The following is a 141,757-nucleotide window of genomic DNA, read 5'->3' on the forward strand; positions in this document are numbered from 1 at the left end:
AAATTAACGACAAATATGATTACACAAAAGGGACCCTGGAATAATTGTTGTTCTGAAATCTTAAAACCATCATGGCCAATTGAACATCACTTATTCATAGGAAGCAACAATCAGTCATCGTGAATCAGACTGTGATACATGAGTCCTCAGTGAATCAGCACACTTAAAACAAAGTTTGAACCTGCAACCATTTCCCTTCTCATTGTATACCGTGTGTGTAATGCCGTGAGCTCATCTACAGAGTATGACATTGATTTCAACACTGCGTTCTTCAAAGTCCATCACACAAAGAGAGAGATTTTACAGAGCATGCTGGCAAGATATCACTATTAAAAGAGTTCAAATGTGTCTCAGTATTGTTAGTATTATCAATTGGAAAATTCCTTTTGGTATAAGAAGTTTCAAGGTCAGGGTTAAACTGTCTTGTGACTCAGTTTGTGAAGGTTCACATTTTCTGAAGCTACCAGTTATTTTCTTAAAACTGTATTTTATCTTTCTTATGAAATAACATTATGTGCTTATATAATGCTTTTTCCAAACCAAACTAGGACGGAAGCCAGAGTTTAAATTATCCCTTACAAAAGCCACAAGTCCTAGACATGGATATTTTTCTCTCTTTTTCTTTTTTCTTTACTTGATTATTTCCAAAGTAAGCCTCTCTTTTAGGTGGGGGCAGGGGGGCTGGGAAGTGCTTGCGTGCAAGCATTATATTATAGACCACTGTTGTAAGATTGACTTTATGTTCCGCTGTAGTTTTTTCCATGTTAAGGCAATGCAAACATCTAATAGAAATAGAGGACGATGACATTGTGAGAGGTCAAGCAGCACTATCAACACATCAAGCTGTCAAAGTTGAGGTGAGAAAGCCTCACCTCGTTGAGGTGAGGCTTTCTCAAGAGGACAGTTCATGGGATGGACATGCACTTGCTGTCACACGTGTCTGTGTGTGTGTGTGTGTGTGTGTGTGTGTGTGTGTGTGTGTGTGTGTGTGTGTGTGTGTGTGTGTGTGTGTGTGTGTGTGTGTGTGTGTGTGTGTGTGTGTGTGTGTGTGTGTGTGTGTGTGTGTGTGTGTGTGTTTGCATGCATGTGGGTCTGTGTGTGAACGTGTGTTTGCGTTCATGCATGCACTTGCTTGGGAATGTAGGTGTGTGTGAGGGCATGCACGTGTGTGTCTTGTTATGTTTGTGTGTGCTTGCATTGTGTGAGTGTGTGATTGTGTTTTGATTGTGTGTGTTTTACCATGGAGACCGGCGACGAAGATGGAGTGGCTTTTCTGTCCTCTCCCGGTGCCAGCGATGGGAGCATGAAAAATGCATTGGCAGCAGTGACATTGTGGCGGTCCCACGGGAGTCCCTGTGTCCAAACAAACACAGAACCTCTTTTACCACCCCACGCCCCACCCTACACACACACACACACACACACACACACACACACACACACACACACACACACACACACACACACACACACACACACACACACACACACACACACACAGATGCTTCTCTGACCCAGCCCAGTCCCTCTGTCCATCCACCTGGCGTCCAGGAGGAAGTACGAGCAGCCCTTCCCGTTGGTGGAGGACGGGCGTGCACTGTGTATATATGCATACAACGACCTCACTGTAGGCCCTGTGTGTGTGCAAAGGTATTTTCATAAGGGCCCATGCAAACAAGTTTTGAGTTCTCAGACTCAGGTTGACGTAAAATCACTTCTTTTTCTTAGAGTGTTGTATTGACAGCCAGACTCCAATGACCTACATATGGTGTGGTACACATCTATGGTATGCCACCAGACAGGGATGTCTACAGCCTCTTTCAGGCCATTACGTATTCATTTGGTTTGCGGTCTCATTAAAATGTATGCAGACTGCAAAACGGTGTTGTACTTTAAGGCTGGTGAGCCAATGTACAGTCGATGACAATACAGTTAATAATAGATGCACCATAACATTGAGTTATGGAGATGTCGCATCCAGGTTTGCGCCACACTCAGCAGTGTGTGTGTCAGTGTGTGTGTGTCTATAAGCATTTGTGTGTGTTTGTGTGTGTGTGTGTGTGTGTGTGTGTGTGTGTGTGTGTGTGTGTGTGTGTGTGTGTGTGTGTGTGTGTGTGTGTGTGCGTTTTAATGTGTGTGTGTAGGGGTTGAGTAGGGGCTCACCGCTTGCCTCTATCAGAGCCGTGACAACATGACCGACAGCAGCCTCAAATCAATACAAGACAGGCAGCAAAGTGGAGCCCCTGAAGCCCCTGCAGAATGGTGGCCTATATCTTTTGGTCCTGTATGTGTCAGGGGCACACAGAGAGTTTGTCTTGGTTCTCTCTTCACAGTTCGGCAACCCCCCCCCCCCCCCCCTCCCCCAGGGCCTCATCCAGTCACAGGACTGCTTGTAGTCCTCTGCATTTCCACTGCTTTTTGTCTGTTGTCAAAACAGCCGATCATAGCGACTCTGTGCCCTGTGTAGTCATGGGTCACTGCAGGTTGAGAATGACTGAAAAGTTATGAAAAATGACTGACCTGCATTCATGAACGACGGTGTTACTTGGCAGTCATGCATTTCTGCCAATTAAATGCTTTGTAATATGCTTTAATCTGGTCAAATGAGCTAAACATAAATATTATCAATATTGAGAGAAATATTACATCCGAGATAAAGGGAAGGTCAGTCTCTCGTCATCATATGAAGCCTCTTCATTGGCTACACGGAGAATGCAGAATGAACATTGGCAATATACCTCAGGTAAAATACTATTGTGTCCCCTTCTGTTGAATGTCACTGCGATGTTAGATGTGAATTCAGCTGGTTACATTATTTAAAAGTCTAACCTCTGACCCACATACAGCAAGGCCACTTAGGCTCAACATAAACCGCTAGTCTATCAACTAGACGCCGATTGGTCGAAAAACCGCACGCGGGGGCGCGCAAGCATGACGCGTCGGCCTGTGTTTCCAGGAGAGATTCTCATATGCCAACGCAGACTCCCATGTCTGAAGAGCCTGCGCGACCCCGTTCAAATCTGTGTCGGACACTGTTGTGCCCGCTAGAGGAATGCGCGTGCCCGGTACCCGGACCTGACGCGTTCAATTGAATTGGTTAAAGCCTTCTTGAGTCTATACAAAATAAGAAAAGTGATTATATTTCTTAATGTGAACGCGTCTTTTTTCTTTCGGTGTTTTTTTTGACGACCGCTGATGGCTACGGTTTGTTTAGCGGGAACCGTTGAACTACGCCGCAAAGTCATTGCAATGTAGAGCAACCTTTTTTCGATGGCGACACTAACTAATGCTGGTTCTTCCCGGGCTTCACGTCCAGCGCTCCACTGAAGCCGCGGATATCCGGCGTCTCATGCACAGACTCGATCTTTTTTGATAGATCAGGACCCGGCCTGCCACTAATAAGATGCTCAGCACCACTGACGTTTTGAAGTCCCTCCATGTTTATATTTTTTAAACTCAATTAGACGACGTTAAATTGTTCTCAGTCATTCATTGAGTTGTATGTGCATTTTATTTTTATTTGCATTGCTGAACGTTGCAGTTTGTTTACGTTCTTGATCTGCGGGATTAGTGTAAGAACAATTCTTTGGTGGCTTTATGTAGCGCAGGGTCGCAGACGCGTCGCTTAAAACATTTTTTTCCAAGGATCATTTGGGGGCTTACATAACCCACAGCCATCACCATGTATGCCGGGCGAAAAAGGAGAAAACCGGTACAAAGAGCGTAAGTACATCTAACAAATTAAATTAAATATTAACTACCTCCTTGGTAAAGGTCTGTCAACCCGATGATGAAGGGATATAATAAAATAGGTAGGCCTACTCTCTCCATCCTCCCTCACCAAATGCCTTGACATCTCTCTTGACATGCAGAATTGTCAATGCAGATAGCCTGTATTTGGATGGATAGATGGATTATTAGATCAAAACATATTGAAGTAAAATAACAATCCTGGATGTGTGGCCTATATTTGTATTGATTTACTGGAAGCTGGAATCGTATCACCTCTGTCCTCTCTTTGACACCGAGTTAATTAGACGCACGTCCACTTGCATTACTTACTCTGAAGCAGGGTTGAATCTGTTGTGTGAAAGTAGAGCAAAAAAGTGTGGAAAGGCGTGTTCATAATATGTTACAATATCGGTCGCCGTTGAAATGGGCCTGCCCACGGAGGCTTGTCAACCTTCAGGATTATGTTTGATATTTTATTTTATATTACTTTTCCATTTATATATTTATAAGCCTACGTTCTGTTATCACCCGAATATTCAATTCGATGGAGGACCTTGAGTACATGGGCCCTCCGAAGAGGTCCTGGGCCAGGCTGAGTGACAGCACACCACACAGTTGTTTTAGAGCTAAGCACCAATTAATCATTCCCGAAAGTCAAACACTGTTCTCTTCTTATTTTAATTATATTTCGTGTTCGTTTTTGTCTTGCAAATTAGTGGCATGTTGATTTGCAACATAGTTTGCGATATTTAAATCAATAGGCCTATGTAACAGTGTTCCAGGCCAAATATTCTGAGTATTTGTTTATTTGAAGTTTGGCAGGCTAATGATTCTGTTTTAATGATGGTTTATTAAACGATTTTCATTGAATAGATGTTGATTAAATCAGACATCAGTAGCTATAGCCATATAGGCCCTGAAGCAGCCTATATTGGTTTAAATAGGCCTGCAATCTCCTCTGAGGAGAGCCTATAGACCTATCCATCTCAAATGGATAGCCTTTTCAAAGCAGGAATAAATAACAATGTTATTCATTCGCATTTAGGTAAAAAAATATTGGTAGGCTAATATAGGCTGGTAGACCTTTAGTATTTTTTTTAATAGCCTATAAAGTAATGCCAAAGACCATTGCGTCAACAAGTCGCGCTGAGAGAGGACATCATTGGGTGTTTGTTTTTTCATCACATGGGTGAATGGATATAGCACAATATGAACTAAGTGCACGGCTCATTTCTCATTTAAATTAGGCACGATGAAGCCTTACACGGAGTAAAAAATAGACATTTCTTATATAGCAGTTTGAACTAATGCTATTTTACCCCTTTTAAAATGTTATACATCTGCAGGTGATTCTTTATAAAAAACCTTGGTATATGATGCATGGGCTCTTTATTTTTATTAATTGTTACCTATTGTTGTTTTGTATGACACATGGTAATAGGCTATTTCACTTTTCTATATATTCTTCCAGATTAAATATATACCAGGCTTTATTGTTTTAGATGTGTGAACTGAATCAATATGACACATGTCATTTAACAGAAAATGTGATTTGTTTATGTGATTAATTTTTTCTGGTGGGATTGATAGATCGACTGAACTAACTGACATATATATTTTTTCATATTCGTGTTCTTTGCCCAAGTGTACATTTCTTTTAGGTAGGGCATGTGGCAAAATATTGACTAGGCTTTTGGATAGCATCATAACGTTAAATTAAATATTTAATGTCACTGCTCTTCATGGCTACATCACAAGAAAAATATATCAGTTGGAAGATGTTATTTAGCTGCAATTATCAACCAGCTCTACTAGGAATCCGATATCTCATCATCTAGTCAACTGATCATACTTAACCATCATCTATTTTATGGTGCTTCTATTTTCCAGCGTTAAGCAAGTTTCAAATGAGGGATCCAAGTCGAACCCCTCCAAACGGCACCGAGACCGTCTGAACGGGGAGCTGGAGAGGCTGGCCAGCCTGCTGCCGTTCCCCGAGGAGGTGACCACCAGCCTGGACAAACTCTCCATCCTCCGTCTGAGCGTCAGTTACCTCCGGGCCAAGAACTTCTTCTCAGGTACACTTAGCTGAAGGACCCAGACCCTTACCTTTCCTATGCAACACTGTTTACACAGTGTTAACACTGTTTACATCATCTGTGCACATATATAAAAACAGAGATTTAATTAGGATGGAATTTTAATTTTAATTATATTTTACCTGTTCTGTTATAATATTGTTACATTATAAAAGTATATATTACTTTTATGCTGTTACTGTAACTTCTGTTTTTTGACAAATATAACTTGGATAATTGGAATTTGAATGATAATTTCTTATTTTTAAACAGCAACAACTTCTTATTCGATAAACCTTGCTATTCAACAACAGTAACAACTTCCTATTGCACAAACATAGCCATTCAAGAAAATCAAACAACTTCTTATTCGATAAACTATGTGTATTGGAGAACAGAAACAACATCCTATTGGATGAACTTAGCTATTCAATAACAGCAACACGTTTAGTGTATACATTTAGCCATTAAAGAATTATCAAGTTGTTCTAAACAAGAACAACTTTATAAAAGCACAATTGTCTCATCTCATCTTCATCCGCTTATCCAGGGTCGGGTCGCAGGGGGAGCAGCTCAAGCTTTACAAAACAATTGTACTTATAAAAGTACAATTGTTTTCGACAATATTATAATATTATTTGTGAAATGTGCCAATACAGTGTGTGTAAAGAGGTGACACTAAAATTGGTTCCATTATCAGCAGAAAAGGAGGAAGGAAACATTTCCATTATTCCTCATGAGGAGTTTTTCATGTGACGAATATCGAGTGAGTGAGCAAATCGATGGGTTTGAATGTGGTCTAATGGAGTCTACCTTCAGGCCATTCTTCCAGAGAAATGCAGGTTTTGTGTTTGAATGCTCAGTATTGGAGTCCTGGGCTGCATGCTCTAGGTAAAGAACATCCCCCCCCAACCCTGGGCTGGGATGCACTACGCCTACGGAGACGGCAGCCAGCGTTGGCTCTGATAGACTGGGTTTTAAAATTAGTTTAGCAATGATAAGATAAGACAATATCTAACTTTATTAATCCTGAAGGAAATGATTGTGCCACAGATGCCAAAGAAAACATAAGAATGCAAACAACAGGGTAATATATATCAAGTGTTGGTGTAATAATTACACCAGTGCCTCGTAGAATTACAATAAAGTAAGGTACAATTTGTAAAATTAGACAACAAAAATGGCCACGGTTCTTTCAACCGTTAGGAGTGTGTCAAAACACTGGCGCTCCTTGATGGCCCTGTATGTGTGATGTGTTTTCAGACGCTTTCACAACGCATCTTATCAGCTCCAGGGCTGAGGGAGAGCAAGAGAGATGGAGAGAGACAGAGGGAGGGAGTAGGAGGAGGTGAAGAAGAGAGGGAGAGAGAGAGGGAGAGAGGTTGAAGGTGAAGAAGAGAGGGAGAAGATGAAGAAGAGAGGGAGAGAGAGTGAATGAGAGTGAGAAGGAGTGGGAGAGTGAGATAGAGCGCGAGAGAAAGAGTAATAGAGTAAGAGAGAGTGAGAGAGGGGGGGAGGGAGAGGAGGTAGCCAGCCAAGCTTCAAACTATGTCATTCTTAGGGAAAGGCTCTTAATATTTCATCGCAGCCCTGTGTGTGTGTGTGTGTGTGTGTGTGTGTGTGTGTGTGTGTGTGTGTGTGTGTGTGTGTGTGTGTGTGTGTGTGTGTGTGTGTGTGTGTGTGTGTGTGTGTGTGTGTGTGTTTATGTGTGTGTGTATGTGTCTGTCTGTCTAGCTGTCTAGCTGTCTGTCTGTCTGTATCAGTGTGTGTTTGCCACTGCAATGTGTCTTTTGTTTGGCAATAAAGGAGAAAGTGTTGGCTGTGTCCTTTTAAAGAGGGCAATACGGGGGGCTGCATTGTGAAGACATAAGGGGGGCAATAATGGTCCTGCAGCGGACCGGCCTCTCCACCACGGGGAGTGCAGACGTTATTTTAGGCCGGGGACCTCACAAGAGAATGCTGCATTGCGGCCGTCAGATGCGCTCCCTAGCATGAATAATTAAGAGAAAACCCCAGAGTTTAAAGAATTTATGAAATGGAGGGAGAGCAATGTTTGTTTAAGACGACGACTGGCTTTCTGAAATGACTGTTTGGGCTGAGACCGACAGGATACCGCTCCTGTGATAGCGGTGTGTTTAAGGGGAGAGGTAGCGGATGCATGTCTTTTTAATGTGTTGTCTCCGCCCTGAACGTTTTGGTTGGTTTGTGTGTTTAACTGCCAGAGGTAGGTTCGAAAATGTGTTTGAGGACTAGCAACGTTACTCATCCTCCAAAGATTAAAAGACAAGATTGCCGTGACTGTATCGTATCGATAAACTCTGGTGTCCATCATTCAGTTAACATCCGATTTTTGACTGCAATGTGTATGTGAAGACATTATATGAGAGGCAGATTCAAGACTTCCATATTCCCGAGCATATTGAATGATCTAATGGCGCATTGACGTGCCACAATGAATTATTGATCGTGGATGGTAGCATTAATAGGTCAAAGTGTGGCCTATAGACGGTGGCCCGTAGCCTTTTACCTAACTGCATTAACCTACTTACTGGACTGTCCCTAAGTAATTAACGAGCTAAGGGGCCTTTGCGTTAAGGAGGGCGACGCTCCGGGTTATTTCCCAGTACATCTGAAAGCACAGTGCCCATGGCTGGATTTGCTGCCGCTCATGATTTGTTGTATGTAAACAGTGATATAAAAGTCCATGTCAGACTAGGATTAGAATCACCATACCGGGTGGTTGCATCGAGTGCTCGTGGCTCGGGGGGGGGGTGGGGATATTTCTGTTGCCTTCACCGATTGGCTAGAGATTGCACGGCTTGTCCTGACTGGTCAGCGTTGTGTATCGGGTCTTTCTATTGGCCAATCTGTTGGTTATAATAACCCAGTTATGATGCAAGTGTGCCATTATTGAATGATATTATTACATATTGCGTATCTTTGTATGTGTCGTTGTACCGCAAGCTTGCGTTTTGGCCATCTAAGTAATTATTCATGTGTGAGTGGAACAAAGCCTTTGCAGAGATACGTTAATCTGTCGGAAAGTATTATGCAGTCCAGCTGCCATCTTTATCTCTGTCCCATTGATCCTGGACGCTACACAATAATAACCCCTCTCAAATCTGAGCTTTGGAGAGGCTTGGGAGTGCCTTCCTCCAGTGGAGAACTGTGATCGCATCTTTCTCAGCCAGCACTCTGCAAACACTTACCCAGGGCCATTCCTTGACCTTATGTCCATAGTATGAAATGCAATAACAGTTTTCTGTCCATCAAAGAATATCAAAGAAATTATTGTAGAGTTTCTAAGTTTACCATTGTAATCAGAACAACAACCAATCAAAACAAATAACATCAAATGCAGCTATTACGCAGCCTCAAGCCTGTTTCCAATGATCCAATATGGATGAAGTCTCTGTTTCCCCCCCACGTCAATGTGAGTATGTCTTCGATCTGCATTTTTATCGTTGTTTTGGTTGCTTGGGACACTAATGGAAGTCCCAAGAGCTTGGATGGCAGCTCTGTTTTGTATCTGTTTGCCACATTCATGTGTCACCGGCTCCATGTACACTCTCTCTTTCACCCGGTTGCTGCCCGAAAGTGTTACTCCACTTACCAGGCAGGGGGTGAGGACTTTTGTAAAGGCTTGTGAGCAGAACAAATACACACACAATGGCGGCCCCCCCCCCTTCCCAAGTGGCTTGTTGTCCTGGGATAATCCACTGCGGAGAACGGAGGATGCGGTCTGTTAGCAAATTGTAGTCGTATCCCTCTCTCTGTGGAGCCCCCTTTGTAGCACGTGGGCCTCACTGGGGACCCCCTGATGTTCTTTTAAGTGCAAAGTGCTGCTTGTCCAAGGTTGTTCCGCCCCCCGTTCAGCACAGGCAAGGTCAAAGTCAAATAAACAAACCGGAAACGTATCATTAAGAAACAATTGTAAACAATGGAGTGGTTGGACTTCCAGTAAGCCATATATCAATGTCTACACATCCCCCTCCTAAAACCTCAAACCCAATATTTACCTTACTAACTCTCAAATGGTCCAAATATGCAAACCCTGTGTTTCCAGATTTCTAAACACCAGCAAATGAAACGTCAGAATCGAGGTTGACTGATTGTGTGTTGATTGAGTCTGAGGAGGGTTTTCGAGAGGCAGGCTCCATCCTACTCCCATGCCCCCCTCTGCAGAGAGACACGATCCCGGGCGACAGATCTAAGCCATTAAGAAGGCTCCGGGCAGTGTTGGAAGGGCTACCATTACCCCAGAAACAAGCGTCTTTATTGTCCTCATTTTTCTATGTGCCATTCTCCATGCACTCCCCTGGTTTACAGCGAGCAGCACCCCAAGGTGGGATCAGACCGCAGTTAAAGAAATACAATCATTAAAGCAATGGGATAACAAAATAAATATAAGGCAATACTACATACTATTCTGAAATTGGCCATTCTGTTTAATGGTTAATTTTACTTTTGCTACTTATATATTTCAATGCTCATACTTTGTACTTTTACTTTGGGTACATTTTCATAACTTTTACATGACTTATTTTAAAGATCGACGTACTGCATCCACTACTGCTTATACCTTGGTTAACCTCAAGACACCTTTCCCCTCAGCTTTGATTTCTCCCTTCTGATGGTGTCAGAAGGGAGAAAATAGTGGAACCATGAATCAGAACCCCTTTCCTTGGTTGAACTGTGTTCCTTGTTTGCTGGGAGCATTGAACAGTGATAGAGGTGGTTCACGGATCACAGTGTAAACCTGTAAATGAAACAGAGCAGGATCAGATACAACCTCTGGTTAATAATCCAGCGATCATCTCATCGTGTAATTGTTCATGTTGCATCATTGTTGATGCATTTTGCAATACCGTGTACGGTAAATACCGACACAGATTAGGAGGAATAATCTCTCTATGGATTTCAAAAGGATTCATCTGTCTGAGCGTTTCCTGTTAAGTATGTCGGCCGGTGAATAGCAAGGATGTTAGCACTGAGGCAGAGTTGGAAAGAGTGGAAAAAGTGACCAGGAGATTTTGAAGGTCATCGTTACAGTCAGCATTTGCTGTTTTTTGTTGTTTCACTCGCATGATTCCGGGCAGTGACCTAAAAATGACTTACCAAAATGATCACCATGATAATCATTTCCTATGTGGGGACATTTAAAACTTGGTCACACATAAACTTAGTGTAGTTAACTATGTAGTTATGACATACTTTGCTTATTCAACATCACTTCTAAGTGGCTTTGAATAAATGTATGTCTTCTAAATGAATGCATGTTAATATAATATAATGGAGTAACAGCACTTAAACCAACATTCAATGTTGTGTTGTTTGTTTTATGTTCCACTGGATGGTAGTTTTCCTAAAAAAACGAACGTAGTTTTCATAATGTGATCCATTATTATATTGCCATTGTAAAAGTCTTCCGTCACTAGGTAGAGGGCAAACAGGGCTACACGCTATGCAACTCTCTTCAGATCAAGCTAGGCAAATCAAAAATGGATTATGTAAAGTGCTATACACCTAATAGCATGTCGGATATGATATTGTTATGCTCTTTAAACTTCACAATGAACGTTCAAAGGACACTTCATAAAAGCCCTTCTCAAGGTTTGTTTAAACCTTTAAAAATGACAAATGTGAATACTATTTTTCTTGAAACTGAATCCGATCCTTCTGTTTAATGATTTATTCCTTCTCTAAGGACACGGCTAAAGGCCAGTGAAATTCCCAGCAGCTGGAAAACTCTCGCCTGCCATAGCGATAGCATAGTGGGCTTTACGTTGGAGGCTATGGAGAGACGTCATTGGCTGGCTCTACTTCCCTCTATCGCTCTCTCTTTCTGGTCGTACTATGTTGTATATCCTTGTGTACACCGGGATGCTGATTTTGTTACATAAGCTGCCTGGCTCTGGTCGTGGATAGTCTTGTGACATGTCATGGTTCTGTTCTGGTCGGGGGGGGGGGGATCTGGGGGGTGCCAACCCTTCCCCCTCCCCCTCCTCTCCCTGTATTGTCGCTTGTTAGCACGCAGATGAGTGGGTGGAGCTTATGTGCGCTAAGTGATCGGTAGTGGGTCATCCCTTGACTAACCCCCCCCCCTCTCTCTCTGGCTCTCTCTCCGTCCCTCTCTCTCTCTCTCTCTCTCTCTCTCTCTCTCTCTCTCTCTCTCTCCCACCCCTATTGAGCACGGGTTCCTAAGCTGGAACACTCACAGGGTGCTGTGTGGAATGCGGGCTACTGGTTGGGCGGGGTAGGTGTAATCGGGAGTGACCCCTCCCTGCTCCTGCCCAAATCACTTCTCCCCAGCACCCCCCACCTCTTTGAGTCACGGCTCATCAGCAAATGTGCCAACATGTGATTCCGAAAAGCTTGGGAGACTGCATAGCCGCATAGGATGCCTGCTATTGCACTGCATTACTGGCCTGGTTTGTGTGTCCGTGTGTGTTCTTGTTCGGGTTGTGTGGCCATTTTTGTGTGTGTGTGTGTGTGTGTGTGTGTGGGTGTGTGTGTGTGTGTGTGTGTGGCTGTTCTTGTTCGGCTCGTGTGTGTGTGTGTGTGTCTGTGTGTATGTATGTCGGAGTGGGGGTGTGCAGTGTGCGTGCAGCCATGTGTATGTCAGCGGATGCGGGGTCTGTGTGTGCATCGCGTGTTCATTTGCTGCAGTGTGTGTCGGCAGGCAGGCAGGTTGAAGCGTTCTATATTTACCCCGTGAGTCAGAGAGAAAGCCGTTCACTCACACACGGATAGAATAATTCACAAACAGATATGATCACACACACACGCGCGCACACCACCGCAGCTAATGCACAGAGACGCGCGCCTTCTCTCACGCCTTCTCCCGCACCTTCTGCAGTCTCCTGTATGCTCTCTCTCCCTTTCTCTCTCTCTCCCTTTCTCTCTCTCTCCCTTTCTCTCTCTCTCTCTCTCTCTCTCTCTCTCTCTCTCTCTCTCTCTCTCTCTCTCTCTCGCTCTCTCTCTCTCTCTCTCTCTCTATTTATCTCCACCTATTCTCGTGTATAGACAATGGTTTCAGCTTCCTGCAGGGGGGGAATGAGTCGTGGCATTGATCCAAAGTAAACCTTAGCAGCGTCGCCCCTGTCATCCTCCACTATGCTAGCAACAGGTCATCTGGGTGTGGCCAACAGAACCAGAGTATCCGGGGGGGCAGAGGGGGGGACTTTCAAAACTGGGAAGAGAGGGGGGAGAGTGGTCAGGGTGGGGGGGGAAAGGGTTGTGTGTTGGGGGGGGGGTTGCACTTTCACAATAGGCCCCCACATCCCCCAGTGGACTTAATATGTTTTGTTAGTGCCGTCCAAATATAGCACGGCTTCACGGCGGAGACTTGTGCGGTTGTTATTCCGCATGACGTGACAGCAGAGATGTGCAATATGTGGGGTAAACAGAGCAGACGGCTGCAGCTCGCTCTGCACCGCGGGAGACCCCACATCACATGCAATCACTGCTTCAGGAAGGAGGCGGGCCTGGTTTGAAGGTGTTATTAATACCTGGCCAGTGGCCACACATTTTTTAAATAATCATATTTTTCTCATTCAAATCAAATAAATCTTGCTCTGGCCTAAAGAATTCTAAATTCTTCATAGATATTTTGGCTTTAATTTCTTATTATTATTTTATAGTATTAGTCATATCAATAGTTAAAATATATTTTGTTATAATTGTTACAATATTATCATTTTATTTTAATATTCATAATAATACTATTCATAATAATGCTTATTATTTTAATTGTAATTATAATCATGATAATATATTTTATATGCTTCTATAGTAATACTAGTAGTAGTAGTAATAATATATAATTTCTAACAATTCAAATGTATATAATGATAATGAAAAATTGCAATTATTAATAACTATATATATACACACATATTTAAGTGAAGTTTCTCTAAAATGCTGTAATAGATCCTTGACCAGTTCATGTAACATTTGGCCTTGTTCTCTCTGTATTTCTCTATCCTCTTTTCAAAGGAAGGGTCACCCCACACTAAATAGCATGGTGTCGAAAATAAAAACTGCTAAAATGGTTTTGGAATTTGGATCCAATTTGGCTGAAAGCAAAGCCCCATGAAGATACAGATCCCACCCCTCCACCTCTTTCACACAAACACAGCACACATACACACACACAAACACGTACACACACACACACACACACACACACACACACACACACACACACACACACACACACACACACACACACACTCACACTCACACACACACACACACACATATACATAAACACACACATATACACACAAACACAGTTACACCTACACACACAACCACACGTTGTATGAGCCTCGAAAACTCACTTGATACGAATTAGTGCTATTTAGGGATAATGCGTGTGTGTGGTTTTGTTGGTGAATGTGTGTCTGTGTGTGTATGTGTGCGTACGTGCGAGTAGGTTGCACGTTTGTGGGAGTAGAATCCACCTAGTAGCTGCTTCTGTATTCTTGGTAAATCAAAAAAAATGAACAACTAATTGGCCAGACCCGCCCTGTCCCATGATGACCCTCGGGGCGCCATGGGGAAAATAAAATTCCCACTAAGTCCCAAGTCTATGCCGACACAGACAGATAAGTTGTTAGGAAAATAAAAGTCCCACAAGCAGGTTGGGCTGAACAGCCCTTTTGCGAATGTCTAACCTTCTGGGTCATTGCTTGTTTGTCAGATTGACTCAGTCCAATTAGTGAGAGCCAAGTAGAGGCGGTGGAAGGAATTCTTTCAGCCCCGCAACGGTTATCAGAGAACAGCCCACATTCTGCTGCAGAAATGTAAAGCTCTTTTAAAAGCTCTGCATCCCTGTTCAAGGTTATGGCATTTCTGAAGCACATTCACAGGCGCTTCTGGCACATAATCGATGCTTCATATTTCTGCGATGAAAGATTACACAATGAATTAAATGAAAAGAATTTTACGAACCCAGCATGCTGAACAGTTATATATCTACAACCTGTTCTTGGCCTCCCTTGCAGTCATGTGGTTAATGCATTAACTCAGGAAAGCAAGGTTACAATGAAACAAAAGAAACTATGCATGCATTGTGTACGATCAGCAATTATTTCTCATTATTTCTTTATTGAGAAATGCCTGTTTCTCAGAAGATATGACAAGATGTTGATTATTTCTATGCATTACTAATAGGCAAAGTACAGAAATGCTTTCCTAATTCAAATCATTTATGTACAGCTTTTACACCTGTCCAAGCCCTGCAGTGTGGAGATACAAAATATATCCAATCTTTTAAACGATCCGTGTGAGAGTTCGGTACGATAGAAGCACTGTTGAGCCGGCTCCACCCACCTACTACAACGGCCCCGTGGAGTGGAGACGTTTGGATTCCATGTGTGTTCATCACAGCCTTTGTTTGTGGGCTTCTCTTGATTGCCGAGACAAGCATATTTGGGGAAAGCCAAGCTGTTAGATTGAGCACGCCTGAGAGAGCCTTGAGGGAGTCGTCGGGGTTCTGTTTTGCCACGTGTACTCCGTGGCGGTAGAGATGTAAATTTTTCATTATGTTCACTGCTGCCTACTGAAGCCTGACATAAAGATCTGCTATTTACCCCCGCCCTCTGGCCATGCACCGGGTTATGTTTTCCTTTTTTTCATCTGTGTTGGCCCACTTTTATTTATGGATGGCTTGTGCTACTGTAGCCTCACTACTTAGCTGCCACACATCAGTCTTTTTTTTTTTTTGCTGTAATTCCCAAAACGCTGAGGAGAGGCGAGGCAGAGTGGCAGAGCGATGAAGATGATGGGCAGGGTGGATGTGTAGACAGCTCCCCTCGCAGAGCCTCTCTCCTCCAGTCAACGCAGTTCACAGTGAGACCATCGTTGCAGATCACCGATAAAGCTCACTAATTGTTTATTTATCATGAAAAAGTCAAAGAAACAGCTTTTTCCTCTCTCGCTGTGCACCTCTGTGTGTCGCTTCATTTGTATTTCTTTGGGGTTGGGAAAACGAGGCAGGCACTCCGACGTCATTTTAGCATCTCTTTTACCGAACGTTATTTATCGTGGCTTAAGGATTGTGTGTTTCTGTAAAAGATTTCAGCGCAGCACTTAACAAGGCCATCCACAATGGCGTCGATAACAACACAGCTTAGCCAAACAGCTGGCAAGGGAGCAACCAGCTCTCAGGATCACGGTGGTGAGTCGCCCTCATGACATCTCATCGCCATAATGCAGTCACGCTATGGATGTCAGCCGACCATGAAGAGGGACTGGCTGACTAGGCTCTGCATATTAAAGATATGAAAACCTGGGCAATAACGAAGCTGCTTTAGGTTTGATTATTCATAAAGCATAAATGAAGAAAACCAGCCAGCCAGGCCAAAAATACTGTGGGCTGAGATGTTACAAATTGTCCAACTCATCACGGCTGATGCACTGGGATCTATGTGAAATGTATCTTGGGATCAATCCCAATTAACAAACCGTATGGACATATAATAAGAAGAAAGACCATTATAAATGATAAGAAAGACCATTGTCATTGACTGTTGTCAATCAGAAGGGTGTTGAAGCTATGGAGCGGCATCAAGGTGTCCCCATGCGAACAAGGTCAGGGGTGTTCCTGACCAAAAGCCTTGTCCCGTGTGGGGCGGGCCAAGCCAGGTCAAGCTCCCACACAAAGCCCACATTTTCTCCAGCGCAAGACTCCAATGTCACTCATGACACTCTTACCCAACCCTCCTACCGCCTCTCTCCCCTTTCCCTGCTTGTTAACCTCCCTCACGGACAACAAACGCCTCCACAAAGAACTTAGTCATCCAATCATGTCAAGACATCACCCCTGGGGGTCAAGGGTCACCACGGGTCAGGGCCCCGCGCTGCCCGACCAGGTCAGAGATTAACGCGGCCCACCGATGGTCCCTTTCTCATGACATCGTGCGAAACCCCGCACGATGTCATTACCCGTCCCATTGTCACCGGGTCGCTTCTAACGCCAGCGACGCGACGTAGCTGAACGGAGCAGGTTGAACGACCCACGGCTGCCTTAGTGAGCAATCTGCTCTCAGAGGAGACATAATGACATTAAGTCAGTACGTGCGGAGACCCAGGCAAGCGTTCAGTCGGCCGCGGCTGTCTGAGGGTGGAGCCCTTCAGGTTGATTACACACGGGCGACACGGCCTGTTGCAGTGCTAGAGTCCCGGTGTTTTGAACTGTAGAAGGGCCGGTGCTGCGATGGGGAGGTTGTTCAGACAGTAGGAGGCTCAAGTCAGCTGTTTAGCCATCTAGTGGTCGGGGCCATATGCCACACACGCTTTTGTTTTATCCTGATGCGTATTCAAATATTTGTTGGGCGTAGGAACAGTTTCCCTCCCTCTTTGCACACCCCCCCACCACACTCTCTCTCCCCCTTCTCCCTCATGTAAAATGGCTCCTTTACAATAAGCACAATCGCGATGGAGCCTTCTGAACAATTCCAGCAATGAGATTGTAGGAATTGGAGAATCTCATCCTGGGTATGGACGACAGCCGCCGGAGCCGCTGACCAATGATGATGTCAGAAACAAGGAAAATGGGCGGGGCTTAGGAGTGCAGCGGATGGGTTAGCCTGATGGGTGAGCCGCTCTCCGCTAACCGTTAGCGGAGAGAGGGTTGAGAAACTCTGTCAGGGAGTGATTATGGTGGGGGAGGGAGATTGTGGAAGAAATACAGGGAAGGGGGGGGGGTTGAGCTGATAGGGGGGAGGGGGTAAGGGGACGGTTGGGTTGGAGAGCGAGCAAGCGGCATAAGTGCAGATATAGTGACGCCTGAGGGAGTTGTCTCTTCGTCTCACTGTAAAGTGGTGGAAGTGTTTCTTCTGAATAAATAGAGAGAGAGAGGGAGAGAGAGAGAGAGCCTTGACCGCTGCACTGTTCTCCCATGGCCTGTCGACCACGCCGGCGCAAAAGACTGAACAAGAACGATTGCAATAGGATAGAAACGGGAAAAGGGGTTAGAGGTGAAATCTGACGAATAAAATAATTCTGTCACAACAAAAAAATATATGACGATGACGAGAAAATAATTGACCACATAATGAAATACATGAAATGGATTGAAAGTATGGTATATGTTAAAGATGTGAAAATATGGAATTAATTTAAGCATGATTGGATCTTTATTCTTTGAATACATGCATGCTACTGGAATAATAATTTACTTTTAGAATTGTAATATCATTGTAATAGGAAGTGAATTTTTTTTGAGAAAGATGTTGAAAATATGTATCTTAGAATCAATTGTCATATATAACTCCATATTGCTACAGGTGAGACCCTTAATTGATCTGTAACATTTTTTTGCAGCCCTAGAAAAAAAACCTATCCTAACTATAATGATTAAAAAAAAAAAGGCTGTGTTGTATAAATAACCCCAATGACCCAGTTCTAAGCAAATGGTCCACACTGACCTCATGGAAGACACACAACAAAGCCATTCACTTTGGTTTGTTTGTTTGTTTGTTTGTTTATTTGTGTGTGTGTGTGTGTGTGTGTGTGTGTGTGTGTGTGTGTGTGTGTGTGTGTGTGTGTGTGTGTGTGTGTGTGTGTGTGTGTGTGTGTGTGTGTGTGTGTGTGTGTGTGTGTGTGTGTGTGTGTGTGTGTGTGTGTGTGTGTGTGTCTTTTGGCTGTCAATCTGTGATCTGAGAGCATGCCAACGTTGTGTGCTTCTAGTGTCTGGGTGAGCAGCAGGTTGGACGCCGACCGAAAGCTCTGGATCTGGGAGGTGATCGAATATAAAAAGGGGGAGAGGGCGTTGGATGCATGATTCATGAGTTTGGGGCCAGCGTGTTTGGTGTTCCAAGCATAAGGGCTTATGACTTTCACAGCAGTGCTTTGCAAACATTATTACAGGACTAAATCTGTTCCCCCCCTCCCTCCCCCTTCGTCTCCCTCCTTCCCCGACCCCACTGCCTCTCGTCCGACCTCCCCCCCTCTCTCTCCATCTCTCTCCATGCTCTCTCACTCTCTCTATTCATTTTCTCTCTACCCCCTACCTCGTCCAACTCCGTTCCTTTCATACTCCCTGCCCCACTCTCTCTTTCCCTATTTCCCTACCCGCTCTCTTTCTCTCTTTCCCCCCTCTCTCTCCTCCCCGCTCTCTCTCTCTCCCCCACCACTTTCTCCCCTCTCCGTCTTTCTCGCTCCCCCCTATCTCCTCTACCCCATTTTCCCCTCTCTCTCTCTCTCTCTCTCTCCCTTTCTCCCTCCCTCCTCCCCTCTTTTCTCTCCCCCTCCTCCCCTCTCCCCCCTCTCTCTCTCTCATGTCTCCATGCACCCCTCGCTCTCTTCTCCCTCTGCAACCCCCTCTCTCCACTCTTTCTCTCCCATCTCCCACTCCCACTCTCTCTCGCTACTCTCCCTCCCCCTTCCCCTTCCCCTCTCCCTCCCCTCTCTCTCCTCTCCCAACCGTCCTCTCTGCCTCTCTCTCTCTCTCTCTCTCTTTCTCTGCAGTGGCCCTGAAGACCAGCAAATGCAACAGTGTGGTCCCCAGTGGCCCCAGCAGCGACAGCAACGTGGCGGTAGGGCTGTCGGACGCATGGCTGCCAGAAGGAGAGCTGTTGCTGCAGGTCAGTATCAGAGTACACCCACACACACCCTGCAAGTCTGGTTCCCACACATTCTGAATCCTAATTTATTTAAAGGGACTGTAGGTAATAATTAAGAACTATAATTGGAGTCTAATTAGGAAGTAATTACATAGCCCTCAGCTATTAGTGAGTGTTCTTCTCTCTGTGAATATCTTTTCTTGTTGTACTACACCTGCCTCTGCCCAGCCCCTTTACCCCTGCACCGAAAACCGATCACACCTGCTAACATCTGGTTCTTGTCTTGCGTTGGAAAGGTTACATCGAGCATTCATTCCGGGAAGAAAATCCATCTCCAGTAGTTATTGGTATTTATCGTTTCCAGCTACGGTATGCCATGATGGAAACTTGGATAAATGTTCCAGACATTTGCGTGTAAATAGGGAACAACTCAAAAGCATGGCCTCTCTTCCCCTATTGGTTCAGGGAAACCATCTAGTCTGTCAATCAAAGGTGCGTGAATGCAACACTTCTCACTGGACCATTTGTAGTTGTTTACTTTCAGAATGCTGCTCTCATCTGCTCTCTCTCTTAACAAATCACAAATTCTATCTACAGCGGCTTTAATAAAGCGTGTTTCCTTCGAGCAATCTCAACTTCTCGTACAGGACTAAAACAGAACATGCGAGTAGATCTACAAAAACCTTAACTAATTCTAACCAAATCTTTGCACAACATTCAGGTCACAATTGACTTCAAAACTATTCTAAACAATTTAGATATGTATTAATTTTGTTATTTTGTATTATTTCTGTTGTTTTGGTCAAATGTCAAAGGCTGTGAGGGAATTTATTTCAACTTGATATTTGCTGTTTGTTTGGCTTTTCGGAGTGTTTTGGAAACCCACTGACGCCCCTCTCTGACCTCTCTCAAGCTGAAGGGTCTGCTCTGCTCCGGGGGCCCCTGTGAATGGTTGAAGAGCGTTTAGACAAACGGCTCAGACGGACTGCTGGATAAACATGCCATTAGCAATGTTCCTATTGCAATCCTCAAAGCCAAAAGTCTTCTCACCACTGTGAGAAGAAGATGCTCCCACTCACTTTGGATTCCAAAAAGGTCTCCCAAGAACATTTTAATGCATAAAGAAAAGTTCCACAAAATCATCCCAACAACACATTTAAAGACTTAACAGAATGACCACCAACCCTGAAGACAGTTGCACAACTTGAACTGTTGCATGAAGCAACCTGTGCATAGCATTACACTCCGTGTTGCCTCAACAAAAACTAAACAAACACCAGACCGACCCGGTTAAAATAAATCCAGATTCATGCATTCTTGAGCCCAACAGTAATACTGCAGCATGGGAGTGGGTGGGTGTTTGGGGGGGGGGGGGGGGGGGGGGGGAGTTAGCTGTGGCTGCCCAACCATTTGGGAATCTACAGAAATCATTGATTTTCCAGTCCAGTTCCTCCCTATGTGCATCACGCTGGCATTCCAGCAGGGCCCGTAAAAACGGCTGCTCCTGGCTCCGCTTCCCGACCCCATGAGAGAGATTGGGGTTATTGTGATCAACCTTCGCCCATGCATCTCCCAGCCGAGCCGCTAACGAGCTGTGAAAGCTCATTGTTGGGAGCTCCAGTCTCAGGCCGCGAGCGCGCTGGCCCGGGCTCACCGACGAGAGGAGCAGGGAGACAGACAACGACCAGAGAGGAGGAGAACTGGGTCTGCCCAGTACTGCCCGGGAGGAGTGGCGAGCACTTGCGGGATCGTCTGTCTGAACCCTCGGAGACTCAGTGTTTGTTTTAGTCGCCCGCGGCCGCCGCTTCGCTTCCGACAGTCGGTGCATTATGAAAGAGCTGCGGACACGTCTATTATTCACGAGCCCAAGCAGAGGAGACAGACAGGCAGCCGGCCTGGGTTGGGAACGTGGGCTCTGGCTTTCCACCCAGCACTGCGTTTAGTCGATTTCTTTGTAATAATTAAAATCATAATAATACATTTGGCTTATTTAGTGGTTACAATGAAGCAGAAATAGAGATAAAAGGTGAACAAAGTCAAAAGGGAGGGATTATCAGCAGTCAAACAGTAAGAGAAGATAGGGAGAATAAATATTGAAGAACATAGAAACACATTAAGTGATATCAAATACATATTTATGAGATTTACTTGAAAGACTGATGTGCTGGTCAGTGGATTTATTTTTTCCAAAACAAACATCCATTCTGATAATCATTTGTGTTCACTGGTTCCTGCCCATGCTCAGATTAAATCGTTTGCAGCTGTGAGGTCAGTGAGTCCACATGACTAGACGATCGAGCAACCAAGATGGCGTCCTCATTTATGTTGGAAGATGGCAAGGGACTCAATGGCAGTACTAAATAGAGAATCTGTTTATCCCCATTTCCAGTCCTTCATTTGTTTAGCGAAAGCTACTACTCTATTTGCTCCTGGCATTAACGCAACTCATGTGTTTCTTTTGAATGACTTGTAGATGATTGTGGTCAAAATGACGTAAAAACCCTTAACCGTGCAGCCAAGCCTGTCTGAGAGTGACGGTCTGTGTAAAACACTCAGGCTTGACATTTCCCTCTGTTTATGTTTACAGACTGGAAGTGCTGTAGATAATGGCTGGGAATCACTGGTGGTTATTAGCACATAAATAAAATAGCATATCCAGCGGTACTCATCTTTCACCCCGTAGGCTGATTAATCAAAGAGAAGACTGAGTTTGCCTGACTTTGTTTATATTTGTGTTTTTGCCCAAACTGTGGGTTTGTGTGGTTTGCTCAGTGTGCGGCCGTGCGTGTGCACATGCACGTGCAAATGTGTGTGTGTGTGTGTGTGTGTGTGTGCATGTGTGTGTGCACGTGTGTGTGTGTGTGTGTGTGTGTGTGTGTGTGTGTGTGTGTGTGTGTGTGTGTGTGTGTGTACGCCCTCGTGGGTGCGTGTGTGTGTGTGCGTGTGTGTTTGTCTGCGTTTGACTGTGTGTGTGTGTGTGTATGTGTGTGTATATGCATGTGTGTGCTTCCCTCTGTGTGTGTTTAATTTCCCTGTGCATATCCACATCAGCGTTGGATGCTGATGCATGTGGCTGTTGAAGATACTGTTTATACTTGTCCGTTTGGTGTCTGTTTTGTGTGTTTGTTTATAAAATGTTCCCATATGGGCGGTAGGGAAGGAGGTGGGGAGAGGGGGGAGGGGGGTTTGGGGGGGGGGGGGGGAGTTGGAGCTGCGTGGGGCAGGCTCTGGAGTGTTTGGTGAAGTGGAAACATGGGACCAGCTGTTCCTGTTTGAACTGACACAACAAGCGACTCTGTCTTTCCTACCCTCCTCATTGTTACATGATTACCCATCTAGGTTCTGTGTTCCCACTCGTGCTCAGTCCGCGCCGCACGGTGTTCATCTGCTCACACACATGCCCAGGGGCGGCCATGGGCGGCAGAGTTAGAATTAGAATTACTTAATTGTCCACCCGTATTTTACAATGTAGATAATATATTTAAGCAATAGATCACGACAGGCTGTGGTATGTGCTCATTATACCACTGTTAAGGGGCGTTGTTCGGCCCGACGCGCAGTGGAGGGCCGGCGACCCCCTTCACAGTGGTATAATGAGCACATACCACTGACTGAAGTGATCTATTGCTTTTATACAACGATTACTATTATGGCAAAACGAAAGTCATAGACACACTACATTTAAAAAAACAAACAAGAAAGTCAAAATAGCTGTTTTTTTAAAGAATACAAAAAAGTAGTCCCTCCTGCTGCCTTCAAAATGCACGACGGTCGCTATGCAAGTAGTCCCTCCGAGAGAAGGCTCGGCTAGAGCGGTTAACAACATTTACACCCTCTCCATCATTCAACATATTTTTAGGCTTCAGTGAACTGTGCTATTGCTTTTATACAACTACTTTTATACTTTGTAATCGTTTCTACTTCCAGGCGCGGAGTGATATGCAAACTTTCACAAAATGATTGGGCGTCATAGCATTTATGTATACGCTCATTATATAACCGTTTGGAACCAATCAGATCGCTGGATTTAAGCCACCCGTTGTATAAATATATATATATATATCTTAAAAATAAGCCTCCCAACTGAGACTGCGACCCTCCTACAGCATTGATTTATTGAAGTGAATTGATGTTAAGATGGCGATTCAAGCGGCTTCTCCTCCATTCTAAACTGTCTTCTATGTATTGGACACTATATATGTGTGGTGCTGCTCCTGGATCACTGGCTCCATTCCCTCAAAGCATAATAACGCAGAGCTTACATGCCGTTCAAACTGAAGACTGTTCACTTTGAGCAATTGGAAGGTACCCTTCATTGGAGGAGAATTTCACCTGATGACAATCTGACACTTTGTAAAAACAACCCCTGTATTGTTGTTGTGTTTGTCATCTCTCCCACTCCAGGCCCTCAACGGCTTCGTCTTGGTCCTCAGTGCCGACGGGACCATCTTCTACTCGTCCCACACCATCCAGGACTACCTGGGCTTCCACCAGGTACCCTTCAATGCCCCCTCATACAATTGCATTGGAATGTAGCCGGCCCTTTGCTTTACTTAGTTTGTGTTTGACGTGCAAACTCATAATGAAAGTGATAAAAATAAGCAATAAAAACGCCAATAGCAACCTAACACTAACATTGCTATCATTACGTCAAGGACATCTATAGCTGGCCAGGGGAAGCCATGTAATCTCTAAGAAGGGACCGTATACGGCATTGCTTGAGTTTGGCTGTGGTCCCTCAGGTTTTACTTTGGTGTGTAGGACTTGACTGTAGATCATGCAGGGCCCAGCAAAGCATTTGCCACCGCAACTATGAATATAATTGTAACTGTGATGGTGTCACTATTACTATTACTCTAACTTGCACTTTAACCATTTCAATTGATATTTATTTTAGTGTATTTTTAGTGTAGATATTTATTTTAGAAAAAGTTAAATTGCATTTGCTTGCATCCATGTGGCACACAATTTCCTAGGCACACAACGTGATCAGGCTGATGAGTCATAGGTGCCATAGGTGCATTGATTGTTTATAAAACACATCAGGGGATACAGTATTAACACACATGCCCGAGTGACAGCTTATACATTGGGATGACATTGTATGCCCAATAGATTTGATTCCTGGGGGCAATTCTGACCTTATCAAGTCAAGTCAATTTTAGTTGCATAGTCCTTAATCACATTTTTGGTCTCGAAGGTTGTCTCTTAAAGGCCATATTTTTATGACACCCCCTAATCCTAGCCCCCCTCTGGCAATAAAATAACCCCTTAATTATCAAGGAGGTAACCTTGAGATGAATGCAGAGTGGGCCATCCCTCTTTCCAGGGATGGTAAGGTGCACAATGGCTGTCATAATTGAGTTAGTGCTTAATAGCCTGTAATATAACTAGCAAACACATTGTGCAATAAAAACAAAGCCAAGTACAAAAAAATATATATATATGGAGCTTCCTGATGACAGTTTTATTTTTCTAACCTTATAAAACAGACAGCATTCACAGTGTCTGATAAAGTCAACACCCACTTGTTTTGAGGCCAACATGAAGTTGACAATGTAGAGGACATCATCAACACAAGGCTTCTCTCGTAGAATGAATTAGACTATTATTGGCTAATATCATTCTGGAAGATGTATACTGTAGAATATGCCATTCATCTACTGTGCGCTATTGTAGTTACTGGAGTTGGTATCATCACTAAAAGTGGTCAAAAGAATCACATGTAATCACACCGAAACACTCAATAAAAGATAATCAACGTAAAAAAAACCATAATAAAACAATTAGTACAAAGGTTATCCCTTCCTTTTCAAACTATAAAAATATTTTATGCCTTGCCCATATTGATCTCTTTCCCTGGCACACAGAACACACACACACACACACACACACACACACACACACACACACACACACACACACACACACACACACACACACACACACACACACACGTCACACACACACACACACACACAGACACACACACACAGACACACATTCTTCTCGGCTGTCCACAACACACACACAAACACACACACACATACAGCAGTAGTAGCCGTCGGTCTGAGAGTAGCGGGCCCTTGGTGAAGGGGCTTTGCGTGCAGACTCTGCTGTGAACAGTGAGAGGTCCGGGGTTGAGCAAGGGGTCCCCTCGCTGCGTGGTGTGGTGGCTAGGGCTAGCTGTCCGTGGCAGTGCCGACCTGGGCCTATTTATAGCATGCCCTTTACGCCTGCAAACCTCCAGCCGGGGCGGCAGCCACCAGGGGTATATGCCCAGCGGCCGCCATCTTGTGCGGCAGGATGGCTAGACAGCTTCAAAGTTAAAACCGTTTTGGAGTAGAGAGACAATGAAGAGGCTAAGAAGGGTTAACAATGTGCTGCAGTTTCATTTTTTCCCTTGTCTTTGTTTTCTGTTTTTCTTTTCTTCTGCTTCTCTACACTTCTTATTCTCTCTCTCTCATTCTCTCTCTCCCCGCCCCTTTTCTTGCTGTCTCCCTGTCACTTGCTCTGTCCATCTCTCTCGCTCTCTCACTCTGTCTCCTTGTCCATTCACTCTCTCCCTCTTGCTGTTTTCATGTCACCCTCTCTCTTTGTCTATCTCGCTCTCTCACTCTGTCTACATGGCCATTCTCCACCTCTCTGTCTCTATGTCACTCTCTTTTACTCTCTCTCCATCGCTCTCTATCTCACTCTCTCTCTCTCTCTCTCCCTCTCACACTCTCTCTCTCTCTCTCTCTCTCTCTCACTCCCTCTCACACTCTCTCCATCTCCCTCTATCTCACTCTCTCTCTCTCTCTTTCCCTCTCACTCTCTCTCCGTCTCTCTCTATCTCTCTCTATCTCACTCTCTCCATGTCTCTCTCTCTCTCTCTCTCTCTCTCTCTCTGTCTCTCTCTTTCTCTCTCTCTCTCTCTCTCTCTCTCTCTCTCTCTCTCTCTCTCTCTCTCTCTCTCTCTCTCTCTCTCTCTCTCTCTCTCTCTCTCTCTCTACCTCTCTCTCTCCGCCCATCAGACGGATGTGATGCACCAGAGTGTGTTCGAGCTGGTCCACACTGAGGACCAGCTGGAGCTCAGGAAGAACCTGCACTGGGCTCTGAACCCGCCGGCCGCCACCGTAGTGGCCATGAATCAGGCCTCCCCCACAGGTGACCGCCAGCTTTCTCCTACACACTGCACCCCCAGAAACCAAGCTTGGTGTAAACCGGCACATCGATAATAACGCTTCCACAGATATGTGTAGCAAACTGTTTTGTAGACATTCATTATAGGTGCAATGTGCAATGCTTGCAATTTCAGGTAAGCCCATTTCAAAATATCAAAGTGTAGAAAAAGCTCATCACCCCCCCTTTCGCTCCTCTCTCCAAACCCAAGCCATCTTCAAGAAGAGGATGACTCTAAATAATGATAATAATAAACAATAACATGAGATTTCTCTATGCTGCTGCAAAGTCGCTGAATGAACCTAGATCCATGTTCTCTTAAAGTCAGCGTCAACGTAACAGAAAAAATAATAATTCATAATGTACCTCAAGGAACCTATTAGGGAGCCACTGACTTCACATGTGTGGGTGAAGATTAATAGTGACATTCTTCTTCGTTATAGTGCCTATTCTAGTACATTTTACTGGTGGGAATGTTTTGTCCCTTGGTGTCTCTGGGATAATAGAAAGCTGTGCCACAATGGTTGATTCCCCTTCAGTCCAGCGACAGTTAACACAGTGCCCAATAGCGAAGGGGGAGGGATGGAGGAGATTTGCTGTTAGTAAGTTGGAAAAAGATGCAGGTATTATTTGAGTGCAACCATGAAATGTATAATATCCATTTGGTTCAAGCCGTGATTTATGTCCTATGCTTGTCTGTAGGACTGTTGAGTTCTCTGCTATACAGTTTATATACGGTGCTATTTTAGCACATCCAGACTTGCAGCCACCTCCGATTGCATAGTAAGTAGACAATGTTCTGTCTTTAGGATAGGAGATAATTGGCAGAGCCAAGTCCAAATGACCCCTTAATCTCCACTGAGGATTACAAGGTGTAGCGATCCAAGATCTTTGCCGTAGGATACTTTGGCCCTGTGTGCTGTGTCCGGGGCCTGTGTAAAGACCCATGCCTCAGAAATGACCTACATAGCTCCACACTACTCCACTAGAGGCGCTGGTGTCATCCTAATCTGGGTGGAACTCAGCAGTGCGATAAGGGACCCATCCTAATCGGCAGTCACATAACGATTCATTTGACGTTAACCCAACACCTATGTTACATAATTTCTGGTTAGCAGTAGAAGAAGACATGAATAAAGGACAGAAGTTTTGGATACAAAAGTTGTGGATACAAAATAGATAGATCCCTCCCTATCGGAGGGCTGAACCACAGTTTCACACTTCTGAGGAAACACCGCATATCAGAACCACGATGCCATGTTCACACTCTAGCCCACGCCTAATCCACCCGACCCCGTCCAGTGAGAGAAGGTTGATTTGACGGGCCGCATGTATGCAGTTCGGTTCCTCATGTCTGTTTCTGTGTTGGTTTTGTTGTGTAGAAATGGAGCAGGACAGCGGCACCGCTGTGGTCACCTATAACCCGGAGCAGCTGCCCCCGGAGAACTCCTCCTTCCTGGAGAGGAACTTTGTGTGCCGCTTCCGCTGTCTGCTGGACAACTCCTCCGGCTTCCTGGTAATGGGAGTCAAGTCTAATCTAGCCTAGCTGTTAAGCATCTTATACCAGGGGTTTGACCCTTATCAATGAACCAAGTCAAATAGCATAGTGTTGGATATTTCGGGTCTTTTTTTTTACGTGTTACCAGTTTTTTTTTTTTTTTAACATATTTTTACTTTGATCGGTTCCTAAACTACTGTAATTTAGTTTGGCCCTCATGGGCATTATATATGTATTTACTCCAAGCTGGTGCATTAACTCCCCATTATGTATTTATCGCGTCTCAAGGCTTTGACCATGCAAGGGCGTCTCAAGTTCCTACATGGGCAGCATCAGCGGCAGGACAACGGGGGCAAGGCACCCCCCCAGCTGGCGTTATTCGCCATCGCCACGCCTCTACAGCCTCCATCCATCTTGGAAATCAGGACCAAGAACATGATCTTCAGGACCAAGCACAAGTTGGACTTCACGCCAATGGCCTGTGATGCAAAGTAAGGCTTCCGGCAGACAAAATACTAGGATTTACTCACGTGCAGATATAGTTGATTAGATTAGCTGTGTGGTGGCTTAGTCATTAGCGTTGTTGAACGAAAACACAAAGTTAATGCTCCTATGGTCTTAGCATGCCCTCTTTTGAATGGAATATGTGTGTGTTCATGGAATAGCTGTGTGCATTCGTGTGGGTTTATTTCAACTCAAATTGTGTCATTGATGGATATTTATAGTCATGGCAGAAATGTTCTCACAATGATGAAGTTGTTTTGATGTAATTATAAATGCAACATATGCACATAAACACACACATGCATATGTATGTACCGTTGATTTCTTGCCGTACATTTGTGATCCATTCGGGGATATAAATAAAGTCGAGAAAGCTGGTATAAAAGGTACCAAACATCAAAGAAGATAATAATTTCAACAAAATATTTGAAACGTCTTTATTTCCATCATGCTGGATATAGTTTGATATGCTTCAATGATATTACTATAAAAGAGTGTGTTCACCTTTCCCAGCCTAATATGCGTTTGTAATATTCATCTCCATAGTCCAGTGTGTGGAGATGAACACAGTCTTACCGCACCGATCTCTCTCCTACAGGGGGAAGATAGTGCTGGGCTACACCGAGGCAGAGCTGCGGGTCAGAGGGTCGGGTTACCAGTTCATCCACGCAGCAGACATGCTGTACTGCGCAGAGAACCACGTCAGGAGTGAGTACCCAGGATGCACCACGGCGAGAGACAAGTGACCTTAAGAGACACCATCACAATTATCATGACAGCCCTGCAAGAAAAGACCCACGTACCTGTGGGTTTCTGCGCTGTAGGAAGTGAAAACTGTATTTTACGTGTGAACCATATGCTAACTCAAGGAGACAGACCCCCCCCCCCCCAACCCCCCATCTCTGTTTAACTGAGAATAATATCTTGTGAATTCTCATACAAACACACATACACATACGAGGATGCCCTGTCTGACCTGGTCAAAGATGGTGGTCAGCGAGTTCAGCTTTCCCAAGTAATCCTGCTGGATTACGCTCCAGATTGAGCAAAGCTGCAGAGCCGCCAGAGGAACGGATAGGGCCCCGGCAAATCCAGGACATGAACCAGGCATCAGAGATGATCCTCCATATACCAACACAGCCACACAATGAGGGGGGGGGAATACCTCCAATGCAAACACTCTCTCTCCGTCTAACACACAATCACGCACACACACTCACTCACTCACATGTCAACATGCTACCGTTTCGACCACACATTCCTCTTGATAGCGGGGGTCAGAGTCCCAAGTCTGCAGACGCCAAAGCTGCCACTCAGCCAGTGTGTTTCGAAGACATAGAAACCTGCGCTTCTATCACGTCACACTTGATACAGAAACTGCTTATTGAGCCCATGCTGAGCGGCTCTCCGCTGCCTGTCCTGTGTCCGCAGTGATAAAGACGGGCGAGAGCGGCCTCACGGTCTTCCGGCTGCTCACCAAGGACAACCGCTGGAAGTGGGTCCAGGCCAACGCCAGGCTGGTCTACAAGAACGGCAAGCCGGACTACATCATCGCCACGCAGAGGCCACTCGTGTATGTTCCCCTGCGGCGCACTGCTCAATACAAAACGGACCAGCCCAGCCTGGGTTGTAGCGATGAAATATGGAATATGGATTTACATGTATTGGTTACGAGACCATGTATAGGACAATAAACAATCTTGTATCTTGCATCTTGTATCTTGTATGTACATAAAGGTTTAGGGATTAGATCATGTGCCATGATATGACCAAAATCTGTTATATAGGTGCTGTGATTAGAAACTTTAGTTGCAAGCAATTGGTAGAATTAAACATAGTGATTATTACATTTCAATTTGCTACTCCTCAGCTCAATTGGTTCACGCTTTATTTATGACACAGTTCAGAACCTAGTAAGTGCTTAAGTAAGTGCTACTGTCAATAGATGCTGATTTCTGTCTCCACAGAGAGGAAGAGGGAGGAGAGCACTTGCGCAAGCGTTCAATGCACCTCCCCTTCACCTACGCCACTGGCGAGGCCCTGCTGTACCAGTCCAACCACCCCATTCCTGGATTCAGCGACGGGATCCATGAGAAGAACGGCAGCAAGTCCAAGAAGTGCCGGTCGGAGCGGGTTGCGAGAGAGGGCCTTGACCCTAGCTCCCTGCTGGGGGCCCTGATGAGTCAGGATGAGTCTGTGTACGTCTGCCAACCCGCGCTGGAACCCAAGCTGGCGTTCCACAGCAGCTTCCTGGGAGATCAGCTGGGCTTCTCTGAGTCCGAGTCCCATCCAGGGGTTCACAACGGATGGGATGCGCCCGGGAATGGCATCAATGGCATCAACGGGGCCGGGCTCCCTCCGCCAGCCAACAGCTTTGACCCGCTTCTGAGCACCCTGGACTCCCTCTCCCTGGGCGACCAGAACTCAGCCACAGCCCCGGAGGAGGGCTGCTCCAACGGAGAGCTGTTCAGAGCTCTGGAGAGTCTGGGCCTCAGTGCCGAGGACCTGGAGCTGCTGCTGCTGGACGAGCGCATGATCCGGGTGGAGATGGACCCGGACCGCGTGCCCTCCCTGGACGACATCCTCACCAACGACGAGATCCTGTCCTACATCCACGACTCCCTGGAGGCCAAGAGCGACAAGGCGGAGGAGGCTGGACAGGCCCCTCCCGTCCTCGCCATCGACGCCGCCGCCGCCATCGACGCCGCCGCCGCCCCGACAACCACGGCGGTGTCGCCGGCCTACATGCGCACCCAGCTCCCTCATCAGAAGGCTCCCCTGGTGGGCCAGGCCCCCATCACTCTGCTGTCCCAGCAGATGCAGCAGCATCTCAGCATGAGTTCGGGTAAGGTGGGGCAGGACTGGGTCAACCACAACCACCACTCAGGGCTTAACGGGGATTACCCGGCGCAGGGTCAAGCCCTCACCGACGGACAGTGGTCAGCCCAGGACATTCTTCACGGTTCAGGGATGGCCGCGCGCACGGGACACTATCCTGCGACGCAGGGTTCGCAGCTGGACGGGGAGCAGCAGCAGCAGCAGCAGCAGCGGCAGCATCAAGCACACCCCCTCTACCTCCAGCCACAGCCGCAGCGTCCCACTGACACGCAGGGCCCTCTCTCGCTGCAGTGCCACGCCAAGCAGAACGGAGAGAACCTCAACGGTCCATCCAACGGTACCGGCACAGACAACCCCCTCGGCAAGAGCCCGTGGCAGGACTTTGGGTTCGGGCATCCCCCCAGGGAGAATCTCTGTGGCCTCAGTAACGGCCAGGCACCCGTCACAGCCCCCTCGCTAGACGCTTGCATCGATTTCGCCATGCCCGAGCTCCAGAGCATGGATTACCCCGTCAACGGGGGCGGCCTGTACCAGGGTGTCGAGGCGGCGGTCTCGTCCTACCAGAGGATGAGCCACAAACACCAGCAGGAGCAGCACTTCCAGCCGCCCTTGGCCCACACGGCCCTGGAGCAGATCCTAGGGCTGAACCAGCCTTGCAGGCAGCTGGGTCCCTATAGCCTGGTGGCCCCCGACATCGCCCATGAACCCAACCACAGCAAGGTGAGCAATGATGTGGAGATTATGGTTGCTTTAGGTAAGTGTGTGTTTTTGTGTGTATGGTTGTATTTGTCTGTGTGTGTGTGTCTGTGTGTGTGTGTGTGTGTGTGTGTGTGTGTGTGTGTGTGTGTGTGTGTGTGTGTGTGTGTGTGTGTGTGTGTGTGTGTGTGTGTGTGTGTGTGTGTGTGTGTGTGTGTGTGCGTGCGTGCTTGTGTGCATGTGTGTCGGTTTGTGTGTGTGCCAGTGCGTGTGTGTGTGTGCATGTGTCTGGTTGTGTGTGTCTGTGTGTGTGTGTGACTGTCTCTATTACTCATTCCTCACCACTACACCCATAGCGGTAAACATGACAGGACTAAAGGTCAGTGGCCAGGAACACAGTGAATGTGTTACATGGATTTTAAACAGGGGGTTTAATGGCCATGTGTATCTCTTCTATTTATTGATGTGATAAATAGAAGGGGTAGCGGTTTATGACTAATAAACCACAGCAATTTTTATGACCAACTGTTCCTGGCCTTTTGTTCGGAGCTGTGATCAATAGTGTTGTTAATCTTCTCATTTAACAGGAGGTTAAGTTAATCACATTGCATGATTATTCTGTTGTATTCTAGCTTTTGACAAGATTCATATGAATCTTTGCAGCCCCACGTTTCAGCCCTTATAAGACAGATCCCCCAACCCTCTCTTCCTCCCTCTCTCATTTGTTTGTTTGCTCTCGCCAAATCTTTGTCGAAAACGTCCACATTACCATTTTTCTGAAGAGATTCTTCAGGGATTTTGTTGTGTTTTGACTGAATATTAGGCCATGGTTATATATCAGCCAGCCTTGGAACGAATGTAATAAATAAACAGAAAGTCAGACATAGAGCTTCAAAGTGTACTCCTTCATTTGTTTATGTCCTTTTTATACTTTTATTTTATTATACTATAACATTGTTGTGAGCAAGATTGGGTGAACAAGGCTACATAATGTTTTGTGTGAAGTAGAACCTTTTGCAATGAAAATGAATAGGACACATTACAATTGACATCAAGGTTGTATAGATAATTCAAGTGGAATTTAGATAACTCCGGTTTGTATTGACTTTAGTGGATCATTTTGATCCATATTAATCGGAAATAGAATCTGTATTTCTTCTTATTCATTTGAATAGATGTGTTGATTTATTTTTATAAATAATTAATAGCTTCATATTTGTCAGTAGAAAAAACTTGACAGTCAAGCACATATGACCTTGCCGACCTCCACATCTCCGGCTCTGACCTCCTTCTGACTTTTTCAGATGGAAAATGGCTGCATCCTGAACGGCTCTTACCAGGGGAACTGTGCTCTGCCCAATGGGAATGGAGCAGTGCCCCCTAGCGGCCAGATGCCAGGCCCTGACTCTCTACCCAGCCTAGCAGACCCACAGGTCACAGACTTCTACCTTTGACCGAGGGGGGAAGGGAGCCAGTATGCTGCCATTACACTCTTACGTCTTATTTAGAATCACCCTAACAACTAAGCCCAGCTTTTTACTTCTACTAAAAAATTAGAAAAACAAAAATAAGCATTTTGGTTATTTTGTGTGTGTCTGTGTGTATGTCTGTTCAGCTCTGTGTGTGTGTGTGTGTGTGTGTGTGTGTGTGTGTGTGTGTGTGTGTGTGTGTGTGTGTGTGTGTGTGTGTGTGTGTGTGTGTGTGTGTGTGTGTGTGTGTGTGTGTGTGTGTGTGTGTGTGTGTGTGTGTGTGTGTCTGTCTGTCTACAGGAGAGAAAAAGAGTAATATTTTACATTGTACATAACATTATCATTTAAGTCCTTTGTTTACAACAATGCAGTCAGAGCATGGGTCAGGTTGCCACCATTTTGAGGACCAGAGACGAGAATTATGTCTGTTCTTTTCAGTGTGCTTCCAGAGTCCTTGCCCTCCACCACCCTGAGATTTTTTCTTAATTTAATTTTTGTTTATATCTTGTTTTTTTGCGACGTGACATCAGCAGCCCTAGTATTTTGAGTCATGAAACAGTAATGTAACTTTTTTTTTCAAGAGTTGGATGAGTCTTTGTTGTACAAAGAATGATGAGATTAAGTCACGTATGTCAGAAGTAGGAATGATACAGCACGGTGAAATTATGGCTAGAAATACACTGCACTTTATTTCAAGCCCCCCTCAACCTCATTACCACTGTTAGGAATTCAGTTAAGGTTTTGAAGAAACACGTTGCATAATTTCCCCGAAGCAACTGTTTATGAAGTCTTTAGCAGTTAGTTAGTGGTGTTCTGAGGTGGCATTCAGACAACAATTTTACATTGTTATAGCGAAATCCCTCCTGGATGATTGATAGCATAGATATATATTTTTTCTCCCACTTGAGGTAACTTTTTTGTTGGACTTGTTGATCTGGTACCTCTGGATTTTTATTTTGTTTACGGTGCTAATATTTTACTGTGACTGTCAAACTTGAATCACTTGATTTACATTTTCAATATTTATTAATGTCTACATGGCAAGTTTTTAATTTGTTTGTAAATCACATCATTGCGGGAAGAATTACCTTTGTGTGAATCTATTGTTCAAAATGAAAATTGGTCAAAATGAATTCCTTGCTTGTTTATTTTGGGAGTAAAGTCATTACTACTGGGGCACTCTACTACCTATATGTTTCTTTCAAGTATTCTCGTTTTCTCTTTACATAATGGTACAATTACGTTTATTTCAAGTCAGGAACTGCAAGTAGGCATATATATGACGAGACAATCACAAAACCAAATGTGAGTACAGATATTTAAAACGCACACCAAGAAAATACGCTTTTTCTGCTACAGATACAGTTTTGAATGTTTCATGTACATAGCAAGCATTTGGGAAAATTACACAAAAATAGAGCTATTTCGTCATAAACATGCTGAAAGAGATTTTCATGTAGCCTAGTTATAACAATTATGTCATTAGTATTACAATTAATGTGATCCATATTATATTAACTGTTGAAATGTGACACACGAGTACAGAAATAGTTCATTTCTGGTTTCCTTTCTTTTCTACAACAGAATTGTTTGAAATATTTATCTTGATTTCATATGACCTGTTAGAAATGTCCAAAAAATCAAATGTGTGCAGAAAAGCTAAAATTATGTACTAAGAAACACAGGTACCTGTACATTGATCGACGTCTTTTCACTCCTTTTAAACACTATTTCTCAACCCACTGCTGCTTATTGAGGTACCTGGATTTTTATTGTGCATTGTAAATGCTACTCTCCCATCACAAAACAGCTTGAATCTTGCATCAGTCTGATAACAGTGCCATACTACTGAGACCTGTGATGATATAGGTCAAATGTTTGGAGAAACGTTCATTCTGTGATTTGCATAGTCACGCTAGCAACGGGCCTACAGGATATAATACATGTGTATGGTAACAAAACATTTTTGACCCATGTCTTTTGACTGCTTGTTCGAAATATTTTACTTTTGACCTTTGAAATAAAGGATTTATTCAATCACGTTGAAAAGAAAGTGGTCTCTCAAGTTTGTAACTGTGTCAGTGACGAACAGCTACATTTCAAATGTGAAAATAATTTGCCGTTCCCTTGCAAAATGTTCACCATCTGAGACTGTGGTCTGCCAGAAAGGGTTCTGTCCTGATGTTTGTTGTTAGTGTCCGGTTACTAAATGGCCTGCCTAAGCTTTATGTTTGTGTTCAATTACACTGCAGGAGTCCTGTGGATTTCTGCAACATTAAAGACTCAACATCAAACATATTTTGGGACCTCAGAGATAATGGAGTGAAAGTAAAACACTGCTTTGGGGGTCTTCAGTATAACGCTCAGTGGCAGGCAAGACTGGGATGTCCGAAATTGCAGCATGTTGAATGACGCATAATAATGCATTTACATGTTACAGGGTCTGAAAAAGTTTTTTTATTTGTGAATCATGATGACATAGTATAAAAAAAAAATATTTCTGTATTCATGTGGACAAACAATATTGTTGTTTGTCCAAGTAGGTGGAAGGCTTTTTGGGCATTTGATGTGATTTCATCGTTCTTTGGGAGTATTATCTCTCGAGGTTCTGCAATCAATAGACCAAAATGATTCATGAAAACAAATTTGTCAGTGCAAAATCGCAAGCCTTCAGGCCTAATAGTATTACAATAGAACAGCTTCTAAGTAGGCCACAGACAGATATCCCATCCTTTACGATGCATGATGTTGACTATAGAGACCATTCTCCTGAGGTGGACTCACCCACTGCGATGGTTTCTCTGGGACAGTGCACAGCAGTGCTTTGTGATGACTGGGCCCGCCAGAGGGGCACAGTGACAGTGTCGCTGCGCATATGAACGATGAGGGGAAGTCAAAATATTGTGATGGTGGAGCGGACATTACCGTGCACGCTTGGTTGGTCTAACATCATAACTCTGTTCCCCCAGTGGTTAAAAGCACTGGAGCGACTCACTTGCGATAGGGCAAAGTTCCATCGGAGGATACGGCAGATACAAAAACCAAGGTTAGGAAATATGCGTGATGCAAGTGCAGTTCAACAACCTTTCACTGAGGCCCGTCTGAATTTTTGTCTTGTCACGCGATTCCTGTGTAACCTTCACATTATTTTTTAAACCTTAACATGTGTGACATCCCTAATCAATTTCTGAAACTTTGAAGGCCAATGTGTGCTTGTGATCACATTCTGGCAGATCTGAAACATCCAAAGGTATAAACCATTTTGAAGGTTATATTCTCACAAATAAGCGAAGTCACAGTACAAAGTCCATGCAAACACCTCTGACGTTTGCCACGACAAGGCACAACAAAATTACGTTTCCCATTCAAAGGTCTACAAATTAACTTGGTGAGCAATTCACAATGAGGACAAATTATTGAATTCAGCTCAATTAGAAACGTTCAGTATGAATGTGTGTGCCTGAGTGAGTGTGTAGTCCCGTTCTTTATCATTGTTGAGGCAGTGTCGACAGATGCTGCCTTGCTGCAGCATTATACAAAACAATGGTTACTTTTCATAAATATAGGCTAATCCTTTTTCATGGATATGTATGGCTACGTAATTCCACAGTATGCATGGACTGAATGCCGCCCCAGCCACAAACAGCGTGGTTCCCAGAGGCTGACATTACTACTATAGGTTCTCCAGGCCTACGTTGCTAACCAACCCTTCATACGAAGTGACAAGAAAAGGACAGAGAGGGATGTTAGATGTGGGCTGAATTAGCGGGCCGTGCATGGGGGAGGGGGGGGGCTCAGGGCCGTGTATTTGTGCAATCATGTAGCACATCTGTGTTGTCATCAGTGGCATACGGCCATGGAGAAAAATAATATCTTGCATTTCATATGATAACCCCGGCCCCCGACAATACCGGGAAAGATATGAGCCTTTCAGTGGAGGTCAAGGAGGTGCGTCGTAAACGTCCCTTTCCATTTCCTAATGATGTAGAAGCGGGGCCACGGGGTGAAGCGGCCATGTTTGTGGGGGCGAATAAATGCTGTAGGAGACACAATGACGTCAGACAATTTGCCTCTTTCCAAGATACCAAGGCTGAGACTAAAACCACACACACACAAACACACACACACACACACACACACACACACACACACACACACACACACACACACACAACAAAATAGACCAAGCATGCCCAAGGGACACTGTTAAAGGTAGCCAATTGCGGAGATGATGTCTTTTTCCAGGCTGAGGTTGGCCGCGGGCAGCGGAGTGCAGACATAATGACTAGGCAATTAGTTTCTCTGGACCAGCGAAAGAGGAAGGCGTTTCTGCCCGGGAAAAGTGAATCATCGACCCCAATCTGGGAATCTCTGCCCCATCAGAGCGGCTCTGCGAACATTAAGGGAACTAGGATGCTTGGACTGTTTCTACCTCACTAAAAGGAAAAGATTTGTATCGTGTTTATATCCACACACAAACCGTAGGTTTTGTGTTTACAAAACAATATTTTGAGGATTTGAGGGACCGACAAAAAGTCTCTCACATCCAGATTCTCTAAAAAACAATTTCTGTTAGGGAAAGGTTTGGCAAAATAAAAAGGCTCTTCAACAACAAATCCTCTTTCCCTCATTCTCTATCACAGGTGCTGGAGGCAAAATTTATGACATAGAGCTCCATATCCTATCAGAGAATAAACTGATATGAGAATGTCTGTTCTGGTTTACTGTACCTGCCTCTGTATAAGACTATTCCGATTTGAAACCAATTCTCTTTTATTTCTGGGATGCCCTGATTGGTTCAGAGAATCCATCTTGCCTGTCGATCACACACAGCACAAACAGCGTTATGTCAAATCAACCAAAGGTGCTTGATGCAACACTTCTCAATGGTGGAAAAATGTAGTGAGGGAGGGGGCATTTTGGGGGGGCGGGGTTGTTTATGTTTTCAGTATTGCCCTCTTCTAGTCTCTCTTTACAACTCTCAGATTTTACCTCCAGCCGACTTAATGGCTACCGAGCAGTTAAGTTAAATGGAGTGCATGTGGAGTTTAAGTAATAAGGTCCAGGTGACCGGGTTAGAACCAGCTTCTTCAGATTGCTGTGCAGGGCACCTTGGCACCCAATGGGTTTGTGTCAGTAAGTCAATCTGTTTCGAGGAACATATAGTATGTCAATTGAAATGAGAGAAGCCGTGTAGCTAGATATTGATAGCTACTTGAGAGGGCTCCAAGGCAATAGATTGAAATAAGAACACCTTTAATTATAACTTCAACTATTTTTATATCCTTAGTTTATTATTATTAGTTCATTATTATGAACTAATGAATACTTCCTTAGTTACAAGGAGAACATAACTTATTTATTGAAAAAAACAGCACCTTAACTTTCTCAACTAATTGTAGCCTCAAATTGCGATCCAAGAAAGATAATTTTGTGTGTGTGTGTGTGTCTGTGTGTGTGTGTATGAGTAAACTAAATTTGTTTGGGTCACTGTAAAGGCACTTAAAGTTTTCTTTGGGGGATTGAGAGTTTTCGTTTTTATGTTTTAAATAGCTACAGGGGACAGCAAGGCAATTTCAAAGTCCATTATCTCTGGCATACTGTTCAAAAGTAACTGGCAAAGTTGAATAAAACGTAATAGATATTGATAGTAATAATAGATAGGTTCCTATAGTTTTAGTGAGGTTAAAGATTGCCTGTGAGATAATTTAGGTCCCATTTATATTTACTACAAAGAGATTATAAAGGGCTTCGCCAGGATAGAATTGTAGGATTGTGGACACAAAACATGTTGAACATTAAGGTGTGTAATGAACCAGAATAATGTTAATTCCTGATTACATTACAGATAGAGTACAGAGCTGTATCACTGGAATCACAAAGCAGGACATCATCTCCCTCTAGGGGCCAAGGCCTGTTATAAAAATACTTATAAAAATACTTTCAAAATAAAAGCCCACCAAACATTCCAATCTGAGACATATTACAAATGATTTTGGATTCGATTTAAAAGAAAATGCCCTGTTATTCCATGCTAATTTCACTTCAGGGTTATAGTTCACAACCCCATAGGGTCACCCAAGAAGTTCCAGAACATTCTAATGTGGAGTTTCAAAATAAAAGCCCAGATTCCAATATGAGACATATTACAATGATTTTGGATTCAATTTAAAAGAAAATGCCCTGTTATTCCAGGCCATTTCACTTCATGGTTATAGTTCACGACCCCATGGGGTCACGCAAGAAGTTTCAGAACATTCTGATCTAGAGTTTCAAAATAAAAGCCAACCAAAATGTCCAATATGAGACATATTACATATGATTTTGGATTCAATTTAAAATAAAATGCCCTGTTATTACAGGCTCAGGGCGATTGTTCAAGATGTGTAGTTTCAAAATAAAAAACCACTAGATATTGAAATATGAGACATTAGATATTATTTAGGTATGATCTTTGGATTAGATTTAAAATGAAACGCCCTGTTATTCCAGACTCATTCCACTTCAGGGTCATAGGTCAGAACCCCATAGTGATACTCAAGAAGTTTCAGAATATTCTGATGTGTAGTTTCAAATTAAAAGCCCACTAGATATTGAAATATGAGACTTATATTTCAATATCTAGTGGGCTTTTAATTAGAAATTACACATCAGAATATCCTGAAACTTCTTGGGTGACACTATGGGGTCTTAAACTTTGACCCTGAAGTGGAATGAGTCTGGAATAACAGGGAGTTTCCTTTTAAATTGAAACCAAAAAAATATGTAATAAGTCTCATATGTCAATATCTAGTGGGCTTTTAACTTGAAACTACACATCAGAATACCCTGAAACTTCTTGGGTGACACTATGGGGTCTTAAACTGTGACCCTGAAATGGAATGAGTCTGGAATAACAGGGTGTTTCCTTTTAAATTTAAACCAAAAATATATGTAATAAGTCTCATATTTCAATATCTAGTGGGCTTTTAATTTGAAACTACACATCAGAGTATCCTGAAACTTCTTGGGTATCACTATGGGTATTTTCTTTTAAATTGAATCCAAAATCATATGTAATATGTCTCATATTGGAATTCTTGGTGGGCTTTTATTTTGAAACTCCACATCAGAATGTTTTGAAACTTCGTGGGTTACCCTATGGGGTTTTGAACTATAACTCTGAAGTGAAATGAGCCTGGAATAACAGGGCATTTTCTTTTAAATTGAATCCAAAATCATTTGTAATATGTCTCAGATTGGAATGTTTGATGGGCTTTTATTTTGAAAGTAAATACCACAACGGCCGTACACTTCCTTTGATAGTATTTGCTTTTATTGACTGTCTTTTTGTATGTACCCGACGAATGCTTTTATTTTAAACTAGTTCTGAGATGCTATTACCGTAATGGCTAGTATATACAGGTACGGCAAAAAACTGGGTCGGCTGGCATGACCGCCGATCTCGATGAGTCGGCTGGCATGACCGCAGTTAAAAGGGGTAGGGGGCACCAGCAAAAATCTTGCCTAGGGCACCAAATTGGTCAGAGCCGGCCCTGGTTGAATATGATCAAAAATCAATGTTTTTAGCCCCTGGATTTCTCATGTATATCAACATATATATCACCAATATATTAAGAATATTTAAATTTTAGATGTTTGCCTCAAGAGTATCTTTGGATGCTTTGACGTTAGCTTATATTCCCCGTTGTGCCTTATCGGCTTGCCACTTTCAGTTTATATATTTAGGGGTCCGAGCAGCAAAGCTGCTTGGTCCCCTATTGTTTCTGTAATGGTTTTTTTTTCCCTCAAATTCTGTGAAAGTCCTACTGCAGCCAGGCTACCATGAGTCGAAAACTCTTGATATTTTCAGGTATGGTTACCAATACGCCCCACTACCCATAAACCCAAATTGTGGTAGCCTACTGCCCCCAAAGGTTGTGCTATTTAAAAAAAAAAAAACATGAACCTTATTTCTCCTTACTAGATGGACCTGGACTCAAAATTATTTCATCAGATTAATCTCTAAAATCAGATGCATCTTTTTCACCCTCGACTTCTGCTCTAAAACATTTTACTTTTCCCACGATTTCATAGTAAAGCCAAACGTCCACATTGTCAACCCATTTTGCCTTAATGACCATTTTTGTTATTGTATATGGCTATCATTAGGTGGATACCATTAACAGTGCAAAATTTCAGTACTATTTTAAGAAAGCCCTTAATTCTCTTGTGAAATGTGTGCTTGGAGTTTTCTTGATGTTGTGTGCTATCAATCGACATTTTCACCATGTGAATGAGGCTTTATGCAGTTCAGGAATTTCAGTGGCTCAATTACTATTGGTTCTGCCCAGTGCCACTCTGGAACTGCCATAACTGTGGTAACCCGGGGGCATTAATGCACGCACACTTTGAACTCAGTTAGGGACAGGGTCTTTACTGAAAACCATCTCACGGCAGAACAGCCAAAGTATGAACGATGCACTCAAGGTGCAGAGCGAACTGTAGAGCCCCCCGGTGGCGTACACAGGCATAGACACACAGGTTCCGGGGTGCCGGATATAAATGAGTGCAACACTAATTCAGTCTATAACACTTCTCCCCCTTTAAGTAAACACTTATAATACGGTTAAGCAAACAAACAGACTTTGCATATATGTCCCCTTATAAAAGTAAAAAAATAATATTGCACTTTAACAACTTAAATTCACATTCCACCTTCACAAATTTTAGCAACAGGCAATCCACAACAACCTGTATGGCACAACACAGTCTATTTTTTTGTTTAACAGTTCAGTCTCTCTGGAGGCTTGTGTTGCCTCTCTGACCTTCTTAGTGAAACATTAGAGTCCACAGACTGGGTACCAGACCACTCCACTAGGAGGAATTAGGGCAGCGGCCGGGGCAGGTGAGGCAGTTTGCTCAGAGAGTCCATCAGGGGGCAGCAACAGTCCATCAATGCCCACAGGTGCAACACAGTCCATAGAGCTGCTCACACGGGCCCTCATTTATCAAACGAACGTAGAAATTAGCGCAAATCTGAACGCATGATTCATCTTACGATAGGACCCACGTGAGATTTACGAAACCTTCGTATCACACCAATCCCAGCGTACGAAGGATCTTGGTGTTGATAAATACGGCGGCTGAGATCGATCGTAATTAACGTAACACGCCCATATAAAAGCACGTCTTCAGAAGTCTCGCCCCTAACTTTTACGACATGGAGAAACGTCCAACGGTAAAATAGAGGAATTTTTCCGAGACCCAAATGGAGACGCTCGGGTCACTGGTGGATGCGAACCGTCTGGTTTTATTTGGTAGCCTAAAAGCTGGCATTAAAGGCCAGCAAAAGAATGCTATATGGAAGGAAATAACTGTTGCAGTGAATAGTGTTTCCAATGTTCGTCGGGCTACGGAAGAGGTTTGTTAATTAAATTAATTAAATAATAAATTAAATGTACAACTTCTGTTATCCAGCTTAAAACATTTCACATGCTATTGTTTGCATTCCGTTAAAGTTATTTAATTCCGAATAAGGTGAAGAAAAAATGGTCCGACATGAAGTTCAGCACCAAAAAACGTGTTGCGGCTGTGAAGCCGGCCAAGCAAGAAACGGGAGGAGGCCGGTGCAGTGCGACTGCAGCGTAACTCACCGAGATGACTCTGACCATGTAGTGCGCCCTGATGTAGACGATGCCCAACGTTGCTATTTTGGCAAATAAAAGAATGCGTGCCCCCAGGCCATCGGGCTACCATGTTCAGGATTGACATTCTGGCATCGCAAATAATCGGAACATTAACTGAATGGTAGCTTTTGCGGTTGATGTACGCGTAATCATTAATAGATGGTTCATATACGCACATGGGTACAATCAACCGCACCAATCACATTTGGAAACCTAGCAATAGCATACAAATCCCGTTTGATTCCAGTTTGCTGATCGTTATTAGATGGGAATTTAATATAACGTTCGGAGAGGGACATTATAGCTGCCAAAACTGCTGGCATGGTTCGGCTAATACTTGGCTGGGAAATAGCAGACCTGTCCCCGATCTCCCGCTGCAAGATCCCGGTTGCCAAAAATCCCAAGGTAGAGCAAACCTGCACAGGTATTGCGTTTGATCGCCTAGTTTCTCGCCTTAACTGTGGCTCCAAAGCATTGCATAGCTCCATCAGGAGATGCCTTGGGAGACGAAAACGACTCAAGAGCCATTCATCGCCCTCCTTAAAAAAATCGGCGCGGTCTCGAAAAACTCTCTCGTCTGTGCGTTGAGGTCCAGCCAGATCTGCCATCGCTGAGACACGACCACCTATTTGGCAAAGCTCCTGTTAATATAGACAGCTGAATAAACATTTCACCTGTCACATTCTAATTATTTTCATAGCAATACTGTTTTTTATTAGGCCTGACTTGATTGTAATTGTTTGAACGGCTGGGCTAATTCCAATTTATTTAGTAATTAATACAGATGTTGAACATGGGCTACTTGTGCTGCACTATTCATCATTGAAATACCCGTATGTTGCGCCAAAAAAACTTGCGTACACGAGCTCAGACCTGACGTGAGATTTCATCGCAGCCTGCGCTCACGTTCAAATTGATAAATGCCAAGCTCAACGTTGAAATGAGCGTACGTCCATTTTACGCACGTTTTCTGTCGTACGCTCGTTTGATAAATGAGGGCCACTGTCTTTGTGCGAAACACTCCGAGACCCCTCCCCCTCTGCATCAGTGCGGACACGCACGTGATCTGTGAGCCTGCGAACCTGCCTGCCATCCAACAAGTCAATCACAAAAGAAACTGTACCAGACTGGCGGTGGATAACTCCAGGCAGCCACGGTGAGCCAATGGCAAAGTTATTGACAAAAACACAGTCCCCCTGCTGTAAAAGCTGCTCTCCTGCATGTTGGTCCCGTCTCACTTTTTGGTTCTCCTGCGATCGGGCAACTTTGCACCCACATCAGGGCGAAGGAGGTCCAGATGAGATTTGGGCTTTCTCCCTAGCAACATCTCTGCTGGAGGCAAACCAGTGGTTGTGTGTGGAGTAATCCGTTACTGGAATTAGAAACGTGCAAGCTTAGTCTCCAGCGTGTGCCCTGTCATTTTCCGCAGTCCATCTTTCAGTGTCTCAACAGCACGTTCTGCTAAGCCGTTGGAAGCAGGGTGGTACGGTGCAGACCGGATATGTCGGATTCCATTTTTCTCCACAAACTCTTTGAACACTTGAAAGTGGGCCCGTTGTCACTGACAACCGTATCTGGTAGCCCGTGGGTGGCAAAGATGCTTCTGAGCGTGTCAGTGGTAACTGGGGCTGTGATATTTGACATGATGTGTGCTTCCATCCACTTTGAATGAGCGTCCATCAGTACTAGGAACATGTGACCCATAAACGGACCAGCAAAATCCAGGTGGAGCCTTGACCACGGACGGGCCGGCCACTCCCATAGGTGGAGAGGCGCAGGTGCGGGCATCTTCTGGTTACTTTGACACTGTGAACATGCTTTTACCTTTTCTTCCAAAGCACCGTCCATCCCAGGCCACCCTGGAGCCCCAGAGGATACAGCTATCCAGCACACTCAGCTCCAGCTGACGCTTGACATAGGGCTTGAGCTCCTCTTGTTCAACTGCTACTGGCCAACCCTGCAACAGCCATAGCTTTACTTGCGACAGCGCCGGGTCTCTTTCAGTCCTCTGTTTGATTTGCTTTGCTGTCACCGGACAGTCAGACAGTCTGTCTAACAAAAACAGTCTCTGGAAGTAGGTTAGTTTGGCTCGGTGAACCTGGGAGGGGAAGACGGCGAGCATTTGCATTTTCACTTCCTGCTTTATACACAATGTGAAACTGATACGCTGACAAAGTTAATGCCCAGCGCTGCACTCTTGCTGACGCCATGTGTGAAATACCTTTAGGCTCACTATTCACTACTACTATTCACTACTACTGTTAAGTGAGCCTAAAGGTATTTCACCCAAAATTCAATTGGCAACCATACACAGCAAAAACTACAGCTAGCAAAAACTACAGCTAGCCCCTCTTTCTCTAGCTGAGAGTAACCCTTTTCTGCTGATGTGAGAGTGCGAGACACGTACCCAATAGGCTTTTCATCTCCGTCCTCCATACAATGTGAAAGGACCGCCCCCACGCTGTAGGGTGATGCATCACAGGATAAGACAACTTCCTTGGCTGGGTAAAAATGCACAAGTAGTGTTGGCGTGCAACAGTTCTTTTACCTGCTGGAAAGCTGTCTCTTGAGCTTGCTGCCAATTCCAGGAACAGTCTTTGTGCAGCAGCTGATAGAGGGGGGCAAGCACAATGGAGAGTTCAGGCAAGAACTTGCCATACTAGTTCACTAAGCCCAAGAATGACCTGAGTTCTGCCACATTCTTTGGACTAGGAGCCTCCTTTATCGCCCTCACCTTCTCTGTCATAGGGGAAAGACCCTGAGCTGAAATCCTGTGACCCAGGTAGGTGACACTTGGAGCCTGGTAAACGCATTAACTGCGCTTTAAACACAGCCCGGCCTCCTTCATTCTCTTTAGCACCTGGTCGAGGTTTTGCAGATGCTACTCTTCTGTTTTACCTGTCACCAAAATGTCGTCTCGGTAGACGGCAACATGGGGAATGTTCTGCAGGAGGTTGTCCATGGTGAGTTGAAAAATCGCTGGGCTGGACGCAACGCTGAAAACCAGGCGGTTGTACTTGAACAGTCCCTTGTGGGTGTTGATGGTCACATATTGTTTAGAGTCCTCGTCTAGCAGCATCTGTTGGTACGCGTGACTCATGTCCAGTTTTGTAAAAGTTTGTCCTCCTGCCTGTGTGGCGAACAAATCCTCAACTCGTGGCAAGTGTCAAGTTGTGAGGCTTGGTTAATTGTCAGTTTGTAATCACCACATACCCACACCTCACCATCCTCTTTCAGCACAGGCACAATCGGGGCTGCCCAGTCAGAGAACTCCACAGGTTCAATATCACCTGACCTGCTGCAGCCTATCCAACTCCGCTTCCAACTTAGCCTTCATAGCGTATTGCACTGTGCGTGGTTTACAAGAACGTGGCTTTGCGTTGGGGTCCACGGTCAACTTTAATGTTGTGCCGCGGATGGTGCCAAGCTCATCCTTAAAAACGTCTGCATACTTTGATAGGTCTCCATCCACTCTCATCTGCATGATTTCCCCCCAATTTAGGCAGATTTTCTTTAGGAGGTCCCGTCCAATCAGACTAGGTCCCTCCCCATCTACCACTATCAGCTACACTTTAGCCGACTGGCCTTCATACATCACGTCTACTTCTATAGCTCCCAGTAGAGGAATGCACTCACCGGTGTATTGTCTCAGTCTGATGTCAGTCTTTCTTAAAGCAGGCGCTTTTCCAGAGCACCACAACCTGCAGTAGGTGGTATGACTTATCACCGAAACTGAGGCACCCATGTCAACCTCCATTGTCATCTCTTTTCAATTTATTTGCAGCGTTGCGCAGATCGGGGCTGCCCAGGGTTCACTGAGGTCAATATTAAACATGTTAAATTAACACTACTCCTCCGGTCCTTCGCTTTGCAAATGATGAGTTTTCATTTGGGGTTTTGACTCTTCCCACTCCTTTTTCCATGGCTTTTTAGCACCTCTGCACTTCTTGGCTATGTGCCCCATTTTCTGGCAGTTATGGCAAGCGGCATCTTTAAAACCACAGTCATCAGCAAGATGCGCTCCCCCACACCAGTAACAACTGACTTCATCGGCTTGCCTCTCCCGGCTTCTCTAAACAGACAGTGAACGGTGCACTGTGGCACACTGGCGTTAGCTGCTTGAATGTCTTTCGAGTTGATAGCTGCCGTTTCCATTGCATGAGCAATCTCCAGCGCTTTCTTGAAAGTTAGCGTGACTTCACCTAGCAATCGGCACTGAATGCTGTCATTGTTGATACCACAGACTAACCTGTCCCGTAGCATGTCGTCAAGCACCGGTCCAAACTCAAAATATTCCGACAGTTGTCTCAGCTCCGCCACGAACGCAGCAACTGAAACTTCCACTTTGTGTGAATGTGTGTGGAACTTGAAGCGCTGAACAATCACTTGTTTGGTTTGGGGTTGTGATGCTCTTGCACCAGTGTCACCAACTCTTTGAATGTTAAGTCGCCTGGCTTCCGTGGTGTTGCTAAGTTGCGTATATACTTGTACGTCTTGGCACCGCACACACTGAGGAGAATCGATCTTTTCCTTTCCTCCTCCTCAATGCAATTCGCCAGGAAAAAGTGCTCACGTCTCTCGACATATTCAATCCAGTCACCATCCAGCTCGACGAATTCACTGAGCGTGCCGACCGTAGTAGTAGCCATGCTGCAAGCTAAAACTACACGGAACTTCTTCTCAGAAACTAACTACACGCTACGTAGTCAACGATGTTTTAAACCCCGTCGCGAAAGGTGTGGTAAGCCAGGGCCAATAATGCACGCACACTTTGAACTCATTGGGTCTTTACTGAATACCATCTCACAGCATAACAGCCAAAGTATGAACGATACACTCCGGTGCAGAGCGAACTGTAGAGCCCCCCGATGCCAGATATAAATGAGTGTAACACTAATTCAGTCTATAACAATAACCAAACGCTAAGGTGTGGCCGGAAATCACGTTGCGTGCAGGCTGTAAACAAACCAATTACCGTGCGTGAAGATGTCCGTCAACGAGAGCTGACTTTAGCGACACTGATCCCAGCCACTCCTTCTGTTCGCTGATTGGATGCAGAAAATTTTGACTGAGAAAACCCACTAACAAACCGCAGACCCAGACCTACTGCTGAAGGGATATTAAAATTGAGCGGAAGTACGTAGGCGGGCGGAGCCAGGCTAGTATTCATGGGCGAGCCACAATAAATAGGGCGCTCGAGTTGATTACACATTGAACACGTGTATGTGGCACTCTCTATTGAGCCCCATTGTATCGAACTTGGTTGCAGTTCCATTAGCCTTCCACTGGGGGTGATCGCATGAGTGCAGATAGAATGGGGCTAGACATCAAAATGTATCTCTTTCACCTTCTTGTCGTTGAAATATCTCAGATTTTAATTATAGATTCCGCAAGTTCAATGTAGATTATAGTTCAAAAGTCGAATGAATGAGTACTTATGTCCTTTTCGATTTCCTACAGTTTGGGCCGTTGTTGGCCGTACACGCCAGCATTCTGCTAATGCTGCTAATTGGTCAGGGACGGCCTTGCGACTGATTCTACGACCAGTGAGCTGAAGCAGAAACATTATCTTAAGGAGGTCTTTCCGTCGAATTGTTATATATTATATGTTTATAGATAATATATATATATAGTATATTGCATATATTATTTATGCAGAAGTGCCTAAGTGACATGCCGTATATAGCAGGACCTCTGGCAGTGACGTCATCAACAGTTAATTGAACTTAAGAAATGCAATATTCAGCTGAGTGTATTATCTTAGTCCCCCCTTTTGAATGCAACTTTCATATTACTTGACAAAAAATTACACCCTGAGAAAAGTGGAATTTAAGGGGGGAAACCCCGTTGACTCCCATTCATTCTGCACTCAGCGGCGAGCGCCCTCGCATGGACAGAGGTTCAGTCTACTTCAGATTGATGTAGAAGTGGAAGATCCAAAGACGTCGGAGAACCCGACGCAGTCGTTTGGGATTCATAATTTCGTCCGGAGGCACACACAGCTTTTGGCCGTGATAATATGTATTATTTTGTATAGATATCTATGTATAATATGATATTATTTAGATATAGAGCTCCAGGACTCCCGCCGGAGCACCTGGTGTGTACTAAAACATTTACAGAACACGGCCAAAGGCTGTGTGCGCCTCACCATTGCGATACATCCACTGTAAAAAGAGCGTACCGTGGCCGCACACAATCGGTTACACATGATCGATCTTTTAATGTAGGCTTTTCCCCGTGGATGTCTGAAGTGGCCACGTGAGAGACGTGCGTCACTCAGCAGCCAAGCAGGCGGCGGATTGGTGGAATGGCCTGGCTTTCGCGTAATAGAGCGCAAAAGTGTGGTTCCGGAAGTAAAAATCCCATTCATTTTCTTCATAGAGGTTTTGAATAAAATCCATAATGTCGTAACCATCCAAAGTGTACGTACCAAGTGCTGTAATATTGTGAAACTATGGTATAGGCTCTTGTAGAATCCAGAAGTTAAAGACAAACTTCTAGTTTTTAGAAAAACGCGTTTAATTCGCAATGTTATTTGAGACCACCTACTATTACGCTACCAACAATCCTAAAGCGTAACTCAACATCTTTGATTGGTGGAGCTCGCTGTTATCATGGAAACGTTAATCCTCACCTGCGAAAGTCAAGTCGTCAATGACTTCTGCCACTGAACTCGATCGCTTATAGCAGCAAAAATTATTTCCCTTAGAACAATGGAAAGTTAGAGTTGCTGTAAGAGCTGTAGAGGAAATTAGCTCTACATGTTAAAATATATATGTTACAGCACTAGCAGTGATTTTTAGTAATGTTGGTAGTATAAAAGCTAAAAAGTTCAAAATGGTTTATCGGATGAGTAGTTCCGTCAATCTACAAAAGAAATAATGTATTTATTTTCAATTTATTTCTCATTTCACGCAAAAAAGTTGAATAGATGCAACTGAGTTACAGTAAAATCCTGCCTCCTGATTGGTTAAAAGTTATATGCATCATGAATATTGCGCGCGCTCGTGGACTTAACAGTTTGGCTGGCTGTTTAGGGTGTACAAAATGTGTGTGAGCTGAGCTGTGTGTGTGTGTGTGTGTGTGTGTGCGAGCGCGTGTGCGGGGGCGTTGGAGAAAGGGAAAGAGAGATACGGAGAGAGAGAAAGATAGTGTGTGTGTGTGTGTGTGTGTGTGTGTGTGTGTGTGTGTGTGTGTGTGTGTGTGTGTGTGTGTGTGTGTGTGTGTGTGTGTGTGTGTGTGAGAGAGAGAGATTGTATGTAGCGCATGTGTGAAATTAGTGTGTACTGTAAGCTAACTCTTTGTCAATAAATATGTGAGAAATATATCTATGTGGAAAAATATGTTGCGCATGTGAACTTTGTGTGTGTGTGTGTTTGTGTGAAAGAGAACGTAGAAAATATGCATACCTCTATCACACCCAAAAAGCATACCAATCAACTATACACACTTACTGAAGCCTATGAACGCACACATCCACACGCTCAGCACATAACGTAAACAACATTTAAGCAATAGCAGCTTTGCATGCTCAATCTGTACATTTGTCATCGCGCATGCGTAATACTACCTTTGTAAAAAATGCGGCCCGGTGATGTTTTATTTATTGTGTATCTAATGTGGTTTGATACGATGAGAGGAGCGATGGGAGATGCCGTTGATGCATTTTCGTAAACAACCAAGATGACGACGGACCTCTTTATTATTTTAAGAGCTCAGATTTAAAACACAACTGTATAAAATTATCTTCTGCTGAGAACTTCTCCGGGATGGGTGCATGCCTAATCTAGTTGAGACTTGTTTCCTTGTTCCTCATACAGAGAGATCAAATTTCTCTAAATAGCTCTGGGTGGGGCTACACATATAAAAGTCCACTGTGTTCAACAGGTATGCTTGGTTGTTGTGCCAACTACCACAGTTCCCATGGGGTAAACAGCCCAAACGTATGTTTGGAGGAGCTGATTTGTATCACCTGGATATGCAAAGTTTGTGAAGAGCAAAGATGACTTCTGACGCAGGTTGGTTTATTTAAAAACATTTGATTTAACCCCCGGAGAGCTAAGCTGAAATTATTATTTGTTACACTTACATCTATATAGCCTAGTGTCAGAATGCTGTGTTTATAAGCCTAACCCTAACCGTTTTGGGCCTGCCTGGGAATTTATTGTATTTAAGTGAGTAGCCTATATGTTCATACAAAACACATTTAAAACAGGTCCAAAGACACCTGGAGACAGTCAATTGAAAAAGACAATCAAACATCCTCTCAATTTCATCACAAGACATCATGTGATTTTTGTATAAATTGTATGATTTTTAGGCAGAAATCGTTTTTTGTTGTGGACTGGAAATGTTGATGTTACTTTGACTGTGTAGCAATTTGCATGTGTGATGGGCAATGTGTGATGGCATTAGTTACAGTGTTGGTGGTTGTCTAGTGCATATCACATTAAAGATATGCTTTGCTTTCACCATGTTTTACAGAGAGAAATAGATGTGGTAGCAGTTACAGCAGCTTTGGTCCCATCATGGAGCAGAACAATGTAATAAAATGTAACTCACTACCCTTTTTCAAGCCAAATTTTGCTCAGGTAAGCTACTCATTAAAGCTACCAAAATCCTAGTACCAGGGTGCAGTGTTTCCCCTGATTGTCCGCGCCACTACAAAAAAAGTAGAAGGCACATTCGCACAATGATCTGGTCTCAGCAGATACCTTGACTCTGTTGGTTGTTATGTCATGTTTGGAAGCTCAATCTGTACATTTTTCCCCAAAAAATCTCACCAGAAGTACCCGTTTCATTTTTCCGGGTGGGCATGCCCCCGGACCCCCCTAATGTTGCTAGGTTACCAACTCAGAGCACCACTGATACAAAACAATCTAGGGGAAACACTGAGGGTGTGAATTACAGGGGGGTCATATAGGGGGATCCAGATAACAAAATTGTGTTTTGAAAAGAGGTTGAGGGACTTCTGCATAACAGTGGAGCACTAGGTGGTGGGACTGATATTTCGCACATTATATTTTGCACATGCACACTCAATTCTTTTTTTAGCAGTTTGGTTATTATTAGTTGATTGTTGATTTAAGAAATGCAAAACATGGCTTGGATATGCTGTCATTTATTGTCTGTGTTGTTGTATGCCTTACAAAGCAGGCGGAACGGCTTATGAAAAAAGTCAGCAATAAACTACACTCAAAGGTGAGAACAAAGCCAGTCTAAGCCACTCAGAAGATAAACAGCATGAATTTTGGAATGTGACCAGCAGTTTGAGTTGTTTCCATGTCCTCCTTCATAGAGTGAGGATCCCACTGCGCCGGAACCTGTGGACTTCCCCCTGGACGAATCTAAACTCATCCTCAGAGAGATTGCTCAGGAACTGGACCGGATAATGCAGGTGGGTCCAGTTGTGGTCCAATTGCTATGAATGGTATTAACATTACATTACCTGAGATTAACCTAACCACACTCCTCAATCATAACTCTACACAGACGAGAGATCTCTCACTGTCAACCAATGTCTGTGAAGATGGGTCTAGTCTGGAGGAGCGACAGGCATTCCTTCTTCAGTTGGCTCAGGCCCTCCCGCCACAAGCACATGCCCCAGAGGTTGGTCATAAAAACAGAAAACTGTATTAGAATTGATTGTAATACAAACATTTAATGGATTCAATTATCGGCCATGATCGGTATAAGAACGATCGATTATTGACATTCATCGTTGTTATTTCGCAAAGAACGATTCAAGATTAAATGAAAATGTGAAAGTTTGTTAATTAATTGTGGCTCTATTCTTGAAATGTGAATTTGTCAACATATTTCTGATCTGAGCTGTATTTTTACCTTTCTGTACAAATACAATAGATGCGAGGTAAGTCACGTCTAGGTCATGATTGCATAATTGTTGGAAGAGTTGAATGTGCACTTCAAAGTTAAATCAATTTATGAATTTAAGTCTGAAATGACTATTCAGTATGATGCAGTTACAGGAGAGAGAAATTAAGTACGGCAGATATGCCCCAATATAGTGTTTCCTTGGGGTCCATACAGCTCTCCTTCCCTGCTCAAACAGTGTGTCAACTAAGGAAGGAAAATGTGATTCAACTGCTGTACATTAACCTAACTTGCCTTCATTTGATGTAAAATGTATTGTTTGTGGACATTCTGCATGTGCAGTGACAAACCCCAAAGTACATTGTGTGTTTACCAGATGCTCCAAGGACAAACAGCAGTGTTGAGCCCATGCAGTAATGGGCTGGAGGAGAACAGGGGAGAAGATGGCACACCAAAGCCTGAAGAGGGCAAAAGACTGAAGAAGGCCATTGGTGATCTTTCTACATTGAGCTGGATTCTGAAAGGGATGGAAGAGGTAAGGCTTAACAATCATCATGAGATAAGACTATGGAATGCTGTGACAGTATCGATGTTAGGCTGATGTTACATCTCCCTAAAACCAGCTTCTGGAGTTTGCGTATCAGTCTCATTTTCTACATTGTAAAAAACAAGATGTTTTTGAAGGGCATGGGGTTAAGTTAATGAGCACTGCTATTGCCGCCTCATTGCAAGGTTAGGCGTCGAACAGATAAACAATCTTGAGGGTTGGTGTCATTCTGTATGTTGTCAGATACAGGCATCACATGCAGGTCATGGCAAGTCAGACAGCATTCCATAGCAGCAGCGCATGTATTATCTAGCATTAAAAAGGGTGGAAGGAACACAATACTAACTGAACAAATTTGCAGGACTCGGTCTGTCTGGATACGGATGTGGATGAGGTGGTGAAAGAGATGTTCAAACTGTGGAAGAAGGCCAAACTGCCCAACATACTCCCTGTGCTGGACTTTGTTATCTTGAGTATCCTCAAGCAGGAAGGACAAAAGGTTCCCAGAAGCAATGAGATTTCAAATGTAACCAACCTGTAGATTCATTAGGTTCTAGCATTGATTTGTTTTTCTGTCTTTTTTAAACAGCTGTCTATTGCAAAACATTGGAACAGAAATCAAGAGCTCTTCAACAGTAAGGGTATAATAATAATAATAATAATAATAATAATAATGAAGTTTATTTATATAGCACTTTTCAAAACACAGTTACAAAGTGCTTCCTACTTTTTATCATTATGTAGCGGATGAGGTTATACACACAGACACATACACACACATTCTCACTATGTAAAGCACTCTGGGTACTTAAAGGGCTATATAAATGCAATTAATCAATATTATTATACTTTAATTTAATTTAGATTCAACAAGAGATTGCCGCCCTGCTGTTGCTTATTGTTCAATATGTCAATGACTCTGAACAAAAGCTGTTTTGTTGTGGCTTAGTTTGCACCTACATCCTTCTTTCTTCATTCTCTTGTTGCAGTCATAGGCCTTAACAGGTAAAGATAGAGATAAAAAGAAAGAACATTGTTCCTGCTGAATGTAACCTAACCGGTCCTCTGTGTGTGTGCTTACATGTGATTGTTTCCTTCAATTAGCTGATCCACAACATGCTCCAGATTCTGGTAAGTCTTACATATTGTTACTTTAGGTTACGGGTTACTATAGTTTAAGTTCTGTATGTAAGTTGACTATTGAAGATAAAGATTGTTATGGATGACTATTTCTCTTGAACGTTACAGTATGGAAATGGATTACCAAGACTAGAGGTCAGTACAGACGTTTTTCTTTCTTTTTTACCAACGCATAGAAAAAAACGTATTGCATCGTCTTATTTTCCCCTGCCTTCTATTCTCTAATACCAATTCACAGCTGAGGTCAGACTAGACCCGTCTACCGCAAACCCGTCTCTGAAGATATCCCCAGACGGGAGAGCGTTGAAAATGGACGAGATCGTGGAGAGCATCTACGACCCATGGAAAGGCTTCACAAGAACCAAACACCGATATGACGGCTGGTTGTGCGTGTTGGGCAAAGAGGGCTTTGCTTCCGGAAAGCATTACTGGGAGGTGGATGTCAGAGGCAAGACGGAGTGGAGGATGGGGGTGGTCAGGGAGTCAGCTCCCCGAAATGGCTTTAAAAGCCTGAACCCGAAAACCTATCACTGGACTTTGAAATTGCAATTGGGCCGGCTCATGGCCATGACGGTTCCAGTCACTAAGCTAGCCAGATGTGCACCCAGTGTGTTGGGTGTGTTCCTTGACATGGAGGAGGGAAATGTGTCCTTCTACGATGTGACAAACAGGTTCCACATCTACTCGTTCAATGTCAGTTTCGATCTTGATGAAAAGATTTTCCCTGTGTTTGGCACCGTTGAGACGGGGAGAGAGATGCGCATCTTGAATTGAAATGAATTGCACTGCATTAAGATGTGTGCAAATGATGACTAGAATTGGACAACTGAAAAAATCATATCAATAGCACTTATATACTATATTATAAGAACAAAGTAGGTTGTGTGTGAGCTTTAAAAATAGTTTTTGCCCTAATCCTGGTAGCCGGAACAGCCTTTGCTACATTTCATTTGTTGTTGTTGAACACACATCACACATGTTGGTCCAATAATTTAAACCAGTCTCATGCACACAAGCTACTTAAAAAATCAGAACTCACAGACCTTGTTAAAAGTAGTCAAGTAGGTTTACTAAAACAATTTCTTTAAATATGTACATAATAAGACTAAGATATTAGTCGTTGCATATTGTGGGGGACAAGTTGCATGCACTTCACTTGTAGATGGCATCGCAACCTAAAAATCTCAGCACAGACTCTCCATAACATTCTAAACATGGCTGGATCACTGCCACTCTCAGATTGAAGTGACAGATTATAGACATTCTGCACTTTTAGGATTGGGGTGAAAAAAATAATAATCTGACCACTGTAGCCTACCTTAGGCATTTGCCACTTTGAGTTTTCCCCCCATTTCTTAGAAGTAATGCTTTCCTCTCTAACACAGAGAGACACTACTCTTCAGCTGGGCCGGTTCATGGCCATGACGCTGCCAGTCACTAATGGTTTCACTTTGTTTGGCTCCATAGATATGGGGATACACATCTCACAATTACACCGCTTTGTGTGGTCACATGAATTGGCACAACTGAAAGTCAAGTCATATTAGGCCAACGTTACCACCACAATGCATGAGACTGGTTTGAATTATTGAACTGGGTGTGATATCACACAAGAGAAATGGAATGCAAAGCACTAGCAGTGCAGCTTCTTGGAAGTCAAAAATGAAGATTAGCTGTGTGCGTCATCGCTCCGTTCCTACTGCATCACTGCCTAAACAAGTGAGCCATACAAATATATCAACCTTGAAATTCTGAGTCATTTTTTAATTTATCTCGGGTAAAAAAATAATAATTCTGTTGAAATCCTACATAGAATAGTTAACTTTGACATTTATCTACAGCAATTTAACCACCCCACCTTTAGTTTGTAAGCATCCATGTATCGTGACAATGATGATATTTCCTCCTCTTACCTGAAGAGGGCAGCCTGGTGCAGCGCACTGCACAGTCATTCAGCCTATAAAAAACATTAATGTCTTAATCCAGAAGGAAATCCCTTCGTGTTTACTGCATGCCGAAATCGAATATATTAAACATAAAAAAATATGAAATAGTCCTCCTTTCCACAACAATGTTCTTAACTTAAAAGAAGAAAGTAAAAAAAGTATCCTTTACAAAATGTAAAACTTCTGAACCCCTGTTCCACCACCAGGGGTTTGAGCACTAGTGATGACCAGACATGTTCCCTCGCACGCTCATCGACAGCCGCACTCATCCACCACCATGTCCTGGGGGGTATTCCATCAACCAAGCTAAAGGCAAAGCCGGGCTTATTTCTCTTAGCCTCGCTACTTTCAGCTAGACTTGCGTTCCATCAACGTGACTTAAGGGAATCCCCACTAAGTAACCATGGCAATTTATCAGACCAAATGAACCTGGTCGGTAGCAGGCTAACTGTCAGGCTTACTAGAGCTGTGCTTCAGAGAAGTCCCATCTGTCGGAAACAAGTGTACCATCAGAAGGTTATGCAAAGCCTAGTCCTCACGATTTAGTCATAAATGTACATATATGAAGTACAAACAGCCTATGTTTTCAGTAAGGGTCTAAAATTAAATGATGCAAATGAAATAATTCAATGAATTGCTATCTATTGTTATAGTGGATATTTTCTAAACACATTTTTAGACAAATTAATGTATATTCGGAACCAGAAGTTGGGTGAGTGGTCCAGTATCTGCCCTGTAGTACGGGCGACCCGAGTTCGTCCTGGGCAGGTCATTGAATTCTTGCTGATGGCTTATTTTTGTAATTTCCTTTATATCAGAGAAATGAGGCCTAACAATTGACTTTTTTCATAATAAATATGTCTTACAATATCCCTAGACCCCAAATATAACTTGCAAAAACCCATGGTAAAGTTAATGTTAATATTAATGTTACTGATAATGATAAGACACTGCTTCATGGGAAATTGCAGCCGCATAAATTCCATTCAGGTGAGTTTCTCGGCAGGCAGCCAAGACCACTTTTGTTGAGAAAAATACTCCAAAGAAAATACTCCTTAAAATACTAATTGGATGGGGATTGAGCCCCGGACGACCTAGTGCAAGTCTGACACGTTATCTCAAGACTATCTCCCTGATTACTAACCTATGGTCAATATTACATTTAAATATGTTACGCTTAATACTACTTATTCATTCAAAAGATTGGCGATTTTATTGGTTACGGTGTTCCCTTTTTGAGTTATTATATGCTTGTAGTCCTCATAGACCTCCAAAAGCAGCTTCTGTTCGCCGCTGGAAAAGATCCCGCTCGGTCCTATTCGGACATTTGATCAATGATTTGACATCCACGGTTCTGGGCTGGTTATATATCTCGTGAACGTGCGTAATCCACGATGCTGTTAGCCTGGCTTGAACTAACCTGAGTAAGGTGCGGCTGAACTGGGTTGATGGAACGGCTTGAGCCTCAAGTGGAAGTTAGCGTTAGTTCTAACCGGGCTTAATCAACTAAGCACCGCTTTCGTTAGCGACTTTGATGGAATACCCCTCTGGTAGTGCCGCAGCACCACGTTGTTGTTGTTGTCATAGTACAGCATGGAGATGGGAGAGAGGCAGAGGGCCCGCTAGCACGGCTGCGTTGGTCCAGAGCGGCTCGAAGTACCTTGACACGTCGATGGCCCGGGGCCCCAGGAAAAACTCAGGGGCCTTGAGCACCTGACCACTGAAACTCGACCTCCAGCCGGGCCCGAGAGAGCTGCTCCACAGGCTGCAGGACGACACGTTGAAGAACATCTGCTCCTCCACGCAGTCCTGGCCACCCCAGCAAGACACCAACCTGCCTGCACTACTGGACATAGACTTAGCTCAACCATGTGGGCCTCCAGATTAAGGTGACAAGATTTCCATATGGTGGTCCATATGTCAACAAAATATCTGATATCATAAAAAGGGACATTTTCTGCTCGCTTAATCTTAAATGTAGAAGGCCAACTATAGTCAAATATTTGGCAGTACATGCAAAATGGTTTAATAGCCTACGTTGCGTTTGACGCTTTCGTAAGACCAAAAACCAGCAAAAGTAGGCATCTTGAATGAGTAATAGTATTGTTGATTGATAGCCCATGTTTATGATCTGCCCTGCCTGCTTAAAGACGTGTGTGTGTGTGTTGATTAAATCTATTTCGATCCTTTGTGGTATGACTCGGAGAGTGGTAAATGTTCAGCACGTGGTTTATTCTAACAGAGACACAAGGTAAACAAGGCTCAGGAGCTGGTTCATGAGGAATCGCCCGAACACAGGTAAACAAAGTTATATTGGGAGTGGGCGGAATGGTAAATAACGCCTACATGTTCTAATATTACCAGGTAAACCTTTGGTCGGTCTTGGCTTAAGCGGAAATGGCAAAGTGGCCATGTTTGAGGTCTTTAACTTATCTATAAAATTATTAAACCTAATATGGTGTTGTCCATTATGTGGAGAAATAAACATTCATAACTGTTAGCTTGAAACAAGTCATCAGAAATAGCATAAACCAAAATAATTTACAGTGTGTGTGTGTGCACATACACAAATCTGAAACTGTGTTTTTAATCATGTAAAGGCTTACTGTGATTATCTAGTCCAGATTTGAATAGTGTTGGTGCAGTGGTTTTCAATCAGGACCAGTTCTAATGTGGTCTTGACCCCTAAAAGGCATTAAAATGAGCCTTTATTGCATTTTCACAAATAGGGTAAAAGTTTCACAAATCGGAAACTATGTTTTTAATCATGTATAGCCTCACTGTGATAATGTAGTCCAGATTTGAAGAGTCCATGTGTATTGGTTTTCAATCAGGACCAGTTCTTATGCGGTTTGGACCCCAAAAAAGCGTTGAAAGGTGTCTTTATTGCATTTTCACAAATAGAAAAAAGATTTCACAAATCTGAAACTATATTTTGTATAATGTATAGCGAAGAATTGTAAGATTGTATGACAATATGTGTGACATTGAATTTTGTTTCTTATGCTGTTACTTATTGAAAGTCAAACTTTCCGGTTCACTATGTGTGATAACATAGAGCTGAGCTGAAATTGCTTTGATTTGTTTCTCTATGTCTTATTTTTAAACTGCTGTAAATTGTAAAACATTTGAACAGAAATCAAGAACTCTTCAACAGTAGAGGCATATTTGTGCTTCCTATTTTTTATGATTATGTAGTGGACACCTACACACACATACTCACTATGTCAAGAACTTTGGGTACCTTTAAAGGGTTATATTAATCAATATTATTATACTTAGATTTTTTTAAAGCATAAGGATTGTTGGAACCAGTGATTGCCGCCCTCGTGTTGCTTATTGTTCAATATGTCAATGCCTCCTAACAAAAACTATTTTATGATGGCGTTGCTCCTACATCCTTCTTTCTTCATTCTCTTGTTGCAGTCGTAGGCCTTCATAGGTAAAGGTAGTGATAAAAAGAACGCCAATTTTTCCTTCTGGTGAATTTAAATATTGTCACTATATTAAATAAAAACTCTATATTTCAACCTGTAGCCAATTTTCCAATAATTTTGTGTCCAAGCGTCTAATGACGATTTTTGTTTCCGGAAAGCAGCACTACTTTAACGGCCCAACAATCCAAAATCCAAGTGGAATCTAGATGGAAAAATCTAGATTTTCAGGACATGCAACTCAAAATTTTGACTGTCCCGGCAAAACCGGGACATCTGGTCACCCTATCACAAGCGATAAAAAAGCGTGGCAAGCCACTCAGCCAAAAGGTGCGTTTGACAACAACCCGCGGGCCGCACTAACACTAAACTTTGATGTCAAGTAGGGGGCCACAAAATATCATCCCGCGGGCCTCAATTGGCCCCCGGGCCGTGAGTTTGAGACCCCTGATGTAGAGCCACAGAAATTCGGTGAGGAGGAAGACGATGGGTTTGGCGAATAGCCGTCGTCATCATCTCGTCGTCCCTCCCCGTTCCTTATCTCAGGCGAAATTTGGATCCATGTAATCCAGGCTGCCTAGCAGCGCGAAATGAAATCGCGTGAAAGGCAGCATGGGTGTACCCAGGCTAGCGTACAGGTTCACCAAGCTGGCTTTTCCCCCTGCTGCGCAATTAGCTGGTTGAACACAATGATGACAGGGGAGCAATGGCAAGCAGCCAATTGTGTACAGACTCGAACTAGGCCCGTTGATCACACCTCTTGTGCTGAAGAAAATGAAAGCAGCTTCCCCGCGCCAGCGGGAAAAGCCAGCTTGGTGAATGGCTCCCGCAAAAATGTTATCGAAACTAACAAGAAATGTATTGCTCTTCTCCAGACCGTCCTGCCGGGTCTAGTGCTTCATGCACCAGCATTGCATGTCTATACCTGTTGTGGAAGAGGGAGAGACATCGGAGAACCCAACGCAGTCTATTCATAATATTGTAATGATCACGTGTCACGACCCCACTGGTATCTAGGGAAAACCGGCTCTCTGTCTAGGCAGGAGTCGAGACACATACGTGGTATAACCACAGCTGGTAGGCAACTAGCTTCCGGGGCATGTGTGTAGTGACTCACCTGGGTTCCTGGTGAGTGCTGGTCCTTCTCTCTCTTGCTATGGAGATAGCCCAAGCGCTGTGGTGAACGGTAGCTGTCTCGTTCAGTTATGGTTTACATGTTTAGACAAACACTTGACAAACAAAGACGGTGAAGGGGCGGTCACGTTCCCCCGTTGGACTCCTTAGCTCTGGTGTGTACTGGCATCTGGGTGAATGGCTTTACAAAGTCTTATCCTGCCGGCTGTAACCACTGGCCACCATGCTGTGTATATCCACCATCTTGGATCCCCCAGGTGACCACAATCAACCAATCAAGGGAGCCACTCCCACCGTTACCATGACCACCAGTTACCAACCAGCTTAACCCTACCCAACAGTAGGATCGTGACACACGGAAGAGTGAATGAAGTATTGATTAGACAGCGAGTTATTAGATACCACCGCTAATAACCCGTTGGAACACACAAGATCGTAACCATAGCAACGCCGGTAACTACAACAGACCCCACCCTAACCCGATTGGTGGAGCTCGCTGTTATCATGGAAACGTTTATCCTCACCTGCGAAAGTCAGGTGACTTATTGCCACTGAACTCGATCGCTTACAACAGCAACCATGATTTCCCTTAGAACAATGGAAAGTTAGAGTTGCTGTAAGAGCTGTAGAGGAAATGAGCTGTAGGCCTACATGTTAAAAGAAATATTTTACAGCACTAGCAGTGCTTTTTAATAATGTTGGTAGTATAAAAGCTAGGAATACATAATGTTGAATGAATACGTAACGGGAATGCGACAATATAAACAATATAATAATGAAAGGTTATAAGATGCAAGAAACGATAGGATGTAACCATTGCGAAAAAGTTCGCAATGGTTTATCGGATGTATAGTTCCGTCACTCTTCAAAAAAATTATTATATATTTTTTCAATTTACTTCTCATTTCACGCAAAAAAGTTGAATAGATGTAACTGAGTTACAGTAAAATCCTGCCTCCTGATTGGTTCAAATGTCTATGCATCATGAATATTGCGCGCTCGTGGACTTAAAGGGAAACTTCACCCATTTCCATTAAGCTTTGTACCGTTAGAAACCCACTCATATTTTTGAATGGTCGTGCATCATTCCCTTATTTTCTGGAGAGACTGGAGAGGTCTGTATCGATCTCCAACACTTCCTGTTTAAGATGAGGCAATATGACGATTTTTGCGTAGAAGTAAATAGGAAGTGTAGACCACTAGTCCCACCCCTCTATAGGGGGTGGGACCCACTGACGCTACAGACCTATTAGAGCAGTGCCAGTGGGTGGGACTTCACCAGCAGAAACTAACGCCCCGTGCCCACTACATGCGTCCGTTGCGTGATCCCTATTGACTTTAATGGGGACGGACGTGCAATGCATTGTGTATCCGTACGTTCCGTTGAAGCCTTCGGCTCCGTCAGAAAGTTGAAAAATGTTCAACTTTTTGGCAGCGACGGATCCGTCATCCAATCAGATCGCTGTACGGTTGCTGATTGACACCCCGCCCTCATGGGTAAAATCCTCAGTTTGTCGATGCTCATGCTAATGATTATGTGTTTTTCCCCGCGTGTGATTTGTTGACCATTATGTTAATTTTGATGTGCCTGTCCCCGGACGTGATTGGCTGCTGCATCGGAGGGCCGAGGATCCGGGAGGATAAAGCACGGGCGAGCTCAACATCCACGGCAGCTGGCCTTGGATATGAAGCTTGCCATATTGGGTCTTCGAATGGATTTGTTGGTTGATCGAGGTTCTTGTTAATTGCTACACGGGAACTTATCCCATGCTCTGGGCTAAATAAACAAATAAACAACTTCCAGTTAACCAAAGACATCTGGTTTTATGTTGCCACCCCCTCCGCTAGCGGGGGACGTAACAATCGCGTATGCAAATTTAAGCACTGTGACGCGACTCGGGCTCTGACGATACTGCATGGAAAGCGGGTCATCTTGCATCGCAACAAGCAGGAAGAAGCGGGAAGAACCCGATTTGATTGGCTGAAGGATGCCTCTGCAAAGACTACTCCCCCATCAGTCAGCCACGCCTTCCCACATCAGTCAACGGACGCATGTAGTGGGCACGGGGCTTTAGTAACCAGAGACTCTGTCCATGTAAGTGAACGGAGCGTTCCCTCTTCGTCATAACTATCAAACCAAACATCCTTCACATTCACCGAGCGAACATTATGAAAGTAAAATGCACATTTCTCGCTAAAAATGTTTCCATAAAAGCATTTAATGGCGTAACTATGTTACTATTTCCACACAGAATAAAGAAAGATGTCGGCCGTATGCTTCTGTCCAAGCTCACTACTCTCTGCCAGTGACGTCGGGTCAAGCTCAACGCTGATTGGCTACCGCGGCTAAGCGTCACGCGTTGGAGTTTTGAAAGTTCAATTTTCTGAACTCCGGGCGTTGGTGCGTTGGGCGCGTTACTGCGTGTCGTTTTAAAATGTAGAGAGATATGCACATTTATACAACCCCAATGATCAACAACTTCATCACCCCTGTTCCTCTGTCTGTTGCCATCATTCACTGTGTATGGGGAGAACACGATCTGGCACATAAACAAACCAACGACTCCCATAGACAAAGACGTCATTCTCGAGGTCGTCTTCAACGAAAAACTTTCCTCCACATATTACTCCACCTACTGTTCTGGCGGTAAATTGCTTTAAGGCGGCTGCATGCTTCAGCGTTGGTGTTACGTTGTTGCGCAAAATTTACTCAAAGCAATTCATGCTCCCTTTTAGGTTGCGCGTGTTGCGCGTGTTGCCAAGCAATTTACCGCCAGAACAGTAGGTGGAGTAATATGTGGAGGAAAGTTTTTCGTTGAAGACGACCTCGAGAATGACGTCTTTGTCTGTGGGAGTCGTTGGTTTGTTTATGTGCCAGATCGTGTTCTCCCCATACACAGTGAATGATGGCAACAGACAGAGGAACAGGGGTGATGAAGTTGTTGATCATTGGGGTTGTATAAATGTGCATATCTCTCTACATTTTAAAACGACATAATGTGTTGGCAGCAAAGTTAACTTCACTTCAGGTTAATGCTTTTGTATATGAGCCTGCCGGGTGATACTCCAGACAGGAAGTAGTAACCAGACCAGCAAACCAATCACAGCCTTGCAGGCTGGGCTGCTCGCGTAAAAGCTTACGTAAAAAATGACGCAAGTCTAGAAAAATCACCCGACGCACGCAAGACGTGAGAAGTCGCGCAAGGGGGGCGCAAGGGCGCGCAAGGGCCTCTTGCGCTTGCGCTTACGCTTACGTAACCGAGCATAAACCAGCCTTTACTCGCGTTATCCAACGCGAGGTACTCGCGTTGGATAACGCGGGTAACGCGCCTAACCTGACGCTTGATCATTGTGATGGTTCAACGCTTCCAACGCGTCAACGCGCCAACGCAGCTAGGTGAGATAAATGCAATTACTAACTGTACATTAAAAAGTATTTCTGCTCAATTTAAAAGGTTGAATCTCCTCGTGACTGAATGTTTGTATACAGCGCGCAGGCTTGATGCGCTCCACTTTTTTCTGTGGAGAACCAGCGCCTTGAAGATTTACTACAGCGTTTCTACAGCTCGATGCGGTTTCGAAATGACTTCGTCTTTACGGAGATATCCCTGAACCGAAATCGGATCGTGTTCACCAACTACCCTTCACTAGAAATGTTGTGTGGAATGATTTTCAAGCAGTTTTGCGGTATCAGCTTGGTAGATGGAACAGCGAGGTGTCCGATAGGCGGAGATCTAGATCAGTGGGAGTGGCCAGCGAAGCTGTGCATCGTGGTGCATGGTGGGAGTTGTTGTATTCAATCCACAAGCGCCAAAAAGTCACTTTCTGCCTTCTCTCGGTCAAGACGGCACCAAATTAGAATTTTATTTTATTATTCGACTACATATAGGACCCAATTTCAATACATATTCATGCCTCCACCGTTGAAATGCTCCTTTAACAGTTTGGCTGGCTGTTTAGGGTGTACAAAATGTGTGTGTGTGTGTGTGTGTGTGTGTGTGTGTGTGTGTGTGTGTGTGTGTGTGTGTGTGTGTGTGTGTGTGTGTGTGTGTGTGTGTGTGTGTGTGTGTGTGTGTGTGTGTGTGTGTGTGTGTGTGTGTGTGTGCGCGTGTTAGGAGAAAGGGAAAGAGAGATACGGAGAGAGAGAAAGAACTGTGTGTGTGTGTGTGTGTGTGTGTGAGAGAGAGAGATTGTATGTAGCGCATGTGTTAAATAAGTTAAAAAAAAAAAAATTCAATCAAGTATAAAATTATCTTCTGTTGAGAACTTCTACGAGATGAGTGCATGCCTAATCCAGTTTAGACTTGTTTACTTGTTCCTCATACAGCGAGATCAAATTTCTCTAAATAGCTCTGGGTGGGGCTTACACATATAAAAGTCCACTGTGTTCAACAGGTATGCTTGGTTGTTGTGCCAACTGCCACAGTTCACATGGGGTAAACAACCCAAACGTATGTTTGGAGGAGCTGATTTGTATCACCTGGATATGCAAAGTTTGTGAAGAGCAAAGATGACTTCTGACGCAGGTTTGTTTATTTAAAAACATTTTATTTAACCCACGGAGAGCTAAGCTGAAATTGTTATTTGTTACACTTACATCTATATAGCCTAGTATCAGAAGGTTGTGTTTTAAAAGCCTAACCCTAAAAGCCTAACCCTAACCTGGGAATTTATTGTATTTAAGTGAGTAGCCTATATGTTTATACAAAACACATTTAAAACAGGTCCAAAGAAACCTGGAGACAGTCAATTGAAAAAAGACAATCAAACATCATCTCCATTTCATCACAAGATATCATGTGACTTTTGTATGAATTGTATGATTTTTAGGCCGAAATCGTTTTTTGTTGTGGACTGGAAATGTTAAAGTTACTTTGACTGAGTAGCAATTGGCATGTGTGATGTGCAATGTGTGATGGCATTGGTTACAGTGTCGGTGGTTGTCTAGTGCATATCACATTAAAGATATGCTTTGCTTTCACCATGTTTTACAGAGAGAGATAGACCTGCTGGCAGTTACAGTAGCTTTGGTCCTATCAAGGAGAAGAACAAAGTAATAAAATGTAACTCACAACCCTTTTTAAAGCCAAATTTTGCTCAGGTAAGATACTCATTAAAGCTACCAAAATCCTAATACCAGGGTGCAGTGTTTTCCCGGATTGTCCCCGACTCCGCGCCACTACATAAAAAAAAGTTTCTGCCAAGTACAAGGCACATTCGCACAATGATCTGGTCTCAGTAGATACCTTTACTCTGTTGGTTGTTATGTCATATTTGGAAGCTCAATCTGTACATTTTCCCTCCAAGAATCTCACCAGAAGTAACCATTTTACTTTTCCGGGGGGGCATGCCCCCGGACCCCCCCTAGCGTTGCTAGGTTACCAAATCAGAGCACCACTGCTACAAAGAAATCTAGGGGAAACACTGAGGGTGTGAATTACAGGGGGGGGGGGGGGTCATGATCCAGAAAACAAAATTGTGTTTTGAAAAGAGGTTGAGGGACTTCTGCATAACACTGGAGCACTAGGTGGTGGGACAGATTGCTGCCAGATATTTCGCACATGTACACTAAATTTTTTTTTAGCAGTTTGGTTATTAATAGTTGATTGTTGATTTAAGAAATGCAAAACAAGGCTTGGATATGCTGTCATTTATTGTCTGTGTTGTTGTATGACTTACAAAGGAGCCAATACAGCTTATGAAAAAAGTCAGCAAAATGCTACAATCAAAGGTGAGAACAAAGCCAGTCTAAGCCACTCAGAAGTATTTTGGAATGTGACCAGTAGTTTGAGTTGTTTTCATGTCTTCCTTCATAGAGTGTGGACTCCACTGCACCGGAACCTGTGGACTTTACCCTGGATGAATCTAAACTCATACTCAGAGATATTGCTCAGGAACTGGACCGGATAATGCAGGTGGGTCCAGTTGTGGTCCGATTGCTTTGAATGGTATTAACATTACATTACCTGAGATTAACCTAACCACACTCCTCAATCATAACTCTACACAGACGAGAGATCTCTCACTGTCAACCAATGTCTGTGAAGATGGGTCTAGTCTGGAGGAGCGACAGGCATTCCTTCTTCAGTTGGCTCAGGCCCTCCCGCCAAAAGCACATGCCCCAGAGGTTGGTCATAAAAACAGAAAACTGTATTAGAATTGATTGTAATACAAACATTAAATGTATTCAATTATCGGGCCATGATCGGTATAAAAACGATCGATTATTGACATTCATTGTTGTTATTTCGCAAAGAAAAATTCAAGTTTAAATGAAAATGTGGAAGTTTGTTAATTAATTGTGTCTCTATTCTTGAAGTATGAATTTGTTAACATATTTCTGATCTGAGCTGTATTTTTACCTTTCTGTACAAATACAATAGATGCGAGGTAAGTCACGTCTAGGTCATGATTGCATAATTGTTGGAAGAGTTGAATGTACACTTCAAAGTTATATCAATTTATGAATTTAAGTCTTAAATGACTATTCAGTATGATGCAGATACAGGAGAGAGAACTTAAGTACGGCAGATATGCCCCAATATAGTGTTTCCTTGGGGTCCATACAGCTCTCCTTCCCTGCTCAAACAGTGTGTCAACTAAGGAAGGAAAATGTGATTCAACTGCTGTACATTAACCTAACTTGCCTTCATTTGATGTAAAATGTATTGTTTGTGGACATTCTGCATGTGCAGTGACAAACCCCAAAGTACATTGTGTGTTTACCAGATGCTCCAAGGACAAACAGCAGTGTTGAGCCCATGCAGTAATGGGCTGGAGGAGAACAGGGGAGAAGCTTGTACACCAAAGCCTGAAGAGGGCAAAAGACTGAAGAAGGCCATTGCTGATCTTTCTACATTGAGCTGGATTCTGAAAGGGATGGAAGACGTAAGGCCAAACAACCATCATGAGATAAGACTATGGAATGCTGTGACAGTATCGATGTTAGGCTGATGTTACATCTCCCTAAAACCAGCTTCTGTAGTTTGCGTATCAGTCTCATTTTCTACATTGTAAAAAACAAGATGTTTTTGAAGGGCATGGGGTTAAGTTAATGAGCACTGCTATTGCCGCCTCATTGCAAGGTTAGGCGTCGAACAGATAAACAATCTTGAGGGTTGGTGTCATTCTGTATGTTGTCAGATACAGGCATCACATGCAGGTCATGGCAAGTCAGACAGCATTCCATAGCAGCAGCGCATGTATTATCTAGCATTAAAAAGGGTGCAAGGAACACAATACTAACTGTACAAATTTGCAGGACTCGGTCTGTCTGGATACGGATGTGGATGAGGTGGTGAAAGAGATGTTCAAACTGTGGAAGAAGGGCAAACTGCCCAACATACTCCCTGTGCTGGACTTTGTTATCTTGAGTATCCTCAAGCAGGAAGGACAAAAGGTTCCCAGAAACAATGAGATTTCAAATTTATCCAACCTGTAGATTCATTAGGTTCTAGCATTGATTTGTTTTGTTTTTTTTGTTTTTTTTCAGCTGTCTATTGCAAAACATTGGAACAGAAATCAAGATTTCTTCAAAAGTGAAGGTATATTTGTGCTTCCTATTTTTTATCATTATGGAGTGGATGAGGTTATACACACAGACACATACATACACATTCTCACTATGTGAAGCACTTTGGGTACTTAAAGGACTATATAAATGCAATTAATCAATATTATTATACTAATGGTTTAATTTAGATTCCTAGGTGCTGTTTTAACGCACATGGTTTGTTGGAACAAGAGATTGCCGCTGTCACGTTAAAATTGTACCGGGGGCGAAAATTGTATCAGTTGTTGACACCTTTTAACGTGACACCGCCCTGCTGTTGCTTATTGTTCAATATGTCAATGACTCTGAACAAAAGCTGTTTTGTTGTGGCTTAGTTTGCACCACATCCTTCTTTCTTCATTCTCTTGTTGCAGTCATAGGCCTTAACAGGTAAAGGTAGAGATAAAAATAAAGAACATTGTTCCGGCTGAATGTAACCTAACCGGTCCTCTGTGTGTGTGCTTACATGTGATTGTTTCCTTCAATTAGCTTATCCACAACATGCTCCAGATTCTGGTAAGTCTTACATATTGTTACTTTAGGTTACGGGTTACTATAGTTTAAGTTCTGTATGTAAGTTGACTATTGAAGATAAAGATTGTTATGGATGACTATTTCTCTTGAACGTTACAGTATGGAAATGGATTACCAAGACTAGAGGTCAGTACAGATGTTTTTCTTTCTTTTTTACCAACGCATAGAAAAAAACGTATTGCATCAAGTCTTATTTTCCCCTGCCTTCTATTCTCTAATACCAATTCACAGTTGAGATCAGACTAGACCCGTCTACCGCAAACCCTTGCCTGAAGATATCCGAAGACGGGAGAGCGGTGAAAATGGACAAGATCGTGGAGAACGTCTACGACCCATGGAAAGACTTCAGAAGAACCAAACAACGATATGACGGCTGGTGGTGCGTGTTGGGCAGAGAGGGCTTTGCTTCCGGAAGGCACTACTGGGAGGTGGATGTCAGAGGCAAGATTGAGTGGAGGGTGGGGGTGGTCAGGGAGTCAGCTCCCCGAAATGGCTTCAAAAGTCTGAACGAGAGAACCTACCACTGGACTTTAAAATTGCAATTGGGCCGGCTCATTGCCATGACGGTTCCAGTCACCAAGCTAGCCAGATGTGCACCCAGTGTGTTGGGTGTGTTCCTTGACATGGAGGAGGGAACTGTGTCCTTCTACGATGTGAGAAACAAGTTCCATATCTACTCGTTCAATGTCAGTTTCGATCTTGATGAAAAGATTTTCCCTGTGTTTGGCACCGTTGAGACGGGGAAAGAGATGCGCATCTTGAATTGAAATGAATTGCATTGCATTTAGATGTGTGTAAATGATGACTGGAATTGGACAACTGAAAAATTCATATCAATAGCACTTATATACTATATTATAAGAACAAAGTAGGTTGTGTGTGAGCTTTAAAAATAGTTTTTGCCCTAATCCTGGTAGCCGGAACAGCCTTTGCTACATTTCATTTGTTGTTGTTGAACACACATCACACATGTTGGTCCAATAATTTAAACCAGTCTCATGCACACAAGCTACTTAAAAAATCAGAACTCACAGACCTTGTTAAAAGTAGTCAAGTAGGTTTACTAAAACATTTTCTTTAAATATGTACATAATAAGACTAAGATATTATTAGTCGTTGCATATTGTGGGGGACAAGTTGCATGCACTTCACTTGTAGATGGCATCGCAACCTAAAAATCTCAGCACAGACTCTCCATAACATTCTAAACATGGCTGGATCACTGCCACTCTCAGATTGAAGTGACAGATTATAGACATTCTGCACTTTTAGGATTGGGGTGAAAAAAATAATAATCTCACCACTGTAGCCTACCTTAGGCATTTGCCACTTTGAGTTTTCCCCCCATTTCTTAGAAGTAATGCTTTCCTCTCTAACACAGAGAGACACTACTCTTCAGCTGGGCCGGTTCATGGCCATGACGTTGCCAGTCAATAATGGTTTCACTTTGTTTGGCACCATAGATATGGGGATACACATCTCACAATTACACCGCTTTGTGTGGTCACATGAATTGGCACAACTGAAAGTCAAGTCATATTAGGCCAACGTTACCACCACAATGCATGAGACTGGTTTGAATTATTGAACTGGGTGTGATATCACGCAAGAGAAAAAAGCAGTGCAGTTTATTGTAAGACAGAAAAATGAAGATTAGCTGTGTGCGTCATCGCTCCTTTCCTACTGCATCACTGCCTAAACAAGTGAGCCATACAAATATATCAACCTTGAAATTCTGAGTCATTTTATAATTTATCTCGGGTAAAAAAATAATAATTCTGTTGAAATCCTACATAGAATAGTTAACTTTGACATTTATCTACAGCAATTTAACCACCCCACCTTTAGTTTGTAAGCATCCATGTATCGTGACAATGATGATATTTCCTCCTCTTACCTGAAGAGGGCAGCCTGGTGCAGCGCACTGCACAGTCATTCAGCCTATAAAAAACATTAATGTCTTAATCCAGAAGGAAATCCCTTCGTGTTTACTGCATGCCGAAATCGAATATATTAAACATAAAAAAATATGAAATAGTCCTCCTTTCCACAACAATGTTCTTTACTTAAAAAAAGAAAGTAAAAAAAGTATCCTTTACAAAATGTAAAACTTCTGAACCCCTGTTCCACCACCAGGGGTTTGAGCACTAGTGATGACCAGACATGTTCCCTCGCACGCTCATCGACAGCCGCACTCATCCACCACCATGTCCTGGGGGGTATTCCATCAACCAAGCTAAAGGCAAAGCCGGGCTTATTTCTCTTAGCCTCGCTACTTTCAGCTAGAGTTGCGTTCCATCAACGTGACTTAAGGGAATCCCCACTAAGTAACCATGGCAATTTATCCGACCAAATGAACCTGGTCGGTAGCAGGCTAACTGTCAGGCTTACTAGAGCTGTGCTTCAGAGAAGTCCCATCTGTCGGAAACAAGTGTACCATCAGAAGGTTACGCAAAGCCTAGTCCTCACGATTTAGTCATAAATGTACATATATGAAGTACAAACAGCCTATGTTTTCAGTAAGGGTCTAAAATTAAATGATGCAAATGAAATAATTCAATGAATTGCTATCTATTGTTATAGTGGATATTTTCTAAACACATTTTTAGACAAATTAATGTATATTCTGAACCAGAAGTTGGGTGAGTGGTCCAGTATCTGCCCTGTAGTACGGGCGACCTGAGTTCGTCCTGGGCAGGTCATTGAATTCTTGCTGTTGGCTTATTTTTGTAATTTCCTTTATATCAGAGAAATGAGGCCTAACAATTGACTTTTTTCATAATAAATATGTCTTACAATATCCCTAGACCCCAAATATAACTTGCAAAAACCCATGGTAAAGTTAATGTTAATATTAATGTTACTGATAATGATAAGACACTGCTTCATGGGAAATTGCAGCCGCATAAATTCCATTCAGATGAGTTTCTCGGCAGGCAGCCAAGACCACTTTTGTTGAGAAAAATACTCCAAAGAAAATACTCCTTCCTAAAATACTAATTAGATGGGGATTGAGCCCCGGACGACCGAGTGCAAGTCTGACACGTTACCTCAAGACTATCTCCCTGATTACTAATCTATGGTCAATATTACATTTAAATATGTTACGCTTAATACTACTTATTCATTCAAAAGATTGGCGATTTTATTGGTTACGGTGTTCCCTTTTTGAGTTATTATATGCTTGTAGTCCTCATAGACCTCCACAAGCAGCTTCTGTTCGCCGCTGGAAAAGATCCCGCTCGGTCCTATTTGGACATTTGATCCATTATTTGACATTCACGGTTCTGGGCCGGTTACATATCTCGTGAGCGTGCGCAATCCACAATACTGTTAGCCTGGCTTGAACTAACCTGAGCAAGGCGCGGCTGAACTGGGTTGATGGAACGGCTTGAGCCTCTAGTGGAAGTTGGCGTTAGTTCTAACCGGGCTTAATCAACTAAGCGCCGCTTTCGTTAGCGACTTTGATGGAATACCTTTTGGTAGTGCCGCAGCACCACGTTGTTGTTGTTGTCATAGTACAGCATGGAGATGGGCTAGAGGCGGAGGTCCCGCTAGCACGGCTGCGTTGGTCCAGAGCGGCTCGAAGTACCTTGACACGTCGATGGTCCGGGGCCCCAGGAAAAACTCTGGGGCCTTGAGCACCTGACCACTGAAACTTGACCTCCAGCCGGGCCAGAGAGAGCTGCTCCACAGGCTGCAGGACGACACGTTGAAGAACATCTGCTCCTCCACGCAGTCCTGGCCGCCCCAGAAAGACACCAACCTGCCTGCAATACAGGAAAATGACTTAGCTCAACCATGTGGGCCTCCAGATTAGGGTGACAAGATTTCTGAAGAGAAAAACAAGGTATTTGTAGTTTGGTGGTCCATATGTCAACAAAATATCTGATATCATTTCTGAAATGAATAAAAAGGGACATTGGCTGCTCGGTTCATATTAAATGTAGAAGGCCAACTACAGTAAAATATTTGGCAGTACATGCAAATGGGTTTAATAGCCTATGTTGCATTTGACGCTTTCGTAAGACCAAAAACCAGCAAAAGTAAGCATCTTGAATGAGTAATAGTATTGTTGATTGATAGCCCATGTTTATGATCTGCCCTGCCTGCTTAGACGTGTGTGTGTGTGTGTGTGTGTGTGTGTGTGTGTGTGTGTGTGTGTGTGTGTGTGTGTGTGTGTGTGTGTGTGTGTGTGTGTGTGTGTGTGTGTGTGTGTGTGTGTGTGTGTGTGTGTGTATTGATTAAAACTATTTTGAAACTTTGTGGTATGGCCCTGTCGGGCTAGGTATGACTCGGGAGAGTGGTAAATGTTCAGCACGTGGTTTATTCTAACACAGACACAAAGTAAACAAGCTGGCGCTCAGGAGGTGGTTCATGAGGCATCTCCCGAACACAGGTAAACAAACAGTTATATTGGGAGTGGGCGGAACGGTAAATAGGCCACGCCTACATGTTCTAATTGACCCAGGTAAACCTTTGGTCAGTCTTGGCTTAAGCGGAAATGACAAAGTGGCCATGTTTGTAGTCTTTAACTTATCTATAAAATCATTAAACCTAATATGGTGTTGTCCATTATGTGGAGAAAAAAACATTCATAACATGTCATCAGAAATAGCATAGACTAAAATTATTTACATCAGTGTGTGTGTGTGTGTGTGTGTGTGTGTGTGTGTGTGTGTGTGTGTGTGTGTGTGTGTGTGTGTGTGTGTGTGTGTGTGTGTGCATGCACAAATCTGAAACTATGTTTTAAATCATGTACAGGCTTACTGTGATTATCTAGTCCAGATTTGAAGAGTGTTGGTGCAGTGGTTTTAAATCAGGACCAGTTCTAATGTGGTCTTGACCCCTAAAAGGCATTAGCCTTTATTGCTTTTTCACAAATAGGGTAAAAGTTTCACAAATCGGAAACTATGTTTTTAATCATGTATAGCCTCACTGTGATAATGTAGTCCAGATTTGAAGAGTCCATGTGTAAAGATGTGTGTAAATGATACACTGGAATTGGACCACTGAAAAAATCATATATACATAGGCCTTAGGCGTATATTATATATTATACACACACAGCGTAAGCTTTAAAAAGTTGTTGCCCTCTTCCTCGAAGCCAGAACAACCTTTGCTAAATTCCATTTGTTGTTGATATCCCACCCCGTCCAAATGTTTCAACCACTCTCATGCATACAAGCTAATTCAAAAACTCAGGATTCAAAAATCTTGTGAAAAATAGTCAAGTAGGGGGGTATTCCATCAAAGTCGCTAACGAAAGCGGCACTTAGTTGATTAAGCCCGGTTAGAACTAATGCCAACTTCCACTTGCTAAAGCCATTTCATCAACCCAGTTCAGTCGCGCCTTGCTCAGGTTAGTTCAAGCCAGGTTTACGTTATCGTGGATGAAGCGCGCTCACGAGATATGTAGCCAGCCCAGAATTGTGAATGTCGAATCATGGATCAAATGTCAATTCATTTAATTATTTTATTTGCATCATTTAATACACAAAAGTGTTTCTCCCCTTAGTGAAAATATAGGCTGTTTGTAATTCATATAGTCTATGTAAATTTATGACAAAATCATGAGGGCTTGGCGGAACCTTCTGATGGTAGGCCTACAGTTTCCGACAGATGGACTTCTCTGAAACACCGATCAAGTAAGCCTGACAGTTAGCCTGGTTCTTTATCAGGTCCATGCCTGATACCGAACAGGTCAGTTTGGTCTGCTAAATTGCCATGGTTACTTAGTGGAGATTCCCTAAGTCACGTTAATGGAACGCAATTAAAGTAGCGAGGCCAAGATAAATAAGCCCGGCTTTGCCTTTAGGTTGGTTGAGGGACACCCCATCGGTCTACTACAAGATTGTCCTTAAATCTGTATAGGCCTATAATAACACCAACATTAGTTATATTCTTGGGGCCAGCATGCACTTCACAGGTGGCAACTTCCAAATCTCAGCACAGACTCCATAACATTCTAAACATGGCTGGATCAGTGCCACTTTTTCATCTCTGCTACCGAACATTTTTCCAGTTGAAATCCCTCGTAGAATACTTGGGCATTTAGAGCACGCTATAATTAAACCTCCCCAACTTTAGTTTGCTCAGCGCATGCCTCATTCTGCAGAGGGCAGCCTGGTGCAGCGCACTGCAGCCGTTTAGGCTATGAAAAAGTATTCATCCAGAAGAAAATCTCTTCGCGTTTGCCGCATGTCAAAACCGATATATTAAACGTAAAAAAAAAAAATGTCAGTCCTTTCCACAACAATTCTTTATTTTAAAAAAGTAACCTATACAAAATGTTAAAGTTCTGAACCCCTGTTCCACCACCAGGGGCTTTGAGCACGAATGTGGACCAGACATGTCCCTTCGCACGCTCATCGACAGCCGCACTCGTCCACCACCATGTCCTGGTAGTGCCGCAGGACCACGTTGTCGTTGTTGTCGTAGTACAGCATGGAGATGGGCGAGAGGCGGATGGGCACGCAGCACGGCTGCGGGGTCCCGCGTGGGTCCAGCGAGTGCACCAGGGTCTGCAGGATGGCGTGGTTGGTGCCGTTCAGGCTCTCGCTAAGCGGGAAGGGGCACTCGCCGTGGCAGTAGTTTGCCAGGTAGCCCTGCGGCGCGATGATCCAGTCCTGCCACCCCACGTCCTTGAAGTCGATGTAGAGGCGCCGAGGTTTGCACACGTTGCTGGGCGTCACGGGGAGGTGGACGGCGCTCCGCCGCCGTCTGGAGCGACACTGCTGGGGGTTGAGGGACACCGCCACCAGGGCGGCGTGGACCTCTGGCGGCGGCGCAGACACGGCCGCCGGCTGCAGCGGGAGAGTGTTCCCGGGGCGGAAGGGGAGTAGCTCCTCCTCCGGGTCATTTCTCTGCGGCTGCAGCGCCAGCACCAGGCCGTAGTTGCGGCCCGCCTTTCGCCAGGTCTCGGCCAGGGAGGTAAGGTCCAGTGTGAGGGAGGCGGGCTCGGGTCCGAGTGCCACCGACTGGGATAAAATGAGCCTTCGGTTAGCCTCGTGGCTCGCGCCCCTCAGAGTGGTTCTAACTACTTTATACAGGGACACGTCGAGGGTCCGGGGCCCCAGGAAAAACTCCGGGGCCCTGAACACACCCAACTGAAACTTGACCTCCAGACGGGCCAGAGACAGCTGCTCCACGGGCTGCAGGACCGACATGTTGAAGAACAGTTGCTTCTCCACGCAGTCCTGGCCGCCCCAGCAAGACACCGATCTGCCTGCAATACAGGAATTAGACAAAATAGACACAACACGAGGGCCTCCAAATTAGGGTGACAAGATTTCTGAAGTGAAAAACCAGGCATTTGTACTTTGGTGGTCCATATGTCAACTAAATAACTGATATTATCCGTTCACCCATTTCGGCCTCCAAATTGAAAAACGGACTTCGGTCGTTTGGTGTCAAATATGTATAAATAGCTGCCATGTCGGAAACTTCAAAAAATGAATTTCCGATTGTTTTAATGGTATGTAGAATGCCCACTGTAGTATAATATTTGCAACTACATGCCAAATTGTTTAATGGCCCATTATGATGCGTTAGACGCATAAGCAAGACAAAAAAGTAAGCACCTTGAGACTCAAAACAAATATTAAAGTAACCACAAAAGTAAACTCGCTTGTTTGAATTTTTATTAAAAAAGTCTGATTAATAGGCCAAAATGTTTTACCCTGGTCCTGCACGTATCGAATGATGTTTCCGCGCACGCCGTACTCGGACACCATGCACGACTCGCTTTCCTGGACCTCGTCGCCCTTACTCCTTTGAAACATCCGCCACAACATGGACGGAACCCGTCTGGAGGCTCCTGCGGCAGTCGGCCTGGTGGAGAGCCCAAGGGAATCTAAAAACAAACGCTCTCGAGAATCCACCTCCTCCACGTTAGTTAGGGCAAATGTGCCCGTAAATAAAACGCTTAAAAACACGAAACAAGTCATCTTTTCAAGAGGGGCATAGATTTGACTTATACGCACAATCGCGTCTCGCGGGGCAGAGATGCCTTTGTTTTTATTGCCATTTTAACTCCTGCACCGAGACGCAGGTGACTGAGAAGTGGCGTGATTGGCCGACAGGGCCAGCTATCTATTGGCACCATGGCGAGAGAGATATCTTATGCTAATTAGTGTCAGCCAGCACATGGGGGGACAGAGAGGGTTGGGGTTTCACTGGGTGGCCCTTAGCGAAAAATATATAATGTGTAAAAATAAAATTATCAAAAATGTCTTCATTCATAGCATTCATCCTAGTTAAACTGGATATGTTTGAATCAATTACACATATTAGTTATTCAATAAATGACATGAGTATCAGTTAGGGTTAGGATTAGTGTTGGGAGAAAGGTGGAACCTTTTACAAAGTTATTCGACATAAGAGAGAGTGATAGGTCCATGCCTGGTACCGACCCATGTGTGTGTGTGCGGGGGGGGAGGGGGTTAGTATGTGTGTGTTCGTTAGAGAGAGAGAGAGAGAGAGAGAGAGAGAGAGAGTTTGGGTCAGTGTGTTTGTGTGTGTGTGTGTGTGTGTGTGTGTGTGTGTGTGTGTGTGTGTGTGTGTGTGTGTGCCTGTGTGTTGGCTCACTTGACAACTCTTATCAGTATGAGCTCAACTCTCAGATATGTGGAGGCATTCCTGAGGGTTCTCTGTATCTGCAGCCGTGGGAGACTGGTACGGGGGACCGCTCCATCCCCCATGGTGCCTCTGGGCCGCTATAAGGACCTCCCCAACCACCCCTCAAATATCGTCAGAGATGTGGTGGTGAAAACACTGCCAACACATACAATATACTCAATGTGTGTGTGTGTGTGTGTGTGTGTTTGGGGGAGGGGAGGGGGGGGGTTGGGGTATGACAGAGAGAGAGAGAGGGAGAGGAAGACTTTGAGAGCGGTAGAGAGACAGACACAGAAAGAGAGGGAGACCAAGTGAAAAACAGGGTGGCACATCGTAGCTGTGGTAGCAGTTATCTGGCAGCAGTGGAGTAAAAGTGCAGGACAGCCCTGTCGTCCGTGTGGGGTCTAGGAGCCTCAAGCACTGCTTGACCACGACACAGAGTAGTGCAGCAGAGTAGAGTGAGTGTAAAGCAGGATTCTACCTTTTGGTCGATCCCAAATAACCATTCTGGAGTCTCATGGATCCCAGAAGAGTGACATGCTGGTGAGATAAGTTTTTGTGTTTTTGTGTGTGTGTGTGTGTGTGTGGGGGGGGTTGACACTCACAGGGAGATCTAAAGAGATACTATGTATAGTTGTGTGTTTTTTTGCAGTGTATCTGTGTGTGTGTGTGTGTGTGTGTGTGTGTGTGTGTGTGTGTGTGTGTGTGTGTGTGTGTGTGTGTGTGTTTATGTGTGTGTCTGTGTTTGTTATGCATGTGAGCTTTGTTTTGATGTGTGTTTGAGTTACACGGACACACACACACACACACACACACACACACACACACACACACACACACACACACACACACACACACACACACACAAACTCAATCATTTTTCCCTGTGCAGTAGTTGGGCCTGGGCTCTCTGCATTCTGTGGATTGCAGCAGCAGACCGGCCATTATCCGTCCCCATAGCAAAGGTCTTCACAGGCATGGCTGACCGCCTCACTTCCACCCCAGAACCTCACAGCACTGCCCACGCCATTGTAGGCTCCAGGTGAGTTCATAGTTCTTCGCTCATTTTGTAAATATATGCCGAATGATTGTTTTTGTGCTATGTGCTAGTTCTCCAAAAAAAAGAAAAAGTAGTTGCATGTGATTCATCCTTTTCTGACTTTAAGTTAACTTGAAGATTTGACTGATTAGACGCCCGCTTCTTTGCCTGTTTGTTTATGTCTAGAGTGTTTGAAAATGCCCCTGGAGTGCCTGCGTTCTACACCGCAGAGTCTGCATCAATACCTGCCGGCGCGAGCGTAGCATCTACCGTTAGCGCAAAGGGGCCGACTGCACCCCCTGTGCGAGTGGTTCCGTCAGAAGCCCCTCTGGCTCTGTCAACACCACCTCACACGCTGTCCTCCCCGGTGGGTACAACCATGATCCAGCCACCAGCGAGCCCCAGCCCCACACAGGGCCCCACCAGCAGAGAGGAGATTACTCCATCTGCTTATGGACCTCCAGCCACCCCATCCAGGAGCTCCACTCTACTCACACCAAGAAACAGCAGCAGCTCCCCCCCGCCGGCAGGAGAGAGGAGCCAACAGGAACCCGCTGTAGAGCCGAGTACAGGCCCCCAGACGGCGCCGGCTCCTCTGTGTGACTACGACCAGTGCGTCCATCTGCAGAGGCCCTGCCCCGAGCTCCGGCACCTCCGGGGCTGGACCTGCAGGTGCCCGGCCCAGAGCAACGCCGCCCCCGCAGGGACCCCAGGCCCGGTGGTGGCCCTGGAGGTGACGAGGGCGTGGCCGACGTCCGCCAGCGTGCGCTGGTGCGCCCCGGACTCGCCGCTGAGCGTGTTCCTGGTGTGGGTGCTGCGCGGCGACGGGAGCGCGGTGAGCAACGGCAGCGTGGGCCCGCGGACCCGGCAGACGGACATCTTCGGCCTGTCGGCGGGCGGACGCGCGTACCGCGTGTGCGTGAGCGCGCAGAGCGCGGCGGGCGCGCTGTCGCACGCGCGCTGCGTGAGCGTCGCCACCCCCGTGGACGCGGAGGCCGTCGCTGTGCACGTTCTGTCGGGGGCCTGCGGCGTCCTGCTGCTGGCGGCCGTGGTGCTGAGCCTGTGTCTGTACCGGCAGTGCCAGAGGAGGAGGGGCGAGGCGTCGCGTGGTGAACCCACCACGCACCTCCTCCCCGCGGCGCACGCCTCCCAGGACCAGCGCCCGTTTTGCAGCATGGTGTCCATCGCCAACCCCGCCTACACGCCCGCTACTGAGCAGAGAGCGCCCGCAGCTGACCAGTGCGCCCACAGAGCGCCTGCCAAGAAATCAGCCAACGCGAGATAGGATCTTGGGATTGTGGTGATTGCAGTTGGGTCTTTTTTCTTTCTTGTTATATTCACGCCTGCACTATGTAACTTTATACCGCAGCTATTTACTGCATCAAATACCCGAACTGGAGGGTTTGTTATAGATAAAACACACCCATCCACGAGTCAATCCATCTGTACTATATTATTATTATTATTATTATTTCAACTATACCTGCAGCTACAATCCAAGCCGCCAGAGGCTGCTAATTGACAAACACCGTGCTGGTTTATATCCATGGTTTATAAATCTACTAGATGGAGATTTGTTTTTCACAATTATTTTTTCTTATTTGAGTCAGTAGTTGCATATTTTGCAGGTAAAAACTACCGTACAGAACTACCTTTGAGTCAAATACTAACAATAGCATTTATTTTATTAAAATATGATAAATGAATGAAGTAAAATGATATCTGAACTGCCCGTTTTCCCCCAAAAATATCACCATCCCAAAAACAGCTTCGGGAGACAGTGTGCGGGGCAGCAAACCAAAGCTAAAGGTTAACTAACAAGTTCTTGGTTTGGAAAGTTTAGGGATATTGTTTGTGTCGGGTTGAATACATGTATTCTTACTGTTTAGACCTCACTGCTGTAAGTCACAGGTTAGGCCAGGTGTAGAAGTTGGGCTATGGGAATTGACTACAGATGTTTATTGTTTCATATAGCGTGTGAAAAATTGATGTTATGCTAGGTCTTGGTAAAGGTCAGGCTGGTGATACATCTTACTGAATAATAAGTGAATAAGTTAAACAACAGTTTTCAGGAATTCTACATACTTACTATGAGATATTGAGTACCTCACTTTCTGATTTCTTTATATTCCAATTAAAATATATTTGCACAAGTTTGACAACTTGCTTGTCATTTTGAGTAAAAAAAGGTAAGTTATAAAGTTATATTTTTATTTTATTTTTTATTTACAAAACCCCACTGCACAAAGTCAACTCCAATGCTTTTTTTTAATATATACTTGGAAATCATAGATTTTGTTGAAGATTGAAATCACATTTATTTACAGACCAGTATGTACAGTGCCCAGAGAAATTGAGTATAATTACAATGTGGTGAGGAAGGGCTTTTACGGTCAGCTTCGAGGTGACACTCTGTTCCATGAGTAATCCTTTCATTCATTTCTACCAGGTCCTACAATACGTGTGCATAGCTCAGACACAGATTCAGCAACGCTTACGCACCCCTTGAGACACACGCACTAGATATACACAAACTATAAAATGGACAAAGACAATATAGATAGATATTGTCCACTGGCTCATCCTTAGTTTTAAGAATCACTCACTAGATCACACATACTCCTATGAGGACATAGAGACACACACACACACACACACACACACACACACACACACACACACACACACACACACACACACACACACACACACACACACACACACACACACACACACACACACACACACACACACACACACACAAAATACAGTACTTCAGTAGTCGAGCAACTCCCAGTAGTCTTGTGTTACAGACAGGCTATGTGGGGCTTTGGTGCATCTGAATTCTAGCATTTTCTTCAAGGGAGGCGGACACTGTTCCTGCATTAGCCCTGGCCACGAATGTCTGGCACAGGGTTTGGCAACAGGTGGCCGCAAAGCATCATGGGACAGCGAACATTCATAGTTCCACAGAGCGGGAAGGGGTGGGACTTTGTTTGTCGCGTATGAGATGAGCGGCCAAATATATAGATCTCTAGATTGTTTTAATGTGCTAGGTGGGGAAGTGCGTGGGTGGGGGGGGGGGGGGGGGGGGGGGGAGTGATGGAGGGATGAGGGTGGGGTGACGGGGGGGGGGGGTCAGCAGTAGCAGCAGATGTCCTTCGTCCGTCGCTGAGTGTTCTTGGGGGACGTCTCCGTTGACGATAAAGTGTCCTTCTTGCAGGGGTTGGGGGCTTCAAAAGGGGGCTGGAGCGGGTGGGGTGGAGGGGGTCCAGCGAACCAGACTTCCAACCCCTCCCCCCCCCCGCCAAGTGCTCAAGGCCAGCTCAGTGCCGTGTAAAGGTGGGAGGAGGGGGGGGGGGGCGCGAGGTGAGGTGAGGTGGCGTCGGGCGGTGAGGACATCAGGACGGAGCTGGTAGGAGGGGGGTCGGGGTGGTAGTAGTGGTAGTAGTAGTAGTAGTAGTAATAATAAGTCCAGCCACCGGGTGGGTGGGGGCCGGCGAGGGGGGCTGTCACGTGGCGTTGACCTCCATGATGTGGTCGTCGGTGGCGGGCAGCACCAGCACCTGCTGGGCGTGGCTGTGGTTGAACACCTGCCCCGGGCCGAAGGGCTCCAGGCGGGGCATGGGCAGGCCCCGCTGCTGCTCGCCGCTGCCCAGCGAGTGCACGCTGCCGCGGCTGCGGAGGCTGGCCGTGTCGCCCTGGGGGTCGTCCAGGTTCTTGTCCAGAAGGGAGAGGGTGTCGTTCTCCACGCAGCTGTCTGTGGGGGGGGGGGGGGGGGGGGGGGGGGGGGGGGGGGGGGGGGGGCAACAGGACAGGCGGTCAACAGGGTTCAAACACAGGTAAGAATGGGTCATCAGTGGTGCTATTAGGTATTTTACCTCAAAAGGAACATACTAGACGTAATGTAAAAAATAAAAGGGTAAGAAATGCAAAAAGAAGCGCTAACGTGCCTCATTAATATCCCCCGTAACCACCCTGATGGTGAGAATGAGGACGGTTTGCCTACCCTCGTACAGTGCATGACATTTGTCAAGCCAAGTCTAAACGCAAGACCTCTAATGGTCTCCTCCGATCCGACCCAATCAAACTGGCTACAGTGTCATCGTGGTCAAGGTAGTGCTGGGCAATGTAGCAGGACTGCTTTTGTGGCCGAACACAGACCAAAGCCTTGTATATCATATGAATAACAATAATTTAAGGATATTCACAAGAACATTCAACAATTATAATATTGTTATTGAGATAGTAAATTATTTGTATTGTGATAAAGATTTCAGCCCAAAATAAATTGCATGTAGAAAATGATGTTATATTTCAATATCGTAGCACTCAAAGCAATTGACGTTGCTTATATAATGAATTTTATTCCCATGAATGATTCTCACACTTTTTAGCCAACACATCGCCATGGCTCAATGCACTTACTGCGGGTCGCTTTGGACGAAAAATTCAGCTCAAAACATGTAATGTCACGTAGTAGACATGTTAGTACACACATCAGTGGTGGGTGGGGGGGGGACGGGGGACTCACCAGGGTCCGGCTGGATGGCCTGCGTGGCCGTGTGCGGCAGGTACTTGAACACCTTGATCTTTGGGAAGGGCAGGTGGCCGGCGAACAGGGGCATGACCTCGATGTGCGCCCTGTGCGTGGCGTTGGCCGCCACGGGCATCGACACCATGCCGGAGCTCTTGCCACACACCGCCCAGTTGCTACTGCTGTCGGCCACTGTATGATGTAACGATGCGATTCGTCACTTTAGCTACACATCCCTCTGTTCGCAAACGCTGAGCCATTTTTGTTTTATGTATTGTTATTGTTGATTGATCGCTCTGCCATTTACTGTCTGAATTGTCACAAGAACACAGAGCTGAAAGGGATGACTTAAATTAGCTTGTCGCTGGGCCTCAGCTTTTAAAATCAGTTGAAACCAGCAGGTCATCCTCCAACACCTCGGTCATTAAAAATACCATACAATACCAGACCCATGGGTCATAATGAAATGGATAATCTACAGGGAGACAATATCGCTACATAAGCCCCAAAATTGAAGTTCTGTTTATTTATTACAGTTCGCTGTACAATCCCCCACTTATTAAACAGCTACTTATTGAAGAAATTAACAATTTCACATAATATATGCCAACAAAAAATATTAGATGGATTTAAAAGATATATTATTAGGCTCGTGGTCGTACAATACAATACAATCCTCACCGTTATAAAACATTAGATGTAGGCTTCCTTACCTTCATACATGAGCTTTGTGGTCCGGAGGCCGTCTGAGTCGGTCTTGCCCTCCTCTGCCAGCTCTCCCTCTGCGGGCTCTGTCAGCCTCGTGATGCACACCTCCAGCCCACAGAGGGTGCCAGAGCGACACTGCTGCTCCCCGGTCGCAGGGAGGATCTCAGCCCGCACGCTGTACAGGGTCTGGTGAGGGACAAACAACGCCTTAATGGAAACTCCGACTTAATTTCCATTTCCATAACGGTACAGTTGTACTGAGATGGCACAGAGCCTGAAACGTTTCGTTGAGGGAAGGGGGGAAAAAATCATTCTTGTGGCCAAGTTTGTGTTGGCCAATCACATGCTTGCAGATCCCAAGCTCTAGGAACATGATTGATCCAAACAAATATGAAGCGAAGGCAAGTGAACCGCCCAGTTCAACCACACGTGTACATAATACTTAAGGTATGAAGCCAAAGTCCGATTTGTGAGACTAAATTGGACCATCAGATTTGGGTCAATAGAATGTCAAGTGTTAAATTCATTTAACCATCTAACGTGTCTCCCTGTGGCATAACTAAACCAAAAATCAAGGCCGGTTTGTCCGACTAGGATTGCTTCTTTGCATTATTCTCACGGGGAAGCGTACCCTGATCTGATTAAATCACCACCGGGTATGTGTCTGTGTGCACCCCTAATTAAAAGAGGGAGCGTGGAAGGTGGCCGGTGCTTACGGTGACTCTCTCCAGCTGGAACTGGTAGAGGAAGGGCTTGAAGGAGGAGGCGGGCTGGCCCAGCGGGGAGAAGCTGGCGGAGAACACGCACTGGAGACACGAGGGAAGGTCCGTCTTCCACCGCACCTCCCACAGGCAGAACACGCTCTGCTTACTGCACACCAGCTGGACACACACACACACACACACACACACACACACACACACACACACACACACACACACACACACACACACACACACACACACACACACACACACACACACACACACACACACACACACACACACACACACACAGTTAAAGAGGACCAAACAGCGATGCTTTCGGTACGCGAGATCAACATCATTTTTGTCGTCATCTTTTAAAAACGTCAAGACAAAAAGGGGCACAGAAAACTCTTGATTTTTTATAAATACACCTTCAAAGGGGTGTAGCAATTTGAATGACCCAGTCAAGAAAGCTTTTTTTAAATACAAATACCTTTATCCACATGACCTCTAGTCTACAGTGTCCTTACAATGGCCTTTGAACTAACGGTCAAAGGATGAAACGGATGATGTTATTACAAACTATTTCGGCAGAGTCATTTTCAAAGTAAAGGAGACATAAATAAGAAATGAAATAGCCACAAACTGAGTAAGACCGGAGGAGTGAGTTTGTGGTGGCCACCTGCTGGGCTTTAGTGTTGAGGGACTGCAGCTCCAGCGACGCCTCCTGCTTCTCCGACAGACTCAGCTCAGCCAGCTGGAAGCTGGCGTCCGACACGTTCTGCACGCACACCTGGATGTACTTCCTGAGAGGGTCAAAAGGTGATGCATCAAGATCGAGGGCTTCAGCAGAGCAAATTATGTGCATTCAAATAGGGCGCAAAAGGTGCGGGAATACACACGAGAGATCGATAAAAGTCATAAAAAAAGAAAAGTCATTGTTTATACAGGGCAGCACTTCAGTTTTACTGCAAGTGCCAATCCCCACTATTGCCTCAAGAGGTCTATGGGTGCATTTCCAATATTGGCGGCACAAGCATACAATGGTAACATTTGATATGTATTCTCTAAGCAATGGGCTGCTCACCTGTTTCCGGCGGAGAGGAGGGAGTGTTTGGTCTTGAAGGGGATGTAGAAGGTGAGGGGTAGCAGCGTGGAGTAGATGGACCAGGGGCAGTCTATAGACATCTAGGGATGACAACAGACACTGTGATTGGTCGATGTCCGCGGGCACTACACTCAATCATTTTTTAATGAGGCTTCAGTGTTTTGTGGAGGATTCTTGGAAAGGAAACCGCCAGGACTGGTTTTGAGGAATGGGAAATGAGCTCAAGTTATGCAAGTGCATGTCAATTTGAGGCTTTTAATCAAATACCAGTGTAGCAATTGTGATGCTACACATTCCACCTAGGCGACTTTAACTGGGCTCCTCCATAACAAACATGTTGGAACCGGTTTATTGCCAAGGTTGAGTGTAATGACACAGCAGGTGTAGCATGCTGCATGCCGTAGACCTCTTTGAGAGTGTATAGGTGATTCATGGTTTAACCTGTGCTCATTGTGCATACAGGTGCGCCGCGTCACCCAGCCCCACAGTCCGACTTGGACCAGGTGAGGCTTCTTAAACCAGCCATCCCTTTCTTTTATTCCTTATTCCCTTTCATCTTTTCCTCCCTTTATTTTTTATAGTACACGTGTCATTTCATTGAAGGACTTTCATTATATTGTTTGCATGTACTTCTTCACTATAAATGATACTGTTGTTTTTTTCTCTGTAAAGCACATTGAACTGCTTGATGTAAGAAATGCGCTATACAAATAAAATTGCCTTGCCTTAAACCAGCCATTGTTCAAACACACAATCAGTTTCCCCCAATTCTCTACAAAGTATTTGGTTGATAATAAACACAAACTTGAACAGTTAAAGCCTAACTTATTGCAGTTCTGCTTAAACTGCATAACATTAGCAGACCTATGAGGAGAGGACACACTTTAGTCATACAACCCTGTCCATTCCCAGCTAATTAACAGACCAGACAATTGCAAGTGTGGGTGTTGGCTACCAAGACTATGTTGACTTGGTTTATAAATTGCATCTTGAGTTGCTCATATTTTGTTCTCTTTCTCTATCAGCAGGTGCAGACTTTTACATTTATGCTTCATGCAGGCCGTCAGACTGTTGCCCTACAGCCTGATATGTACATAGAGAGTGAATTACGTTTTGATTATTTTACACTGTGTGTAATATTAGGGTTAGTCTAACCCTTATTTTAATTATTTTTTGGGGACATCATAGTTCTGTCGGTAGGCGTGTGTCGCTTAGGCCCTCAGCTGTACGGTGCTGTGGCAAACCCTGCGATTATGTATATTGCACTGTGTGCATAGAAGTTCTGTGGGAGCAAAAAGACCGGGTGGGAGTGTGGAACTCACCCGCTGGTCGATGGCCGTCATGGGGGTGTCGGGATGGCTGTAGCTGCGGGGCCGGTGGCGCACCTCCCCGTTGGTGAGCCTCTCGTTGGGGGGCCGGTCGGGCCCCGGGGGGATGACGCAGAGCACCTCCAGGTGGAACTCCAGCGTGTGGTAGGGAGGGGTGGGGGGCAGGCTGATGCTGGTCACCTTCTCCGAGGACTGGATGGACAGGGAGCTCTCGCCCACACATTCTACAGACACAGACACAGACACAGACACAGACACACACACACACACACACACACACACACACACACACACACACACACACACACACACACACACACACACACACACACACACACACACACAAAATAAGTAAAAGAAGAAGGTTCCAATCCAAGTAGGGTTGAAAATCTAATTAATTATTCAAAAGTGTTAAAGGGATTCTCCCTCTGTTGTCTATCTCAGTGCTCAGGTTCTTGGGAAAATCAACCCTGATCATAATATCAAATTATATAACCTTCCTTTACGTTACTAGTGAATTAAATAGGTCTTTGTATAAATTGACTTTGCAAAGATATTTCCTTTCCTGTGGGTCTGTATACGTGGGTCTGTCTGTCTGTCTGTATCCGTGGGTGGGTCTGTCTGTCTGTCTGCCTGCCTGTCTTTCTGTATCCATGGGTGGGTCTGTCTGTATCCATGGGTGGGTCTGTCTGTCTGTCTGTCTACGTCGGTGGGTCTGTCTGTCTACGTCGGTGGGTCTGTCTGTCTGTCTGTCTGTCTGTCTGTCTGTCTGTCTGTATACATGGGAGGTTCTGTCTGTCTACGTCGGTGGGTCTGTCTGTCTGTCTGTCTACGTGGTTCCTTACTGTCTGTATCCGTGGGTCAGTCTGTCTACGTGGTTCCTTACTGACTGTATCCGTGGGTCTGTCTACGTGGTTCCTTACTGACTGTATCCATGTGTGCGTGCGGGGGTGTCCTCACCGTTGGTGGGGCTGAGGATGGAGGCCTTGCAGGCGGCGGAGGGCAGCAGGGGCATGGCGTCGCTGTTGCTGAGCTGCAGCGCGTCGCCCTTCTTCACGGCGTAGTGGCCCGTGAGCAGGGTGAACCTCACGCTCTGGGGCAGGCCGGCCAGCAGCGGCTCTGCACGGACACAACCATCAGGAATCGCAGGACAGAAACCACACACGTTCCTCCACTGACTTTGTCATTGGTTTCGGAGACATGAATGAGTCAGAGGGTGTGGCAAAGGTTCAACACAATGAAGGATAATCACCTTTTGTCGTCCCGTCAGAGCAAATGTCATGCAGTGCCTCTTGATCTATCTCTTATGTCGTGCGAGTGCATCTTCAGCAGCTTTGCGTTTCAGTGTCTATATGTGAGTTGATCTGACCTATCTTGACCTCTATTTTGCATTTGGAGGTCTGGCACTTAATGCTTTGGATCTAATCCGATCAAAAGGCTGAAGCCGGGGACACTGACCAGAGAGAGGCTCCACGGTGAGCTGGGGCTCCTGGGAGTACACCTCGTACTGGATCAGTGGGTAGATGTGGGGCAGCACAAACTGGACCTGGCCCACCGTGGCACACAGCTGCCTCAGGGTGTACGTGCCCGGGTCACCGCTCTGAAACACACACGCAAAAGAATGGCATATTTATGAGAACGCATTGTAAGGGAATAAAGAGAAGAGCTGAATAATAGAAATCAGAAGGAGGACGGAGCCAAAGGGAAACAGAGCAACGTGGAGGACATCAACAGCGTTCAGTTCGCCGTGGGAGCCACACAGACACTGCTCTTACCGGCGCCGTGAACACGACGGCGTTGTTCCCGGGCTCCAGCGTCACGTCCTGCACCTTCAGCATTTGCGCCCCGTCGTCCACGGCGACGGAGGGCGGGCTGACGCTGTTGGCCGTGTCGGGCGACAGGCCGCTGTCGTGGCGCCGCATGACCAGGTGGGTGTTCTTGCACACGATGCCCGTGGAGTTGAGCGAGTTGTCCGAGGGGCTGCGGTCCTGGATCTCGTCCAGCTCCAGCGAGGGCGTGGTGGCCGAGGCCGGCACGGCGTTGCCCGAGGAGTGGGGCTGGGCGAAGTGCACCGTGCCCGGGTTGGTCTGCCTTGGCGGGCCCTTGGACCGGCCGTGGGTACCCGCCTGCTCCAGGCTGAAGTGGATGCTGGCCGAGAGCTGCTGGATGCGCACGGCCACGGGCATCAGGCAGCGCAGGCTCAGCTCCACCTGAAGGACGGCGCCCGAGTGCACGGAGGCCGTGGACGGACGGAACTCCAGCCGCGTGAGCTGGGCGAAGGCGGTCATGCTGAGGGTGACTTTCTGAGCGGCTGATGGAGGAAGGGAACAAAATACGATAATTAAATTCAATGCAATGTGTGAGCTCACGAGCATGTGTGAGCTTATGAACAATATGTGAGCTCATGAGCGTGCTGCAAAGGCGCGTCTGCTTTGTAGCAGACGTGCACACTTACACTTGTCTGTTGATTTGCTTGCAAAGGACAGGATTTCCTGACAGAAGTTTTTCCTCTCCTCGTCGGTTAGATTTGCATCACCCGCCAACAAGGCGCACGTCTGCAGATAGCTACATAGTTTGTCAAGGAAAACTGTTCAGACGCTATCTTGATTCAATGCTCAAAGTGAACCGGTGGAATAGCAATTGTTTCTCATTTAATTTGTGTTGTTATACAAACATTTCCTCTTTCCTTATAATAATAAATTGGATTGATAGTGTTTTTCTAGGACTCAAAGTTGCTTTACACTGAGGGAAAGTGGTATATCAAACAACAGAAATACAGCACTGAAACACGTGTGGATGGGGGGGGGCTAAGAGAAGGCAGTAGAGAAAAGATGGGTCTTGGAAAACTGGGAGGGACTTTGACATTACAATTACAATTAGAGCTTTTAGCAGACCCTTTTATCCAAAGCGACTTAAAGCAGTTACACACATTGACACACCGACAGCAGTCAACCATGCAAGGCGACAGCCAGCTCGTCAGGAGCAGTCAGGGTTGAGTGTCTTGCTCAGGGACACATCAACACTCAGCTAGGAGGAGCTGGGGATCGAACTAGCGGTTACAAGACAACTGCTCTGCCTCCTGAGCTAAGCACAACTGATGAGTAAATTGAGCGCAGGTTGTCGTGTACACCTGGGAGGACATTTACTCTGCGATCCTGGAATCCTCCACACGTATTTAATGTGACGGCCGAGGCTTTGAAAAGGATACTCCTCAGTCCTCCCCAGCAGCTTCTGGCACGCCGCAATGTTTTTCCTGGTGTGCGTGACAGGCAAGCTCCATCCCTCCGACACGTAGGACTTCAGGGCTTCCTGGAGGAAGACCTCAGCCCGTTCGGGTTCCCCTTTCCTCCTGATCTCTCACACACACACACACACACACACACACACACACACACACACACACACACACACACACACACACACACACACACACACACACACACACACACACACACACACACACACACACACACACACACACACACACACACACACACACACACGACGGCTGAATAAATAGGAAGTGGACAGGGATGTTGATGTTGCTGCAACACGCAACGGGAATGTCTCTCTTCCTTACATGTAGAACTCAGCGAGGCTTTTCCCCACCAGCCTGGCTGACCTCAGCCTGTTGATTTCCTTGTACATCTCCATGGCAGCGTGAGAGAGCTCCTGGAAGATAGAGAAGGAAAAGGAAAAGCAGAAGGAAAGGAAAAGGGGAAGAAATTGTGTGGTAAAAAGGGAAGGAGGACATTTTTTTAGATAGGAAAATGACTTCAAGGACAAATGTTCATGTGTGGCAGCGTGTCTTGTGACTTTGTGTAAACATATTTGAAATCGTTTATTTGCTGAAGCAAACCATAATACCACTCACGAGGTAGTGCCTCTCGAAGGCCACCACGGACGATAAGGCCTCTTTGAGCTTCTTGTAAGGGCTCAGCAAGCTGTTGACTGTAGCGAGGGAAAAACAAGATATTGTTTAACCATTTATTGTAGCGGACGATAATATATATAATATAATGTAAACCAAGTTACACAAAGCGTGTTCTTAATATTAGTTCCTCACACATGTCTATAAAGAACTTTTTAAAGGTTTTTGTTGAATAGGGATATTGGACGGAGACCAACAGCTAGGGAAGCAGCTACAGTGTTTAAAAGAACAACTATAAAATCCATATAAATAAAATTCCTCTTTTCCACCGACAGTACCAGCTCAACTTGCCATGACTAAGCTGCGTGGCACGACTTGGTTTGGTTCCAGGCACGTCGTGTTTCCATATAGAATAAATTACCTCTTCATCCTGGGCAGGTCGTCATAGCACGCATGCGCGAAACTGCAATTACGTTGCGTGAAACTGCCGTTACATTATCCACGCGACACATAAATAGACAGGGCTACACACAGGAGCGTCTCCACCACTTTCATGGCCCACGGCGTGTTCTTGCGCGCTGATCCCGCCATGTTCAATAATCAATCACTATTGTTGACTGAACGCTGATGCTAGTATTTAAAGATGTCTGGTGTCGGGTGTCTCGAACGTCTCGCTCATCATTATTCGTCCAGTGGCGTCACTCTCTGACCAATCAGTGGCCAGCAGCCTGTTTACGGTACACCAAAGAATCAGATCAGCTCTCTTGGAACCTCGACGGAGGTGAGACAAAAAAAGTACCAGGTACCAGGTACCTCATTTTGGTGATCGAAACGCAAGAAAAGGCGGGCCAAGTCGAGTCAAGTTGAGGTGGTACTATCGCTGGAAAAGGGCGATAAGACAACAATTTAATTATTTTGTTGATCTTCTGGTTGAGTTGTAAGGATGAGCTGCAAGGGTTAAGTGGTACAGTCTGGTGTCTTCATGTGCACGTCCCTTAGTGTGACGTGCACATGAAGGGAGCAGCCTCTTACTGGTCTCGGGTCTCTCATCGCCCAGGCCTGCCAGCAGGTCCACAGTCCGGTTCAGATCTTCCGAGGTCGGACCCTTCTCTGACACCAGGCCGCACAGCTCGCCCAGGCACTTGAGCTTTAGAGGGACACAATGAGGGCTGAGTTAGAAAAGTATAAAAAAATTCAATTGAACGATTTGATATATATTCTTAAAAAGGCTTTCATTATTTTTAAACGTTCATACATTTTTATGAGCTTTAAGTTTACTCATTCGAAGAACAAACACTCAAGAGCATTTGTTTATGTGTCATTGAATAAAGTTATTTTTGGCCTACATGTTAAACATTAACCTTTTAGCAATGGTCGACACCAAATGATAGGGATCCCTGTCAAGTTCAATCATTTACATATTAAAGCAATGGGTGTTGTAACTGAAATATCCCTTATTGAACTTGAATCTAAATCAATGCTTACACGTGTGGAGACTCAGCGCAACACCTAGATATCTTACAGGTATGAAACAACTATTTTTAGATTTCACAGATTCCTAGCAAAGGGCTACAGAAAGCTTAATAATAATATACAAACGTATTTTATGGGCTAGTTGAAGCAAAACATCTTCAATTAAAAAAAAAAAATAGGAGCTCTGAGGTAGGGAAAGTTAAAAAACACTAAAACAAATCCATGACTGAGTGCGGTGTGATTAACACTCGAGTGAAACGTTAGCAGCATGGCGTGTGCAGCCCCTCCGGTACCTTGTCTGTAGCGTAGGCCCAGAGGCCCACCGTGTGCGAGCAGTTGGCGGCCAGCTGGGCCGGGTCACAGCAGCCCTCGATCCGGTGCAGAACCTCCAGGCAGCTGAGGAACACCCAGCAGTCCAGAGCGCCCTCCAGGACCGACACCTGAACAACATCGTCGTCAGCATCATCAACATCCCCATAAAGCATATTGTTAGCTTTACTTGATGACTTAGGCAGATAGTGATCATTGAAAGTAAAAAGCACTCTGATTGGCTTAGGATATAGCCAATGAGGCAACGTGAATCAGCAGCGTTAGGAGAGCAGTTAGGTTAGATATCACAATTTGGCCATAATATGACTTAGGCACTTATGCTATGAGGCTAACGATTTTTTTAATAGAATCACGCAAGTCAGCCAACTCTACTCGTTAACAGAAACAGCGGGAAACCGTACGGAGTTCTCTCTTAATAGTGGCAGAAAATCGAGACCATTCCCTGACCATTTGTATACATTTGAGTTTGTCCCATGGGTCAGTGACGCGGTGCACAGGAACGGAAGAGGCTGAGGCTATGCTTAAAAACACACCTCCAGCAGGTGGAGCTCCTGCACACAGTTGTGCAGCAGCTCCAGGGCCCGCTGCGTGACCTCCCAGGGCCTCTGCAGGAAGATGAGCAGGGTGCACTGGCGGGAGAACAGGTAGCTCCTGAGGTCCAGCAGGCTGGCCTCGCCCCGCTGGATGCTGTCCCGCTTCTCCATGTCGATGGGCCGCCGCAGCAGCAGCCCGCTCCAGTTCTGGACCGGCGCGCAGAACGAGCCCAGCCAGTTGGCGCCGTCTGTTTGGGCCGGGGACAGGGACGAAAGGAAGGAGATGCGAATGGCTCATGTGAATAATATGAATAACTGGTAACTAACGTACAGTTTCTTTCTTATTTAACCTGCTGTTTAAACTTTATTTCAGATTTCACTCATTGAGGTTGAGCACTTCTTTAGCACAGGACAACTATTACTTTTGGCTCATGTTCACATCCAAATTTTTCACTTGCTCAACAAAGTAAGTAAGAAAAAAAGGTTTGGATCGATTTTAGAGAACTAAACTTAAAAACATCCTCTACAGCTGAATGCTTTTTGGTGTCTGAGGACAACTTGTCCATGCTGGCAGGCATTACATTTGAACCATGTTTTTCTTCTTGAAATGAAGCCCACAACACACATCTGGCTAGCGGGTTTTACCAAATCAAAGTAAAAAAACTGATCGATTACAGTGGCAGTTATTCTCTATTTGTATCAGTACTACTTAGTTACGACAATGTACACACTACATTCTAAATGATGTACAATGCAGTTGTGCCGACTTTGTAGAATGTAAGCCCAAAAGACTTTCGTATTCTCACTGATATGACAACACTAAGATATTGAGATCGGAACACATCCAGCAAACAAATGTGTTAATTATCAGGAATTGTTTACTGTACCTCCCGCTCCAAAGTTGAGGACGTACTGGGTGAAAAGGGCATCCAGTTCATCGTATTGAACCAAGGCATCCTCAAACTGCTGCAGCATCTCAAACACAAAGGCCAGCTCCTCCTACATAACACACACAACATATGGTCATTACCATTTGGGTAGAACCATGAAAGCGGTCTTGTTTCATCATTCAGATAGACACGCTCCCCCTATTGCCCATCCTTTGGATTGCCTTCATGGTTTACTTACAGCTTATAGCAACGTTAACTTAACAGCCAGCACACCAAGTCATCACATTCGTGTATAAGCCAGGGTACGAATTGTACCTTTTTTCTTTTTTTTTAAAACAAGGGTTTTTTATTTGCCCACGTGTTATATTTTTTAGGGGTACTTTGATAATTCCAAGGCCAATTTCATCAAACAATTGGAAATGCCTTTCTTTTTACATGGAAGGCCAATATTTTCAAGTCAAAATAATGGTCTGATTAATCTACTTTGAAAATATTAATTAGATTAATTAGATGCAGATCTTTTGCAGACACAGAGTGAAACACAGCCGTTAACTCTTTTTTGACTGAGGCTTTGAGTCATCCCGATTTCAAAAGGGAAACAAAATAAATGTTGGGGCCAAATGCGCCAGCTGCATCCCGCACACCTGCACCATGAAGTACTCGCAGAAGCTCCAGCCGGGCTGCGTGCGCTTCTCCCGCAGCGTGCGCATGTCGTCCTCGAAGCGGCCCAGGTTCTTGGTGAAGGACATGAGCAGCAGGGTGCGCAGCTTCAGCAGGAAGGAGCTCCACGACTCCTGGGACCTGGACGAGTCCTTCAGGGGGTCCGACAGCACCACGCACCTGGAGGACGGGAGGAAGGACGGGTTAGGGCGTGGATGTTTACCGTGCCTCTGAGCGAAGCCATTTGTAAGGCCTGCCCCCCCCCCCCCCCTCCCCCCCGGGGCTCCACGGAAAATGCTGCATCGTGTCACATCAGCCTGGCATTATCTCAAGTGCTTATCGTTTATGAGTGAATGACATAAATAAATATATGGCCTGTTAAGCCCGTTGTGACTGTGTCTGTGAATAAGGGCTATACAGATAACATTTAATTTAATTGAATAAAACCTAATGCATTTGCGAAAAGCTGCCCCTTGGACATGGGTATTTAAAGGTGACATATTATACCACTAGGTGTGAGTGCGATTAGCTGCTAAAAGCCGTCATGAAAATCTGCCTCTTCTGACATCACAAGTGGGCGTGTCCACCTAGATGTATGACAGATAGATGAGAACCATTTATAATAGTCCACTGGGTAGGCTGGTAGACTGATTCATGTTTTTGTTTTTTCGAAAACGGCTTGTAACGGCTAATCACACTCACACCTGGAGGTATAATAGTGTGTATTTATAAAAAGTTTTCAAGAGAAACGTGAATTTTGAAATCACTGATTGGACTTGATCCTGCTGTCCGGGTAGGATCAAGTCCACCCCCCCCCCATTACCTGTCGCTCTGCTTGTTGCAGAAATCATTGCGGATCTTGTCCACGATGGAAGAGCGAGGCAGGATGTTGGTCTTGTTCTTCTTCTTGGCATCGTTGGTTTCCACGACGACGATGACCCAGTCGACCGAGCCGTGGCCGCGGAGGCTGTTCTGCCAGCGTGTCATGTCCTCCTTCACCGACCCCTTGTATGCCTCCGTGTCCTAGAAAAGAAGAGAAGATAGAAATAAAATGTCAGTTATTCATAGCACGTGCGTACAATCGCAGGCCCGTACGATTCCCGGCCTAGTTATGAAAGGTTGGAGGAAAAAAGGACTATTCGTTATTCACACACTAACAACACTGTTGCTGGGGAGAAATCTGTTCGACTGGACTTTTGGTTTAAGGTGATCTCATTAGCTTGGTGTCAGTAGTAAGGGTAGAAAACATGCACAGGCCAAACTTTGAAATAGGAGTATAGGCCCTTATATTGTCACAAGGGTTAATACATATTCAAGGCTAATACATCAAATCAAACAGGCTTAAACCAAATATTGACAGAATGCCTCTATGTGCATTGCTCAAAGAATCGTTTGTGATAGACAATGATAAGAGTCCATATTTATTCAGACACATGTTTAAATGGCTACATCCACAGTCGATCAAAGTACACATCTCATTTGTGTACTTGACTCAGAAGTGCTTCAGAACAAATGCTAGAATGAGCCAGGTTATATCATTGTCATTCACTTGAAAGGAATAAAGCCTAGTTCAGAAAATGTGGGGCAGCATTGAGCCCATACAAAGCAGGTAAGATGTATGATAAAAGAGCAGAATATCAGCACTTGTGTACTACAACAACACCTTTATTTCGCCTACTAGGTCAATATAGAATAAGCGGTTTGCCTATCTAGTTTCTTTGTTTCCCCATCTACTTTTGTTTGTGGAACTCTATCAGCTATAATCCCTAATATGAGGGCTTTGGCAGTCATGATTGGTCTAGGCCTGTTAAGTGCTTTGAGATGGAGATGAATTATAACAGAGGGAAAGTGCTTTAATCTTACACAATTGCCTCTGTTGTGGGGAGAGGCACCCTGGCAAAGTTCCCAGGTTGAACATTTAAAGAGACAACATTGGCCATTATTATCATCCTCTGATTGGAATCAGAAACTTCCATAGTACTTAACCAACAGCTTTGCAGTGACATGAATTGATCATTGTCCATTACTATAAATTCATAGCATTCAACTCGAGTAGAACAAGGGAGCTCTTACAGTGTCCCTTGATATTTGAAGTGGTTTTAATTCTACAATGTTGGTTGCTTGAAGATCAACAATACATAAACGATGAACACAACATATTGTAAACATCAGCAGAACGGTTGACCTTGGGTTACACAATCTCTCTGGAGTATAAACAAACCTACCGCTCAAAAAGATTATTTATTGCAGTAAACAAGCTGATGCATGAGAAGTTCTTCAAAACGTTTGCTTGATAAGAAACAGACATGGACTGCAGCTGATACTATGACCGATTGCTCACAAGCGGCAGTCATGACCACCTGTTTCTCAAGCCTCATGCAAGAGACTAACATCTAGTTCCTCCAACAGCCTTTGGGTGGTTCACGGTAGGTGGATGCAGTGACATGCCACCATTCTAAGTTAATGTATAGAAAATGGATTTCATTCACGTAATGTAAAGTCAATACACTTTGTTCAGTAAGGATCTCAGTGGTAATTAATCTCCATATTATGTGTTCAGTGATTCGCTGTTTGACATTTTATACTTCATTCCAAAGTTATGAAGGATTTAATATTCATGAGTTTTAGCCATTGAGTGCAATGCAATGTGCCAAATATGGATGGTATCCGATGGTGATTGCATAGAAGGGCAAAGTCCTAAGAAGGCCAATCTACACCCTCAAAATAGTTTACCATCCATATTTATTACAGTCTATGATTGCCCCTCAGAAAATGTACATTACGCAGGTCCTTCTTCATTTTAAACACTCCCTTGATTTGCTTGCCAGAATAACAAGCTAATGGAAAGTCCAGATGAAACGCGATTGATCGTGGCAGGGGTATAGGTCTCTACTTCTCGCACACCCAGAAGAAATGCCAACCAAAACTATTCCAGTAGTGGGTAATGTAATGCGAGTGTGCATTATGTGTGTTTCCTGGGTTTCGATGACACCGCTTCCTGAAAAAACATTGCTTCACATCCAAATTTCTGGATAGCTGATCAAGCAGATCAAACAAATCTGTGAATGGTTAGCCCGATTGCCAATGAAAAGACCAGGATCTGGATGAATAGGCCTATCTAGACAAGCAAATTCCAATACAGCAAGGATTTGCATAAAAATATGACATTGTTCACCTTAGGCAAATTGAGTGGAATAAAACAAGCATGCCCCTTATGTTTGCCTCGGTGACATAACCCAATGACCGCAGACAATGCCTGCAGACAATTAAAAAAAGAACCCACTCTTTGTTGCCCTCTGATATCCCAAAGATACGTGATAAACTGGTCAATCCAACTGGTTATTTGTTTTTTTTGTAGTCCCTGGATGTTCACATTCTCAAGCAAATCATCTTAGGTTTACATGATATGAGGTCAAGACAGAAGCACCTTTCAACAAACCATTGGTACAATTTAAGCATAGCCTACATCTAACATTTACAGGCATACATACAGGCATTTTAATAAATATGAAAAAGCGGTTTCTGGGGGTTTTATACTGTAGGCAGGCACGTACATACTGTATAAATCTCTAAGGCTACTCACACAGCAGTCTGTCCAGTAGATATGGAGAAAGGGGAAGGTGAGGAGAGCTTTGTTGCCTTCCTTGGGAAGGAGCTCCTCTTTAAATTGCACAAAGTTAGCCTCCAGATGGATCATCTTGGGTGCTCGGCCATAGGTCCTGGACACAAAATGAAACAAGTAGGGTGTTTAGCCTCTATCCCTAACACAATAGTACCTATTACCTATTAAATTATAGAACCTTTATCCTTAACTGTTTCCACTGGTAATAATTTGATAGACTATTAATAGGTCCATGATATATACCGGTACTTGAAACTTCCCATTATCAGTTATCTTTTTATCTATCTATTTATCCATGTATCCCTCACCAACGCCATAAATTAAACAGCAGGGCAACTCACCTCCTCCATTCCATTGGCTCCCGAGGAAGCTGTTGGGCCAATGGGGTGTAGAGGGATGTAAACAAGGCCTGGTCTCCACCACCTGTAAGGATTGACCCCGAAGAAGAGGCACCGGTAGAAAGTCACTTTCCATAAGCAGTGCACGAACGGCTGATATCCAATAAATATCAAATCATCAACAGTCAACTGCACATTCGTTTTAAAATAGCAAACGTTGTGCAACCACACATCATGACAACCACATTAGGCTCAGCTGCACACTATGTTCTGTAAAACTCAAATGGCAACGGTCTGGCGACATATCATCACATGCAGCTAATTATACTTTACAGCCTTCTTATTATTATGTTTAAGTCACAGACATGTTAGCCGACTTCCAAATTAAACTACAGCCAAAGTAAACATCCGATTAGACTCCATATTGGCACGCCAACCATAGTTAGTGGAAGATGCATTCGTCTCAGCGTTCTAACCAGACTCATAAATCACTCTGACGGTGATGGTATCGATTGCCAGCAGTAAGGTGACTTTAACCTAGTTGATCTAGGCCTATCTCACAAAATAAAAAAGGACTTCCAAAATGTCTTAATGAAATATCGCTGGAGGTGGAAGATCAAAAATGTTCTGATAGGCGTCAGAACCAGCGTTCTTTACTGCCGTAAAGAACGCCAAAAGCCTGAAAATCGCGTCCTTTTAATGACAGCAGGACTAAATTGACAACGGCTCCTCTGCCTAGGGCTTTTGCTTCTGTTTATTCGTCATACAAGTCACATGCTTAAGTACAATTATTTTCTATTAACATTTAGCTTTTGGGAACGTTGACATACATACACACATAAAGGGCCGCTCACAACCCGAACGTCTGAATCCTTAAAATGGACCAGCCTGTAATGTAAAGTCGCCCATGGCCCCTCTAGTGGGGTCAATTCTTAAAATAACCATAGTCGCTTGCAAGTACCGCCAACAAGGGATTTAGGATTGTATTCTGATATAATGCGACCATATGTACTGGCGAGACCACTGGGCTCCAGCTGTCAGTGGGTCGTTGACTGGGAGCTGCAAGGTGGATTCCTGCTCGGTGACAGCAGGTAACCGAGACTGCAGCAGCGGCTAGTGACGTACCAGGGACGGCTAGGCCTAATGGTCACTTTGGAAAGCTCTTAACTGAAATTACACATTTCATGAAATGTGTACACTTCGCTTTGGCGTATGCCACGAAACAAACTGTTGTAGGCAGCCGAACGTTAGCTCAAATGCAGTCAAAACGCCACCCTAGTCCAACCTAATGTGTGCAGGCTTGCTATCCTCCGCTAGCCTAGCCCGGGTTAGCTGTCAGGGCTCGCAGCAGAAGAGTTCAACAGATCCTCGCGAAGAAACACTCACATGTCACGATCGGCTTGTTTTCCATTGTATAAATGATCGGCTTTTCTTCTTGGGGCTCCATGTGTCTTAGCGATAGCCCCCCATTAACATGACACCCAAACAGCAGCCTTGTTGTTAATAAGTGCTTATGTATGCAGTTGTGTTGAATCGGTGGGGCCCGTGTCCACCTTGCACTTCCTGGAACACCTCAAACACAGAGCACGTCAGCCCTGCGTCATTAAAGGGACAGGACCATGCATTGAAAGGACCACAAGTGTTTGTGTTGGGTTTTGGTGCAGCAAGTAATCGTCTCATACACGTGGTAGACTTGAGTGATGATTACTTAAAATACATAGCGGGCAGGGCAGTCTATTCGTCTATCCTTTTTTGCAAAGATTGAAAGGATGTATCACAAACAGCCTCTCTGTACCCTGTTGGCTAACAATTCACAGAAGACGATATAACACCAATAGGCCTATAATGCCGTTATAAAATTCCAGCTGACCATTCTCAGTATTTTTTTTATTAAATGAGATGCATATCAAAATACAACGATCATGAATTTGATTAATATACTTTTATTTTTTGTATATTTTTTGATTTTAATAGTTTTTTTGGTTTTCACCTTTATCATCATTATTGTGGTTCAACTTCTTCTCATGTTGGTTCTGTCTCGCTGTGACCACCAGGATCTCCGTCTGCTTTAGCGGCTTCATCATCATTTGTCTTTTCTTCTCTTTTCTCCCGGCTGCCCTTTTCATATTTTTCCCCCTTATCCATGTCATCTACAATTCTCTCAAAACCTTGCTTCTCTGTCTCTTCCTTTGTGCTTTCCCTACACCCTCCATCTCCCTCTTTGCCCTCATTGTCACCATTCCCCTGCCCCTTCGCGCTCCCCTCGCCTACCTCCTCCTCTCCCTCTGCCTCTTCTCGCTCCCGGTCCCCCTCCCTTCCCACCCCCTCCCCTCTCCTTTCCTCTCCTGCGTTCCCATCCAGCTCCCCATCTCCTTCCCCTTCTCCCCCCAGCTCCACCAGGGGTAGTTGGTCCATCTCATCCACCTCCAGCTCCAGCAACTCCACCCTGCCCTGCATCTTGCGGTTGCTGGACTCCACCTCTGACATGAGCCGTGCCAGCTTGGTCTGCAGAGTGTCCAGGTTGCTCTCCAGCCGGTCCAGCTTGATCTCCACCTTCTCCGTCTCCGTCTGCTGGCCCTCCGCCGACTCGTCCAGGATGCCCATCTTGGTGAGGATCTGCCGGCCCTTCTCCTCGAGGTGTTGCTTGGCGACCGGGAACTCGGAGAGCACCACACTCAGGTCCTCCTTGGACAGACTGAACAGGTCAGAGTGGCCGATGCTGCGGATGTTGGCCGTGCGGCGATTGCCTGATTTGTTTCCTGTTATAGCAGACAGACAAATGGAGACTCCTGAGCGATATGCCACTCATGATGTTTGTGGGTTGGTTGGATGGTCGTGTGTTGTAGTGTGTGTGTGTGTGTGTGTGTGTGTGTGTGTGTGTGTGTGTGTGTGTGTGTGTGTGTGTGTGTGTATGTGTGTGTGTGTGTGTGTGTGTGTGTGTGTGTGTGTGTGTGTGTGTGTGTGTGTGTGTGCGTGTATCTGTGTGTTTGTGTGCACGTGTGCACGTGTGTGTGTGTGTGCACGTGCATTTGTCCATCCAAGTTCGTCACTTCATTACCTTAACCCAAATATGTATTCTAAGTACGATTTTCATTAGAAGTCTTACCTTTAATGTTAAGAATGCTAATTTCCCCAAAAAAGTTCCCATCACTGAGCACAGCATACTGTGTGACTCCATCGTCTGCCACCACTGCCAGTTTGCCCTCTTTAATGATATACATTTCGTGGCCCACATCTCCTTTCTTGCAAACATACTCCCCGGGACTGTACACCTGCAGGACACAGTCATGGATATGGAGATAAAGAGTATTGATTAAGCCTTTATCATTAACAATGTTACCCATCCATCTGATACCGTATGGTGAAAACAACACATCCCCTATTTATTATAGCAATAGTATACTTATTATAATATAATATATATATTTATTATAATATAATAGAGTAGACAGAACAACACATACGACCATGAGTAACCGTCGCAGTTTACTGGTCATCTGATTGAATTTATTAGATAATACAATCACCTGGTTTTATACGCCAGGCTAGACCACAACTAGCATGGATGGATACTTCACTCATCGTTTGACCTCTGACCTGGGGTGTGAGTTTCAGCACGAGCTCCTCTAGCAGGCTCTTCTCACAGTTCTGGAAGATGGTGACCTTGGAGAGGGTGGGCAGGTGAACGCTGACCGCGATCTCCGTCTGCAGCTGAACAGGCAGCTGCTTGAGGATCTCGTTCTCCCGCGTGATCTTCTTGTTGATGTATAGGTGCTGGTACCAGTCGCTGACTCTCTTACGCAGGTCCTTACTGATGTGCCGGCTGCGCAGGTAAACCTTCACCTAGAACAGCAAAGAGAAGAATGAGAAGAAGAATCACGTTGATTAGTTTAAGAAAAGGCCTATACAATTTCAGTAATTTAAATAAACAGGCACAGGGCAAAGTTTTAGACTTTGCTCATGTTACTTCATTAATTTTACCATTCAAGATCTAGCTCACCAGCTCGTGGTTTGGGAAAAAGACATTATCACGATCCCTTAAATTTGTGATGACGTTCCCCACGTTCCCCACGATCGACGCAAACACCAGCACGGCGATGAGCAGGTCGGCAATCATGAACAGGTACTCCTCTTCTCTGTCTGGCAGGGGCGTGTCTCCCACCGTGGTGAAGATCTGAGCGGAGAACCAGAAGCAGTAGAAGTACTGCCGCCTCATGGAGTTGAACACGGGCCGGCTGGCGTTGGGGTACACCCAGCGGTCGGCCCCCAGGCCAATGTATTTGGATAGTGCAAAGTACAGGCAGGCATTCCAGTGGATCAGGACAAAGATGTAGAGCATGAGCTTGGAGATGCGGAAGGTGTTTGGGTAAGAGGTGCGTGTCTCCATGCGGTCCAGGGCCTCACCCAGGCGGGTCATATGCAGAAAGCGGTTGACCCTGACCAGCGGCGTGTTGATGTCAAAGCAGAGGTAGAGGAGGTCCGTGGGCAGCAGGGAACACAGGTCCAATTTAAAAATAAAAGAGCGCAGGTAGCGCTTCTTCAGCTGAGCTTTGTCCTGGATCAGGATGCCCTGCTCCAGGTATCCTGTAGAGAGCAGCACAAGTCAAAGTGAATGGTACCCATTTGGAACGGGATGGAGATACTTGTTAAGATTTCAGGAAAAACTATCCAGACAAACCTAAATTCGAATGCTTGAAACTATAAATACACTGTCAGTGTCTCATCACTCCTTAAGCTGCAAATATTCTCAGTTTTAATTAAATGAATGGATGATGTGAAATGAATAGCACATGTCTTTGACTCTCAGATTACAGACCTTCCCTGATTGGACTCTCATCTGATTTTTGGGGACATTTTCTTTTGACATTTTATGGACTGGAATTGAAATATTTAATAGCAAAGGTAAAGGTGTGAGGGGAATGTTGGGTGTATTTGAACTTGAAAGACAATCCTGCCCTCTAACACACAAGCTAACAATACAATGCAATGTTAAAAAACAATATAATGTTGATGTGTCATCACATCAAACAAAAACATAGGCCTATATCAGAAATTTGGAGTTTCAACAATAAATAGATCCATATGTAATTACCAGTGCGAAATTTTATGACCATGTCAGCTGCAAACATCAGGTCAGCGAGGTAGTCCAATGTTAGCCAAACACCAAGAAAGTTCATCTGAATTTGTTCAAAGCATGTCCTACGAATGCAAAGTCAAAAACAGAACAAAGTAGTAAACTGTTGAATTGAAGAAGAACCAAAGGAGATTGCTGGAATCATGCAGGACTATGCAGTTCACCTACCTGCAGATAATGATCACGGCATTGTAGAAGATGGGGATGGTCATAACCTGTAGCCATACATAATAGAATTCCTCCGATGGATCAATGATCCCCTCTGTCAAACTTTCCATTGTAACAAAATATAAAAACAGATTACAATAATGATTGAAGTGCTCAATCAAGAATAACATATGTACACTTGTGTACAAGCTTTGATTACATTTGAACATTTCAAATGTTTATAATACATTCTTAATGTGCAGGTATCTAAAACTATTAAAGAAGCAACAATAATGTTCAATTGTTATAAATAACATATAAGAAATGGTGGCTGGTTATATTGGGTATGAGGATACTCACTTATTTTTAAACTTCAGAAATATGTCTTTCTTCCCCACTTCCTTCTTGTCCTCTCCCTCCCCGGTCACCTTCTGTGTCTGCCGCCATCCGATTAGCCTCTGCCAGTGGTTCCTTGTGATCTTCGTGTCCCCTTCCTTCTCCATCCTCACTCACGGTACACTGGTCGTTCACATTAATACATGTTCTCTCTCGTGTCCGAAATGACCTTTGCTCCTTGTGTGTTGACGTGACTATGAGTATAACACATAGCAACGGCACTGAGAGTACCTAAGTGTCACCTGGAGATGATGCTGGTCTCCATGGGAGTGGAGCCACAACAGAGGCCATGGGGTCTCTGGGGAGTTTGTCTTCAGTCTTAAATCTTTAAGTCTCTGTCAAATGGTTAGTTAGTTAGTTTGTTCATATTGTGTAATTTCTGAAGATTCTACAAAAACTACTGTAGTCTCTCATTCTTGGATTTATGCTTATTACATTGAAGAGTTTGTAGGAGAAGCCCACCTAAAAACATACAGACCGATCACCAAGTAGAATTTGGATTAATTCATAATTCATATATTACTCAGAATGTAATAATCTCATATTTTTCTTCTTAAATGAATGGCGTTAATATAAATTTACTGTGTGTATTTTTGGTTTCGTCCTGTAGATGTCTCCCTTGTCTTGCTGTAAAATCCATAATCTAGTTTATCTTGAATTGATCAAAGGGTAAAAATACCAAAAGAAAGTTAGCCTGGAAATTATGATTATCGTTTGCTAATAATCATAATTATTATCGTTTGCTGTTGCCTTACTCAGCGTTCTAAGGCTATTATGATGACTCCTGTGTGAATGGCTCTTGTGAGCCGATTTGACAGCAGGTGGGTAAGCGGAAATAGATTCCCATATTCTATCACCTGTCACATATACTACCAGAGGAATGGTGCCATGAAAGAAGAATAACTTTTAAATTGCATTTTTGGTTTGTGATGAGGTACAAAATACGGGGCAAACTAGAAACCTAGTGTGTGTCATCATCATTGGTTACTTGCCGGAAAATGGATGTTATTTTTGCAACTATGTGTCTGTGTAACTGTAATTTATTTTTCTGTAATCAATCATATGTTGGTTTATAACCTGACCAACTTTATGCTTGAGAGATTTGTGAGATTGTAATAAAAGACCAAACACATCATTGTGATGCTAAATTAGACTTATGTCTTAGTTGGAACTAAACTAGTACCCTGATTCTGTCGTGCCAGCAACATGGCAGCACTGATGAGAGCTCCTTCCAGCTTCCTTGCTTTTTGTGAGCTGAACACCTTCTACACTCGCTTCGAGAGGGACAGAGACACCCCCCCCCCAATGAATTGCCTTCATGGAGTGCTAAGCTCACCTCCAAGGTAAGGTTAACTTCTCAAGTCGCCAGGCGAAGATAGCATTCCAGGTAGGGCCCTCAGGGGCTGGTCAGCTAGAAGAGGTCATTAGGGACATCTTTAACCCCTGCCTTAGTCTGTTCTCAACACCTGCTTTCAAAGTTACACCATTGTCACTTTGCCCAAGAGCACTAATTTAACCTGCATGAATGACTGTCCTCTAGTGTTGACCTCAGTCATTATGAGTGGCTGCCTACCACCTTAAACTATGCAGTTTGAATTTTCGGGTCAACCAATGCATGGACAACGCCATAGCCCTGCAGCACACCAGTACAAAGAGAACATGTATAAAAAGACGGCTTTCGATACCATCATCCCCTCCAGAGTGGTCTTCTAGGGGAAACAACCAGGGACTAAACCCCTCCCTATGTAGATGGATCTACAACTTCCTGACAGGGAGTCTCCCTGGGTGGGGAGAAACAGTGACCGAACCCTGCTCCCCGGTCATCATCAACACACGTATCCCCCAGGGATGTGTGCTCAGTCCCCCCCTGTTCTCCCTGTTCACACATGACACACATTGATTGCAAAACAACCATCGCGGGCCTGCGGAACCCTGGTAGCATGGTGTCAAGACAAGCCAAGACAACAGCCTCTCTCTCAACGTCAGCAAGGCAAATGAGATGATTGTGGACTAGAGGAGGCTACGGGAGGGGGAACGTGCACTCATACACGTCAATGGAACTGTGTTGGAAAGGGTGCTGCTCCTTTGGGTGCAGCAACAACGATGACCTTACCTGATTTGCTAACACAGGCAAGGTTGTCAAATCAGCATTGAAACTTCTCCGCTACCTCAGACTGAAAAGTTTGGTATGGATCCAGTTGTCCAAACATTTTCTTACAGGTGCATTATCGAGTATTTTGACTGGCTGCATCACAGTGTGGTACGGTAAGGTCTTACACAGTGTTGTCAGGATAGTACACATCATTGGCAGAAAGCTCACTGCCCTACAGGAAAACTACCACGCATGCTGCCCCAGGAAAGCTCTCAGGATTATTAAGGACTCTCACCCGCCAGCACATAAACTTCTCACTCTGCTGCCATCTAGCAGGCGATACCCGAGCGTCCGGTCTGCACATAATTGAATTTTGGATATAATGGGATTTTGTTTATTTGCTATACTATTACCCTGTAATATACTTATTGCATTCTAGTATTCATATATACATACTTATTATTAAAACACATCCTATAATGCTACAGCTCACTTGTTCTACAGGGGGAGGAGACCTCTTGGAGCGGGAGAAATGTCTTGAACACCTAAAACCATAGGGCACCCCAGTCTAGGGGGAACTTCATTCATTCTCTACCAGAGGCTTCCTATAGAGGGCATCTATCAGTCAGAGGGAAAGCCAGAGGGAACCTTTCAATATTTTCTCTGACATAGGGGCTCTCTGGAGCACACTGGAACACATAATGTTCTCTCTATAGGGCCTTCCAGAGGACAATGACAAAGGGTCCTTTTCTCTAGAGGCACCGTGAGGGCACTTTGAGTTTTTTTAGAACCAAAGGCGAGTGTATTTTTGTGTTTGTTTTGTGCAGGCCATTGCCGAGGATGTACAAACTATGAAGCATCCTACTTCAAGGTCACAGCACAATGTTACGATACATTGAAGTTGCAATAAGTAACCTACAACACTGTGTGATATACTATGCACCAAACACAGAGGCAAGTCCTTGTATGTGTTAAACGTTCTGTAAATAAAGTAAATTCTGATTCTCATTCTGATGTTAATGCCTTGCCTTTTTATTTCAAACTGTTACTGGCAAATCATAATAAAATACATACAATTCAACATTTTAATGTTCAAACATTTGATTAAATGGAAAACGGCCAGAAGATGAAATGTATCTTTACGTTAGGCCTAAACTCTGGCCTGATAGCTACTGTCCCAGTCCCAAACGTGGAATCATTCACTGGATTAGAGTAATTCCTCTGTGGACCTATTGATGTGATTTCAATGGTTCGGATTACACTTTCATTGTGTATGAATTACACATTGACGCATCTTCCCTTCACTTATGATCAAATTGGCCTCTTCCTACGGACCTCACCTCTATGCAACGGACTCACCATAGCAGCCCGACCGTGGCTCGCACATCCGTGCACATAGCGCGTCATAGCGTCCCCTACGTGTGGGTGTTTGTGTGACAGCGGAATCCAAGTAAGATGGCTGCGGAAAAGGGAGAGTGACTGGGAAACCACTGAAGGAGATGTGTATCTCTTGCCCAAGACTGCGTGGCATGTCTCATGAAGAAGTGGTTGTTTACGTCGTTGCTGTCAGCGCATCGGCTGCGGATAGCGAGCCTGCCTACGACCGTTTATCTCCGCGTTAAACGTCCGACCGCTGGGCTGATCTGGTGGATTTATCAAGCAGCCAGCTACTAGCCGCATTAGCGTGAAGCTAACTAGAAGCCGTGGTTTGGGGAATTTACACCCTCCACCCCTCTTCAGGACAGGACCCTCGACACTTGAGAACCCGTGGGCATTCAAGGTAAGACACTCCTGCATGTGATCTGTGTCAACGTAACAGCAGAAAAGTACTGCAGCTGTTCCCAGGTCAGCTGTACCTCTGAGGGAGTCCTCTGGTAGCTTGGGCTTTAGCAGCGCCGAGCTGGTTTGAATAACGGGCACACTGTTGACATCTACGGGTTTTTGCTTAGTTGACATAACGTTAAGGCTTTCAGTTGAAGTATTTGGAAGCAATATCACAAAACAAATCGTCCATCAAATCTGTATCGTGGATTGGATGGTTACTGTAACAGCTCTGTGTAAGGGGCAATGTGTGCTGCCATGCATCTGAATGTTGCATCTGAACTGTACATGCAGTGCGGGGATTGATGACTTTCATCATCATGTGACACGTAAACGATTGTTGGGTATTACACATTAATATGTTGTTGTTTTTCTAAATGAAATCCGCTGATTATTTGTAATTTCTATCATCTTTTTTAATGTAACAAATGTGTGTACTCACACCAACTCATTCTAAATTACTGAGAACATGCATACAAACACACATACACAGCATACGTACATACACACCATATATGCATACATCCATACAACAATATGTATGCCTACACACATATTGTACGTACATGCATACACTATAGCATCACTTTCGAAAATGCATTATACGGGCTTGCTTCTACTTCTGTAAAGACACAATATTGTCTTTGTTTTTCTGAGGGCATACTATCAAACCCTTACAAAGAGAATTTCCATTAGCTTGTAGTCCTTTCACTCTGCTTTCCTTTTATTTACTGGAGAATGGAATAACGGTCTTCTCCCGAAGCTGAAAGAAAGTAGAGCTGTGCCAAACTAGAGCATGCCAATGTTTTTGTCATAACAAGGCCCCGTTTATATTGAAAGGGCATATGCTTCTCAGATGGCCCCTAATGGAGTTATGCTAGATCTGATGAATGACATGTGTGGACATGTAACTTGCAGTTCACTCATCCAACTTATTTGCAAACATAAAGATACCCTGGTTAAGCAGATTAGCTGCCGGCACTGGAACCTGCAAGTGAACTTGGAACCTGTTCTGCATTTTATGGTTCTGAAGTTTTCCCCTAGGGTGGAAATCATTTACCAGTTTTATTTTTTTTCCGAAGGCACATTATGGAGCAAAGGTTATGTCAGATACATAACAATCCTGTTTTGTGACTTTTTACAACGGCATCCAATGAGATGAAACTCTACTTTCTCTCTACATTAAATGAAGCATTTCAATCTATAAGGGGAGTCTGGGTTTAAATCTAGGCAGTTACTGGATTTCTGGCTGCTTCTGTTCTTCTGTAGTGTTTTCTTAATGAAGTACACAGGCTGGATGAGCGGCAGGGGTTTTGGTCTTGGGATGTGAAGCTCTTCTGTGACCTCAACCTTCCCTGACCAACAACCGCTAAAGTTCAACCAGATTGAGCTTTGAAGCCAAATCATCACACTCACTTTGGATTTGCTCAGTGCATCTCGAAACCATTCCTGCAACCTACAAACCATAGGAAATAATGGAGTTTAAATGTAGTGCTGAACACACAAGAAAGCCTAGCGGAAACCACTTGGATTGCGTCAAGGATGCAGATTATACTAGCTTCAATTAACTTGCTACCTTGGCCTTACTTGAACAATTTGCCAGAGCCTCATACATTAGAGTGGAGGACATGTTTGACTAAAGAGAGAAGAAGTGCATCTCAAGATCCGAATCAAGGCACAATGCTTCCCACTCCTTCAGAGCTTTTGTTTGTTTGGTTTTACATGGCTAACTGAAAGCTGATCACAGTACAAGGGATGCTCTGTTAAACTCCAGTCTGCAGTCATTTACACATGCTTTCTTGGTTTATTACTGCTAAAATAACTTTGCCTGAGTGAAAACAACACATATCTGTAGTATTTACTAGCTATACCAACTCATTTGAGATCCATTGATGCACCCTGCTTCACATAGGTTTTAGAGACCGAAGAATGCATTAGAGATAAAATAGGAGCCCTTGCATTGTCTTTGCAAGAACGTTGTCTATTAAAGGTAATAATTAACTACACTCCCGAAACAGAGTCCTCCTCAGGCAAAGGCACAAGTACTTAAACTGCTAAACATGCAAGGGTTATAAAATAAAGTTGTGTGCACAGGTTTTTTCTTTTCGAAAGGCAATCAATCAAATGTTTGAATGAAATCAGCCAGGCAACTGGCCATCATTGTCCTCCCACTGCCAGGAGAACCCATTACTAACACTTTGAGCTGGTTTTTCTAATCTCCCCACTCAGAATTGTGCAGTGAAATAATGAACATGCTCCTTAATCCCCACTAATATGCACCAATCCTCTACTTGGAGAAGGATAAGAAAGTAGATAAACTGATCATTGGAATGAACTCTGTAAAAGATGTTGTGCTACCACGTCCCTTCTACACAGCGTCAATTTCCACATCTGTTGCATGCAGGTACATGTCCAGATCCTAGTTTGAACGGTCCCAGGCTACCTCAAATCCCAAGATCCACTGAGGCCATGCCTCTCCCTTTCCCTCCATCAGGGCCAACATGAAGAAATAGTCCACCCTGCTGCTGACCAGCTACATTTCAGGTACGGTCGCTTGTTTAATTCATAGCCCCGTTTCTTTTCCCTCTACAAGCCACGGTTTCCATGTAAATTGTGAAGGCATCCTATGAGGGTAACCTACTTTCTTGACTCCCGATCCGTTGCTGGGCTAAGTATAGCCAGGAGTATCGGTACACTGCATATTGTGGGGAGTTTTCAGAATCCTGTGCTCCATCACTTAATCGGGCCCCTATTTTCTGATTTGTCCTTCCATTTTGTGGTACAAAACAAACGTGGTGTATATGCCGCCGTGGTTATCTCAGCACAAGGTGGTCTGCAACTGACCTGCTCCATGCCTATAATAGTCGACCCTTCGTGACTTTTTCATTTTGGTTTGCGTGACTCAAACATTCTGAACGCTGCTTGTCATTTCCAGTCCATTCGTTAGCTGGGAACTGCGCTCTGATGCCAATTATGTGTGGCGGGTCAAGTAAGTACGGACCTCGTGTACACTAATCCACTTTGATTTTACATAGCTTGTCTGACAAAGACAACGACCATTAAATCGTTAGAATTTGATCACTGATCACTGGCAAATATATGAGTTGTGATAAACCAGACACATTCTTATTCTAATATCTTATCAAATAATCTAGTGCAAATAATTGTGCAGTTCTTATTCCACTCTCGGCTCAACTCGACTATCCTAGCCTAGCCTGTCACAAACAAACAAATATGTGACCTAACTTAACCTGCATCCACACCACAGGTTTCGTCGCTGGCCTTAACTGTGAACCACTCAGCCTTGTGTCCCAACAGGTGACTAGCACAGTGTGCCCTCACTCCCCTGGAATGGGTTAGGCACTGGTCTGTGCGTGGCCATGCAGAATGATTACAGTTACCGTGCCATCGAATGTTAGGCCTTGCGCAAGAAGCTGTCTGGCTAGCACCAGGCGAACTCTAATTGATAGAAATAAACAAGACTACAAGGGACGATATTGTGTTGCTCGACTGTCATTTTGGATATTAGAAGAATGGACACAATGAATGGGAGTCATTTAAAAAGCAGCTTTAATCAGGTTGACCATATCTGCAGTAGCGCCGATCTCATCTTGTTACGTCCACTTAAGCCATCAAAAGAAACTCAATAAAAGCCGATCAATGTTAACCATGTCGGATATATAGAGCAAGACAAAAGGATCACAGCATATTTCAGGGAAAACGCTGATACTTTCATGCATTTTAATTATTCAAAAAGGTAAATAAATATATTTTATTTAGCCTACATAAAATGTTGAAATGTGTTTTAACTGAAATGTGTGTTTTAATTTGGCTCATGCGGGACTGACGTTATTATAGTTGGTACACATTTACATTACGGTCGGTATGGGTGTAGCCCCAGGGAGGAAAACTTCTGTGCGTCTTACGAAGGTGGACTTTGCACCTTTTCCCGTTAAACAGTGTGCTCTTTGAAAGGCGGAGCTAGTTTGCCTCTTCCTCAAGCCCTGACTCCAGTCAGCTTAGAAAGTTAGCTGGGCAATAGCAAGGACATAGTGCAGTGAGTTCGTTGTTTTCTCTTTCCGTAATGAGGCAAAAAAAGGGTAAAGTGAAGCTCATTTCTAAATTTATTTTTCCAATTATGATTTTCTGTTCTCAGTTTTGGCCGACGGCTGTTTGCTTTCTTAAAGAATGCCCCAGCCCATTGACACAGAACTGATGTCAGAGAGGCCAAGCGATCCCCACATGACTCCTGGAAAATAACCGACCAACCGTCCCTCCCTCTTTCTCCCAGCTAGTTGTTTCCTGGAAGTTCAGGGTGGGGCGTACTGGGGAATTAGAGTGCTTCTCTGTCATCTTCCTCTAGTGTCCTGTACCAGGGCTCTTTCAGGGCTATGGTTAGAAAACATTGCTCATGGTTGCTTCAGCCTCAGTTCTGGCACTAGACTTGCTGGTATGTGGCACCGACAACTGCCCTTGACCAAAAAAACTATCTTCAGCGGTCTTCCTCAAAAAAATCAAAAATCCTTCTGAAAACAATCTTTAGTTTATTTTGGCCAAAGTACCTTTATGTTGAAATAATCACACAGGGTGCCAAAGATGCAGCATTGTCCAAAAACAGTACAACGCATACTCAATTCCCAGTGGCTCTTGATCAAGACCAAATGTTGCCCTGCCCTGCTGAGTGGTGTGCTGTTGTCTTGTGGAGCATTGTTTCCTCAGTTTATCACAGCATACGTATGATGTGTGTGTTTGGGGAAGGAAGGAAGGAAGGAAGAAAGGAGGGATGGAAGGGAGAATATCAAGTTATAATACGGCCTATGCGTACCATTTTCTACAATTTTAATATGTTCAGTGGTTGTCTCTTTTATTTCATATCTTTAGATTGAACCAACTTTTCCATAGTGGCATCATGTGCCAACTTTTTTCTGTCGGTGTAATTGTTTTCTTATGTTAATATTCCCCATACACAATGGCTATGAAGGAAAACATTTCCATTAATGCCCATACATTTCGAAATGCATATTGCACCAGCTTTCCATGCAAAACCGACACATTAATTAAAGTCCATTTCTCATGGTATCTTGCATCCAGCATCTGATGTTAATTGCAATGATGGTTGACATTTTTCTTCAGTCACAGTGGTTATTGCTCCCTTTGCTCGTGCTACCCTTCATTCTCCATTGGTAAATCGCATCTTTTTCACCAGTGGCCACTCCACTCCAAACGCTTTACAATATTGCCTAACATTCACCCATTCATTCACACATTCACACTCTGACGGCGCCGTCAGTCATGCAAGGCGACAGCCAGTTAGGGCTAGGTGCCTTGCACTCCTCAACAGTGAGGTGTAGGAGGAGCCGGGGAGTGAACTAGCCACCTTGCAGTTACCAGCCAACCCGCTCTACTTCCTGAGCTACCACCGCCCCCATTGCTTACCTCATGCGGCCCAGCTTAGGCCAAAGGGCTTTGATATTTAGTCCCTTGTTTTGCCCTTCCTCACATCGTATACAGTAAAGATACGCACTGTGCATATCTGGGAAGCTATCATAGCGGTACCAGCAGCCTGTTATGTAATATGACATTGTTTCTCCTTCAGGACAAGGTTTCCTGGTCAAGGTTTTTGAGCTCTGAGGTGAACAACACATTGCCGGTCAAACCATGCCATTGTAAACAAATTGGAAGCTATTGGTCATAGTCATGGTCATGGCGGATTGATGCTGCTGTTGTTGTTGTCATATTTCTGGACTCCAGAGAGAAGGTGTGGAAATGTTAGGAAAAAAAAAAAGAAAACGTTTTGACCGATAAGGGTTTGTTAGTCCATCCTTGGAAGGTTTTCTGAATGCTTGAATTCAAATTTCATTACGCGTATCATAATATAATCGTATCAGACACATTTGCCAGCCAAATAAGGGCTAGCCGAAACTCCGCTCTAATCTGTGTATTTGCATGTTCATTGGCGTTGTGGACCAGGACACCTCAGTGCAGGTGACACGACACGACACGTACTCATGTGAAGTTGTTAATGATTACCCTTCTTTTGCTCTTTCCCTCCCACAGAGTAGAGTGGCTCCGTCCGGCCGCCTCTATGGAGTGGTGTCGCCTTCAGACTGGATGACAGGATCTGCAGAGTTGAGCTGACCCCCCCCCCCCCCCCCCCCCCCCCCCTGCCGGGGAGTGGACCACAACCACCTCCCAAGCTGACCTTTAGACCTCCTAAGCCAAAACCTCCCTGCTGCCAGTCGTTCACCGGCCTCTCCCAACAACAAGGAAGAATCGGTCCATCCTTAACCTCTCACCCCATCCCTCCCCCTCCCCCTACTCCTCTCTCTACCGGTCTCTGTATTTACCTTCTCCTGGTTGATAGATAACTGTCCCTCCTCCTCCCCCCCCCCCCTCCCTCCTTCCTTCCTCCCCTACCTCTCTCTCCCTCCCTTTTCCTCCTGTCTCCTTTCTTTCCTCCTTCTTCCTTATATCCTTCTCTGGACCCCCTTCCACCCCCCTCCGTTCCTCTATCTTTTGGGGGCCCCTTCCATACACGTGAGCGCCCTATTTTGGACTTGGCCTTCAACACGCCTTCACAGGCCTTCCGACCTACTCCTCCACCAACCCCCCCCACCCACCCCATCCCCCACCCCCAGCCCTGCAGGCTCCGTCCAGCATGAGCTGGCTGAGCCGCCTGAACCCCCGGGGGCCCGCCGGTCGGTCGGGTCGGAGCGCGGCCCCCGCGGGCCCCTGCACCGCCGACCCCGAGACCTGCCTCATGGTGTTTGAGAACCACTGGAGACAGGTGAAGATGGACACGCACACACATGCACACGCACGCTATGATGACGAAGCCATGAATTGATTCGGATTCACATTCATCGATTCTTTGATTTGACAAAATCATGAATAAAAAACACAAATAAATGGACGGCTCAACATCATCTATTAAACAGGAATTTGAAGGTCATTATACCTCACGTATGAAGCAGGGTTTGTTCAGTAATGATTGAAAAGTATACTGCTTCCCCTAAAGGGCTGTTTCGGGCCGGTCTCATAACTGCAGAGCATGTAGCTGATTCAAACTGCCCTAATGGCATCTGGCTACATTCCCTGCTATCGGCCTGTCGAAAATCAATGCTCAGAGTCTCAGGACTGGACCGAAGCGGCGGGCTACTCTGATGCATGCTTTCAGGGTTTGCCATGTTATCGATTACTTCTACTCTCGTGTGTCGGAGAGAGACACGGAGGTGGGAGGAGATGCACTTTCCACTCAGATGTGAGTGCATTAGAAGATGGCATTATGTTACGAGTAGGTGTGTCTGCGTACCGCGTGGCTATCCAACCGAAGGTGGCCTGGCTCTGTCGTAGGCCGTGCTCTCACCTTAGTAGTATTTGACACGAGGCACCGCATACTGCTACACAGAAGAATTATTCCATCAACCGACCCAACCTGCCAACGTTTTCCAAGTCTTCTTTTATTTCCCCCCCGCGTAGCTTATGGTATTAAGTTGCACAACCAATCCTGCGTAAACTTGCAGGCCGTGGAACAGATTATCTGCCTTCTTCTTCCACCTCTGTGAAGCCAATAAAAGAATGACTCACTAAACTGAAACGCGGGCGGTTTCTCACGGTGCTCTCTTCCTCTGCCCCCCCCCTCTCCTCCTCAGGTGTCCTGGGTGGTGGAGCAGCGCGAGCCCTCGTCGTCCAGCGACGACCTGGCGGCGGTGAGGAACCACACCGACCAAATGCTGTGCCTGCTGGCCGAGGAGCGGCCCCGGGACGGCCCCGACAGCGGCGGGGCGGGGGGCCCCCCGGCCCCGGGCCCCATCCTGGAGCTGGTGGTCACGGAGGGCATCCTGGAGCGGCTGGTGCAGTGGCACCTGCGGCGCGGCCTGGACCCCGACAGCCAGGGGGCGCTGCTGAAGCTGTTTGAGATGCTGATCGGCCAGTCCCAGCAGCCGCTGCTGCAGCACATGGCCGTGCTGCAGCCGCTGCTGGGCCTGCTGGGGGCCTGCGCCGACCCCCAGCTGGGCTGCCCCCCCGCCCTGGAGAACAGCCTCGTGCTCCTGCTCAATCAGGTAGGGGACCCTGACGGACAGGACGGACACACGGGCACACAGACAGTGCACACTGTAGCCTGCAGTCATTGAAAAAATACCAATCTTTAAAGAAAATGCAAAACATTGTGAAATATATTTATTTTTATTATTTATGCATTGCCTTTTTGAACATATAAATTTGTGCCATTATAGATAGGACAGTGAAGAAAGACAGAACAGTAAAGAGAGACAGGACAATGAAGAGAGACAGAACAGTAAAGAGAGACAGGACAATGAAGAGAGACAGAACAGTAAAGAGAGACAGGACAATGAAGAGAGACAGAACAGTGGAGAGAGACAGAACGGTGAAGAGGGACAGGACAGTGAAAAGAGACAGGACGGTGAAGAGAGACGGACAGGACGGTGAAGAGAGACAGGACAGTGAAGAGAGACAGGACAGTGAAGTGGGACGGACAGGACAGTGAAGTGGGACGGACAGGACAGTGAAGAGGGACGGGACAGGACAGTGAAGTGGGAAAGGACAGTGAAGAGGGACAGAACAGTAAAGAGAGACAGGACAGTGAAGAGAGACAGACAGGACAGTGAAGAGAGACAGTACAGTGAAGGGAGACAGGACAATGAAGAGAGACATGACATTGGGCTGAAGAAGGGAGGGAATGCAAAGTAGAATAGGAGGACCAGAGGTGGGAATTGAACCTGGGTCGCAGAATCTGTTAACCTACGTGGTTAGCCCACTAGCGAGTTTAAACCCTGCCGTTTCCCTAACTAAGTCCCCCCCCCCCCCCCAACCAGGTGTGTGTGACCATGGCCCGGCAGCCCGTGGTGCTGGAGATGCTCTTCCGGGCGGCGCCCATCCAGCAGGGCCCGGCCAACCTGCTGATCTTCTCCCTGCTGGTGCCCTTCATCCACCGCGACGGCGCCATGGGCCAGCAGGCGCGTGACGCCCTGCTGCTGGTCATGGCGGCCTCGGCCAGCCACCAGGCCGTGGCGCGCTACATCGCCGAGAACTCCTACTTCTGCCCGGTCAGTGGATGGGGGAGGGCAGGGAGGTGGTTTTGGGGCAGGTTCGGATGTGTTGCCTCAGCGGTACGCTCGCATACCTGACTTAAAGGTCACATATTGTACCACCAGGTGTGAGTGTGATTAGCCATTACAAGCCGTTTCGAAAATCGGCCTCTTCTGACATCACAACGGCTTGTAATCATCCGAAGACCAGCTCGAATCTGGGTGACCGGTTTAAGTTCTTTCGCTTCATGTTTGTGTGTTTTCTGTGAGCGCTAATGGCAAACTCGGACTCAGACAGCACTAGTAAACAACATTATAAAACATCATATCGGAACACCCACATTCTTGGAAATTAGCTCTAAAGCTTTCAAGTCAACAGCTTTGTGGACTGGCCACTGTAGAAATCCATGTATTAAAATCCCCTTCTGAAAGCTTAATCCCTAGTAGGACTGCCGGATCCGACGTGAGCATAGCGGAAATGGTGTCCTTGGTCTTTGGTGTTGACGACTCGTTACAACCCTGTGTGATGCCAGGAAATCCTGAACTGGGGAGTTCAGGCTTGATCCCTCCACTTATTCATTTCCTGCCCATTTTTTGTCTTTGTCTCTCTCCATGTTAGTTGTTGTTTTCTTGAGTGGCGTAGGTATAGTTCAAGTTCTTGATTTGTCCCTTTGAGGGTATTAACTTACGAACAGACAAAATAAATACAGACAAAAATAATATAAACATTAGCAGTTCTGGATATATAGGTATATTCATGTGATTGAATGACAACAACCGCAGACAAGTTAATTGTAAAGTGTTGACATTGTAAGTAAAGCTCTTGTGTTGAAAATAACTGAAAATTAGTTGCCTTAACAATACCAATAGGCGATGGAGGCTTTGTTTACGTCATTGACAACTTGGCATCATTAGGAACTTTGATCTGGCCCTGGGCGACAGTTGGCATCACATTTAAATTTCATCCAAGTTCAACTTGGATCGAAATCCACTACAGATGGGATTCATTAGTTAGTCTCATCACTGGAACTCAGCGAAACGACAAATTGTGCAAATGTCCAACAGCAATGTAATGACTTGCAGTGCTAATCTAATCAGGCCATGGTTTCAACAACAGGTTTCGTGAGACTTTTCTTATGCGAGTGTGGTGTATGTTTATGTTGCTTACACAGGCTGATGCAGCACTGATGGCAGCTGATAATGAACAAAAGGGAAGTGTGTGTGTGTGTGTGTGTGTGTGTGTGTGTGTGTGTGTGTGTGTGTGTGTGTGTGTGTGTGTGTGTGTGTGTGTGTGTGTGTGTGTGTGTGTGTGTGTGTGTGTGTGTGTGTGTGTGTGTGTGCATCCAGCTAGATACGAATCTCCTCTCAGATGTACTTAATGTTCGACTTTATGCTTGCAGATATTTTGCTCACATTTTCTAATAACATTTCAAAAACTCTTTTCTCATTTTATCTTTAAAACAACCTTAAATGTCATCTTGACCCAGGCTTGGATTGTGTATTTAAACCAACGTTTAGTCGGTTAAATGCACAATCCAAAACTGGGTAATTCATTTAAAAGATGCACACAAAGTGTAAAAAAAAAAAGAAAAGTAGCCGCAGTCACACTACAAAGTAAATAAAATATATTGTATAATTAGTTAAATACATATCAAACATTAAATATACAATAGAAAACTGTTAAAGAACATTGACTGAATTTTCTAGTGTGCAGGCAGTGGTGGCTGAATAGGCCGACCTTCTGAACCATGTGAGGTCCTCTGTGATGTGCATATTCTGAGGAGGTTGAGGTTCATGGGTAAAGATTGCAAAGGACCAACCAAAACCAATGTGTGCTGTAGTTTGTCGAACGCTAGGCTAGCCCTACTCCAAAATACATACTCTGGCTTCTTTGGACTGCTGCACGACTGCTGCACGACTTCAACCAAGGAAACTATAGTATATATCAAACTGACAAAAAGCTAAGATAATGGCCGCCTGCCATGGCTTTGTGTATCACGCGTATGATTTTTGCCTGAAATTTCTTTCTTCCCACCCTGCCCCCTCTACCTGTACTGTATATCTCCTCGTTCGCTCGTTGCCAATGCGCCCTCGCAACACATTCGCACACAAACACACACACACACACACCCTCACGTACGCTGAATAATGTATGAGTGTCGGTCTGACCTACTTAACGGGCAGAAGGACCAGAGGAGGTGCCAAAGCACCAAACACTAGGGCCACAGCTGCCTCCTATTGCGAGAGCATCGCTCCCCTTCTCGCTAGCAACATCCTTCTCGCTCTATTTACTCCTCCCTCCATACCCCCCCTCCCCCCGTCCTGTCCCGTCCTGTCCACTCAGCCCACAGCACATTCTCACTACCACTGAAAAATATTAGTTGTGATGTATCCTTCTACCCATCTATTATGTGTGTGTCTGTGTGCGGTATCTGTCTCCTTTCTACATAATGTGTTGCCGGGATGGATACTGAGTCGAGTGGTGATGCGGTTGGTAGGGGTGGGGGGGGGGTTCTAGTGAGTGAGGTGTTGCTTCTCATCAAGAGGATGCTTTGATCTATCACGCCCTCCTCCCTTTCAGTTCCCCCAGGTCGGAGCACTCCTGTCAGTGTATTCGGGGGGTGTGCCTTGGTGTGTTATTCAGCTCATCTCTTCAGCTCATTGATGATGCCCGGCCTGTTAAAGACAATTTTTCCGCCATTACCACCATTAAAGCATGCTGGGATGTATTCCCCTTAGGCCGAAAAGCCAAAGGCCTTGTTTTGATCTGTTCCCGATCAAAACACCATGTACCTGAATGTCTATTAGAATTTTTTCAGGAGAATTTCAATGCAAATGTCAGGATACGTTGTTCAGACATTCGGCCCATCAGGAGAATATCAGGAGAATATCAGGACTTTCACAAATGTCTGAAAGTAGCTAGTATCTACATACTATGTACATACAGGGATGGTTGTACAAGACTACGGCCCCTCTGCAGTCGCCAACAACGACCGGCCCCAAAAAGCTCATGAGGACTAAACCGTCACGTCTCGCCAACCGTTGACCTGATAACCTCCCCCCCAGCCCCGATTGACCGGCCTTGTTTTCCATCCGTCCCCCAGGTGCTGGCCACGGGCCTCAGCGCCCTCTACTCCTCCCTCCCCAGGAAGATCGAGGTGCGCGGCGACGACTGGCACGCGCTGCGCCGCGAGGACTGGATGGGCGTGTCGTCCCTAGTGCTCTTCATGAACTCCCTGGAGTTCTGCAACGCGGTGGTGCAGGTGTCCCACCCGCTGGTCAGCTCCCAGCTGCTGGACTACCTGCACAACGGCTTCCTGGTGCCTGTGGTGGGCCCCGCGTTGCACAAGGTGAGGAGGGGGTGGGGGGGCGGTGGTCGGGACTAGCGGTTCTGGAGGTTGTCCCAACCTCCGAGTGGGGGAGGTGGGGTCAGGTCATCACTTAAGCCTGGTTTGGTTGTCACCGCATCTGAGCATGAACACGACGACGTATTCATTGACCTCATGCACTGTACATATTTCTCCTCCTCCTCACGCAGAGTGCGTGACCTGCTGTTTATGCCCTATTAAGGCAAAGCAGAGACTACGAAGGCCACGCCCCTTAACAAAGGTGCATCGCGGCGACTTTCTATTAAACATTAGGGTGCTTCGAGAAAGCCCTGGGGCAGGAAGTGGTCGACGGTTAAGGCTTCCTTCTTAGAGGTGTATGTGAAAATGTGTTGCATGCAAAGGTTGAGCCTGCCACCCATATGATGCCAAAGTATGTGCAGCATGAGTAATTAAATTCTTGCAAAAAGCAACATACCGAGGATGCCATTTAAGGCCAACTTGAGGCCAACAAGTCATTTGCATCTAATTTCCTGTTTAAAATGATTACTTGTTAAGATTAAGTCTGCCAGGTGTCTAGTACATTCCAACTGCAAATAGCATCGATGACACAATCGAAGCGTCCTCGAATGACCCACACCATGGCAGATCAAATTCTGATGGCCGACACACATCCTTCATCCATGTAATCACGTCATACTAAACCGATTATACTGGTTTCCTTTCCACGCACATACACGGCATTCATTCACATCCATCTCTACCCTTCGTTGACTTCTCCTGTTGGTTCCGTTTCTCCTCCCCGGCGTCCAGTCGTCTGTGGATGAGATGATCGCCAGCACGGCCTACCTTGAGCTGTTCCTGCGCAGCATCACAGAGAAGGCCCTGCTGAAGACCTTCCTGCGCTTCATCCTGATGCATCGCCACGACAACGACACCATCTTGGACACCCTGCTCACGCGCATCAGCAGCAATTCGAGGGTGAGTGGGAGTGTGTTGAGGGCCTGTGTGTGTGGATGGGTGGGTGTGGGTGTGTTTTGTCTTCTCGGGCGTCAACGTTGTTGCCCGGTGGCTGTGGACAGTTCACACAAATTTCTACCAGCGGAGCAAATACAAAACACACAGTACAACTACTATATTAAGTGGCTAGATTTGATACACGAAGGCTTTCTTTATATTTTGTTCCAGGACCTTGTACAAGAAGGTTCATAAAAACATTTCATGACACATTTGAGAAGACTCAAGACGCATCCCATCCTATTTTGGGTTTGCCCAAACTACTTTTGCATTTTATTACTTGTTATGTGTTGCGATTTGCATGCAAGGTAACAATAGTAACGTGGTTGTGTCCCACAGCTCTGCATGGTGTCCCTGAGCCTCTTCAGGACCCTCCTCTCCCTCAACTGTGAAGACCTCATGCTGCAGCTGGTTCTCAGGTAATCCCCGACCCACCTGGCATTCTGTTACCCCCGCAGACAAACTAGTGGCAGGGCTGGGCTCCCACTCTGAGGAATTGCTGACCCTTGCCTTGTCACTGCCATCACAGGTGATTGACAGGTGCCTCGACAAGCAAGAAGTTGATTTGGTTGTTTCGTTTTTTTAGAACCGAGCTCTCTTCTGCTTTTTTTCTGCTTCTCTCTTTGCAAATCTCGAGTCTTACCGACAACGGCTTTAAATAAAGATGTAACACTCAACGTAAAGTACCAAAAGAGGAAGCACCTCGGTATTGAAAATGTAAAAACGATACTCTACTGGAAGCAGATCCTCAAAGAGACCAATGTCCGACTGAAGGTTATACCAGGTGTCCCATTGTTGTATCCTCCCCCCCCAGGTATCTACTGCCCTGCACCCACGTCATGCTGAGTCAGCGCCGGGCCGTCCGAGAGGCCGACGTGTACGGCAAGTGTGCGGACAAGTTCCTGTCCCTCATCCCCGAATGCTGCCGGCTGAGTGCAGCGCCCCCTGGTGAACGGGAGGACGACGTTGCGTTCTGGGGGAAAGGTAAGCCAGTGGAAGAGGCCCGAAAATGCTGTTTCAGGAAATGAACACACACAGAGACATCCGGGGGTGGCTCTCAGTGCTGCCTGAGATCAGATACCCTAGTTCATACCTCTTGGTTCCTTGTCCTCTGTTACTGTTACTATAACAACGGACTCGGGGCCAGAACACGTGAATCACATTGAAGTCGGGTTGTGCAATTAATGTAATTAATGATATGATTTTTGGGTCAAACGATCTCCAAACTAACATAATACATTTTTTACTTAGTATATTTATTTTATTCATTAATTGTTTCCTAGAAATTGCAGAACAAGTAGATATCTGTACATTATTTTCGGTTTGAAAATTGGGTTTATTTTTTCCTAGGGGTATTTTCAAAGTACCCAGGTACAAAGTGTTTTTTTGAGAGAAATGCTGAATATATGCATTGCATCGTGGTTTCAATATTGATCCAAATAATTGTGCTAATGGTTTCCCGATGATGGAGTCTGTTCCTCTGTGTTCTCCTCAGCGCTCAGCAGCCCCAGCGCGGGGTCCCCCGTCCAGCCGCGGCCCAGCACCCCGTCCCGCCTCGCGCTCTTCATCCGCCAGCAGAGCAGCGGGGGGGTGTCGGGAGGGGCCCCGCCGACCCCGACCAACGCGGAGGTGGTGCCCTCGTCTCCGCGGGGCGGCGGCGGCGGCTGCGGCGGTGGCCCGCCCGACAGCCCGGACAGCCCCATGCACCAGCAGCAGCAGCAGCAGCAGCAGCAGCAGCAGGTGTCGGTGGACTGCCTGGACTGGGAGTCGGGCTACCTGGACTACCTGCGCGACGCCCGGCGGGGCATCGAGCTCTGCTCCTGGGCCTGCCGCGACTGGTCGGCGCCCTACGACGGCGAGAACCCGGCGCCCGGCGCCGCCCCGCCCCCGCCGCTGCTGCCGCCGCTGACGGCCTGCAACCCCTCCATGGCCGTTTCCCACGAGCACTTCTCGTTCCAGCAGGGGGGCGGAGCCGGCGGCGGCGGCGGCGACACCCCCGGCCAGCAGAGGGCGGCGGTCGTGGCGGCGGCGCGCTCGGAGTGGAGCAGCTCGGAGCGGGACAGCGGCGAGTGGGACGTGACCATCGGCAAGAACCACTGCATCAGCCTCACGCCGCGCTCCAAGAAGCGCAGCCTGCAGCGGGAGGAGCCGCTCGCCAGCGCCGTGCCGCCGCTCTTCCTGCCCGCCGAGGTGCCCCCCGCGGCCCGTGACTCTCAGGCTGCCATCCCCCGCCCCGCCTCCTCCTCCTCCTCCTCCTCTTCGGCCCCTCGCCGCCCGCCGCCGCCGTCGACATCGTCGTCGTCATCCCACCCCGTGGCGCTGTCCAATGGCACCGCGGCGCCGGCGGAGGAAGGGTGCTTCTCGTCAGACAGCCGGGACAGAGGGATGGAGGTCAAGAAGGTCAAGCGGGACTTTGGGGAGCCTCCTCTACAGCAGCAGCAGCAGCAGCAGCAGCAGCATTCGAACGAGGGTTCCACCCAGAACAGCTCCGCCTCCCTCCTCGCCCGCTGCCCGGCGGCCACGCCCCCACCCCGACACCGTCAGGACAACGGCCACCTCAGCGAGGACGAAGTGGCGGCGGCGGCGGCGCCACGGGCCAAGCCCCGCCCGGCCCAGAGCTCTCGCACCCCAACGGCGCCGGCGGCGGTGGACGTCGACGGGGCGGAACCACCCGGTGCCGCGTCGCTCCTACCTGAGCCGGCCCTCCTGGACCCCAGGCCGCAGTCGGTGGAGAGCCTGATGGAGGAGCTGCTGCAGCAGGCGCCGGCGGACCAGCTGCTGCCCGGGGACTCCAACGGCCAGGGCATCAGCATCGAGGCCTTCAACCTGGAGCTCAGCGAGCTGGAGGCCCGGGTGAGGGCGCGCAGCCGAGACGCAGCGCCGGACGACGACAGACGCCCTCCGGCCTCAAGGCAACAGCAGGAAGTGGACGAGGAGGAGGTGGAGGACGAGGACGAGGAGGAGGAGGGAGGCCCTCTGCTGTCCGGACCCCCGGAGACAGATCAGACTACCCTGGGGAGTGGAGGCGAGGTCAGGGTGCTTGGCTCTGTGGTGAGCAGCCCTGCCAGACCTCTGGGTCAGCCTGCCAGCCAGCCCTACACAGGTGAGAATCTGGTGAACTCGGGAACACTGATATGTTGTCTTATGAAGTTTTCAACTTGGCGGGGCAGTGATGGAATGTAGTTTTGTAGGAGATCCATTATAACTAAAATGTGCAATTTTTAATCTACCATTACAATGTTCATCTGGAAGATTTTCATGTTAATCGATGCATGTGACTGGTGACTAAACCTATGGTCCACTGATGAAAGAACTCGGGTTTGTAGCATTATGAATGTTAAGATCTGCTGGTTGGTGGTGACAGAGTTTGTATCCCTGGGAACAATGTCGCTTAGCCCAAAGGTGTCGCTATGACAACTAAATAGAAATATCCTAGGATCATCACTTTATGGGAAGACCTAATTAAACAAACTGTTGCTACAGTTAAATATCTGTCCTGAACTTTGATGTTTAAATGTCTGTCTAGTCTTACAGTATCCCATCTAAAGAACAGTATTCTCAAGACCAATTCAACCATTAGTCATTACTGTTTGAAAATACCACGATGGCTTAAACACAATTGCTTACGAAACATTTCCGAAATGAGTGTCTTCTGCTGGCCAAACTAAAAGGACTCCTCTGGGATCTGATACTTATTATTGGACAATGGACAAACAATGGACATCTACTTCCATTGTTCCAAAAATACATTTGTCTGCTTGCCAATTGCAAGATGGAGAAAGTGTAAGAAGGAGACCAGCGTTGTTCCTTTTATCTTTTAATTAGACTGTATTTCAGTCTCAGTATTTGTAAGGTATAGGAGAATTACCTACACAACAAGCTATGATATGATATGGCTACAACAGACAAATATTCTCAGTCTGTTAATCCATTCATCATTTAAGATCAAAAAGTCCGGAATAGTGCGAATGCCATTTAAAAATTCCCAGACTACAAATTATGTCTTATGGGGGCACATGGCTTCCTTGGCAATATAATGTAAGTATGCAAGAAAAAAACGAAATGATCCTGACCAAATACTTGAATCAAAGAAGCATCAAGCAAAAATGTTTTGGTATTGTACTGGATAAATAACCTAAACAATGAATCAATTATCACAATTAGATCGAATACATTTCTCTGTCGGATGGACTCTACGATTAGTAACCGAAATCGTTGCAGCCCTACAACGTTGGCTCTGTTCATCAGCGTAAACAAAAAAAAAAAGCTAGTTTTACGCCCGCCAACACACCTGTTGTTGTAACGTAATCTGTCATCTCGCCCACACTGTGCTTCCGTCTGCCAGGCCCGTTCATGGTGGTCCTGTTTGCCAAGCTGGAGAACATGGTCCAGAACTCGCTGTATGTCAACATCCTGCTGACGGGCATCGTGGCCCAGTTGGCCTGCTACCCGCAGCCGCTGCTCCGCTCCTTCCTGCTCAACACCAACATGGTCTTCCAGCCCAGCGTCAAGTCCCTCCTCCAGGTATGCCCCCCCCCCGCGTTTTTTAATCTGAGAAATGCCTTCCGTGCAGATTTCAGTTAATCTCCTGACTTCTTTATTCAGTGTATTTCAGTGTATATTTTGTACAGTGTGGCTCACCGGGTAGGGCGCGAGCCATTAAGGCCCGGTCCTTACGGCCGAAACCCGGGTTCGATTCCTGCCCGTGGTCATTCGCTCTCTCTTTCTCCCATACCTTCCTGTATCTTCATGAGTGAAGCATTCATCTTTAAAAGAGAAAAATAAACTGTTTGATTGCTCGGTAGATAGATGCACTTTCCTTTGTTGCCTTCGTTGTTTTGTGTTCTTGTTTGGCAGACTGTGGCACTGCTTGTTAGTCAGGAGTTAAACTCACTCCCCGACCACCTATTGTTTCTAGCAAAATTACATTTTTGGAATACATTTGACTGGTATCGAGACCAGACTGATCTGCAAAGAGAAACGGAATATGAACTCGCGTGATCGAGATAGTTTCACAAAGCTACTGTGACATTCTTCTACTTGATACTAATTGTGATCTGCTGCTTGCACCAAACCTATGGTCCGGAGTTGAATGTACAGTAGAAGAATGTCGCAGTAGCTTTGTGAAACTATCTCGATCTTGCGAGTTCATATTCTGTTTCACTTTGCAGATCAGTGTGATTGGTTTAGAGGTGCATGCTGCTCCTCTTTCAGTAGTGTTGTATTATAAGCTATTGGGAATCTGACCCACTTAAAGAACACCTTGTCCTTGGTGCACTGTTCTCTCTGGGCTGCCCCCTTGAGCCCAGAACAGACAGGTAATAGCTTTATCGCTGCCATATTCCAACCTCGTTGCATCCCGAGGCAGTCCATTGACGAGACAGGGACACATTTGCACCTCAAAGTTTGGGTTGAGGTGCAAAAAACAGATTTAGCTTTCAAACCCATAAAAAAAAAAATTCCTGCAGGTCCTTGGTTCGGTCAAGAACCGGATCGAGGCGTTTGCGGCGTCCCACGAGGACTTCCCCGCCATGCTGAGGAAGGCCCAGCGGTACCTGGCCGCCCGGGGGAAGGTGGACTGGACCGAGTCGCCCACGGCAGTGCCCACCCTGCGACGCTCAGATTCACTGGGTGAGAGCACACACACACACACACACACACACACACACACACACACACACACACACACACACACACACACAGGGATGTTTAAAAAACAGATTATAAATCAAGCATGTAAATATAAACCTTCTTGGCCCTGAAGCTTGTCAGCCTTTGATGGTGGCAGAGAAAAATTACGATGCAGGTGAGTTGGGGAGGGGGTGTTGTTGGACCATCTGGGCCCATACTGCACCCACTAATGAGTGTGAGAGCAACCGCAGGACACTGCCAAAGTCAGCTCATTGTGACTCGAGGCCTGGATCGGACCCTAACGGAAGCTCTCCCATCCACTCCCTGGTTCTCAAACGAAGGCAGCCCATTGGCCGGTTTCATCGCATTCCATGGACCAAAGCGGTCAACACATCGAGCCAAGCGGCTGGCGAATCATATAAACATGTATTTAAGTATAGAAATGAAGAAAATCATTTGGCTAACAAAGCTGTAATCTGACTGGACGTGATTCCAGAGGCCATCATTCAGCGGGTCACAGTTGTAACTGGGGGAGCTCTGAGCGCAGCGTCAAGGTGGAAAATCAGGGTCAGCGCTAAATAAGGACTCTGCATTCGTCTCCAAGGGAAAACAGCGGCATGGCCAATCATCCTATCATGAGTGGATGATGATTATGATTTTGATTTAAATACTATGCAACAAATACCTGGAATAAACTCCCTGAGTATTTAAGACTTGCCCTAACTCTGACCCCTATAAAACAAGACTGAAGACTTTTGTGTTTGCTGTAGCTTTCTGCTAAATCTAAAATACATTGAACTTTCTACAATGAATTTCTTAACTTTGCTATTTTATTTTATTTATTAATTTGATTGTATGCAATTTTTTACCTTGCCTTTGTTGACCTTAATCTATTTTATTATTTCATTTGATTGTATGGGAAGCACTTATGAGTCTACCTCGTGTATGAAAAGGGCTATATAAATAAAATTGCCTTGCCTTGAGTGGACCACTTAAGTCCAGACGTCCAACGTCCGGGGAATCATAAATGAGTCACTCTCCTAAGATAATTGTCACGTTGAATTGCATGTCGTTAAAATCTCCACAAAGGCAACAGTTCGCCGTGTCGTTTGTTCTGACCCCTTCTGGGTTTGTCTCTTCCTGTCCCGCTGCAGTGAAGAGCCGCAAGCCGTCGCTGGGCGACCTGATCCTGCGCCACACCAACAGCCCCACGCGGGCGCGCCACGCCGCCCAGCTGGCCCTGGCGCACGTGCGTGACGGCGGCCAGTCACTGCACAGCGCCCTGTTCCGCGGCGGCTCCGGAGGCGGGCCCAGCATCGGCGGCGGCGGCAGCGGGGGCGGGGCCTCGAGCCTGGAGCGGCAGGCGGAGGCGCTGCGGGTGAAGAACGCCGTCTACTGCGCCGTGGTGTTCTGCGAGTTCCTCAAGGAGCTGGCCGCCCTGGCCCAGGAGCACGCCGTCGCCGTGCCCTTCGGCCAGAGCCAGGCCGCCGAGGAGTGAAGGGGGCGGGGGAGGCACCACCACCACCACCACCCCTGCGTTTGCCCTTCTACTTGGTACGACCCGAGGCCGCAGGCTCGCAGCCGGCGAGGGTCACAGAGGTCACAGCTTTAGGGCCCGTCGCTCGCCATAGGTGCACTGCCATTCTCCTACCACACGTGGTCTGGCTGGAACGCGGAGGTTACCCCTACGTTGCCATAGGAATAGAAACACAACAAAAAGAGGGCGGGGGGGGGGGGGGGGGGGGGCTGGCTTAGTTGACAAATAGATCTAGTAAAAATAAATGTGTGACATTTTTCTTAGACGACGGTGTAGGATATCTATGTAAAGTGGAGTGTGACACCGTTCAACTCCGGCTACTGTGCATATCATGTATATAATATTTATGTATGTATACTATATATAGAAAGTATTTGTAGATTCTCTAGATTTCGGAGTTTGTATATACACTACATGCCATAGTTGTGTTTGGCCACACGAGGGCCACGGTTAAAGGAGATCGCTGCCGTACTACTCAGTACATGTCTGCACTCAATTTCAAGACTGTAGGGTGTGCTTTTGTGGGAAACCATCGACACGGCAACCGATAGTTCATCTTTATTTAGAAGAGAAAAACATGGACAATGGTGACTTTCAATTCACTTCCATTGGTTTACAAATCTCAGCTCGGCTTAAGCAGCCACTGAAGTTAATTGATATTGTGTCAGGCGCCACTAGTGATACTTTGTTAGAGTATGGATAAGGACTCTTAGCGGAGAAAGATGCAAGAAAAAAAAAATAATGAAATGAATTCACCAATGACCTGGGAGCATAAAATTGCTTTGAGTCTTTGGTTTTTATGATTGGTATTTTTCAGCATTTCAACACGCATCATGTAATCTCAGTGCAGATTTGGTTCATTGAGTGTGGTTGGAACTGGAAATTTTAAGTTGCTCAGTTTCCTAGTTTTTATATTGTTTGACGCCATCTCAATGCCTGCCTTCATCATCTTGTTTAGGAGACATTGTACTTTTCAAAGGGGGGAGGGGGTAGGGTTATTAACATATCAGTGAAATGGGAGAGCAGTGTCTTTTGTATTATTTTTTTCATGAGTGTGTGTTTGGATCCACACGTTTCAATTTAAAATGCCATTCTCCATCTCTTGAGGCCGTGATTGCGCGGTGCACCTGTTGTTGTTTTTTATTTCACACTACCGACTTGAATGATTTTGCTTTTCCTATAAGCTGGTTCTCCTGAGGCATTTTCAAACGTGGTTTTATTAAGTCTCCAAACAGTGGCGGATTGAAAAGGGAGTATTAAGCGTATTGTTGGTTAAATGTTTTTGTTTTTTGGTTGCAAAAAAGGGCCCAACTAGACAGTCTGACTGTCGCGTTGGGATTTGAACATGCTGCTAGTAAGTTAACACTATAACCAAGTATAATCAGTGTCATGGCTTTTCAGTTCTGTTCTGATGCCAAGTTATTTTAAGAGTAGACTTCATGCGTTGCAGTAGACAGTTATACCTTTTTTTTTCGTTCACCTTTGTTCGATTTGTTGCCAAGACACTATAATCACTTTATTTTGTTATAACGAAAAAAAAAGAAAGTTTTAAGTTAAACATGTCATTTGTGACTACACCAGTCTAAGTCAAAGTCCTTCTTTTTTATTAGCGCTGCATTTTCTAACGAAGAAAATATTTTTATTTGCGCATAATACTAACTGACTTATCTGTCTGTGCCATCTCTTATGTGTTATCTCTAGACATCTACCATCTACCGTGTCAAAAAAGGTTTAGGTATGTTCCAGTACCAATTTAAAAACGGGAACAAAAAAAAGTTTGTCATTCAGTATTTCTTTCCAGACGTTTCTAAGGAATACCAATTCTAGAAATCATACCAGGGCGTTTATATGGTGGCAGAGTTCTGTTCTCCACAGGAGCCCCAGCTCCGTCGGCTTTGTCTGTTGAAAGGCTTCACACAGGGGCCGAGGGGAGGAGAGGAGGGGAAGTTATGCCCTCCGTCCATCCATCTGTCCATACTAGTCTTTCAACCTCTATATCTCCTTCTTTCTCTCGCTCTTTCAACCTCTCTTCTCTTTCGTTTCTTTTTTTTGGGGTCAATTTGCCAGTCATAATGTTTGATAAATGTTGTTGTTTGGATGATAATTTGCATTTTTTCAAAAAAATATTTTATTATTGTTTCCAAGATTTTTAGGCTTGTCTTTTATGCCCTTATTTTTTGTTCCAACACACCAAAGAATTTACCTTTTGAAGGAGACATGTTTGAGACTATTTGTTTTAGAAACCAATGTTATTTTCTTCAGAGAAATCCCACGCTGTAAACCTATGTTGCAAAATTACCATAAGAAATCAGAAAATTTACTACAACGGCCCCAACATGGAAAGAGTATAGAAGTACACAACTCCCCGTCTGTACTCGTGTTACAAACGGGTAAAAGTGGTTGACAAATAACAATGATTTTGCCTGCAAGTCTCAGTCCAAACCCTTCATCAAAGGGTTCATCAATGGCAGTAGTAAAGCAAGGCATCACGTTAGATTTGATTTTCTTACCATGTATTAAACATGCCCTATTCCAATTTTATCTGTATGACAATGTTCAAGGTTAAACCTGGATAAAGGCTAACTTTTAACTTGCTTTCGATTTGGTTAAAGTGTCTGACACACTAATGCAAGGCCTCAATGATCTGGCAGCGCTGTTTTGTATCCATTGATTTAAAAAACGTTTTTTAATGTGACTTACCAAGTCAAGGGAATCATGTTCTTGTGCTTATCACCTCTGATTGATTGACATTGCCAAAATAATTGTTCAAATGGCATTAATAAGAGATACAATACTAACACACATGGACAAAGAAACTATATTGGCCCAAAGATTTACCTTGATGTATAGACATGTGATTGCTTACATTCGTAATATAAATGCCTGTGCTGGGGAGGGGGGGGGAGAGTTTGTTCTTAGAATAGCGATTCTGCAGGATTTCATCTTGATACAAGACTAAGTCCTTGCACAAGAGCCATACTGTTCAACACAGCGAGGGATAAGCCAATGTTGTGTGAAGATGATTAGAGTTATCGTATGGATTGATTTCTGTGCCCTTGAGGCGAAGCGCTCGCTGGCACGGCCTCCTCTCATGGTGCATCCTCTACCCATCCCACCAGGAGCCACTCCACAGTGTCCATCAGACACTCCACCAAGCCTTGCCACTGCGATGCCTCCGAGGCATCAGTGTAATGTATGGAACACCTTGCTCCAGCCCTATCTCATCCATTGTTTTCGGTTTTTGTTCACCTGTCTGGGTTTGCTTGTCAAAGGTTATGTTTATGCTTTTTTTTTTGTCACCCAAGACATGTACATCTAAGTGCTGAAGAATTGGCATTTCCAATTCATGGACATTCACTCCAGAGAATTGTTTTGGGTCTGTACCCATTCTGAACGTCATGTTGTGCCATATTCTATGTTTGGAGAGCACACGTACACACACACTTCCCTGTTGCCTGCTTACAAATAAGCTCTGCACACCCCCGCCCTTTCTTCCACGCACCCACCTCATTCCCCAACAGATTTCTCCCCTGGAATCTATGCAAAACATGCCCTGGTGTCTTTGGCAGAAGCTGAAAGAGGAGATGGACTGGCTGATCACTGTAAATAATGTATAAACCGATGGGTCTTAAGAAGAATTAAGAATTCAAGTTGGGTGGGCGGCATAGGAAGAGAACGTCTATGAATTAACCAATAAGGGACTGAATGAGAGTCATGCAAAATGATGAATGTTGTCCGATATTTTTCTATAATTTTAAAAAATCATTTTAGAAAATGGACATTGATAAAAATGTGGGCGAAATGCTGTAAAAGAAACACTCAAAAGGGAATGTTTTTATTAATTTATAAATGTTTTACCCAGCAATACTGCTTCTGTCCCTGAGTCTTCATTGTCTGATGCCTGTTCTGAAGTTGAAGCAGTGTGCCTGTTGCAAAGAGACGCTGCCTCAAAACTTAGCTCTAATAATAACTTCATGAATAACTCAACTTGTTTACCCAAAACTCTATTCTTTGCATGCAAATTTCTTTTTGCGTGTAACAAGGAGATGAACAAAAGATGACTTGAGCACTTAGCGGAGCTAAGATTGCCAAATTTTGAAGAAATTATTTCCCCTTCAAAAATTCTAATTTTTCCTGCAGACGTTAAAGTTTGGTTTTGTGATGAGGGAATATATTCCTTAACTGATCGCACTATAGGTGTATATATATATGTATATTTAATTTGTAATAATTTATATTAATACCCATTGGGAAATCATTCTGCGCATATAACCCAGTGCTCGTGCACCAAGTCCAGTTGTACTGCCCATAACTTGCTTATGGGCAGTGTTAATGTCATGTTTCTTGTAGTGTTGGAGGAAACCCCCACCCCCACCGAACGAAGAACATACAAAATCCACACATAAATAATCCTCTTAAAAGCTGTGTTTTGGAGCAAAAAACTGTATTTATGAAGATTTTTATGTATATTATTTTCTTTATCGTCTTTCTTACCTTCACTGGGAGGATGGCGGCAACATACACACACACACACATACACATTGTTCTGAGGGCCCTGCTGCGGTGCAGAGGCTTTACTCGTTTGAAAGATACAGGGGATCTTAAGAATGATAGATTGTGTTCGATACCGGAAAGCCATTCTTCTTTCACCCAGCAGGTACCGACTACAGGTGTGCTATGGATTATTTCCTCGTTATCCTGTTGTTCGGTGGAGCGCTCGCCTCCATCCTCTTCATCCTAATCCTCTCGGCCCTTCCACCCACGACCCCCCCTCTCTCCCCTACTCCCCCGACCGCAACTCTGCATCGTTCCATAAAGCGGCCCACTCATCCCTTCTCCATCCCTCTGTCCTTAACGCACCTCTGCTCTATCTGCCCACTCCGCTTCTTCCCATGCACAATCTATCTTCGCCATCGGATTTTGCCTCTATATCTGTTTTATTATACCCAATATTCCACCCTCCAGGATCCGCAGAGCGGCCTCACTCAGAGCAGATGGGAGGGATACATCGGCTTTACGATCGCGTCTCCCGTATACAAGATAACGGATAGGGTCATCACGTGAAACGATTCCATCAAACCATTGATGTGGTTTTACTTCTGTTTTCCTAACTTTAAAATCGAAAAAGAAAAAAACTTAAGTGGTCGTCTTTTCTTCAGTCTGGTATAAGGACAAAAAGAAAGTAAATTAAGGCCGGCAAATAATGAATCAGTTGGTTTGATTTGCTCTGTCACTAATGACCTCCTTGGCTCATTCAAACCTCATGGGGTACCAACGGCGCCCCGAGCCACTACTGCCATAATCAGTCTTCCTGCCCTCATATCTCCTCTCACCAGGTAGAGCAGCCTCACACACGCCAGGGCAGAGTGGCCATCTTTCATCCAACATGTGTGCGTTTGTATTGATCCTGCCACCTGTATTCACCATGGGGAAAAAAAGGACAAAAATAAGATATTTGATCGATGGCATGTAATGAATCAGTTCGTTTCATTTGTTCTGTGAATAATAACATCCTTGGCTCATCCAAATCTCACAACTCACACACACAAGCCAGGGTGTGTGTGTGTCTGGGCCAGAGGACTCACAGTGTCCTTACAACCCTGCCAAACAACCTGCACCTGAGCCCCGACCGTAGCCACAAAAGAGAAGGCGTTCCAACTTTCCACATTCGCAAACCAAAACCCACTGCAACATTTGAGGTGTATGAAGAGAGTAGCTACTCACTCATAGTCATAGTTGTTTTTGACGCCTAGGATTTTTCACTGAAGCTATTAAGGTCAATAGCTCAGCAGCCAAACAAAAATGTATAAGTGTGGAAGTGAAGAAATCCTGAAGAAAATGTGAAGAAATTTCACAAAATTCAACATTTGGATAAAATACATATGACTATATAATGAACAAGATTGAACGTTCCTCATAGTTGTCAAGTATGTCATCTGGGCTTCAGACAATGTAAAGGTCCCCTTATATCACAGATTAATTGTATTGATAAATGTCTAATGGTACAATTAATGTTTTGGTTAAGAAGATATGATATTGTACTATATACCTAAATAAGTGCTGAAATATAAATAAATGGCCAACTCCAGACCTACGAAATCAACATTTCCTAGCTAATCTCTGGCCTCTCTGGATGCCTTCCAGTAAAATAAATGCTTTTGAATTGCTACACTGCGGTATTGTCCTAGCTTTCCTACTCCTGCCTTATTTTCGATTACCTGTCAGACTGTCAGCCATGTCCAGTTGCATACAGCAAACCATTAGGCAGCTCGTTTGCCTCTGCTGTACTGCAGCCAACAGTTTTGTTTGTTTAAATATAAAAAGCAATTAATCACAATCCGTAAACTAAATTAATGCTATGCGATTTTTATTACTTCTAGTTTTTACATGCTCTGATGGGTTAAAAATATATATTTTCCCGCAACAATTGTTCCCCTAGAGACCTATCATCTGTTGTAGGCCCCTCAATTATTGTTCCAGGTTTCCTTATCTCCTTTTAAACAATGTATGCTGACAACCTTATAATTTATACATTAACCACACAACGGGATAAAATTGTTGGCATTTTTAGTATATCCCTACTCACTCAGTTGACAGACAATGGCTGGTTCTTATGGAAACTGAAGTTAGCGAGGTGGTCGGGTCGCTTAGCAACAACGAAGAAGAGAAGAAAACAAACAACAGCCGGGACACTGGGAAGACCATGCAGAGAGAGATAGAGGGGCAGTGGGTGAACATGAAGGACTCCGGTGCCCCGTTGTGACAGACAGGTGTGTGTGTGTTTGTGCAGGAGTATTACAGGTCAGGAAAAGTTACATCAGTTTTATGAAGTACTATACTTTCACAGGACGCTGATCTACAGGTAAATATATAATTTCAGTGGTTTTGTCTTTCTCTATTTGTAGAATGTTCTATACTGAAGTCTCTGGCCTGGTTATATTTCGTCTGGAATGTTTTGGATTTGTTTCATGAGTTCAGCATTGTGAATCCCAGCGGTTTCTGCAATACTTTGTTATTCTGTGATACTTTGTGATGATGAAGTGTTCTTTTGTCTGCATTTTTGCCTTCTACTTTGGTCTAGAGATGTCAGAACAGTGACTATCACTTACCCACTGGATAAGCAATTGGATCTCCCCCAGCACACACCTCATCAATAATGTAGTTGTCTGGTAATGTGAGTGGAAGCCGTGCAGTGACAGCGAAGCGGCTAGTAAACCTGTTTCTTCATAAGACCCAACAAAGTTTTCTGGTAAATTATATCTGTGTTAACCCTTTTTTTATGATACCTTAATAATTTAATTGTGATGCAATTGTTACACAATAAATAGTATAGTTAACGGTTCCACTGCTGCTGTGATTGCCTGTCAACTGCGACTGAAAGAAAACACAATCGTTCCTTGATATTTTAATAGTTTGTTTTTATGTTTTTTTTTCCATTCATGTCTAAGGAATACAAAACTGCATCAGATTAATATTCAAAAAACAGTACCTGTTCCAAACAAGTGTGGGCCCAGTATACATTAAGTTGATCTTTCTTTCGTTCAATCATTCGTTGACAAATGCTTTTGTATCTGTGTCTGTTACCAGAATACACAAGGGCGTCCATCTTAGTGCTTAATATTTTTCTCTCCTGTATAATCCGCAATCAAAAGGCAATATTTTAACTGGTTCAGGAATGTATGATAGACAGAGAGGTGCTGGGGAGAAGGAAGGACATGTCTTTTATCAAGAGCAGGTGAAGGACAAGTGGAGCAGGATTAATATGCGAAGGAACACTTTTTAAACCACAGGGCTGGCATTGCTGTTGTGGAAGTAAAACTCGCCACAAGGCCAGCATTTCCATGTTTTTCTCTTCACTGCATAAACAACACTGTTTTCCATTGTAGTCCATTGTAGACGCATTCAATAGGCTGGCTGAACGTTGACTAGTGTCCGGACTTCAATTCAGCGTTTTATTTTGGTCATTAAAATGGAGAGAGGATGGCAGCCATGGAATTTATATCTCTTAAATAAAAAGTCTGAAGCAGAACCTGCCCTTTTGTAAATGTCAGAGTTGTTGTGTTGTATGTATACCAAGGCACTATCTGCCGGTCCTGAGGGTTTAAAAAAAAGGTCTAGTTGAGATGTGATGTATTGTTCCTGCCGAGAACATGACTTCTTCATGGTACTGTGTTGCTATTCCTAGGGGGGCAGACAGCTTGTCACACACCATACTTCACCCTGATAGGCTAGACAGATGCCTCTCAGTGGCCATTCTCTGCTGCTTTTTGTTCTACCTCATGAATAAAACACCACAGGCTGCCCTGGATGGTCTCTCTGATGGCACAACGTCACACACGCGCACGCACACACACACACACACACACACACACACACACACACACACACACACACACACACACACACACACACACACACACACACACACACACACACACAAAAACACACACACACACACACACACACACACTAATCCTTGCTGGCACATTTACACCCGGTGTGATGGGAAGGTGGTGGGTAGTGCTCCTGCCACACCTAGGCTCCATGAGAGGTACTCTCATGTTGTTGCTGTCGTTATTTTGGGTGGTGTGTTTTTTTGCTTGTTTCCCAATAGGGGCTGCTGCTGCCGGTCTGCCTGCATGTGAAATGCTAATACACTCTTCCCTTCGCCACACTGTGTCCCATCTCTTTACAGTGGTTATACTTAAATCTGGCCCTGCTCTGGCAGCTTAGCAACCGGTGCCGCTGGTTATTATCCGTCGTCTGCAATGATTACGTGGGGTGCAGTTTGAGCTGTTCCCTCAGAGGTAGTCATCTCGGGTGACCTGGTCGTGAGATGCCGTACAGGTCATAGAAAAGAAAATCATCATCTTCAAGGGGAACCATCAAACAAGTGTCGATATTTTGGCTGTGTCAAGTCATAGCTTCTGTCTGACTTGGAGAATCCAAATGAAGATAAAAGAGGTATCCTTGACTTCTCATGGTGGCATTAACCAATGCAGCTATAAAAGCAGCATTGGTTAATACCAATGCAGCTATAAAAGTTTCCATCTTTTTATAAAGTTTCCAATGAGCATAACCATTAAGTTGTGATAACTTAATACTGGTTCAACGGTAAACCATCCTATTTTCACAGGTTGATAGGATGTTACAGGGCAGCTTTCATGGCATGAATTGTTTGTTCATTTTCTTTTTCTGTCCCCAGGAAGTGAGGAACTGAGAAGGCAAGATCGGGTGACTGCAGGCCCACCTCAACGTCATCCGGCCAATCATCAATACTGCAAGGCATCCATATATCAACTCATCCATCTTTGCTATCATGTATTCGGGATCTCCACTGAGCAGCAATCCTACCTCCCCTATTCCGAACCTCAGCCTCAGCCCTCAGTTTCAGCCCGATGGGGAATTTCCAGGTGAGCCTGGCTCCGCTCCTTTGCCCCTGTCTCCGCTACCGTGCTGGGCTACCCAGGCCCTATGTGATCTGGCCCGGGCCGAGACCGAGTTGCGTCGCCTGCAGGAGTACCAGGCAGCCGAGACGGAGGCGGTGAAGCGAGGGTTGGAGCGTGCCATTCTGGGAGCTCGTAGGGAAGAGTGCCGCCTTGTGGAGAGGGTGGAGCAAGACCACCGAGACGCGCAGCAGCGTCTGGAACAGGTGCAGCGGGACAACGCAGCGGCCGTGCAGGTCAGCCAGTCGCTGTTGGACCAGAGACTCCGCAGACTGGCCCATCTGCGCAACCAGATCCAGAGGGGAAGCCAGCATCCAGGTCAGAACCAATCTGGGTCGGACCACAACCTGCTACTGCAGCAGGGAGTGGCAGAGCTTCTCCAGCCATGGGAAATATCCCTCTCCCTCAAGAAAGTGTCCTTCAAGCCCAGCTCCCAGACCAACGCTGTCGACTTTGGGGACATTCGTGTGCAAGATCACAGCCTCAGCCTGCCTATTGGCCAGTGTGGACCCCAGGGCCAGCTTTGTGCTTTGCATTCTGGCGAGATAGGGTGTGGGGAGGCGAGCCACAGAGGCGCCAGGGAAGAGAGGACCACTCCAGACGGCGGCACAGGAGCAGGGCAGTCGTTGACCGTATCAACAAGTAGGGTCGTGAGAAAAATCCGCCTCTCTGCTCAGAGTGACAACGATTCAGTCATGGAAGCGAAAGTACCCTCGGTGCAGACGCGCCGCTGGCCTCCAAAACGTGAACAGTCTGACTTAGAGTCATCCCAGGAGGATGATATGGACTCTCCTACCACTGTAAAAAAGGGGGTGGAAGTCTTGCTGTCTGGCCCTTACAACACAGGTGATTCTGAAGGTAACGAGCAGTCCAGTCGTGGCAGACACCACATCCCAAGAAACCAGAGGAAACAAGGCAGTCTGCGTTTCAGAGATTCTTCTGTGGAATGCAGCCATTCGAAGCCGAACAAATTGAATCAGCATTGGAGCTCAGACGGTCAGGATAAAGGAGACAGAGGCAGAGTGAAATCAAACTCAAAGATGTACTCTTTTCCACCCCACACATTCTCCAAGATGGCTCCCAAGGAGCCTGTGGCCAGTCAAAGCTGTTTGGACCTCACCTACAGGGCAAAGTGTAACTCTCACCTGAGCCAGTACTCGGATGACCACAGCACCCCAGGGGACTCTGGGCGTGCTCCATCCCCAGTGGACAGCCTTGACTCCTGCGACACCTTCATCGTCACCTCACCACGTCCAGAGTACAGAGGGTCTCTGAATCACAGCTCTCGTCTGTCCAGGTCTGCAGCAGACCTGACGTGCAAGACACTGCCCCTGATAAGCGGCGACAAAAGCAATCCCAACAGCGGCTGGAAGGTAAATCGCAGCAGCTGCAGTCCCCGCTACTCTGGCTTTGCCCTCGCCTCCCCATCTCTCCGGAAGAAAAGGTCAAGGATCGCCAATGTTGGGGAGGTGCTGCCTGGACATGGAGGGATGGACGGTGGCCACCAGATGGAGGGAAGACCTATGCAGGGCAGGGCGAGCAGAGTAGCCCGGTCACTCTCCATGTCAGTCATAGATGGCGCCCCACAGGAACAATGCAGAGGCAGGGAGCGGAGAGGAGGAGAGCCAGCCCTGGCAGAGATAGAGGAGGATAGGGACTCATCACTCGCAATGCTGCATGGTGAAAGTGGCCACCAGATTGGACAGTTTGGGAAGCAGGGTTCTGGACGATCAGATCTCACCCTCCCTAGTGGGGTGCACTCAACACCACAGGGTCAAATCTTCATAGTGGACTGTGGAAACGCACGTGTGCAGGTAATATAATAACAATAAAATAAGTACTCATATGTACTAATATCTAAGGGCCTGCATAATTTAGTATAAAGTATGTTTGACTATATAGTATATCCAAGTATAAGATATAATATTTAATTACAGTAGCCGTTTTTTTTTCAACTGTACATAATGACACAATAATGATCAATATAAATCTCAATTCAAAACTATTCCTTAATCAGGTGACAGACCCACGAGGCAACATCCTCCAGCACATCACCTCCCCGACTTCTGAAGGCTCCGTGAGACGATGTCGAAACTACTTTGACATAGCTGTCAATGCCAAGGGCCTTATTGCTCTCAGCTGTGCCGCAGAAAGGGCCTTGCTGGTGTTCAGCCGCCACGGCCGCCTTTTCAACACCTTTGGGGGCTCGGGTCTTGGTTCCAGCAGAGAAGAACTGGAGGCTCCCAGGGGCGTCACGGTAACAAGGCAGGATGAGTTTCTGATCGCCGATATCCGCAAAGGCACCCTTGTGGCTCTCAAGCTGGACCCCAAGACCGGTTCCTGTCTGGAGCGAACGGTGGTCACAGGATTCCACCGGCCCTACTTGGTGGCGGCGTGTCTGACGACGGGCATGGTAGCTGTTTCCGAACGGGGCAGCGAGACCGGTCGAGAGCCCTGTGTCAAGGTCCTGGAGCCAGGGTGGAACACAGTGAGGGTGCTGGGGGTTTGCTCTGGAATGGGCCCTGTCCTGGCTTGTCCCTGGGGCCTCTGCATAGATGGGGATGGGAATGTGCTGGTTGCAGATTGGGGCGAGCAGCACAAAGTGGTCTTGTACCCAGCACAGGGGGTTGGCTGGCCTATAATCAGCCAGGGGCTAAGCAGCCCCCGGGGCCTAGCTCTGCTGCCAGAGGGCCACCTGGTGGTGTCCGACAGCATGCACCATTGCATCAAGATCTACCAGTACAAATGAAGACCAGAATGAAGGGAAAGGCCTGCTGATGTAGGCAGACATGTGGGTAAGATTACTTTTGAAATTCTTACTAAGCTAAACAAACCGGTTTCTGCCGGTAGCACACCCTCGAATGTATTCGCACCAATGAAGCATGACAAGAACAATTGCAGTGAGATGTTTTCAACCTATCAATAGATCCACAACTTTCAAAACCAATATTGTGCATTACATTTGGGGAGGAGAGTTATAGAACTTGAATGTTGGATATTATATCATGCAGATCAAATTATGTAGTTTTTTTTCACTTTAGTTGAGTCTGAT

At 45.2% G+C, this 141,757-nt stretch overlaps 9 protein-coding genes and 1 long non-coding RNA gene across 18 annotated transcripts in view; 6 read left to right on the top strand and 4 right to left on the bottom strand.

Annotated features, from left to right (window-relative positions):
- The first annotated feature begins 2,423 nt into the window (after positions 1-2,423).
- ahr1b (aryl hydrocarbon receptor 1b) lies at positions 2,424-35,781 on the top strand. The gene is made up of 11 exons (XM_056579850.1): positions 2,424-3,723; positions 5,623-5,810; positions 19,290-19,405; positions 23,789-23,878; positions 26,401-26,533; positions 27,931-28,064; positions 28,335-28,537; positions 29,149-29,258; positions 29,982-30,123; positions 30,518-32,108; positions 33,389-35,781. Exons 1-11 carry the CDS (start codon positions 3,683-3,685, stop codon positions 33,536-33,538), a joined length of 2,898 nt encoding a protein of 965 aa, XP_056435825.1. The 5' UTR covers positions 2,424-3,682; the 3' UTR covers positions 33,539-35,781.
- A 15,351-nt stretch (positions 35,782-51,132) lies between these two features.
- Positions 51,133-73,523, top strand: LOC130373324 (butyrophilin subfamily 3 member A1-like). 4 transcript variants are annotated; one of them, XM_056579737.1, is made up of 11 exons: positions 51,133-51,242; positions 51,709-51,815; positions 52,381-52,425; positions 67,076-67,174; positions 67,270-67,386; positions 67,989-68,147; positions 68,521-68,658; positions 68,752-68,803; positions 69,301-69,327; positions 69,445-69,471; positions 69,577-73,523. In XM_056579737.1, exons 1-11 carry the CDS (start codon positions 51,227-51,229, stop codon positions 70,110-70,112), a joined length of 1,323 nt encoding a protein of 440 aa, XP_056435712.1. In that variant the 5' UTR covers positions 51,133-51,226; the 3' UTR covers positions 70,113-73,523. The 4 variants fall into 4 exon arrangements, with proteins under 4 accessions (XP_056435712.1, XP_056435710.1, XP_056435713.1 ...); XM_056579735.1 differs by having other exon boundaries at positions 52,378-52,425; positions 69,577-73,522; XM_056579738.1 differs by lacking the exons at positions 51,133-51,242; positions 51,709-51,815; positions 52,381-52,425 and adding exons at positions 65,646-65,785; positions 66,254-66,990 and having other exon boundaries at positions 69,577-73,522.
- On the top strand, positions 52,438-58,624 carry LOC130373326 (butyrophilin subfamily 3 member A1-like). 2 transcript variants are annotated; one of them, XM_056579740.1, is made up of 8 exons: positions 52,438-52,621; positions 52,717-52,833; positions 53,435-53,593; positions 53,967-54,104; positions 54,195-54,246; positions 54,710-54,736; positions 54,854-54,880; positions 54,984-58,624. In XM_056579740.1, the coding sequence occupies exons 1-8, from the start codon at positions 52,616-52,618 to the stop codon at positions 55,517-55,519; spliced, it is 1,062 nt and encodes a 353-aa protein (XP_056435715.1). In that variant the 5' UTR covers positions 52,438-52,615; the 3' UTR covers positions 55,520-58,624. The 2 variants fall into 2 exon arrangements, with proteins under 2 accessions (XP_056435715.1, XP_056435716.1); XM_056579741.1 differs by having other exon boundaries at positions 54,195-54,240.
- Positions 73,524-74,803: 1,280 nt separating the features above from the next.
- On the bottom strand, positions 74,804-77,431 carry gdf3 (growth differentiation factor 3). The gene is made up of 2 exons (XM_056579742.1): positions 77,027-77,431; positions 74,804-76,573 (listed from the first exon to the last, which is right to left on the bottom strand). The coding sequence occupies exons 1-2, from the start codon at positions 77,292-77,294 to the stop codon at positions 75,714-75,716; spliced, it is 1,128 nt and encodes a 375-aa protein (XP_056435717.1). The 5' UTR covers positions 77,295-77,431; the 3' UTR covers positions 74,804-75,713.
- A 796-nt stretch (positions 77,432-78,227) lies between these two features.
- LOC130373404 (leucine-rich repeat neuronal protein 4-like) lies at positions 78,228-81,155 on the top strand. 2 transcript variants are annotated; one of them, XM_056579870.1, is made up of 3 exons: positions 78,228-78,507; positions 78,857-79,006; positions 79,190-81,155. In XM_056579870.1, exons 1-3 carry the CDS (start codon positions 78,482-78,484, stop codon positions 80,286-80,288), a joined length of 1,275 nt encoding a protein of 424 aa, XP_056435845.1. In that variant the 5' UTR covers positions 78,228-78,481; the 3' UTR covers positions 80,289-81,155. The 2 variants fall into 2 exon arrangements, with proteins under 2 accessions (XP_056435845.1, XP_056435846.1); XM_056579871.1 differs by having other exon boundaries at positions 78,860-79,006.
- Positions 81,156-82,498: 1,343 nt separating this feature from the next.
- trappc10 (trafficking protein particle complex subunit 10) lies at positions 82,499-100,669 on the bottom strand. The gene is made up of 23 exons (XM_056579907.1): positions 100,495-100,669; positions 99,112-99,193; positions 98,732-98,867; positions 95,972-96,171; positions 95,133-95,328; positions 94,486-94,597; positions 93,599-93,846; positions 93,029-93,175; positions 92,295-92,409; positions 91,266-91,342; positions 90,972-91,063; positions 90,600-90,740; positions 89,847-89,956; positions 89,167-89,702; positions 88,850-88,991; positions 88,352-88,510; positions 87,386-87,615; positions 86,043-86,143; positions 85,638-85,761; positions 84,965-85,129; positions 84,254-84,434; positions 83,538-83,732; positions 82,499-82,763 (listed from the first exon to the last, which is right to left on the bottom strand). The coding sequence occupies exons 1-23, from the start codon at positions 100,553-100,555 to the stop codon at positions 82,516-82,518; spliced, it is 3,798 nt and encodes a 1,265-aa protein (XP_056435882.1). The 5' UTR covers positions 100,556-100,669; the 3' UTR covers positions 82,499-82,515.
- Positions 100,670-101,130: 461 nt separating this feature from the next.
- cnga4 (cyclic nucleotide gated channel subunit alpha 4) lies at positions 101,131-104,588 on the bottom strand. Its single transcript, XM_056580390.1, has 6 exons — positions 104,411-104,588; positions 104,201-104,307; positions 103,109-103,692; positions 102,706-102,951; positions 102,215-102,380; positions 101,131-101,867 (listed from the first exon to the last, which is right to left on the bottom strand). Exons 1-6 carry the CDS (start codon positions 104,578-104,580, stop codon positions 101,131-101,133), a joined length of 2,010 nt encoding a protein of 669 aa, XP_056436365.1. The 5' UTR covers positions 104,581-104,588.
- Positions 104,589-108,320: 3,732 nt separating this feature from the next.
- Positions 108,321-114,842, top strand: LOC130373833 (uncharacterized). Its single transcript, XR_008893545.1, has 3 exons — positions 108,321-108,657; positions 111,103-111,242; positions 114,756-114,842. It is a non-coding gene; the product is annotated as an uncharacterized LOC130373833 (long non-coding RNA).
- A 514-nt stretch (positions 114,843-115,356) lies between these two features.
- On the top strand, positions 115,357-129,458 carry fhip1b (FHF complex subunit HOOK interacting protein 1B). Its single transcript, XM_056579872.1, has 11 exons — positions 115,357-115,485; positions 116,351-116,761; positions 117,536-117,766; positions 120,853-121,098; positions 121,888-122,055; positions 122,431-122,510; positions 122,906-123,075; positions 123,587-125,194; positions 126,437-126,615; positions 127,560-127,722; positions 128,877-129,458. The coding sequence occupies exons 1-11, from the start codon at positions 115,357-115,359 to the stop codon at positions 129,218-129,220; spliced, it is 3,729 nt and encodes a 1,242-aa protein (XP_056435847.1). The 3' UTR covers positions 129,221-129,458.
- A 12,256-nt stretch (positions 129,459-141,714) lies between these two features.
- The window catches only part of ankrd50l (ankyrin repeat domain 50-like), a 16,498-nt gene continuing 16,455 nt past the window's right edge, over positions 141,715-141,757 (bottom strand). For all 4 annotated transcript variants that reach the window (XM_056579695.1, XM_056579696.1, XM_056579694.1 and 1 more), the window contains exon 4: positions 141,715-141,757. This exon is cut by the window's right edge and continues 8,102 nt beyond it. The gene's annotated coding sequence lies outside the window, so the exon portion shown is untranslated.

The sequence above is a fragment of the Gadus chalcogrammus genome, chromosome 20, assembly GCF_026213295.1.
Source record: "Gadus chalcogrammus isolate NIFS_2021 chromosome 20, NIFS_Gcha_1.0, whole genome shotgun sequence".
Classification (NCBI taxonomy): Eukaryota; Metazoa; Chordata; class Actinopteri; order Gadiformes; family Gadidae; genus Gadus; species Gadus chalcogrammus.

What these genes read in the sequence shown, in the direction of transcription:
- ahr1b (XM_056579850.1), top strand. Translation starts at nt 3,683, where the DNA reads ATGTATGCCGGGCGAAAAAGGAGAAAACCGGTACAAAGAGC. An exon ending in ACTACCTGGGCTTCCACCAG is followed by an intron (nt 23,879 to 26,400) that starts GTACCCTTCAAT and finishes TCCGCCCATCAG; the next exon opens with ACGGATGTGATGCACCAGAG. An exon ending in ACAACTCCTCCGGCTTCCTG is followed by an intron (nt 28,065 to 28,334) that starts GTAATGGGAGTC and finishes TCGCGTCTCAAG; the next exon opens with GCTTTGACCATGCAAGGGCG.
- LOC130373324 (XM_056579735.1), top strand. An exon ending in TCAAGCCAAATTTTGCTCAG is followed by an intron (nt 51,816 to 52,377) that starts GTAAGCTACTCA and finishes TGCCTTACAAAG; the next exon opens with CAGGCGGAACGGCTTATGAA. An exon ending in CAAAAGCACATGCCCCAGAG is followed by an intron (nt 67,387 to 67,988) that starts GTTGGTCATAAA and finishes TGTGTTTACCAG; the next exon opens with ATGCTCCAAGGACAAACAGC.
- LOC130373326 (XM_056579740.1), top strand. An exon ending in TTCTGAAAGGGATGGAAGAG is followed by an intron (nt 53,594 to 53,966) that starts GTAAGGCTTAAC and finishes ACAAATTTGCAG; the next exon opens with GACTCGGTCTGTCTGGATAC. An exon ending in ATGGATTACCAAGACTAGAG is followed by an intron (nt 54,881 to 54,983) that starts GTCAGTACAGAC and finishes ACCAATTCACAG; the next exon opens with CTGAGGTCAGACTAGACCCG.
- gdf3 (XM_056579742.1), bottom strand. Translation starts at nt 77,294, where the DNA reads ATGACTTGTTTCGTGTTTTTAAGCGTTTTATTTACGGGCACATTTGCC. An exon ending in TCGATACGTGCAGGACCAGG is followed by an intron (nt 76,574 to 77,026) that starts GTAAAACATTTT and finishes CCTGTATTGCAG; the next exon opens with GCAGATCGGTGTCTTGCTGG.
- LOC130373404 (XM_056579870.1), top strand. Translation starts at nt 78,482, where the DNA reads ATGGATCCCAGAAGAGTGACATGCTG. An exon ending in CCCAGAAGAGTGACATGCTG is followed by an intron (nt 78,508 to 78,856) that starts GTGAGATAAGTT and finishes TTCCCTGTGCAG; the next exon opens with TAGTTGGGCCTGGGCTCTCT. An exon ending in CACGCCATTGTAGGCTCCAG is followed by an intron (nt 79,007 to 79,189) that starts GTGAGTTCATAG and finishes GTTTATGTCTAG; the next exon opens with AGTGTTTGAAAATGCCCCTG.
- trappc10 (XM_056579907.1), bottom strand. Translation starts at nt 100,555, where the DNA reads ATGGAGCCCCAAGAAGAAAAGCCGATCATTTATACAATGGAAAACAAG. An exon ending in GCGAGTACTTCATGGTGCAG is followed by an intron (nt 94,598 to 95,132) that starts GTGTGCGGGATG and finishes TGTGTTATGTAG; the next exon opens with GAGGAGCTGGCCTTTGTGTT. An exon ending in TCCAGCTGGAGAGAGTCACC is followed by an intron (nt 84,435 to 84,964) that starts GTAAGCACCGGC and finishes GTCCCTCACCAG; the next exon opens with ACCCTGTACAGCGTGCGGGC.
- cnga4 (XM_056580390.1), bottom strand. Translation starts at nt 104,580, where the DNA reads ATGTTATTCTTGATTGAGCACTTCAATCATTATTGTAATCTGTTTTTA. An exon ending in GCCGTGATCATTATCTGCAG is followed by an intron (nt 104,308 to 104,410) that starts GTAGGTGAACTG and finishes TTGCATTCGTAG; the next exon opens with GACATGCTTTGAACAAATTC. An exon ending in TGCTGAAACTCACACCCCAG is followed by an intron (nt 102,381 to 102,705) that starts GTCAGAGGTCAA and finishes TGTGTCCTGCAG; the next exon opens with GTGTACAGTCCCGGGGAGTA.
- fhip1b (XM_056579872.1), top strand. Translation starts at nt 115,357, where the DNA reads ATGAGCTGGCTGAGCCGCCTGAACCCCCGGGGGCCCGCCGGTCGGTCG. An exon ending in TGGGCCCCGCGTTGCACAAG is followed by an intron (nt 121,099 to 121,887) that starts GTGAGGAGGGGG and finishes CCCGGCGTCCAG; the next exon opens with TCGTCTGTGGATGAGATGAT. An exon ending in GCATCAGCAGCAATTCGAGG is followed by an intron (nt 122,056 to 122,430) that starts GTGAGTGGGAGT and finishes TGTGTCCCACAG; the next exon opens with CTCTGCATGGTGTCCCTGAG.